This window comes from Pollicipes pollicipes, unplaced genomic scaffold (assembly GCF_011947565.3).
Source record: "Pollicipes pollicipes isolate AB1234 unplaced genomic scaffold, Ppol_2.1 Scaffold_6686;HRSCAF=7923_pilon_pilon_pilon, whole genome shotgun sequence".
NCBI classification, from domain to species: Eukaryota; Metazoa; Arthropoda; class Thecostraca; order Pollicipedomorpha; family Pollicipedidae; genus Pollicipes; species Pollicipes pollicipes.
The window spans coordinates 4,486,122-4,610,351 of NW_023596921.1; the positions used below are offsets into that span (position 1 = coordinate 4,486,122).

The following is a 124,230-nucleotide window of genomic DNA, read 5'->3' on the forward strand; positions in this document are numbered from 1 at the left end:
CACTCCATTCGTGTCGAACTTTAAATTGCCGTAGGCTGCATGACTGGGAAGCTGGGATTTGGCACAGTTGTGATGAAATTCGATCTACCGAGAGTAATCCTCGCCTGACCGTGGTGGCTCTGTGTCATGTGCGCTATGATGGTCTCCATGCAGGATATCGGCAAAGAGCGCGGAGTCTTTATCCGCCTTAATGAAAGGGCGTTTTCAACGGCACGATGGGGACACTGAGCTTGTTTGATCTTTCGAAGGTCATGGTGATCAAGACCATACAAGACTGCTTTGAGTTTTGCATTCGAATAAGCGGTAAAAGTTATGTAAGGCAGCATGCTCATAAAAACAAAATGATGACCTGGGTTTTTTAGATCAGCGACCTATTCTGACGTTTAAAAGTTCATAGAAGATGTATAATGCGATTCCTGTTACCAATAAATTCCACATGAACAACAGAGGCCACCTCATACAGCAGGCTCTGGAATAATAAAAGTGGTTGGTTTTGGCTCTGGTATGACCGTTATGCCTGACCCTAGGCCAGTGGAATTTATTCATTCAGTTGCAGTGTTGCCTAAGGAAGTATATCAATGATGTGTGTATTCGTCTAACACTCCGTTGTTACATCCTATTGAGCGATTCCCGATAAATTATCTTCCCTGAATCAATGAAGACAGTTTATCTGGAATGCTTCTGAACGACTCGACAATTATATTTTTCTTGACCTTGATCGCCGCGTGACCCATGAAATATCAGGATTTGAATGACCTTATTATGGCGTCACGGATGCTTGAGTGACCTTCCAATAGTCCTCTCCGAAACAGACTGGACATCTTTGCGAGCGTTTGGCTCAGAAACTAGAGGGGCTTTAGAAGGGCACGACTCTGAACTACACCGAATGCTCTCCTAGAGGGCTATTTCAGCTCAAAACCCCGTACAGCTGTGGAACACGCCCTTGAAACTGACAAGGGTCTTTTCCCGGGCTTAGCGCCCATTAGCCAGTTCTAGTTGCATCGTAGGAATTCACTTTGATTCCATGATGGGGGCATTGACGAAATGGTCTAAGCAGTTAACAGATGCCGCAGATTGTAAAATGTGGACCTAAAATGTGTCATAGATTCAGCGAGCTCACACCAATTGCTTTTTACCTTGCCATGATATCTGATGAGCAATGAATGCAGCTGCCTGAAGAGAGCAAGCCAAACGCGTAAGAAATAGACCATGAGCAGTTCCTATGCTTTTCTTGGCATGAGCTTTGGATCGAATCTACGGTGGACACAACAGCAAAATCAAGATGCACGTCCCTTAAACGGTATTCATCGCCCGTTTCGGCAATTTGGAATTACATTTTTCACGGGTCTCTTCCAAACGCGATTTTCCTTTCCCGCCAACAAAGTGTCCCATAAAATATCACCTAATGCGGCTCGCTGGCGACAGATACAGCCAGCAGCCCCGGACTGCGGGCGTTAAATGATAAACGGAGAGCATTTGCAGGACAGGGTGCGAGGGTGCTGGCACCACTGCGCCGCCCGCCAGCCAAGGGCCAGTGTTCAACTTTTTTACCGCGACATATTTTGCACGCGGTCGCTCAACCTACCCATAAACAATTAATTGTTTCTTTATCATCGTGCTGTCACAGGGCACTATATTCAGTTACCAACTGCACGACATTTTGCTGAGCATTACCCGTGGACCATCTGATCTTGATTCGGTCCTGATGTAAGAGATGTTGTCTGGTTCCTGATGTGGTTCAATCTTGCCTTTAATAATCTTCTTGGATATCTGCCTTTTAACTCACGGTAGATAAAATTCTAATAAGTTTTTAGCAGGCGCAGGTGCCAGCCTGCGCTTCGTCGTAGTCAATCAGAAACGAACTTAAAGAATTCGTACCCTTTTTAATTTGGTGTCATCAGAAGCATGACTCCCCATGGCCACTGACAGGAATTTCCACCTTGGAATTTTTGTGTAAAATTATCAGAAAGGTTTTAAAAGGGCTGGCTGATGTTTGCACCATAGGCCCCAGCACTGAGTCTTCATCCGCCCACAGCCAAAACTCCCACTGCTGGAAAACGACAACTGTTCAATGCATGTTCTTTTACATAACGAGTGCGTGAGTGTCAGTGTTAAGTCTCGTACCTGTTGCGTCGCACCAGATGTGCGCACCCCTACATTTCCGGGTGGTGTAGTGGTATGCATATGCGTATGATGTTGCCACGGTGCCTTGAGCACTTAACTATGTCATCTTTACGTTTGTTGTGACGTCAGACGACGTCAGCGATGAATTTTGCACGGCCTGCTTCAACACGGACATAAGAATTTTGCCCAAAATGCATAATTGTCAGGTTGAGCTTATTGTACATGCATGTTGCCCAGTTGGAACACACCCACAGACGCAGCTTATCGGCAGTTAACTCCCGTCCCACGCGTGGTCCTCAGAGGCCACCATAGGCTCTTTTTTTAATATTCTCCGAATGGCCTCGAGTGCGGGACTGAAATTTCGAGCAGCTGGGTTTACTTCTCATGAAACTTTTGGGCTCGACAGTTCGTGACCTATGACCACTCTCGAGGCCGGTTGGTGACATGTTGCCTGAAATTGCCAAATGGCGCTTGTTGGCAAGAAATGCGCTCAAAGAAGGTTTTCATCGTTCATCGTCTTATTCATACCTTTCTTAAGTCCATTTTTGTTCTGTTGGCATTTGAAAATCAGGTTCATCTAAGGTCAAGCTAGGTCAAACTTTGAAGTTTGCGACTAGATTGAACCGTTTGAATGCCGCACGATTTAAGCCTCAGCGGCACATATCTTACGGCTTCGAAAGACTCTACCGCCGCCGTTTTTCCCACTGTTGTAGCTTGTTTAGTTCCTCACATAGTATGTTATCGCAGATCAAAGGGAGTAGTCCAAAGCAGCGTGAAGCGCATTACGGATCGCCAATCAAGCATATGTAGGGTGCCTCTTGATATTTGGATGCAAAGCTTGGTGTTTTTACCAATGCTTACACAAACAATTAACATCTCCCTTGACAAATTTTAATTATGTTTCATGGGAAGATTGCGGAAGTACATGGCGTCGGAGCTATGCCAGTCCAACCGTGTTATAAACGGATAATGGAGGAAAATAAGTGCATGTGAAAAGGCGCAGAACGGAAAGGGATGATTTGCGCATAGACACCCACAAGGATGATTTAAGAAGACTCATATCATCTGGATCGTAAAAACCTAAATTGGTCGATGCATTCCACCTTCCTCGTCTGTGCAATAACTCATCCAAGAAACTATGTCAGAAGCGTTTCCAGGAACGCAAGCTTAATAAAAAAACTCGTTCTAACAATCTTAGCTATCACTCTGTTTGCCATGTTTTGAACAGGCTCATGACTCCTCAACTTAGGTTTGCCAATATGACATGAATATAAAGTCATTCAATCGACCAGCTAGTTCGCGTCAAAATTAGTTCGTGAAATGCGCATTTGTGTGGCAACAGGTGCATCTCTAATATTTTGAGTGTAGGCAACCCGTTGTCCACCTCTGTAAGGCTTCTATCATCACAATTGGAGGTTTTCTGTTTCAAGAAATGAATTTAGAAAGACATTTTAAGTCATACAGATAAATCAGACGCCGTTTTTTTCAAAATCAACCCAATAGTTCTTAAGATTTGAAGAGGGCGCAGGTGCTCCCGCCCCTTACCTCCACTTACTACAGTAGGGTTATCGGGAGTCTGCCCAGAGTCGGGTTAAGTACCACATGGTGCATGCGTTTGGTATGAGCTAAGTATACAGACTATCACTCTCAGCTCCCGGTGACGGACACGCATACTCAGACTCACAGCTCTCAGCTCCGATTGACTGACAAGTACTCAGGCTCACAACCATTGGCTCCCAGTGACTGATAGTGGACTCAGACTCACTACTCTCAGTTCCGAGTAACTGACACCTTCTCAGGCTGGCTGCTCTCAACTCCGAGTGGCTGACACGTGCTCAGGCTGACTGTTCTCAGCTCCGAGTGGCTGACACGTGCTCAGGCTGGCTGCTCTCAGCTCCGAGTGGCTGACACGTGCTCAGGCTGGCTGCTCTCAGCTCCGAGTGGCTGACACGTGCTCAGGCTGACTGTTCTCAGCTCCGAGTGGCTGACACGTACTCAGACTCACTACTCTCAACTCCGAGTGACTGACACGTGCTCAGGCTCACTATTCTTAGCTCCCAGTGACTAACACGTACTCAGGCTCACTACTCCCAGTTCCCAGTGACTGACGGTGGACTCAGACTCACTACTATCAGCTTCCAGTGACTGACACGTACTCAGACTCACTACTCTCAGCTCCCAGTGACTGACACGTGTTCAGGCTAACTGCTCCCAGCTTCCAGTGAGTGACACGTACTCAGGCTCACTACTCTCAGCTCCCAGTGACTGATAGTGGACTCAGACTCACTGCCCTCAGCTCCGAGTGACTTACACATACTCAGACTCGCTACTCTCAGCTCCTAGTGATCGGAACGTTTTCCGACCTACCACACTCAGCTCCGAGTGACGGAAATGCTGCGTTCGCCAACTCTGTGTAACCTTACCCTGGCAGAAGGCATCATCTTGGGTTCGAATTATGTCTCGCGAAAGCTGATTGGTTGGTGACATTGGTATTTATAATTGAAAAGCGACATGTTCCATGAGCCATTTGGAACAAACCGCCAGCGCTTACCGGCTCATTGGCAGGGATGTATTTTAGACCTTTCGCACCTAGGAAGGGAACGGTGTGTTTGAACGGTCTCGTCAACTCGTTATCGACTAGTGTAACAAAGTAGCGAGCTAATTGCTCACATTCACTCACAAACATTGTTCGTTGCATGATCTTTGTCGTTAACATGGAAATACGCTCTGCCGTCAAACGGATAATAATGAATGTTTTACTGTAAAAACGCTTCAGAAAATGACTGATGTAAGTTCAAACGTGAGGCACACACCATATCTTCAAAATGCCAGGCTTACTCAGCTATACTGTGTAGTCAAGCCACAGGCAAGAACAGTGCGTCTAGTACATGATTTCCGTCGCAAAATATAACTGTTCCCTTTATTAAATCATATTTCACATCCCACGGCGCGGGATAAAGTGCACCGTATCGGGTAAGCCTCGAACGATCGTTGCATTGATCAACGGGCCGCGCTACGAATGCATGGTGATATATGAGCGGAGCCAAAGGTAATAATGGCAAGCGCCTTTACGGCGTGTCTGCCGAGCAACGGATAAAAATGATTGCATACTTTCATGGAAGTTTAAACAAGTTGACGACGCGATTTATCGCTGGCACATGTTCGTGTGCCTCAGTGGACAGAGGCCCTCCTTTTGTGGCCAGCAGAGATAGATCTGCCATCTGATTTGATCTGCCATTGTTTTGATCGCAGAAGAGGTTGCAGGAGAATGTGTCGTGTTCGCGAATCATGCTGTGGTTCCTGCGATCCTTCCATGTGGTTGTGTTTTCGTGGGACTTCCGTTTGATGCCATTTGGAGCTGGAAAGCTCGCACGATTGCTTCCCGAATAGTGACACCAAGATCCATATCCAAAGGTGTTATGCAAATCGGCATTGAAAGGCACAAGGATTGCATCCATGAATTGCCGTGGCTTAGCTCAGCATGTAGGGAGTGACGTGTATCAATGCTTCCTAACTCCACACGGGTAGATCTCGTATATGCAGCACATCCGTCAAAATACAGGAAAAAGGAGCATTCAGAGATGGTCGGGGCCGGGTGGTGGCATACCGCAGTAAATTTGTTGACAGCGTGATGTCGCAGATATGACCGCTTGCCTCATTGCTGTTCCACTTGTATATCCATAATCGTACTCCGCTCTTCTATGATATCGATGCGCTTGCTTCAGTGTGTGTACTTCCCGTGTGTATTTTCTTTAGTTATGAATTGACGGTCTTTTATGCCTTCTTTCTTTTAAAGGGGAGCGTTTTACGGTATTTACATTAAGTACCATGACCTGGTACCTAGCGCGAGGCCACCTCGAAAAGCATTGTTGTCTTTAAGAAATTTGAGTTTTTGTCGTGGAATACATTGAAAGCTCGTTCGAACGCGACGCAGATAGTGTGTGTGGTCTTCATTGCTGGGATAAGGTGCTAAACGTTGTAGTGCTGCATTTTTGCCGTTATAAACTGCAAATTGGAAAATTTGTTTAATGAGAAAACGCTCGAATCGGCTGGTTATTTCGGCCCGAAATCACGAAATCGCAAATCAGATCAAAGCATTCGAACATCAAACCAAACATCTGCTGAATATCTCAGAAGAAAGATGAGTCGCACCCTCGTCACTTGGTTAGGGCTACATATTCGCTTCTGCGGGAACTTGGCTTTGCCGAAACGTAACGTGCAAGCCCAAAAGGAGACCAGAGGTTGGAATGATCACCGATCCCTCCAAGCCAAGGACGGGCTTCTGCGCCCAGTTATGAACTCCTTTTAAAAAGTGGGCGAAACTCTGCGGAGATTTTAAATACATGAGATGGGATAGGATCCGCCAAAGCTGTCTGGGAGACCCTTAGAACTGTTTACCCCCTCCTCCCCACTCGGAAAAAGTCATTGGCACTGCCTTGAAGGCGGTGCATGACCGTACGCAAACAATACGCTCAAAATAATCGTTACTCTGGTCTTATAGACATGAAGTCTATAAGACGAGGATGGGGAACATGGGGAACATACACGATGTGACCCACTCTTTATGCTCTCTATCTCACCTGCGACGTGAACAAGCCGGCGCGTCCAGCAAGGCCCGGTCCTGCGGGCTACCGTGGGACCGGCACAGGTGCTCTCTGCCCCCCCCCCCCTCGACCCTGACCTGACCCGCCGTCACTGGATACGCCCGGGGCGAGCCTGTCCAGACGCTCCCTTCGCCCTCAGCATCGGACTGGTGCACGCCGTGCGCGAGCCCGCAGCTGGAGCTGGATTCGAACCCACTAGTGTAGCGCGGCTGACAGGCATGAAAGGCCTCTCGGTGATTTGGAATAGCGCAACAATCAACAATGGGGATCCAATATGGTCAAGTCGAAGAGTTATTGAAAAGTCGGCCAAATGGAGCCTGAAATCGAGGAGGAAGTCTGGCCTTAAGCGCCTTCGGGCCTGCGTAGGAACTTTGACGTGACCTCTGCAGATTGAATGAAATATTTCTTGCAATCACGACTCCTCGTGCTTGACAAGCTCAGTCCGTACGTAATTTTGACAGAAGATGAGATCATTACAAATAGAAGGAAGCGAAACAGAACAGAAAAGGTTCCCGGACAAAGGCCGATGGAGTATGAAAAGACCTTAAAGGAACAGGACAATACACGATGGCAGAAAATGAATTGAAGCCCTCTGGCTGCGCGAAGTGTTTTTGGCGGACGGCAAGATTCCCACAATCTATCGGTTTTGCCACTTTATGTGTTTGAGCAATTTTGGGGTGATTCGGTTCATATAAACAAGTGCCTCAAAAGCGTTTTGTGAATGGATGAAATGTATTCCAAAGAGACGCAAAGTTTGACCCGGAATTTGTTTCTGATCACTGAAAAGCTGCCTTCTACATGAAACAATGTTCGCCCTGTAGAGCGCGCTGGGCACTTTAAGGATGGCTAGCCAACTGTGCTATCAGACGTAATTGTTGCTCATTTTTCTCGGTGAAGAAAACCCCCAGCAAACATCAGCAAACACCAGCTGAAAAGCACCACCAAAAACACCAACTTAGCAGCAGCAAATTGTCGTCATCTGTTTCATTTCAACTTGAAGAACAAAATGTTGTCCACGAGGATAACTGATGCCTTGAAGCAATTTACATGCGAAGTGAATATGAGCTTCTGGAAGAATAGACCGTGAATTAGAAGTAGTAACGCCAATTGCGATCGGCCCGCACACAAATCGTTACAGACGTATGAAAGGATGCTGTTCAGACCGCTGCTGGGTGCCCACAGTCCACGACTTACCGCGCGATCGACCACGGCGGCGCCGGTTAGCGACGTCTCTCAACACCTACGGCGGATGCGCCCGTCGGGGAGCGGTGAGAGGGGTGTGTTGGCGCCGTGCACCGGCGCAAGCATGCACGGCGAAGGTGGAAGGGGCGACGCCGGCGGTCAGACGGGCGCCGCTGGCGGTCAGACTGGCGACGCTGGTGGTCAGACGGGCGCCGCAGGTGGTCAGACGGGTGCCGCTGGTGGTCAGACGGGCGCCGCTGACGGTCAGATGGGCGCCGCTGGTGGTCAGACGGGTGCCGCTGGTGGTCAGACGGGCGCCGCTGGTGGTCAGACGGGCGCCGCTGACGGTCAGATGGGCGCCGCTGGTGGTCAGATGGGCGCCGCTGGTGGTCAGAGGGCGCCGCTGGCGGTCAGACGGGTGCCGTTGGTGGTCAGATGGGCGCCACTGTTGGTCAGACGGGCGCCGCTGGCGGTCAGACGGGAGCCACTGTTGGTCAGACGGGCGCCGCTGACGGTCAGATGGGCGCCGCTGGTGGTCAGAGGACGCCGCTGGTGGTCAGACGGGCGCCGCTGACGGTCAGATGGGCGCAGCTGGTGGTCAGATGGGCGCCGCTGGTGGTCAGACGGGTGCCGCTGGTGGTCAGACGGGCGCCGCTGACGGTCAGATGGGCGCCGCTGGTGGTCAGATGGGCGCCGCTGGTGGTCAGAGGGCGCCGCTGGCGGTCAGACGGGTGCCGTTGGTGGTCAGACGGGTGACACTGTTGGTCAGCTGGGCGCCGCTGGCGGTCAGACGGGAGCCACTGTTGGTCAGACGGGCGCCGCTGACGGTCAGATGGGCGCCGCTGGTGGTCAGAGGGCGCCGCTGGTGGTCAGACGGGTGCCGCTGGTGGTCAGACGGACGCCGCTGGCAGTGAGACGGGTGCGGCTGGCGGTCAGACGGGTGCCGCTGGTGGTCAGATGGGTGCCGCTGGTGGTCAGACGGTTGCCGCTGGCTGTCAGACGGGCGACACTGGCGGTCAGATGGGTGCCGCTGGTGGTCAGACGGGTGCCGCTGGCTGTCAGACGGGCGACACTGGCGGTCAGATGGGTGCCGCTGGTGGTCAGACGGTTGCCGCTGGCTGTCAGCTGGGTGCCGCTGGTGGTCAGACGGGTGCCGCTGGTGGTCAGATGGGTGCCGCTGGTGGTCAGGCGGTTGCCGCTGGCTGTCAGACGGGAGACACTGGCGGTCAGATGGGTGCCGCTGGTGGTCAGACGGGTGCCGCTGGTGGTCAGACGGACGCCGCTGGTAGTCAGATGGGTGCCGCTGGCGGTTAAACGGGCGCCGCTGACGGTCAGACGGACGCCGCTGGTAGTCAGAGGGCGCCGCTGGTGGTCAGACGGGTGCCGCTGGTGGTCAGACGGGTGCCGTTTAGTCCGGTGGCGGTGCATCGTGTGATCCCCGCCCCCGCGGTACCAGGGCGCGGCTTCGTGAGTCCTGGGCTCGGTTTAACCGCTATCTCCAGAGGCCGTGAGGCGTTTTCTTGCTGTTTTGCTGTTGGGATCTTGCGCTCAGCCGTGCCGCTTAGCTACATGGTCGAAACGCACGTGGGGAAAGGACCTGTGTCCGCACACGGACCGCTTCTTATGTGATGGGTTCTCCTCTACAACGGTGGGGAAAAGCCAAGCAAGGGTGTCTGTGTGGCACGCCTACGCTCTTCAAAATGACCCGACAAGCCTGCACACTTGGAGAAATGTTTAGAAATTAGGGCTGAATCGCTAGATTAAGCGCGATAGCTTCTTTCACTTCAAGCATGTAATTAAAAGCAGTCTTCGCATCCGAATGGCAGAAATGTTCTCTGGAACGCGCATGGGAAATGCTGCATGGTGACGTGATCTTAGTCAAAATCAGCATTCCGATTTCGCGTGGATTTTGTTGCCAGGTAGAGCGGATCGTGTTTTAAATAGGTACTTGCATAAGCTGCAGCCTCCCGCACGCCGATCTACCTCGGCTTTGAGCCCGTTCCAGTTATCAGAGCACCTGACATCGATCTTCACTCCATTTCTGAATTTGGCAGCATTATCTAGTCGGACGCTGTGCGGTGTCATCGATCTCGACTCAACAGGACGCAGCACAGGCTTCGCACGTGACTGGCTATGAGCTCATGCATACCACCTGACTCACTCGGCTTCATCATCCGCTACGGAATTCTGGCGTTTTATGAACTGGTTCCCGATTGTGCCCGCCAGCGTGGTTTAACGGTGCCGTAAAACGTGCTTTGTGTGAAAAGGACATTGCCCAACGGCGTAAGAAACTGTCACCGCCGGCTTTAAACATCGCAGACCTGGCTTTGGAATGGTTCAGTTCTAAAACTACTATCCAGCCTAGATACAGGGCCTTTGATTTGCACGTAATTGATTTGGTTCCTTCTGAGATCGGTACCGCCTTCGGGCCGGGCTGTCTTTGTCCTCAGAAATGGCGGTTGCATTGCGACCCGCCGACCAGGATCGGTCTGAATCGTTCAGTTGAGCCTTTACTGTCCTCGGGCCGTTGGCAGTCTGCCGAACACACAGTACTATATAGCAAGCTTAATGAGCCTTCCGAAATTCACGAAACTCTCGCGCACTCCAGGCTTTGCAAATCCACAAAGCTTGTAGACTAGACGGGCTTAATGCTCGAACACTAAGCGAGCGTGCAGCGTCCCTTTAAGACCTGTTTTCATCTTTCCAACAAGGACAGTTCTACACGGCCTGAGAAACTACGCACGTCACCAATATGAGAGAAGTACTTCTGTTTCGAGGCACCTTAACTGTTTGCACGATGCGCTGAGGGACCGGACCAAATCAGCAGAGATCTAAGTTAATGCTTGGTGGCTCAGTCCTGGTCAGAACCACTAGCACGAGTCCTATTTCATGTTCCAGTTCCCCGTGTTGAAGTGTTAAAATGAATTGTACTTCCATGGGACGAACAAGTTTTTAACGCGATGAAATGGAATGTAGTGTCGACTGTCTCCAGATTTTTGTTTTAAGTTCCCGGAGGCGATCTTATGAGTGAGCAAATTTTGCAATGTTTGCGTCGGTGCTTCCCCGTAAAACCATACGTGATTTGCATGCTATTTTTGCACCATGTGACAACGTGACGAAATTGGCTGATAAATTAGTTTATCCCATGGTTCCATCTGTTATTGGGTGTACACGCCTGTGTATGACCAATGGCAGGCGGAGGTATATTTGCGTATTTACATTTTTTTAAAAGATATGCTTTGCACCGAGTATTACGATGCGGAAAAATCACGTGCATCCCTGTGCAAATGACGCCATGTCACCGAACAACCACGAAAGCAAGAAAACAACCGGGATGAAGACAAAATGCCTAGGCTTGGGTCTCTCGCAGTCAAGCACACAAACAAAAAACCAAACCATCAACAAAAACCTTTATTGTCTGCTAGACACTAAGACACTCTCACCACTCACTGGCCACGAGACAACGCAGGGGCACCGTGCTGTCATCACAAAACCGCCGCGGGGAACATCAGCTAACAAGAGTAGCATCCGAAAGTCTATTAAATCTATTTACAGAGAGTAGGAACGATAACTGGTTCATTGCACCCGAAGAACGCGCCTGCCTGGAGTGATTTGAAACCAAGACCCACTGTCGCCACGGAGTGCGTCCTGGCGGTTAGTCCAAACCATTGGAACTGGACCATAAAATTACCGGAATTTATCCCTTAAATGCTAGGCTATTTACCGTTCAGCCTAGTCACTTGGACCTGTTAGCACATGTAGTTATTTAAGTAGCATACCTTGATCCCCATACTGAAGGAATGCACAGTTATACTCAGGGCGATGTCTGAGGTGGTATGTAATAACTAGACAGCACACAGCTTGGTCAGCTTTTCCTAACGGTAAATGTAAAGGATCCTTAAAAAACCCACAACGGCATGCGCATGACCACTTGATTGTCGGTACTGACTGGGCACAGGCACCTGCTAGACACATCTCTCCAGGTCATGGGCTCCCGGCAGCTAGGCGATGTATCCGGCGTCATGATGGCGTGATAAATGCGATGGATCTCGACAGAAACAAAGAAGGGCATTTCTTACAAATCAGACTTCAGCTAAGCTCTACATGGTCCCTGTGACTCGGCCCCGGCACTAGCTTCTCTGAATGCCGAATGGCAGCAGATTCGCTGCCACCTGGCGGTGGTATTCAGGAGTTGAGCTTCCGTCTGCTGCGGAGAGATCCCCAGCGAATGAAAGAGGCTATGCCGGAGGAGCTCTGAGCGCGCGGCCGCGGCGGCGGCGGCGGCGGTGGTAGGTCGGGCGAGGCGCAGTCGTCCTTCAGAGATACGTGCTCGTACAGCGAGCGCAGTCGCGGCCGCTGGCCGAGGCCGGACAGGCGCACAGACGGCGTCAGCATCGTCATCTCCTGCTCGCCGGCGCGGCGCCACCTGCCACCACACAGCCGGGATCAAGCAGACAGTTAGGCACTCGCAGCAGAGACGTAAAGGGCTAATAGCGACAGTTCAGTGTGATCAGGCCAGGGACGAATCGAAGGGGATGCCACAGAGGCCATGGGTCCTCAAGACAAGAGCTATGGCCTTCTCGATATTGAGCAGCTTCGCAGGAAAACGGCTGCTGTATGACCGAAATTGACGCTAGCTCTCCCCCCGAGGAAACTCTGGCAAGTGCCTAACCACGACGGCCAGGATGTCAGCTGCTCTATCATGGTACCAAATGACACTTCGGTTTACGTACAAGCTGCGTAAATCACAGCAAACACATCGCAATATCGAGCGTCAATACGGGAATGCATCCACAATGCGATGTCAGATCACAATACGGTGGGTGGCGGAGTGTTTCCCGATGCACCCGCCCACCACCCCGGCCCACTCACAGCCGACTGCCGGTGACGGAGGCCTCCAGGGCGTCCCGCCAGACGGCCAGCTCGTCCTCCGAGCTGAGGCGGAGCGCCACCGCCGGCCGATCGCCCCGCTCCGGCCGTAGCGTCAGCTGGCGCTCGCCGTCGGCGCCCGCCGCCAGCTCCGTGTCCTGCGAGACGACAGCCACGGTTAGCTGGAGTCAGCGGTCGCTCCAGAGAACGTACATAGCAGCTGGCTATTCGAGAGTGCATGTTAGCTGTGCGTTGAACGAACAACAGAGTTTCCAACGTTTAATCCACAGATGGCGTTTGGATTACCTGAAAGGCTTTGCCACCATATGGGCGCGCTTATCTCCCCAAAAAGGTCTAGAGCCGGCGATGTACAGCGCACTTGTGCGGTGCGCACGTGTGTTTCGCTCCGTAGGACGAGTAAGAGCCGCCGTGTTAAGACCAGTAACGGACGGATCGGCCCAGCGCCTCATCATTGCTGAAGATGTCATACACAAGTGTTATGGGGAGCGGCAGCCACGGCTAGCTCACCCCGCGTCATGGCAGGCCACGGCTAGCTCACCCCGCGTCATGGCAGGCTACGGTCTCCGCCCCGCCTGGCCGCTACAGCACTGCCCCTCCTCTCCGCGGAAAAGGCGCACCTTCGGGTAAGCGATCGGCACAGGCGAAATGTAATTTGGGGTCATCGCAGTCGTGCGAGACGCGAGGACTTATCACGTTAGTGCCCCGTGACAACGCGTCGCTGCAGCAACGTGGAGCCTAACAGCGCAAAAACGGACTGATATCGCCGAGCGGTGCTGAACCTTCGCCTTATCCGACAACGGGCGAACAGTAGCCCAAAGCCTCAAAGCGAAGGAAACCGCAGGCCAAGTTTTGCAGGTTGTAGGTCTGGCGGAATGATTTTCACTTGAACGGCCCACCCCGTTTCGGCCGTCACGTTTTTTGGAAGCTGATCTGTTTCCTGCCACAGACCATCGCTTCATGCATTTTCTGCATAAAAGAGCCATTCTTTAGCAAATATGCTGCCTTATAGAAGGGTTTGCAAGTCGTTTGGTCAGGTGCGATATTCAGGTGCAACATTATGATATGAACCATGCGTAGCCTACGACATCCGATTAGCATGGAAAGTGCAATTTGTCCGCAGCGAAGAAGCAACACGGCACCGGTTGTAACTGAGCCTAGGTTTCGGCGTCCTCACGTCGATGTGGACGTCAACATCGACGCGGCGACACGAAGACGGCGTGAGACCAACTGCATGGCGAACGCAACACCCACGGCCCCGACTGTGGAGGCATGAATGCTATCCGTCAATGATCGGCCCGGGGGCTCTCAGCATCGCCCTTTTAAAAGCCGCTTCGAGTACAACCCTCTGCGGAATATACCGAGGGAGATTAGACGAGAAAGGTTACGTAGATGCCAGCCCGGTTTACTGGTACCAATGCAAACCAAAATGTCCGTTCTGGTAATGGGTTGGCCAAAAGCAAGGAAAACTAATAAATCATCGGCAATGGCAGGCCGCTAATATACTTTCATGACAAGCAAAAGAATCTTAACGGATTGACCGAATTAGGCAGGCCTGGCTGGGGCCATACCTATCTTTGGGTCTATTACTGTGCTGTCGAAATACATACTAGCCGCTGGCCAGGTCGACATTCAGCCAGCTTTGAATCGCGGAGACCCACGAGTGAGCGCACGGACGTCACGTTACAAAATCTTTTGTCTGCGAACTCCATGAAAGACGAACATTCCAAGGCATTGCCATGACGGAATGATGTGGAGTTCTCAAAAACGCCAGGTTCCATTCGACCGGCTCGGCGTTAACTAAATGATCGCAACACTAACATCTGTTATCATCTCGCTCGTCTCACGCCACAGAAGGCGTCTTGCTGGTGCATGAGCCTCAGGTAGAAAGCAAACTGGACACGGGTGTGAGCGGAGCTGATCACATTCGCACCTCAAAACCCGACACGCGTGGCGTGAGGCGCAGATGGTGCTCGGACCAATCATCATCATCGTGACAACTAGCGGCCAATCATCATCACCGTGACAACTAGAGGGAGAGATGAGCAAGCCGATAACCCAGCAGCTATGGACGTCGGTTAATAATACAACCGGTTCAGGAATGAACAGCGTTCACCGGCAGATCCCAATACGTTACTGTTGATTTGCACGTTTATTTGTAAATTCCTAATTGCTACGAAGGTGCTTTAAATTTTGATCTTGGAATGCTACCCATTAATTCGTTCATAGTGTGTGGCATAATTGCTCGGTGTTGACCACGTTTCCAACAAGGATTAGACTAGCACCTCTCTGTAGTATGAAAGGAAAGCAATGCAAGAGAGCTACCAGTCTCACTGTAGCCGAACCTGCGTCACTGTGCGAGAGCAGGTCTGTACATGCACCGACTCGTCAGGCTCAAAATGTCTGCAGACACCGCGTCACGCACGGTGCCCAGCTTGTCAAAACTCAGCCGATATGTTTAAGACTACGCAAGAAGCATGGCTCCAGCATATGCGTGGGCTTCTAATCAGTCCTCCTAAGTATTCGAAAAGGATCCAACCGGGATCAGCAACAACAAAGCGGGCGACGCGGGCGTATAGCGGACGGTGGATCAATAAATAAGGAAAAACAGCTGTCATGGTCGAGAAGAGTTTTTGTCGGCCTCTCTCGTGAGCTAAACCACACGCGGTGCCAATGTTGATCTGTCAACAGGGCTGATGATATCCGGGAACAATGTCCGAATTTAAGCTTCGGCATGGTGTAACCACCACTGGGGTCGGTTACACCGTCATGTGTCAGGTATCACTTACGCATGTTGATGATCTTAAACTGGCACACATCACGCATAAAGGCACATATCACGTTCGCCTAATCGGCCATAATGGGTCCTGTTCATGAAGATTTGGTCGCCGCTTTTTTTACAAGAATAGGTTCACTCATTTTCCTGTCTGGATGGCCTTGTGCTCTGTAGATGACTTTGAACTTGATAAGGGGCATAGCGTCCATACTTTCCTCGATTTCAGCCTGAGCGTGTTTTGCCATCAAAGGAGGTATTTCCTGCTTTGTTTTTAATGTCTCGCAGGTGTTCATTATATCTCAAACGCTTAAGACAAAACAGTGAATACCCCTTTCGGTGATCTTTTTTGGCAAAACACGAGGCGAAGTTCACTTCAGACACTTCCGGGAAAGCAGAAGTCATATCGTTGTTAATTTTTGTATGCCAGAGTGCGGCCCTGAGATAGTGCCACAACGACAATGTTGACCCGTGCCATCGCACAATGTACCACATTGGTTAACTACTTTATGCCAAGTCTATGAGACAACAGCTTGTAATTTATGAATGACTGGCAACAAATGATTTAACAATGCCAAAGGACTGCCAACAGCGATAATCCTAAGCAAACAAAAAACATTTTTGATAACTCAACCTTACCATCTCTACCACCGAAATAACTATGCTTTGGTTATCAATTGATGGAAATGTTCCACATTTATTTATTTTGGCATGCAATTGCAGTTCCAGTTACAAATAATTACGAAAGTAACTATTGTGCACATCACATGATATCAATGTCAGGACTACAGCACTGCAGGTCAGGACAGGTCGACACCATTGACATCTTCAACAGTCCTTGGCAGGTTTCGGCAAGAGATTCATGACACTATATGACGGTTTTCACAGCACATCGTGCTTTGATATCAATAACCTGCCATAAAAGTTGGCGAGCGCTGCGTTGCGTATGTCAAACAGTCCACCAAAGTTTTTTTTACGACCAGTACCGAGCCGAAAAGTCTGAAAGCCATCCACTGATCCACCATCCCACACAGCACCCGCGACGAGAATGGCCGACTGGCGCCAGCTTTCGTGCTTTCGAGGCATTCTTTAGATCTGGCTGCCAGATGCTACCAGGTATTGCTGTCGTCACAAAATGATTCCACGGCGCCATCAAACGGTGACGTAATGGGGTGCATTTCTATTTGAAATGTCGCTACTTAGGGTCGTTTTTGAGCCTTCAAAGCTTACCAATAGTTACAAGCAAGCTTTTCCCGTCATGTCCGATGCTTATCTCAATACCTTGAAATGTGGAGCATCCCCTTTAACACGCGCCAGGGTGGCTGGTTGGACACCCTTCGCATGAGGATTCAATCTGACTCCCCCCCCCCCTCCTGAAATCTCTGGAACTAAGAGAGCTAAAAACACCAAATGCACAGAGCGTGTTGGCCTGTACGTGAACTCACTTACGTCAAATGTTCCTACGGTGTTCCTAGGTCATGACCTTTAGGTCAAATAAGATAAAACAAGGTCAAACTCCAAATTGGTCTGCAGTGTGTCCCCAGAACCTAGATACCTGTTCGACGCAAAAGGTCACATGGTCATTTAAGGCCGGTGGCCTTGTTTGACCTTCCGAATGTTATGATGACAAAAATCACACAAGACTGTTTTGAGTTTTGCAGTTAAATAAACGACAAACATCGTGTTAGCCAGTACGCTCCTAAAAACAAAATGTTGACCTGGGTCATTTTCGTTCAGTGACCTATTCTGGCGTTTAAGAAGTCCATGGAAATGTCTGATGCGGCCCCTACCATCAACAAATCAGAAATGAGCACCAGAAACTACTTCATACAGCAAGCCCGAGAGTAACAAAACAGGTTGGTTTTGACCTTGGTGTGACCTTCATACCTGACCCTAGATCAATAAAATTTGGTCATTATTTGTGCGGCTGTGTCTAACACTCCGTTGTTCCGCCATATCGAATGATTCCTTAGAAATTGACCGCCGAATCCATGGCCTGACTTTGACCTGCCGTAGATCAGCGACCTCACAAGGCACATCGAATTGTTTGATGCCACACGATTCGCTATTCAATTGTCTGCATAAGTTTGGCACGGCTACGCCGCGCCGTTCTGAAGCCATTCCGGAAAAACCCTAGGGGTCCATTTGACCACCATCCCAGCGCGCGTTAACCCTCGTATGCGGACTAAAACAGCTGAACTGCGGGCCTGCAGTCCTAAAAGTGGCAGCTCTACTGGTATCAATGACGTCAGCACAAACGAACGTTTCTGATCGGCAAAGCGAACGGCAAGAGCCAGCTATCCGGAAGTGCACTGGTTGAAGTTTGAACCAGTGCGTCACTATAGACTACGCGGTACTCCGCTTCCCGCAGCCAGAGTGTGCTTTGAAAAGGGCCACTGACTGGAGGGATGGTGTGCACGTGCTTGCGTGTGTTTTGTAATTTGACCTGATATTCGGATGCATAATCTGTTAACTGATGATTCACCCTTGATTATGTCTCGTACAGCACGTCTCTTGTTTCGCCATTTCGCCATTTTTCGTCCGACGGTCTCGCATTGCTTTGATAATATGGAACGAATGTTCTTGAAGCGTTAGCTAGCTTAAAGGGGCCCCACATTTATATGGGGGGTTTGAACTGAAATAGCCACTTTGAAAACCCTTCAGTGCTGTTCACAACCCTGCCCTTCTTAAAACCTAAGCCCCTCCAGCCTCTGACAACACGTCCGTGAAATCGGAAAGGTATATCGAGGTGGTATTTCAAGGTCACCTTGACATTCATGGCGTCATAATAACGTCATTGAAATCCTGCCATTCCATAAGCCATCAGGTGATCAAGGCCAAGAAAAATATGGTCGTTGAGGCGCTCATATCTGACGTTCGTGAGCGCCATTTCCAGATAAAATGACCGTCAATTGTCTCTAAATCGATGGTGTATAAGGTACGATGACGTAAACAAGCGATGACGCATTAAAGAGCATATTAAGTAAAAAAAGAATTGTGCCGTCTAGAGCACCCTTTTCCACTTAAAAGTACACCAATGGTTTTAAGTGAGGTTGTTTATCATGTCGGATGCTTGCTTCGACATTTTTCAATGTGAAACATTTCTTTTCAACTAATATGGATGACCAGGCGAAGCGATTTATGACTTACCGAAAACAACGGAAGATTGCATTCGAACAATCGAGTAAACGCGCAAGAAACTGATGAAATGCACGTTCACCGCTGCATATAACAAAGCCTGAATATATGCACCCATTTTGCACCTGAGCCCAGCAGCGATGGGGAGGCAGCGTGCGTTACATTCCCGCGCTGGCTGGCCGGCAGGGAGGTGTGTCGGGTGGCTCTGGTCCGCCGGTGAGCGAGACACCGCCGTCCTGGGTGGTCCGTCAACACAGCCCGGCCGGGATCGCACCGACTGCGCCACAGTGTTGAGACAACCCTTGGACTTCGGCCAGGCATGGATGCGCCTCGCCTCGTAGCGACACTTGTCGGCCAGTTCGCTGCATTATTGGTTGGATGTCGTTAGAAAACGTTGACTTGGGAGTCCATTACAAGTCCATTATAGCATAGGCGCCCATCCATGTCATGACCAAATTGTGGTACACCCGGGGCGTAATTGGGACGTGCTGAACACGATACAGTCTGTCGGCGCGTGATAGAGTTCCCTTTCATTGATAGTGTGTCGATGCGCGGCCGGCCCTCGCCTGCGAGTGACCCCTGATGCAGCCGCAACCTCATCAAAAGTTACATCGCACCACCCAGAACAGACAGCCGGGAAATGCACCGAAGGATTCACGTCAGATTAGTCGCACGCTTGTGACAGCACGCCTTTATCTAATCAGAAGTCCAATATCATTTGTCCTAATGACAGCCGCGGCGCATTTCCGCCATCGAGGCCGAGCGTTCAGGCGCCGGCGGACGGGTCATGGGGTCCCGGATCCGGCCGTGTCCACGCGCCGGCGGACGAGTCATGGGGTCCAGGATCCGGCCGTGTCCGAGCGCCGGCGGACGAGTCATGGGGTCCCAGATCCGGCCGTGTCCAAGCGCCGGCGGACGAGTCATGGGGGCCCGGATCCGGCCGAGTGCCCAGGCCCCGGCGGACTGGTCATGGGGTCCCGGATCCCGCCGAGTGTCCGGCGATCTGAGGCGACAGGCGCGCCGGGTCACGCACCACCTGGCGCCAGAGCGGTCTGGGCTGGAGCGCGTGACCCGACCCGCGCCGCTGGTCATGGAACAGTCCTAGTTCAGCACACGGCCGCAGACTTCCATCGAAGTAGCACGCTTCACGGCACCTCGTCCGGGTCGCTGCAATTCTGGTGGTTGTTAAAGTTGCTGCACTTGGAGAAGTCTTTGCTTAGAGTAATATAGGAACTTCGTAAATGTCATCCACGTGGCCAGCTCTGAATGGCCGCCCACGAGAGCAAACAGGATGCAGAGTCTTCACGCGCGAAGCGAGCAAATTCCGCCGAGTCCTCGTCAAAAGCGGATCAATCACAGGGCTTTGGTGTGTGATTTTAACGCTCAAGTACATTCATTGATCGAGACCACATTTGGAATGCTACAGCCGTGTGCAGCCTTTGCAGCCAAGAGCCATTTGTTGGGGTTAAAAATCTTACGATAGATTGACCACGCGTCTACCCACTGCCTGTGACCGTTTTGTTCAGCGGTCCCCTCATCCGTCTTTTCCACCAACAAAATTATCCTAGTCCGGTTTATTTAGGTACACCTGTACTTATGAAGCGTGTCTTTTATGGCCACTGTGTATGAGTCGGTATCAACGCACGACAGCCTTTGGTGTGCTTAGTGCATTTATTGTTTTGTCATTTTTACTGTATTCGTTGTTTCAGAACCTGGACTACTTGTCTAAGTTGACTGTGACATGCGGGACGCCTACACTCTAAACAGACAAGAATTGAATACACACAACAGTCATCGAAGCCATAAAGAAAACCAAGAAAACCAAGCAAAAGGGACCACGTTACCCACTGTGCCCCCCCCCCCTCCCCCCCCCTGTCGGTGCTTCTGCTTTGCCATAACTGCGGACTTACTTGCTTGGTCAACAATACATACGCGATGTGTGCATCATCGTCTGATCAGTCAGCTGATCAAATCTGACGCTTAACTGGATGTCACTGCCGTCGAGCGTTTTGCATCGGCCTCAATAATGATGCTTGTGGCGGCATCCGACGTGGCCTGTTCGTGACGGGGGCCGGTCAGGGAGGCGCCGGGACGGTCGGCACCGTCACCGGTGGAACGAGGAACGTTAGCGGCCACGAGCGGCACGATTTGTCGGAGAGACACCGGCCATACTGCTGGACAGCCAGCCAGTCGGTCGGCCGGGGACAACAGGTCCTTCCGATCCAAGCTGTCAGGAAGCCGACGGTTTATCCGACGGACAGCCAGGCAGCAGGAGACTGAAAGGAAGGAGGAAAAGCGGCCACCGGCGGCAGCGATGCACTCAAACGCGAACAGGAACCGCCTCGGCTACCCGAATAACCGCCTCGGCGCTGCGGACCTGAGGACCACACAGACTAGCTGGCAGCCAGACAGCCCACCGGGCCACCACCGCGGCCGAGTCGGTTATGTCACGCGCCGCGCGCGCCTGCCGGGTCGGCCACAAGTGCGAACCGATCGATAAAAGTCGCGGCCGGCTGCAGTCGGGGACCGGCGCGGAGCGGCACACACCCGCCGGCGGAGCGCGCTCCCCCCGGGGCCAGCCGACGCCGCTGATAAACACGGCGACGATCGCCCTGCAGCGGGAGACGGCCGGCGGCGACGGGCAGACGCGGCGCGGCGCGGCAGCCCGCGGACCCCGCAGCGGCACAGCAGCACAGCAGCACAGCAGCACCGGCGCGCGAGACGGCCGGCGGCGGACGCACGGCTGACGAGGCACATCGGACGGCTGGGTGAGGACTGAGAGGAGGACCACAGGATCGCGAGAAGAATCCCAGGACCGAGAAGTGGACCGGTGGAAAGAAGGGTGGATTGAGAAGCCAACCGGAAGATTGAAGGCGACCCACTACACCGAGGAGCGGGCCAGTGGAGCGAAAGAAGTGGACTGCAGTATCCAAAAGCGGCCAGTCGAGCTGGGAGGAACCACCTCAGCCTGCAGGCGGACTGGGAGGAACTACCTCAGGCTGCAGCGGGGCGGTGATGACATGCCCGTGAGTCCCAGGTGGACAACAGGTGACGAGCGATGGCGTTTTGCGCCCAGCTATGTCAGAAGCTGAGCGAGCTCTGCTGTCCTCGGCAGGAGGACGACAAAAGTGAGAAGACCCTTCTCACTGTCAAGTGCCATGGCAGGTGAGAAACGGCCCATGTCAACGCCACGGGTGGGAACGGGCCGGAAACGGCCCACGTCAGGGAACGCATGCCGCAGGTAAGCCCCGGGCCGGTATGAGAACAGGTAAGAAACACCCCAGGTCACTGTCAAGCATGATAACAAGTGAGAAACATCTGGGGTCACGACGGGTCACACCTGGGCCTCCATAGAAGGGAAGTGTGCCGGCTGTGATTCAAACGTTGGTAGGTGAGACATGGATGACCTCGCGCTTGATGCCGAGCCGGTGGGAAACGCAAGCGACAGTGAGAAACGTTGCCAGGTATTTGTGGCTTTAAGGCGCGTCACCTACAGTGGCTATTTTTGCCAATTTAAATGTCGGTTTACAAGAAGTCATTTCTGGACAGTTGGTGCCAGTTGAGATGACGCGATAACTGCCGGCGGGCGATGCAGTACATCGCTATCCTGTACATCTGTCTGCTGCTTTAAGGCGTGCATAAGGGAATTGCGCTAAATGTATGCATAGCATGCTGCCTCACGGGAATCCGTCCGACCGTATGTGGGACAGAGAACACATCATCAATTCTGGTGCGTGTAGCGATACTTAAAAATACATGCATACAGGCCGATACGTTTGGTGGAACATGCTGATAATGGTGCTCAGAACAGTACCTGGCATTTGATAACCAACCGGGTCCGTCTCCGACGTACATACGTCAAAAGTCTCGTGCTCCTCACCCAGTCGAATAAATGTCTGCTCTCAAACGGCATGTTTGTAGCAACTAGATCTCCTGTGTCCAATCTGCGAGCGTAATTGGTGCATACCATATGCATCAAAGATAAGACGATAAAGGCGTCAAAGATAACTGGACAGCTACGTAGCAGACAGGTGACCGCCCCATCTTTGTGCGTGGCGCGTCCTTCCCGGGCCATGCGTTCCCTCCACGCCATCGCCGGGAGTGGTTTGCCAGACTCCATCAGGAACCGTGACGACACCGTGCAGCCCGGGCCCGGCTCGGTTATCGTGCGGTCCAACTGCTCAGATTAAGGCTCAGGAGCGCCCGTCATTAGCCGGCAGAGGTTACGTCATCAACCGGCAGCGGTTCGGCGCGCTATCTCGGTTCACGGACACCGCCGAACGAAGCCGATAACGACCGGCTCCGCCCTGGCCGTCCTCAGGCGCCAACCGATCGGCTCTTCAAATCCGAGGCAGGAATATGTGGTTTGAAGTGGATGCCTATTTCAGACATCGGAGATCCAAGCAGTCCTGTCGCTAGCAGATGCCAGCTATTTTTCAAAATAACTGTATGATGCAAAGTTGGCCGAGATATGCTTAACGAAAAAGTTTCGCAGCGCTGAGGAAATCCGTACCACGCCTTGGGAGCCCACAACTTTGCCCTCTGGAGTCCTTCACAATCGGAGACAAATCACTAAGTTATGCTTTACGGAAAAGCTGAATCTTGAGCTATGCACATACAAAAACATATTTTCGCGTCGAAAGCTTAGCAGCCCACTTCAGACCTTCAGACAGCCCCTGAAACATCCCCACACGCTCCAGGTAGTGCAGTTTTAAGGGTGTGGGGCAAAAGTTGTACCAGAGCGTCTCCTGATGCTAATCTCCCTGTTGATAGGAGCCCAGCTGGGAAAATAGGGATTGCCCCTGACGTCACCACGCCGTCTAGGGGAGGTGGTGGGTGATATCTTAAGTTGCACCTTTGGCGTCCTCAGGCCGGCTAGGGGAGGTGGTGAGCGGTAATCTAAATTGCACCCTTGACGTCGTCAGTAAGAATGGAGGAGATAATGAGTCACAAACTCAAACCATATTGCCGAGGTTGCCCTGGTCTGTTAGAGCAAGCGGTAAATGTTGACCTTATGTCGTGTTCCTGGGGTTACCTAGTCGGTTGGGACCTCCGCTAGCCGGACCTAGGCCAGATGGGAGGCAATGCCCAGAGTGGTGCTCTCACACAGAATCTCCGACAAGGCCCACTGAAGCACTCGCCCTCCGCGCTGTATCGTATTGATCCCAGGGCTAATCGCATCTCGGGTCATTATCGAACGGTGCTGGATTCTTCAACAATTGGATCACAGTAGGCTTACCAGATTCGCCGGTAAAGCGCACGCCAATGGTGGGTTCTGGGGACGAGAGCTTGCCTCGAGACCCTGTTTTAGCCAAGGATGGTTTGCGTAGAGTCTGGCTGTGGCATTACAAACGCGCGGTATGGTGTTTGGTCACCTACATGGAAAACGATTGGTCATCGTACATTAGATAACGGATCGCACAATATTTCGTGATCTGCATGACGGGCACTGGTATTTACTACTTCAATTTTCGAAAAATGATTTGTGCTCTGTGACAGGCATCAGAGGTAAGCTTCCCAGCGGGCTGACTACATTCATGGCGTGGCCGAGTCACACGGCAAATCACAAGTCCACGGTCAGTTCGCCTCCATTGATAACCGTCAGGTACGTACTCAATTCGCGATACATTTCACGCCCACCAATCCGCCGGCGTGAAGGGCCCAAGCCAACCGACGCGTGCGTGTTCGAAAACCGGTACCCGCGTGTTCGAATCCCCGGCGCTCCTGTTTTCGCCGCCGGCCGGCCGCTGACGCTGTGGCGCCGTCGCAGGTACGCGTCCGACGAGAACCTGCTGGAGAGCGGCGACCCGCCGGCCGTGCACAAGGCGCGGGGCCAGCTGTCTCGCTCGGAGCCGGACGTGGCCAGCCTGAGCGCGTGCGAGACCCAGCTGGACCGCGTGCAGCCGCCGGCCGAGCGGCTCTACCGGCCCGACCTGGACAGCCAGCTGAGCCTCAACGAGTTCGGCTCGGTGCCCGACATCACTGTCACGAGTAGTGACGGCGCGCCGCGCACGTTCCTCTCGCGCAAGCTGCAGCCGGAGGTAATGCGGCACGCGCAAACCATCGCCGACATCTCCAAGCACACGCTGCGCGACCTCAAGAGCCGGAACCGGGCGGACGCCGGCGCGGACGCGACGCACACGTTCGCGCGCGCCAGCCGGCTCGGCTTCGACCGCGCCCAGTACGAGAGCGCCGGCTCTCTGACGCACGACGCGCCGTCGGCGTCGGCGGCCGCGGCCGCCGCCGATGTCGACGACTCGCACATCGTGGAGGAGGTGTACGGCACGGTGTCGTTGTCAGTCAGCTTCAACCCGCACATGAAGCGGCTTCTGGTGCAGCTGGAGGCCGTGCACAACCTGCCGACGCGCGGCGACGGCCACACCTACGACGCTGCCACCGAGCTGACTCTGCTGCCGGACGCCAAACCGGTAAAGAAGGCCCCCGTGGCCGTGGGCGAGCTCAATCCGCGCTACAACATCGACTACGCGCTGCCGCTGCGCTCCAAGGAGCTGCGCCACAAGACGCTGCGGGTGACGGTGATGGACGCAGCGCGGCGCGGCCCGTACGAGGCGGTGGGCCACGGCCTGCTGTCGTTGCAGAGCACCGTCAGCGAGTCGCCGGAGCGGTACGTGCTGCCGCTGGCGCGCCGCTCGCTGCCCAGCGAGCCACTGGGTCGGCTGCTCGTCTCGCTCTCGTACCGGCCGGCTGACGACCGGCTCTCTGTGGTGGTGATGCAGGCGCGCGGTCTGCGCGTCTCGCCCGCCGTGCACCACCTGCCGCAGAAGACGTTCGAGAAGCACGCGCGCTACGACACGTTCGTCAAGGCGTCGCTGCGCTGCGCCGGCGAGAAAGTCAAGACCCGGCGGTCGCCGGTGCTGGCCGGCTCGCGCGACCCCTTCTACAACGCTGGCTTTAGCTTCGTGCTACCGCAGGGGTTCGTTGATGACGCCAGCCTGGTGGTGAGCGTGGTCATGCGCGGTCCGATGCGCACTGACCTCGTCATCGGCCGTGTCATCCTGGGACCGTTCTTCTCGCACGCGGCCGGCCAGCCCACACAGTGGGGCCGGGCGCTGACTGGCAGTGAGGTGGCCACGCAGTGGCACCGGCTCTACCTCTGAGGCGGAGGGCCGGAGCCGACGAGGACAGGCTGCCCCGAGGCGGCGGGCCGGGGCCGACGAGGACAGACTGCCCTGAGGCGGTGGATCGGAGCTGACGAGGACAGACTGCCCTGAGGCGGTGGGCCGGAGCCGCCGCGAACATACTGTCCTGAGGTGGTAGATTACACGACATCGACAGACTGCCCTGAGGCGGTGGGCCGGAGCTGACGAGGACAGACTGCCCTGAGGCGGTGGGCCGGAGCCGCCGCGAACATACTGTCCTGAGGTGGTAGATTGCACGACATCGACAGACTGCCCTGAGGCGGCGGGCCGGAGCTGACGAGGACAGACTGCCCTGAGGCGGCGGGCCGGAGCCGACGAGAACAGACTGCCCGGAGGCGGTGGACCGGAGCCGCCGCGGAGACTGCCCTGAGGCGGTGGGCTGGAGCCGCCGCGACATACTGCCCTGAGGCGGTGGGCCGGAGCCGCCGCGACACACTGTCCTGAGGTGGTAGACTACACGACAGAGACAGACTGCCAGGAGCCGTTCATCTGAGTCGTTTGCATGACGGAGGTGGTCCTACGATAATGTGAGCGACCTCCGACCTCCAGCTGCTTGTCGTTGCCTCCGAATAGTTCGGAGTCCGGCAGTGGTCCAAACTCCCCACATCGAGCACTAGGCACCGGCGGACTAACCAGAAGCTCGGCATACTGAACGCAGCCGGCCAGGGCCGTTCGGCCACAGGGCTAGCCGTACGGCAGCGGGCGGGGCGGAACGCGCCAGACGTCAGGTCACAAAACAGGTCAGCATCGCAGACGACCCCCAGCAGCCGGCTGAGGTCAGGTCACCGGGCGGATTGACGGGGATCTCCTGGAACCGCTCCGCCAGCGCCGGCCGTATAAACGAACCAGGGAAGCCGTCGTGCCGAAGGGCAGCGGCAGGCTTCTGCCCGTCCGCAGCCGGGGCGCGTGGGTTGCCGCTGCACGGGCTGCCGTCTCGGGTCGAGGAGTCGCTCGCTTACCTTATTAACGGGGACGGTGAGCAGCGGCTCGGCGTCGCCCTCTGGACTAGATTCTGCCGACGGCCACAGTCTCAGCTGGTAGCCTCGTAGAGCTGCCCAGGCCGGGCACCAGGCGCCTCTCCGCTGTGAAAGGCGCCGTCAGCGTCATGCGGTGTTGGCTGCGGCATCCCCCGTACAGAGAAGACGACATCCGGCCGGTACTGGACGAAGATCTGCTGCTAGCAATGCCATAAATCCTGTTTGCATGACATGCGTACGTCTTCTGTCCTGGCCATTGATGTTGTGAGGTTGGAACTCGTTTGATACGATATCGTCGTGACCCGCCAAGTGAGAACAACATCATAAAATGTGCTGCTTCCAGCAAATCAGTTCGCTCCTTGTTGGGCATGTCCGTAAAGTAGTCCTTTGCGGCCTGTGTTACGTGAGGCTGCAACATGTGTCCAACTATGCGCTGAGTACATTCTGTGGGCCTGGCTTTAATAAACGGAAACTGTTACAGAGGACCCACAAATGGTGACAGTGTCCCAGCGATTCACGTTTATTTGCACTTACACCTGGGACAATGGAAACTCTATCGCAAAACACGCAAATGACAATGGCACACCAAACATCAGGCGTTCAACATCGCACGGGACGACACACGTCTGAAATCACACCCCAGCAAGCGCACGTACTCGAACCTAACACCCCAGCAAGCGCACGTACTCGAACCTAACAGCCCAGCACCCATCGAGAGGCACTCCTGCCGCCCCTCTCGGAGCTGAAGAGCGCCAGCCGGCAGGCGCACGGCCCGTCCCGACTCGTCGCGCCACGCCGCCCCGCGCCGTCCAGCGTGGCAGCCCCAGTCAGGCGCTGGCTTCGGCCGACCGCTTCCGCTGACAAATTGGCGCCCCGCACGGCACGACCGTGCCGTAATGGAGCCGCCGCGTTGCCGGCCTGGACACCGGCCGAGGGGGGCGCCCAGGCCCTGGCCGAGGGGGCGCCCGAGCCCCGGCCTAGGGGGCTCCGGGCCCCGGCCAAGGGGGCTCCGGGCCCGGTCGGTCAGCTGAGCACGTGCCCTGACCGCTGCACAGGACATGTCCCCTGGCGCAGCAGCCGACCCCTGGGATGTGAAAAAATGAAACTGCCGAGGTCCGAGGGGGATCTCTGACAGTGTGCCCTAGGGTGCACGTAAGTTGGGGTTTTAGAGCCCTCCCCCCCCCTCCCCCCCCCCCCACCTGTACCATCCGGAAATTGTAACACTCTTTCATCTGACGGAAGTGAACTTGTTACGACACGGTAACGTGGAGCGGCGGCTGTGAGCCCAAACGAAGGGTGGACTAGTCCCGATGGAGAGCCACAGCACTACGCGCAAGTACGAGGCGTTCCATGTCCAGGTAGAGGGACTAGGTAAATATTCAACATAAAGCTGCGCCCCAATCATGGACAGAGGGCTTCACGCACAGGCAGAGACGCTAACCCTTAATCCTTAATGAGGTCACGCCCTGAGCCCCAGAAGACAGACGCTCCCCTGCTGGATAGAGGAGCGCCCCTGAGTACAAGCGGAGCGGCGTCCTAGGCTTGGTGGAGAAATGCTCTGTCATATGAAACGGGTGCCCCATATAGAAAGTAAAGGACATTGAAATCCTGTAAGTGAATTTGAGTTCAAGCCTAAGAACAGGGGCTCCCCGAGGAACTTGTAAATTCGAATGGAGGGACACCACACGCACACTATAAGTGTGTCTACCATCTTAATGCAGGAGTGACAACTCATGTGTAGTGAAGTATCCTAAGCGTACGCATTAAAAACATACCAGAAAGGTTAAACGCCATGCGGTACACGTCATCGTGCGGCGGGTGCTGGCGACTGTTGTGCTTATATGCGCCCAGAGGTCTTAGCGCCAACCGGGAATCGAACCTGGGCCCGGACACGTCATCCGACACTTCCCTCATCCAGCACCGCCTCACCTGCAATGAGACGGCGCCGGCGGCCGAGTCGGCCAGGTGTACGTTGGGCTGGGCGGCCAGCCTGCAGCAGATCTGCCCGAACAGCGGCAGGTCGGCCTTGGCCTCCTGACCTGCCAGGGTCAGGTCGTGCGACCGCACCGTCTCGTCCACCTGCTGCACGTGCAGGTTGGCGCGAGCGATGCAGTTGAATTGCGGACCGCTGAAACACAGAGGACCGCTCGGGCTCAGGCTATGATCGGGGCTGACGGCGGGGATTTGTCCCGGCCCGACCAATCTCGGTAAGTGCAGCGCTGATGGTGTTTGGACGGCGATGCTCTAAATAAATGGGCGCCATTTGACCGTAGCTTACAAAGGACGGTCCTTGTCATGAGCCTGATTGTCATTCGATATGAACACCACGCTACTGAATACCGTCCATGAAACTGTACTCAGCAGCAGAATCGTCGGGGCGATACATTCCTAACGTGTGACGTTGTTTAATAAGCCCTAGCTCCCAGAGCTTTATGAAAGTGATCGGAATGGTGCCGCAGACGCAGTGCAGAGTCCACTTCCAAGGCTCGTGCATGGATCAACGAGATGTTTGACATGACCGTCATAACACCGAAGAGTAGTCGCTGCACGCCTGAGCACAAACCAACGAACTGGACTGAAAGGCACAGCAGTTGCGGAAGCTGTGAGGGAAAGCAGCTGGGTGACTTCGGACAGCTCTCAGCTACTACCGCCTTGATTAGCACGGGGACGCAGTGAAGGCCTTCGACCGCACCCCGCGTAAATCTCACGACATTGTGCTCAAAAAACGCCAGGTTTGCGGCAGCGGGCGGAACAAGCAGGCAGTAGCTTACACTATCGCGGCCGCCTACATCTGATCACCTCACAGGGGTCGCACTACGAAAAGCAGGTTATATTACAGTAGCTAGACACTTATTGTAGGGGCCCACTACGCGAACGTCAGATGCAAAATTTGATAGCTGCGGAGAAAAGCACAATTATGATGCTGTTTCTCACAGACTCGACTAACCGCTGACTGATGTCAGCAAAAAAAAATCTATCGACGCACCGTAACCATCTTAAGGCCACGAACGACTCCTGAAGAAGCAGCGCCTTTTAAGAAACGAACCGAAAGACGAGGAGCATTTTATGTCCACCGTTTAACTACATCGCCCCCTTGTCAACTAAGTACAGCTGATAAATGACGGTGTCGTAGAGGTGAAGATAATGATGCTGATACAAGTGTTTTGGGCGCACCGACTTCGTACGTCATTTTACGCTCGCCTAAACGCAACGAATAATGCTGATTTTCAACAGGCCAGCCTTTCACAGATGGCAGCACCAGCGGCCCGCCCGATGTCGCCCGCACCTGTTCTCGACGCTGAGCTCGTCCTTGAGGCTGGCGGCCAGTCGTTTGCCGACTGTACGACTGATGGAGCTGTGCAGTGTCTGCCGGATCTTGCGCGGCGTGCTGGCGATGCTCAGGTCCTCGTGTAGCACATGACTGTACACCTCCAGCGAGCAGGTGAAGTCCGGCGGCACGTGATTACTGCAGACAGGCGATGCGTGTCACCAGCATTGTCATGCCACCAGTTACCATCATGTCACCATCGTTGTCACCACAGTCACCATCGTTGTCCTGTCACCAGTTTCTACCATTCACATCTCCCAATATATGCTTAGAATGCCCGTTTTTGGCCTTTGAACATCTCGAATCCGATCTTCAAAGATATTCGAAAATCATTTTATGGATGGTGACCATTGATGGACCATTACCGCCACCGGTTCAGTCGGCCAGTGTCAACCGTCGGGCTTTTGAAAATGCATCATTGAAAATTTACGTCGAAGTGGAGGTTGGAACATGTCAAGGGCGCTTCCGAATGAAGACGACTAGTAAATTTGTCACGCTTTTGGGGTGATCATATGCGACCAGTTTTTCATTAAACCATCATTCATTATTAAGACCCTAGCCATGGACAAGATGCCGAGGCAAAATAACACAAATTATTGCAGGCTGAAAAAGTTGAAACACCACTGAATAATATTACACAAAAAGCTAGACAGGAGGCAAGACATAAATTTGTTCTAAAATCCTGGCCGCATACGGCAAAAAAAGAAAGTAATCAAGTAAATACGGAACCCAGGCGAAGGCCCAAAGGTGACTTGCTTAATCACCTGTACTTAACTGGACAGGAATCTAGATTTTCATAGTCTTCGTTTGTTTGATCTGTGAAACATCTCTTAGAAACTTTGTTTGCAAATTGGTAAATTCTGGACTCTCTCTTTTAATATTCTTTTCACACTAAATTTGCAAAACCTAAGGGCGCAAACCCACCAACAGGAGGGCAAAGTCGGACATTGGAGGGGGGGGGGAGGGAAGTGACCTACCCAAAATGACACAAATCGATGCCGATGCTTGCGAAGATTTAACCATTTTAAATCTACGAAACAATGCAACAATCGTTTTTACTTTAACATCGGGGACGAAAATCTCAGTGGCAGAAATCCGGGGAGAAATCAGGTTTTGGGGGTAAGTTAGGACAGCCTTTTCGGCTGAACCCCCCACCGACGTTAGGAGCTGACGCCCCGACGTTACAGAAGGTGCGCGACGAACACAAGATAAGATCAGTCATTCAAAATGTTCTTTCAAGTTATCGTTTTGACATTTTACTCGCACTCCGCACCGCATATCTAAGAAAACATTTCTGAAAATTGGTCTGCTTCATACCTTCCTTCACGCCTTCTTTCGGGTCTGTCACCTGGGTCTGCCACGCCCGTGCGAAACCGCCGTGCACCCTGGCTATCCAGTGGGTCAAACGCTTTTTACACCGCTGGCAACAAAATGTCTAACTTGAATCATGGATAGCTTTTTTTCTTTTTTTTGAACAGCAGATTCCTTAAAAACCTGTAGTAGATACGGAATGCTCTTGTACGCGCAGCTTTTAAGTCATGCATATTCATTTATACAGCTGTTCATATTGCAGTTGAGTTTCATAGCTAACCGTCTTCGCTGCACGAGAAAAATCCGCAAGACATTGTACGCCTCGTTCCAACCCTTCGCGACACTATCAATGTGCGATGGTACCTAACGCATCAACTCAGCAGCCAACGGCGGCCATTCGTCGAGATCAGCAGCGGACGTCCGTGACATCCCATGATAAGCACATCCTCTCGACATGATATACGGTGATCAGGACATAAAGTGCCAGTGCAAGGAATGAGATAAGCTATTTGGCAGTGACCATAAATGAAGACTGATATCAAAATTTGGGGAATTCCCATCTGCCTTGCATCAGACGATCCATACCGCCGCGTGGAAATTGTCGTCCCTCGATACTAAGATTACCAACACTTGAAGGCCTGTAAAGCACCTCTAATAGACGCTGTACGATTTTCATGCGGGACGCATGGCCAAACACAACGTGGGCTTGGTCCCATTTGCTTTAGCTTTCGCGAGCCAAGGCTTAAGGCCGCCAACGCGGTTAAACCGTCTCCAGGGGCTCGGCGCCAGAGTGATGTCACACCACAGCTTGGTCACCGCGACACTGGCGGACTTTGACCCCGACCTCCGACCGTCCAGGCGCGCCAGGCCGGACCTCAGGCCAGCACAAGGGCGACTCCGGTGTGGTGCCGGACCGCCGCAAGTCAGTCAACACCCGGCCGGCCGGCCGTTCATTAAACAGCCTCAAGCGGCAGCCGGCGGGCGCGATATCAAAACAGCTGCCGGTGCCGGGTCCGGGTCCCAGATGGCGTAAACAGCGGCCGTCGGGGGAGGCGGGGCGGGGCGCCGGACTGGCCCGCTGGTCAGCTGACGGCCCGGCCCGGTCCGGTCCAGCCGGCCGGCCGGACTGCGCCAGCACCGGCGCGTCCAGCTGCCGCCCGCAACAGCAGATAGCGTGTCATGTTTACTGGCCATCGGCATTTCATCATGTGTGATTGAAGCCGCTAATGCAGGGGGCGGGTGAGCAACAGACGGGACTCTAGCGGCCGGTGTAAGACGTCATCATTCCGCGAGTTAAAGGACGGGCCTAGTCTCGATGGCCCGTCGTGGACCACGGGGTGAAAGGGTGCAAAGGCTCATATCGTGATCAAGAACGGCACGGCATGGGGAACATGGTCATCACGACGGAACATGGTTGGAAAATTGAAAGTGCCGGGATTTTTTTCAGTTACAGTGGGGGCTTCGCAGCGTGGAAAATTGAAAAATTGAAAGCCTGGAAAATCGAAAACTGTAACATCGTGTGCCCACCACCACTCTGGGGATAATATATAAAGCTGCAGTACGTAGATGTGTCCAACAAATGCACCCACACGTTTTCTGCGTGGCGCCTCATTCGGCGAAATAGTGACGTAAGAAAGTACAAAGCTGCGTCAATAGATGTCTCGGAAATATGGTTTATCACCTAATGAAGTTGTGTTCATCATTTGTTTAACGTTTGAGTGAGTCTGAACGTCTGAGAACGAACGAGTAAGAGAGTCTATGAAAGGCTCAGGGTAAGCTTTCAATTTTTTTCACCTCTAAGGCCAAGGCGTATGCGAAGTTTCTCAGGTCATTGCTGGTTTGTTTCGCTGATACGAGGTTTTATTCAGACAACGTTGGAATTAAGCATTACAATTATCGCTACTTTGTTGTCTCGATTTTACCAGCCCTGGCACCAGCCATCTTCATAAAAAACAAACCCGTGATAGAGTCGTGTCATCATGACAAACCACGCAGGTTGCCCGACTGCGTGGCCAATCGCGCAGGCTCGCTTGCGCTACATTTCTCGGTAGTCAGCCTTCAAATACTGAACATCTTCGAAAAATACAGTCTTGCAATGAGAGTGTGAGTTCCCGTGCGCCCACCCGGCCGGCACTGGTTCGCCAAGTGGCACACTTTGGTGTGGGCTTTGACTTTGGCGGAAAAATTAAATCAGGCACACCCATTTCAAAGCATTAACCAGACAGGATGAAGAGGGCGCCTTAAATCAGCCTCGGCGTTCCAACATACTAACACGCGCCCAGGTGGCCGGCTAGATACCCTTCGCTCGGGTGGGGGTCAATTTGACCCCTCTGAGATCTCGGGAACTAAGAAATTTAGAGACACCAAATTTACAGCGTGTGTTGACCTGTACGTGAATTCACTTAGGTCAAAGTTTCAGGTTCCTAGGTCATGACCTTCGGGTTAAATAAGGTAAAAATGGTCACATTCCGGGTTGGTATCTTAAGTGACCCAGAACCTAGATAACCGGTTCTAAGCAAAAGATCATACGCTCATTTAAGGTCAGTGACCTTGTTTGATCTTTGAAAGGTCAAGGTGACAAAAGTCATACAAGATTGCTTTGAGTTTTGCATTTGGCTAAGCGACAAATATTACGCTCTATATATATTACGACAGTATGTTCCTAAAACAAATGTTGACCGGGGTCATTTTAGGTCAATTGCCTATTCTGACATCTAAAAAGTGCATGGAAGATGTGTGATACGGTTCCTGCTATCAATAAATTCGAAATGAGCACCAGAAACTATCCCATACAGAAAGCCCTGGAGTAACAAAACAGGCTGGTTTTGACCTTGGTGTGACCTTCATACCTGACCTTAGAACAACGTAATTTACTTATTCAATAGTTGTGGTGCATAAGGAAGTTATCTCAGAGATGTGTGGCTTCATCTAACACTCCGTTGTTGTATCAGATTGAAGGATTCCCTAGAAATTGCCTTCGCTGAAACCATGGCCTGACTTTGACCTGCCATACGTCAGCGACCGTACAAGGTACATCTAAATTTTTGACGCCAAACGATCCGCTATTCAATTGTCTACAGCTATGCACAATTTGGCGCGGCTACGCTGCGCCGTTCGTAAGCCATTCTGGAAAAACCTTCCGGGGAATCAATTTGACTCCCACCCCCGCCCGAGCGCGCGTTAAATAAGGCCGCAGCAGAGCATCAAGCATACACAGTTGGGCGAACCACGCACATAAAACATGGAGAGTAAGAAATACACCGGACCATGTACGATAAGGGATGGAGCATGCATGCATAGTCCACTAATTTCGTCATTTGATCCATTTCGGCCGAACTCAACCATGGTGACTATGGCACTATGGTGGGCGAAGCCAAGCCACCATCGTCAAAACCATGGTCGCTTCCGGCCCACTGTCAGTCTCAAAGGAGCGCATTCTCGTCCGACCATCCACACACAAACCCTCGATCGCCTCGACCAGCGGTCGTCTGGTAACAGAACCACACGCACTCACAAAACGAAGACGTCGTCAAAGCAGACATCCGTCATGGACCGGTCCACGGGGTTCACCAGCGTCGTGTCGAAGATGTCCGTGCCGACGCGCACCAGGCAGAAGACAGCGAAGCGCCGGAAGTCTCCGCGGTTCCGGAAGTGGTCCTCCTCCTTCCAGATGAGTGGCATACGCACGTCCGAGACGCACAGACGCGCCAGGTGCGGCCGCCTGGCGGCAGAAACGCCAAACACGCTCAGCGAGTAGGTTCTGGTTTGTGATGCGATGTAATGGCAGATAAATGTACTTACCGAGGCTGGAGGCCATTGAAGACTGCAATGGAAAGTAGTTCAGTAATGGGCAGGAATGCATAGCGTTCTTATATTACAGCAATACAAATAAAGCGCAAGACCCTTCATCGAAGCAGGGCGGGTTTCGAAGTTAAAAAATACAGCTTTGCTTGGAATAACACGCGCCTTCTTTTCGACAGCCGGCGTCCAGCTTCTGGCTCACGCAAGAAAGACCCCTCAACATCGTCCAACACACCCCTTCACGTCGTCCAACACACCCCTTCACGTCGTCCAACACACCCCTTCACGTCGTCCAACACGCCCCTATCGCTCCGGCGGCCTACAAAACCACGCACCACCCAGTAACTATTTCAAGCATCTCACTCGTCAACAGCTGGCCTCACCCGTTTCCGGAAATATCGCCCTGCTTTGGCGCGTCTGCCAGGTTACCCCCGCGGGTCACCCTACAGGCCCGAGGCTAATTAGTCGCGCCAATTTCCGGGCAGGATCGCCGGGGACGCAAACACGGCCGCCTCGCCGCCGGTACACATGGCCCCAGCCCTCCCCCCCCCCCCCCCCCCAGCCCAGAAGGGTAGGAACCGGCACGCGCGGCGCTGCCGATACCCCTCACACCCTGCTGGGAGGGGAGGGTGCGCCCCAGCAGAGGGGCGGTGGTCCACATGTCTCCGGTGACAGCCCCCCCCCCCCCCCTCCCCCGGGAGCAGATGGAGACAGGACGCCGGGAAGTGCCCACCGCGCTGGGCATTAGCCCCTAAAAAGACGTCTTTCGCCAGCATGGACTACACCTCCGCAGAGAACTGGCGTTCACTTTCGATCTGCATGGCACCTTCCTTCCTGAAAGTCGTCCATCTCTAACGATGCAATATCTCCGCAAGCGTTTGCTTCGGCAAGAGCCCTTTCAGAAACCAGTATATCGGCGGTATTACAGCGCCACTTATTAATCTTGCCGTTGTTAATTGGATGGGTTAGAAAGGCTCACGTGGTCACAATTTCATCCTTAGCGAAGTGGAGGAGCTATAACGTTGGAAACTATTTGGCACACACACTCATTCACTCTGCCCGGTGCGCAGATGGCCTAGGGGCAATGCACGCAATATCTCTCGGGAGACGTGGCGGTGGGCAGCACTGAAGGATACTTCACCCAAGATCCAGAGTGGTGCGGATGCGGGCGGGGCTGCCTACAAAACGTCTCGGAGACAGGGTTCATGCGTCTCTCCGGGCGGCAGATAAAAGTTCCAACTAGAAATGTTTATGCCTGTTTAATACCATGTGTTTATGTCCGGGCGGTTCATATATGAGTGATAACTCGCTGCCTCGGCTCCCAGCACCGCGCTGCCTGGAGACGACTGTACTTCATGCAGCAGAGGCAGTCCCGCGACGACCCGAGCGCTCGCAGGCCCGCGCAGCCAGCTGAGTCACGGCAGGGGGTCGCGCGGCCTTTATCAGCGACTCCAGGACCAAATCCAGACTTCAGTGGACATGGAACTCATTCCGGGGACTCTGGACGGCATGGCGTTATGCAGCGGAGTACTGTCAGCCTCCACTTCGATGCGTGCTGTGGTGAATGCACCGTTGCAATGAAATGTCTAAACCGAAGTCAGGGCCGTGACCAATCAGCGTGCCGTCTGCGATTGATCGTGCTCACAACGCTGCGCCCTACAGGCAGCGTTCAGCCATGTGTCATACCGACAGCCATCAGCCAGGCGCTGCGCGCACGCAAGCGGCGGCGGCAGCGAGACCAAGTTGAGAAAGAGCGGCGAGCGGGCCAGCAACAGCCACGGCCTCAGCCTCCAGCCAATCGGTCTAAATCGCCACTCTGCACTGACATATTGAGGTCTGCAATCATCTCAACTGGCCGGGATCGGCGGGCTGCGCCGGTCGCGCGGCACGTGACCGCCCGAGGCGGGGCGTGCTGCATTCACCCGTGCCCCGGACGCACTCCTGCGCGCAGGCCGCCCCGCAGACGCAGCCTTGGAACGTTGTAGGTGGCAGCACGCGCGACGCAAGGTTCAAGGCGGTCCCTATAATGGGTTGCGGTGCAGAGCCGGGGCGGGGGCAGGGGCGGGGGTGCCCGCTGGCCGTGTGAGCCGCAGACATGCACTCACTGAGCGTGAAATCACACGCTGGACCAGCAAAGATTTCACTGCATGATGTTTACAACACGTAAAGTAGACGGCGGCCGGCGCACACCAACGCAATGGCGGTGAACCAATCACCTGTTGGGAGATGCATTGTTATATTGAGAGAGCGTGACTGAAAACATGTCTGCACTGTCCGCGGCGCTGTTTGGTCAGACGATTCTGCGCACAGTTCCACACATAACATTAGCAAAGAGCTCTCGGTGCATTAGGACTAGCTCGTCAATGCTTCGCGTGGAAATGTGGGTAGAATTGTACAACCAGACAGCACTGTGGAAACTTCTTGCCAATGTAATGGCACAAACTCTCTCCAAACACGCCGCCCTGGCATTGCCAGAAGTCGTACTGCGTTCGAAGATTCATGTACGGATTCAACGCGCTGATGAGGTACCAATGTCGGCTCAAGACAGGTTATGTCCGGTGGGATTCTGACGAACAAAATTGGACCGTATGCGCTTCATTCAGCGTACACCGCCAATTGACGTTCGCACGTCTCGTCTCCCACGCGGCATCGCATCCGAGAAAAAAACATGCGCAAAATCAGAGCAGATTGCGCAAGGTAAAGATGACCGCGATAAACTCAGCTCTGATCTTAGCACGCGCCCGGATGGCCGGCTAGATACCCTTCGCTGGGTGGGGGGTCAATTGGACCCTCGTGACATCTCGGGAACTAAAAGAGCTAGAAACATTAAATTTACAGGGTGTGCTGACCTGTACGTGAACTGACTTAGGTCAGCGTTTAGCTTCCTAGGTCATGACCTTCAGGTCAAATAAGGTCAAACAAGGTAAAATTCCAGGTTGGTCTCCAAAGTGCCCTCAGAACCTAGGCAACTGTTTCTAAGCAAAAGGTCACAAGCTCTTTTGAGGTCAGTGAACTCGCTTGACCTTTTCAAGGTCATAGTGACCAGAATCATACAAGACTGTTCTGAGTTTTGCATTTGGATAAGCGACAAAGATTACGCTAGGCAGTATGTTCCTAAAACAAACTGTCGACCCGGGTCATTTTCGGTCAATGACCTGTTCTAACCTCTAAAAATTCAATGGAAGATGTATAATGCGGTTCATGCAGTCAATAAATTCGAAATGAGCACCAAAAACTATATCATACAGCAATCCCTCGAGTTATAAATTAGGTTGGTTTTGACCTTGATCCGACCCTTATATCTGACCTTATGTCTACTTAATTTCCTCATTCAATATGTGTGGTGCCAAAGAAAGTATCTCAGAGATGTATGGCTTCGTCAAACATTCCGTTGTTGTATCATATTGGACGATCCCATAGAAATTGCCTTAGCTGAAACCATGGCCTGACTTTGACCTGCCATAGGTCAGCGACCTCACAAGGTACATAAAAAATGCACGCCAAACTATCCGTTATTCAATTGTCTACAGTATACAAAATTTGGCGCGGCTACACCGCGCCGTTCGGAAACCATTCTGGAAAAACCTTGGGGGGAGGGGGCAATTTGACCCCCGCACCCGAACGCGTGTTAAAAATCGCCATATAATCGGTGCACTATTGTGGTCACGTTCAAAATTAACTCCGCCGCATTCAGATTTGAATTTGTCCGTTCCAACCGATAAGGAGGTTAATTCCTAGCTCCCATTTGTACACGGGCAACGGCATAACTGATTGCATTGCAGAAATACACAATCGGCTGTTACCGTCACTCGGTGGCGTGACATTGCGAAGATGTGACGTGAGATTGGTTACAATTGAGCCAGTCACCTTAGGCGCTCTTATCCTGCGCTAGCTCACTGTTGGCGTGGTCGCAAAGTAACACGTTCATAATACAGTCTGTCTTTGCAAGAAAGGTGAAGGTATTTTTACCTGCATGAACGCAGACCGTTTGAAGGCAACTGAACATGAGCTGCACTGGACGCCAGATCGAAAGATAAGAAACGAGAGAGCAACATGACTTCAGAAGAGTCCGGTGGCGACCCAAGTTAGACAGCTTATCCTGCAGCCCAGCGCCGTTCTGATACTAGAGCCAAAAACATGGTTATTTCCCCCGCGTTGACAGCATGGTTTACAGTCCCGGGGACAAGACCTTCCGTGACATTGTGTAACATTATCCCGACGAGTTCAAGTAAACAGCTCTAAACTCCAAAAGACTCCGAGCTCCAAAAGCAGAGTTTACATCAGGGCTGGGCCACGACCGCGGTCACCGACCAGCCGGCCTCTCCAGCGTCCCGCACCTGATCGGGCCCGGCATGCACCGCCCAGTGCAGGCGTACTAGGACCTTGACATCGACGATGGCACCTGAACGTCACCCAGCGGCATGCCGGCCCCGAACAGAGGAGGGATCTGTCCCCACCAGGGCCCGGCCAAACCGCGACGAGTACAGGTCAGGTCTCACACTTCTGAACGCTGAGTTATGGTGGGGTTACGCGTACGCCCAGCCGATGACGTCGTCGACGTCGTCATTAAGACTTTCCCCGACGCACTCAGCTGCTGGGGATACATGGTGTTGCCTGCTTCTCACCATGGCAGGAAGGTTGAGCACCGTGGGGAATCGAACCCCGTACCTCTGGTTTCCCAGGCGTACGGGATTCGATTCCCCGTACGTCGTTAAGACGAGAGGTACCGTCATTGCCGAATCGGCAGCGTGAGCTGCATATCAACAAGAGGGGCTTCGAAAAGACGAAGAGGAAACCGAGACATCTCGAATGAAGATGACAGGGTGGATTTAGCCAACACCCGTTCACAACACAGCTAAAGAGCAAGAATTCTCTCCCCCCCCCCCCCCACCGCTGACATAGGACAAGGTATCGCCTTTGTAAACGTGCATGGATCATTATCAGTAAAGAGCAGATCAAACGCTCACAAACAACGGTCACCGCATGTTGGGCTAACCCCAATGTAAAACAGTTCACTCGGGTCGGAGGTGGGTGGGTCTGTGACCGCCGCCGGCACGTGGCTAACCGCGGTCCCTGGGGCGATGGGGGGGGGGGGGGGCAGGCCACGCACCGCTTGATAGGATGTGCCGCGTCCCTCCGGCACTGCAGCTCCGTCAGGTAGCTGGCCATGCGCTCGTTGGAGGTGAGCAGCGTCTTGGCCGCCTCCAGCGACTGCTGCGGGTGTTTGCAGGCGGCCAGCAGGCGTGACGAGCCCTCTCGGATCTTGATCTCCACATCGATCTTCTGTTCGAGGTCATAATCCTGCGGCGCAAGGAGGTCAGGGTCAGATGTCGGCCGCCGGCAGTGGAGGTCACTCGCGAGATGGTGACGGTATCGATGAACTGACAGACTGATACTGAAAACTGAGCGCAAGGACTGAAGTCAAACCGACATTTAGTTTAGAGGCCGGAAAAAGAGGGAGGGATCGTCGAACCGGGCTGAGGGACATGAGTCAGACCACAAAACCCTGCCGCGCCAGAAAGGTGCAGCATCTCTGCGAACACGGAGATTGGGCTACCAGCCAACGATTGTTCGGGACGCTGATACCACAGCAGCCGTGAGGGGCGGAGCAACAAAGACAGCGTCAGCAGCGACGTCCGCAGGGGAAAGTCACGTCCAGCACGTTCAGGGACGGGCTGACAGACGAGGACAAAGGATCGATATGACGTGCCCTTCTGTCGCTCTTCGTGACTGGCATACGCTATCACGAGGGTGTTGGAATATCGGATATCCAGCCTAGCTGGTTATTTCAGCGGCACGTTGGCCTTGAGTTGTGCCCCCCCCCCCCCCCCCCCCCATCTCCCCGCCTCCGCTGTCCTAACACGGGCCGCGTGCCGTGTCCTCTCGTTTCTTGAAGATGTTTTATTCAGTCGGGGCTGCCGCCGGGATAAAGACGTGAACGGGTTGTATTATTCAGGTGGGCCCTGAGGCAACGTGGGCGGGGCGTGGCGATGCGACAATATCGAACCCGGCCGGCAATCGTTGCAGGACAGGGCGACGTTAAACAGACTGTCCTGGGAGGTCGTGCTGCCGACCCAGCTGACCCAGCACGTGCAGGAGCGTCGGGCGGGGCACACCACAGCGGCGCGTACATTGGCGCCGCCACACAACAGACACCGACGGGAGCGGTCGGCGGCCAGACGCACAACCGCGGTAGCCCATCATGACGCTGGATCAACGGTATGGGAGAACATAGATGCACCACCGGCACGCTACCCGCTCCCGCATCAGTGGTGCAGCTTCCCGCTTCCGTATCGGTGGTGCAGCTACGTGCTCCCGTTTCGGTGGTGCAGCTACGTGCTCCCGTATCAGTGGCGCAGCTACCCGCTCGTGCATCAGTGGTGCAGCTGCCTGCTCCCGTATCGGTGGTGCAGCTAACTGCTCCCGCATCGGCGGTGCAGCTACATGCTCCCGCATTGGTGTTGCGGTTACGTCCTCCCGTTTTGGTGGTGCAGCTACACAGCTTCGCAACTACGCCAATCACCGGAAAATATGGCGCTCAAGGAAACTAATCAATAGCAACACGCAATCCTGGTGACCATGAAGTGCATATGACCTGTGCAGTACAGCGGCCCAGAAAATAACAGCTCCGTTGAGCTGACATTAAACGCCCAGTCGTCGGGCCGCTGCCACATCCGCCGGTGCCATGCGTGACACGCTGTCGTCGGACCCCTGCAGCCCCTCTCCGCCCCGAGAGGTCACATCCGCCGGTTTCATGCGTGGCGCCCTGCCGTCGGGCCCCTGCAGCCCCTCTCCGTCCGAAACCACCGATGTCATACTCCTCCCCTTCGCATCCGCCGGTGCCATGCGTGCTCCGCCTGACCCTGAGACCCGGACCGACTAACGAGCCACGAGTGGGCGCCGGCCGACCTCGCCGCGTCTCCGGGTGTCCAGGGGCGAGGAGCGGGGGTGCGGCGCCGCTGCTGAGCGCGTGCACCGCACCCACGGCCACGCGCCGCCGCCGCACGGTTCTCCCCACCAGGCTGCTGACGTCATCACTGACGTCAGCCCGGTGAGATCACGGCGCCCAGCTACCGCAGCGCGCGTCATTGTCCAGCACCCTCCGATGACGTCACCGATGGGTCACCAGGCGCCGAGTGCTGGCTGCGACCGCGGGCTGCCGTGTCAGCTCGCTGTCTGCTTCGCCCCATCGGTTCTCTGGGGTCGGACTCGCCGAATTCATAAAGCACATCATCCATTTATTATTTCCAGAAAGCATGAGCCTGGGAATATGCTTGCGTAGTCCAAAGAACATTTTCTGTGCCAGCGGCAAAACACTGTAACAATAAAAATGCAGCCGCGCCTAAGCTGCAATAAAATGCGTACGTGAGGGGGTTATGCATGATTTAGTACTATGAAATCTGGTGCTAGGCACATTGCAGTCAAACGAAGCAGCTATCTATTTGGGGTATATGGTCATATAGATAAATGGATCATCTTACACATCTCACGGAGTGATATGCAAAGGATCCTCTGTGAGCCGTCACCCGTCACCCGCGAGAGAGTTCGGATGACGTGGCGCACGCAGCACGCCATTGTGTGGTGCCAAAGGCCAGCTCCACACCGACCGTCACCCGTCACTCGCGAGAGAGTTCGGATGACGTACCGCACGCAGCACGCCATTGTGTGGTGCCAAAGGCCGTACCAAGCTCCACACCGACCAACGCTCATATGTAACCCTCGGAAGGACAAAATGTGGCAGGCATGGCCTACATGCAGAATGCTGGCAGAGACGAACAGGACGCTTTCAAAGGTAGGCACCCGCATTCATCACATCCCATCTCCCACATAATTACCGACTTAGCTCCCGTGACCGCTCACTGTGCTGTAATGAGAGCTCGGGCTTCCCTCAAAACAAATGACTTCCCATTCCAGATCCGCAAAAGAACTCTTGTTTCTTGTCCGCCTGCTGTGACTGGAATAAACAAACACCCGGGACGCTAGCATTAAACCCAGGCGGAAAGCACGATGACGCTGCTGGTCGCAATGCACAACAGGCGGGCGGGAGCGGGCGACCCCTCCCGCCCCATTACACACCTGGGACGAACCGAGCGGCGCGCGCCGTGCACGAGCGGAGGGGAGGGGGAGGGGAGGCGTCACGGGCGGGGCACGTACGACGGAGCCGAGCCGCTCGGGGACACGGTCCCGCTGACCTCGGCAGCAGCGGGGCCGGGTCGGCCCGGACCGGCCCCGCCTCCGGCCAGCCAGCGCGGCCGCGTGTGTGGACCCCGAACCGCTGCACCGTATCGTCCAGCGCGGAGCGGCCGGAGCCGGCACGGCGAAGGGCGGGACGCTCAGTCTGAAGCTGCTGCCCATGCGGCATGCACAGCCCTGTCTGTGCATAGCTGCAAGCGAGGTGCAATGCGTCGCTGCCATCGTCACCGAGCATCGCTGGAGGGAACGGGTGCCGACAGCGGCCCGGTGGCGGGCATGGAGCGGATTCTCGCTGGTGGGGTGAGAGGTTCGCCAGGCGGTGACCGCTGACGTCGGCGTGGATAATCAACCAACGGGGTCCGGTCACCGAGCGGGTCAGCCACCGTGGCCCGGTCACCGAGAGGGTCAGCCACCGTGGCCCGGTCACCGAGCGGGTCAGCCACCGTGGCCCGGTCACCGAACCGGTCAGCCACCGTGGCCCGGTCACTGAGCGGGTCAGCCACCGTGGCCCGGTCACTGAGCGGGTCAGCCACCGTGGCCCGGTCACCGAGCGGGTCAGCCACCGCAGCGCTCGTCTCTGTATCGTTCAGCGAGACCGACCGGTTGGACGTGTCCCATGCAGCCGTCTAGTGTTTGTTCACGGCTGGGGGCAACACGTCATTTGCATCACATTTGCATCATTGCATCACACTGCAGGTGCGTGCTTCCGTCCATCTGGGAAGCCTGGGCAGCTCTAACCCCACGTGGGGATGCCGCAGGCCTCCGGCGCTGAGCTGTCATTGGACCTCACGTGACGATCTAACCGTCATTTGTCATGATATATTTTTCTTCATATCTTCAAATCATCATTAAGTACACGGGCTCATCTACGCTAGTGTAGTTAAGGCTTTAAGAAGCATAAATATTGTATACCGGTAAAACATGCAGTGGGATATAGCTGTTAGCTCAGTTGTACGGCCATGTTGGTGCGATCGGCGCCTCGTTTTATTTTAAGTTCTGATCGCCGTATAGTCAGTGTTGCATTTCACACGCGAGCCCAGGTAAAAATGCGGAAACGTAGAAAACAGTAGCCTCTGCCATTAAGTTATACTACAGGTGTGTTATCAAAGTTCGTGACCGAAACATCACTAAAAATATACGCATTAAATATAGGGAAAGACACTAACACCACTTCCTGTTACTGGGCGTGGTCCCCTTATCCAAACATCAGATATGCCTCAACACACATCAGATCAACAAAACCAATCGTGCCTCCCTGCTTGAAGCAAGCGGTATTCATCTTAACTTCCACTCCACGAGCGCACTTAACATTCCTCGAGCACGACTTCTAAAGGGATTGGGCCTTCCCAAAGCTTGTTGTGGGTGGACATTGTGGAAAGTTTCGGAATTTACTCTCGGAGTTTCCGGGCGCGTTGACGGCAAATGGTCATGCGTGAGGAATATGCTCCCAATTTATGTTCTACTTTGTTACCAGGTCACAGGCATATCGACTACGAAGAATAAAGAGATCTTTGTCCAGGAAAATTATATTTCTGCTGAAGTGATTCTGCGAGGGTTGGCATTTATGCTGGAACGGTGTGAGGTGGGTGCGATCTGGTGGTATTTGTTTAGTGGCAGTGAATTACGAGCAGAAAAAATAGCAGAAAATTATCGGTAGAAGACGCAGGTATTGAGCCCCAACAAATCACGAGCAAATGAAACAGGAGCACTCCAGCACCTTGTGTTCAGTCGCGACGGTTTAGACTAAAATTGCATTAAAAGGGAGTGTCTCACCTTGCTTGTACTCTTCTTTTATTGTTGCATCAGGCGCGCACGATATAGTAAGTCATGTCAGTTTTCCCGAAATCCTTATGAAAAGCTCAGAGCTTCGATTTGAAGTAGCCGACCCTGCAGAGGAAATCTTTGACTCCCTGTTCATCACTATGAAAATAATGCATTTAATTCGTCTGTTTATCCGACGAATGTATTATGTAATGTTTGAAACACACTAATGTGCCAAAATGTTTGGGTAATTAATTCTACGGAAGCTCGGAACAGGAGCTATTATCCCGCCAACTTAACGAAACGTGAAACTAACTATGGCTTTGACTCCTCCCCTGTGGTGTTTGACATAGTGGATCTTTATCGAGGCACACTTTGACTTTGGGTGTTAAAAAATCACAGGGTAACAGAATATCGTATGATCCATGTAACGCACGAGTTCAAACTTCAATCAATCAGCCTCTCAGTAACAGGTCCTTGCCCGCTGGGCCAATCAGAACCGTTTTTTTGTTCATCCCAGTAGAGGCACGCACGGTCGTTGTCATGACGACGATGGCTGCGATTGCACGGAAGAAAAAATGCCGTAACAAAGCGTTGGAAGCGTAATTTGGACTTGAAAATAATTAAAATTAATATCCTTACAGTGCCTTGGTGATGCGGCACTGCCTTTGCCCAGTATTATTGGATGTAATTAGTCCTAGGGTTTTGATAAAGTATGTTTTTCAAATATGCCCCAAACGTGGGCCATTCCCCTTAAAGGGATTCTTCCACATGTAAAGATGATGAAACAAGCGTCAGATATGATGAAAGGAGCTTACTTATAACTATTGGCATACTTTTAAGGTGGGCACTGCTCTAAACAACACAATTTTTAATTTTAGGAGATATGCTCCTCAACACGTCATTGTTTGATTACGTCTCTCATGCAGCACAACATTGATTGACAAGCATTTGACGGCTGCTAATCTGGAAATCGTGCTCACTAACGCCAGATATGAGCGAATCGACATTTGCATTTGTACTGACCTTGAACACCGCATGGCTAATGGAATAGCACGATTTGAATGCCGTTATTATGGCTTCACGAATGCCCGGGTGACCTTGAAATAGTCTCCGAAATACCCTGCACATCCTCGCGGGCTCGTAGCTCAGAAACTACAGGGATTCAGATCTTGAAAAGGACAGGGCTGTGAACTGCACTGAATGATTTTCAAGGTGGCTATTTTAGTGTTAAAAAGCATATCAGCGTACACCCTTTAAGGCAGTGTTAGCTATGGCGTCGCGGCCGAACACAAAGCGCAGCAGTGCCTCTGTCGCGGGTGCTCGTGATTTGTTGGGGTTCAATACCTGCTTCTCCGAATGGTCATTTTATGCTAGTTCCAAGACAAAAGTACCAATTTTTGCGCTTAATCTCCTTCAACCAGCCTCACAGCATAGTGTCGCCAGGGATGTTGCCTTAGTCGGTCCTAACAAGGCGATATAGACTATCATTCTAGATGGATGAACTGTTCCTCAGAGTTCTATAGACCGACGCATTACCTTGGCCGCGCCACAGCCAGGACCTTCGTCAAAGGGGACCACTTGCCCCGGCCACGTGCATATTGCGCGTCATTAGCAGAACAAAAGAGCTCAGTTGTGAAATATGCGAACAATGACGGCACAATATTGGTAGTTTGGCTGCCACAAAGCTGCATGAGTGGACAGTTTCATGATCACTTTTGCGCAAAGATGAATGTCCACCTAATCTGCTGCGTGCGCCGCTGGAAGTTGATCTGTGATATTTAATTGCATTGTTCTTGGAATGTTTCAGAGATACATAAACCATAGATGTACAGAAATGTCTCGCTGACTTATGTGGTTAGACATCCCTAAAGAGTGCATTTATTCTGGTGTGTTTCTTGGCCCCGCTTGATCTAAAGTCATGATTGCAGTGAGACACAACAGAGATGTCGTGTAGTCGTGTCTAGGTCACACCATTCACTCGGCCACACGTATTGCGCTAAAGCCTCGTGTTATTCATTAATATGCAGTGCCTTAATTGCAGCCATGGCAAGTCATTTCAAGGTGAATGACGGATGTTGGGTGGTCGCATGCCTGTTGGCTGGAAGGCTTCAAATGTCAGCCGCACGCTTTCCACCTGGGCACACTACGTAGGTTATCATGTAACATTGTTATACAATGTAGCACCCGTGTCCAGTATCTAGCACTCGTCAGACAGTGGGAAGCTTTCTCAGCTGAGCTGATGGCGCCTATGCTACCGCGGCAGCGCTCTCTTACAGGCAACTTGGGCCTTAGTTCAGCAGCAACAACAGCAGCCTAGCCGACAAATTGACGCGGTTGACTTGGTCTAAAGAAGCCCATTGGCAGACTACTTGGAGATACTTTCCAGCGCCATGGGAGCGCGTCATTAATGCGTCAATGTCAGCCGGCGGTAGGCAGTTTGGGACACACGTCCGGCTGTCATGCGTTAGCCTGAGCCTCCTTTCATTCACATCCATCATTCACTGTTGTTCTCACCCCACAACCGACTCGGCGAAATAGTCCCACCATAGGCCTGCGGCGCTAGCCGCTGTCAGTGAGCGACAGGGTGGTCTTTGGAGGTCGCTATGACATTTCACGGGCCGGACAGCTGCCATCGGATGTAGGATGCCCGAGTGGACCAAGCCGGCCGGCACTGGGAGGCCGAGACTCCACCCACAACCGAGCTGCGCACGTGCTTACAGACGGTACACCACCACTCAACGAGAAATCCTGCGACTAGTTACAAGCAGGCAGATTTTTACGACCGATCGAACATGCGGTGTGCGATGCAATTGAATATCCAATACTCAGTGTGGAATACTGATATCCAATACTCAGTGTTGTAAGCGATAATGCCAAGTGGCAGGCGACGGTGGGGCCAATTGTCACGTTAGATTTTTACCAAACTGTTCAGTTGTTACAAAGCGTTCTATGTGTCAGCGCCTATATGTCCGGAACACAAAAAAACCTATATCCAATAGAAGCTTTCGATCCACTGGTTCGCTGTGTTAGCTGCGCCCTGGTACAAACAGAAATAACGCCAGGGTATGCGTTCCTTTTTTGTACTGACTTCACACATTTTGTTCAACAGCGAACAGATCCCCTGCTTCACCTGTAGGTTACCGCTGTAGCGACTTGATTGCCCCATCAGACGAGAAGGCAGGCGCTGGCTTCTGTTGCTCAAGAGAACCCTCAGACTTAGAGCTGTGCGGTGGCGTGGTAAGGGGCATGTCGTCATAAGACATTCCTCCCGCTATTTGTATGATTTCCAGTTATGAAGTTCTTGTAGAGAGGCTATTCGGACCGATTTTTCCTCCAGCCTATGAATTCCCGTTACCAATGGGGAAAAAGGCGGCTCAGTACTGCGTTAAGCAAGTTTTACTAGTTGATGCATCATTCTGTACCTTGGGCTGCAGAACGGAACGCACGCCGCCGCATGTGGCGCGATCATGATCGAAACCAGGCGCAACTCAGCCGAAGCCAACACCGCAAGCACGAAACGGAACCCCATGGGAATCACGCACACAAACACGTCACAAAGTAGCCGACGAATGCGTGCATATAGAGTACCCACCGAGCTGACCACTGAAGGTCACTGAAGGCGAGCAGCACTCTGACGCACAGGCACGCGCCTCCTGTGACGTCCAGCAGCGGGCCACGCCGGTCAGCGGTGCTGCTGACAGAGCCCGGCTCGAGCAGGCCGCTCCACCGCTCGCCAGAGTCAATCCAAATGGGAGGAGCCCTCCAACCACGTGACAATGACGGCCCGTCAAGGCTAAAGGCCGGGCCGGATTTGTGCGGTCAAGGAGCTCCAGACCCTCATAAAATCCGACTCGCGATGGCAGGCGGCGACAACACCGTTTCAAGGGTGTTTCACTGCTTCGCTTAGCAAGCCGACACCGGAGTGGTTACGCTTCGGACGGGCAAGGAATCTCACCAGATATGTTAAAAGACGCTAGTTGTTTTCCCTTTTGAGGCGCAGTGGGGCCCAGAAGCCGGTGAGGCCAAAGCACGGTTACTCAACCCGATGAGCCGGTAACAAAGGACGCGGTATTTCCAACAGAGCAAATTCGATCTTAATGCAACGTGTAGCACCGCAACCGCAAAGACCTCTCTACACAACAGCCAAAGCCGCAGCGCCTAACCTGGCACCAGTTTCAAAGCCCACTTAGATGCAGCGCTAGTGACAGACTAGGAGCAGGCGCTGACGAGCGGACTCCGGACAGGTGCAGGTCACGCTGAAACGGCCGGACAGCGGCCGCCGCTCGTCAAGTGCACTTGCTTTGTCATACCTGTCACGCACGCGCGAGATTAGCATTCATCAGAGGCCTGAAAGACGGCGAACGGTTCTGGCGTAACGGCGCGATTGGAGCGACACAGCCGGCAGAGCGGCACATAGGCCGACAGCCTGAGGTACAGGACGATACAGGCACACACCTGAGATAGAGCGGTATACGCACACCTCGACACAGCCGACAGAGCGGCACACAGACCAACAACCTGAAGTACAGGACGATACAGGCACACGCCCGAGATAGAGCGGTACAGGCACACCCCGACACAGCCGACAGGGCCGCACACAGGCCGACAACCTGGGGTACGGGGCGATGCGGGCGCACACCGGGATAAAGCGGTACAGGCCCCAAGATAGAGCGGTGCATAGACGCGCTTAGAGATGCGTGCAGTGCATAGACACGTCCAGAGATACAAAGCGGAACAATGTGCACCCGATACGGACAAAGCAGTGCGGAGATGTAACCGTACCTTATTGTCTCAGTGTTAACTGATAATGATGTCATTTTTTAGTGCAGTGAAGTGACGGCAGTTGAATACCAAGAGGTAAAACATCGAACGAAAGGAATATTCATAAACTGATCGCAAAAAGAGATAAATGTCTTACAATCATTTTTCCTTTCCCAAATTTGTTGCTATCTAGCATAGTCTATGAGAGTAAAAGTTAACGCATAGGAAAAATGTCGTTCGCAACAGCACTTGTCATCTATAAAGGGCCCCTGCGGCAAAACTGCACATATCGTAAAATGGTAGGCAGCAAAGACCTGCTTGGGAAGAAAAGGGTATATGCTCACTTTCAACAGCTACCAAGCATTCTTTGACTTCATGCAACTCGACTAATGAGTTACATATATTTACCCATCAAAAATTATTGCTGCTTTACCCTGGTCCATACAACGTGTCTATGTTTTGCTTGAAATGAACACTATTGGCTCTACGTCCATCGATACATCTATGCTACGGAGATGAACAGTTGTGCTACACGGCTAACAGACAAGAGAGTAGACTGACACTCTAGATTTGAGCGGCAAAGCCAGCGAGCATGATAACGGCGACAGAGAGTAATCGGCGGCCGGTGCATACCCGGCGGTTAACATGGCCTCAGCGCGCCGACACCGGCCGGCGGAGGGAGGGGGGGGGGGCGCCCCGGACCAGGCGGCCGGCCGTTGTGAAACGGCGGGGGGCCGGCTCCCGCTGCGCCACGCACGGCGCGCGCTCCAGAGCGGGTCACGCGCGCCCCTATCACCGGCCCGTCTCGGGTCGGGGCCGGCCGGCGCGGCGTCCCGGTCGGCCGCCGAGGGGGCGTCAAAGGGCCGCCACGCAGGCGGGCGCGGTGACGCAATCGGACGGGCGGCCGGCCGCCGCCGCTCAGTGGCCTGACACTGTCCGCATAATTCACGCGCAATTGCACAACGGCGCAGCCGCTTCATCGGGGCGTATTAGATGACGGCGGCTCTCGGTGAGCTGATGCCGAAGGGGGTGGGCCTGGCCTCAGCTCTTGCAGGCCGGGAAAGGGGGGGGGGGGACCCCGACCCCAGCTTGTGAGCGGCAGGAGTCACATGATGTGTGCGAGGCCCCCCTAGCGGGCTGCGGGCCACCGACGCTCCACCACCCGACCTCCCGTGGGCGTTGTCTGGAGAGACAGCTGCCCGAGATCAGGTAAGGCGAGACCGAGTCCCCAATCGGAGGTCTCAGAAGCCCGGAGACGGACCGGACTGCGGTGGTCGGCGACCGCACCCAGCGGAGGTCAACGATCTACTGTGATCGCCTTCGTTTACGCAAAGCATCGACGCACGTTCCATTTCCCAATCGGCACAGCAAGTCCGTGCACTTCAGTTCCCTCTGGGAATGCTGACGTCATGCAGCACATTTCCCCCTCCCGACATGCCAGTGCGCAGCCCATTCGACACCGTGCACCGTGCACGACTATCGCCATGCAGTCTATCGACCAGTGGATATGACGTCGTGCAGCCCACGGCACACCGGGAACGGGAACACCGCGCAGCCCACTTCACAGTGGTCACAGCCACGCCATGCAGCTCACTCCCGGCTCTGGGCACGGGTGACGACGCGCGGCCCTGCACCAACGGAGCGCAGAAGCACCGATCATTATACCCCGCGTGGAGTACGGAGCACCGCGCAAGCCATTCAGAAGAAGACGGCGTAACTGGACTTGTATGCCGGTTTGCCTGTCCGTCTTCCATCCGGCTGTTACAATGCCGTAGTCCGAAGCTGCTTATCGGGAACGGAAACACCATGCCGTCCACTCCCCGCTGGGCGCGGCAACACTGTTTAGCTTATTCCCCACCGAGCATGGCAACACCATTATTTCAACATCAACATCATGATCGTTCCACTCGAGGCAGTGGAAATCACCATCATGTGGTTCACTCCGATGGCCATACACCGATGGCCGCGCCACCACCACGTGGGGTCTCCACTGCGCGCCATGAGAGGCGATCCCTCACAGTCCACGCCCTGCTGGGCCTGACAGCACTGTGCGGTCCAGCCCGCCCGCCTCGCGAGCGTGCCTCGCCGCCGCCTGTCCACCAAACAGACGCCCACCGCGTAAACAGCGCCCGCCCCCGCACCGGTCCCCGGCCCGTCACGTGCAGCAGCACGCCGGAAACGCAACCCCGACCACTGGCGGCGCACCGACCGCCGCAGATAGCCGGCGACATTACGGTCCGGGGCGCGTCTGTTGCCACGGCAGCAGACGGTAGAGGAGCTGGTGGGTGACCGCCACCGGCGCCCGGCCAGCCGGCCAGACAGGCCCGCCGGCGCTCGGACAGCCGGCCAGACAGGCCCGCCGGCGCCCGGCCAGCCGGCCGGACAGGACCGCCAGTGTCCGGCCAGCCGGCCAGACAGGACCGCCAGCGCCCGGACAGACGGCCGGACAGGACAGCCAGCGCCCGGACAGACGGCCGGACAAGACCGCCAGCGTCCGGACAGCCGGTCAGACAGGCCCGCCGGCGCCCAGACAGCCGGCCAGACAGGCCTGCCGGCGCCCGGACAGCCGGCCGGACAAGACCGCCGGCGTCCGGACAGCCGGCCGGACAAGACCGCCGGCGTCCGGGCAGCCGGCCAGACAGGTCCGACGGCGTTCGGACAGCCGACAAGACAGGGACAGACAGGGCCAGCAGTGCGGCGCACTACAGATGGCGAACAGCGCCAGGCCAGTTCAGGCCTCACTGGAACTGGTCTGCATCGGGGGGCACCGTGAAGTGATGACGGGCTGGTGCCCCAGGAAACTTTCCCTGTCTGAGTGGCAGGAGGGAGAAGTAACGAAATTTTCCAAAAATGGAGGAAGTAACATTTTTGCACCAGGTCTCTCTACGCAACACCATGGACTTAAAAATAGTTTTCTGAGCTGATGGATGCAGCTGCATCGCCACATCTCACATACACCCGTGGGTGGTCGAGGATCAAAGGTCAATGGGCGAATGGACCAGACCAGCACGAGCTAAACGGAATTCCAAACGTTAGTCGTGCACGGGGAAGAGCTTCACTCCTCGCTGCGGATCAGTTTCTCAGGGATGGGCGCAGGTGTCCATGGTGGAAGCCTTGGGTCAAGGTAGTCTCACCGTTACCCCTCCCAGCCTTGAATACCGATCGTGTGAATCCGAAAGCAAAAACCGTTCAGAAAGATGCGTTCATGCTATTGGTACGTCAGGTTTAGGCTCCCGGGCAAATCCCGTCATGTCTTAGGCAAATCCCGGGTCTCAGCGCTGGACGTGCCGCGCAATGAGTGAAAGAACATCATGTCGGTGTTTCTACCTTGCTACGGTAATCTGCAGCACATTTCATAACCGAAACCTATCATTTTTATATCAGTTACAAGTCTGACACACTCGCAGTCGTTCGACATGAAGAATATGCTACTGCCTCACACCACGACGGGCGTATTTCCACTGTCATCGCAGCACCTGTACGCCACCGGCGCTGGTAAACACTCGACAGTCCTTGCCCTCATGATTCCTTGCGACGACGTGCGGCCAACCGCCGCTATAAATGACCACGCCGCTCGTGACTGCGTGTCACGACATGCAAACACGCCACAGCGCGGCGGCGCCAGTACCTTGTTGTTGTGCGCCAGCTGACGGATGTAGTAGAGGTCCAGGTCCTGGATCACGTCCAGCTTGGGCGGCGACGTGTGGCTGCTGGCGTGACGCTCCCTGTGGCCTCCCACCATGGCCGCCGGGGACGGGAAGCACGCGGTCATCGTGCCCCTGCAGAGTGAGCCGGTGACCGGGGTCACGTGTGATCGGGCGGCCGCGGCGCACGGGGTCCCGGTCGGCCGCGTGAGCGCACGCCCCTCTCCCCGCGCCCGCCCGCCGCCGTCTTCCGTCTCCGTCTCCGGCGGCGGCGGCGGCTCGGCCATTCAGGCGGCGTGACGTCACGGCCGGGCGGCGGCGCGTATGTTGACGTTGGCCGGTGCGGCCCGGCGGTGACGGATGCACCTGGGCGGGCCGCTGCCGCCGCTGCCCAGCTGGCCGGCACACTGCCCGAGATCCCCTGACGCTGCGCCAGCCCCGGCCAATCGGGCGGGCCGCCAGCGCGCCGCCTCGCGCGCGCGCACGTGACGCGCGGAGCACGTGCCGTGCATGACACGAGACGCACGCAACTTGTGCTGCGCCACGCGCCACGCGCACGGGTGCACGCAAACACGCGCAGAGCACGGTCCGGGCAGCACATATGGCGCATGTCATGTCCCACGGATGCGTGCTTGGTGTTAGCACGTGTTACAAGCACGTGCCACAGAACGCAAAACCCGCGCATCAGAGCTGTCTCCTGACACTGACCACGACGCCAGTCAGACCCCGCAGGGAAGTCAACGCCAGTCAGACCCCGCAGGGAAGGCGCAGCTGTGGAGCAGCCACGAGGGAGCTCCCCAGAGGCAGATACTGCCGACTTGGCCAGCGGGGGCCGCTGCCCCGGTGGACGCGTCTCAGCCGGGTAGGCGGGGCTCTCCCTCGTTAGCGGCGCAGTTGGCCCCCCGCCGGCGTCGATGGATGGACGAGACGTAAAAACGGCCGCGGCGGCGCCCCGCATACCTCCCGCGTCAGTGTCTAATCCACGGCCAGACGCCTTGTACTTGCGCCTGGCCTGCAGTCGTGTTTTCACGGCTGCAGATACGCCTTAAGCAGCGGCATTTGTTCGCGAGTATCCAGCTATCGTCCGGCAGCATGTCCGCGTCTGTACCGGCGGGCGAGCCCGGGCCAGCAGACCGCCGCGACGTCACAATTAGCAGTCTGGCGACGAGCCATCGAGGCGGAGGTGTGTGCCGGACGGTTTCAGCAATCCGAGGAGTGGGGCACTTGGCCTGAGTGGTGGACACGGCAGGCTGTCAGTGAGTCCAGCGCGGCCTCTCGACCAGCCGCGGCCACCCCAGACGGTCGCCAGATGGGACGGGCAATGGCGCGCGGCGCGGTTACGAGCGCGCGCGCCTCGCTCCGCCAGATGTCTGCCGGAGGGGGACGAGAGTGCAGCCGGAGCCGGAGCCGCAGACGCACGTGCCGCACGTGTGTGAACCCGACGCCCTCCTCCCGATTCGATGATGTGGCCCACGCATGATCGAGAGCGGCGCACTATCGATTTCACCAGCGGCAAGCGCCGGCCGGCACGCGCTGTCGATAATGACGTGCGCCGGACGCTGGACGCTCCCACGGCCGCCGAGCCGCCAGCTGCCGCGGCCCGGACGCCGCGGCGGCCGCGGGCTGAGGGGCGCCGCCGTCGGCAGGCGGCGCTCTAGTTCCCGAGCGGCGGCGTCGACCGTGTGTAAGCCCTCGGACGCGGCCAGCGCTCAGCCCCGCGGGATGGTCTCTGGTCGTTCCGAGGAAATGTAACAGGGTGGCCGGAAGAGGCGCGATGCTGACTGGTAAGCAGGGCAGCTGTCGGCGTGAGCTTTTGAGACTGGTCGGTGGGCCGCGCGGAAATGAACCCTTTCATCGCGGACCGCCCCGCAAGGCTGCCAACACCAAGAGGACGGCGTTTCTTTTAATCAGGTTTGACATGCGAGGCCAGCTGTGACCTGGTTAAGAGCAGAAGATACTCTTCAGCTTTAAACTGCGCCGACACTTGGTGATATCCTCGGAGCATGAGTCATCAGCTCAGGCCGTCTGTCAGTCGGTGACACAGCCGTACCCCGATCACCGCCACTGTGCCCTCTGCGCCAGTCGGTGTCAGCCGTGCCTCGATCACCGCTACTGTGCCAGCGCACGACCATCGTTTGAGCAAGCCACCAAGCCCCTCGCATGACCTCCACAGATTATCCGCGGTCCCTTTCCTCCGGACTCGAGCTATGTGAAGGCTACACCGAGGCCGCACCTGGCCGGCCCGCGCTGACGTCATCGGTCTGGGCCGATCAGTTGGTGACGTCACGTGGTGGCCCCGAATGACTGCTGCTAACTGGCCGGCACCGCGCTGACCGGCGAGGCCCGCCTGCCGCAATGGGAGGCGGTCCGAGTCACAGCACAGCTGATCTTCGGCCCACACAACAGATGGCTGGGGACCTCTAACGGGGAACGCGGTTCGCTTCTGCCACAATCGCCAGCGAGTCTCGCGGTGCCAGACGTAGGAGTTGATACCGCACGGTGACGTCTGTTTCATGTCATATGGCACATGGCAGATGACAGATAACGTCTGACGCATGACATCCGCCGATGATGTCGTCGCATGACGTCTGCTAGATGGTGCGTGACTGATTTGCGACTGCGGATGACAGACGACCGGCGGATGACGGATGAATGCCGGCGAGACAGACCGGGACAGACTGGCTCGGCCGAGCCGGCCGACGCCGGAGGTCGCTCTCAGAGACCACGTCGGCCTCATGGATACTGAGACCCCACAGTCGCGGCACCGTCTTCAGCGGCGAGCAGCCACGGACGAGACGACCTCCGGCGAGCCGGGTCCCTCGCGCCGAGGAGGCACGGGCCTTGCTGAGGAGCCACGGGGTCGTGCCGAGAAAGGACGGGGTTGTGCAGAGGGACGGGGTCGTACTTAGGAGGGACGGGGCCGTACTGAAGAAGGACGGGGCTATCCTGAGGAGGGACGGGGCCGCACCGAGAGACGGGGCTGTCCCGGGAAGGGACGGGGCTGTGCCGAGGAACGGGGTCGTGCCAAGAAGAGGCAGACTTTGCTGAGGAAGGAAGCGGCAGCGCCGAAGAGGGACGGGGTTGTGCCAATGAGCGACGGGGTGCTCCTGAGAAGGGACGCGGTCGTGCCGATGAGGACACGACACCGATGAGGAGGAGACACGACGAGGAGATGAGGACACGACACCGTACACCAGAGCGGGGGCGCGGCACGTGATCGCAGCAGCGGATGCGCCGCCGGGGGACGGCCGGTGTCCATCCCCGCCGCCGGCGCCGCTGCCGGACAGGCTCCGGCCTCGGCACGGTCCGACACAGTGGCAGCAGCCACGCTGGGAAAGCGGCCGCGCCGCAGCGGAGCCGCAACACCGGACACCGGCCGGCCGGCGGCGCCACCCACAGGCGCCGCTGGAGCGCGCCCCGCCAGCCCAGACATGCAGATGGCTGCCGCGGACGCGCCGGAGCGTGACGGGGTGCCGCCCTCGGCATTCACGAGCCACCCTCCGAACAGCGGGACGCAGCGTCGCGAGCAGATTGAGGCCGCCCTCGCATCCAGGCCCACTCACTCCACACTGCCTGCAGCTCTGGACAGCGCCACCAAGCGTGGCTGGCACAGCACGGCTGCACACCAGGGCTGTACAGTCCCATCCCCAAGGTACGCCAGGCACGCTGGCTGCCGGGGCCCGTAACCCCACGGGCCATCGCCACCCGGTCACGCCAGACGATCGCTTCACGGCCGCGCCGCTGACGGCTCCCAGGAGAGGCGTAACGGGTCACGTGCCGGCTGGCCGCTCCACACGGGCGCCGCCCGGCTCTCTCGCGGCCCGTTCACGGCCGGCCCGCCCAGACTCGAGGCGCGAGCGCGGACGTGCCTGCCCTGACGAGCCGCGCTCCTTCTCCGGGCGACCCGCACCGTCGCGCTCACGCAGCGCTGAAACAGCGGCCCGCCCAGTAAACAACGCAGCTCATGAATCAGGCTAAACGGGCGGCGCGGGCGGCGCGGGCGGCGCAGGTCGGCTAGGGCCGGCGGCGACGGCAGCGGCGGAGAGCCCGCTGGCGGCCACGGTCGGTGGGGCAGGTCTCACGAGCGCAGCGAAAGCCGCCGCTCGTCAATCGCCGCCTGATTGGCCGAGATCCGCCGTCCAACCGCCACAACAGCCGAGCCCAAGACGCGATCAGGTGCCGGCGGCGGGCGGCCGCCCACCGCCGTCACGTGTCCAAACACGCGGCGGCTAACGGACGCCGGCCTCAGCGTCACAGCCGAGAGCTTCCGGCAGCCGCGGGACGGTAGTTGCCTGAGGGTGCGCAACGCGAGGTCTGGCATTGTTCCGGGCGAACTCTGACGGTACGCCAGATGCATCCAGCCCGTCCGCGGGATGTCAGTCCAGCCAACGGCCTGATGGTCCCGGGGTCAACTCCGAGGCGCGGACGGCGCCGGCGCGGCGTGACGCGATGACGCGGCCAGCGGAGCCTCGGTGGCCGGGCGCAGTGCCAGACGGGTGGGCGCACGAGACCAGCGCAGGCGACCGGAGAAGGCACAGAGCCGCGCCAGAAGCCGGGCTCGGATTAGGCTGCGAACAGCGACGAGCGGTGGCACAGCAAAACACGGCCCGCGCCGCCTCAGAGCGGCAAGACGAAGGAGCGTAAATGCAGCCGGCAGCCTTCGTCGTCTGAAGGCACAGACAAACAGGCGCACAGGTTTTTCCATTCATTGTCAAACAGGTTTTGTGCCTTTGACCCCGCGCGGCGGTTCAACCGAGCGTTATGGAGACGCGGCCGGCGCAGGCCCCGCCTCTGAAAGCCGCTCCCGCGGCCCTTTCAGCGTTCAGTTAGTCTAACTGTCTGGGCAACGGCTGGCAGAAGCCGGCGGCCGAGTGCCGGCCCCGCACCGCCCGGGGAACGTCCGAGCACCGGTGAGCGCCTCGCTGCCGGAACAATGCAGGCCCTGCGCTCCGCCCGCTGCAGAACTGGAGACACTGCCCTCGAGCCGTCCCATGCCCGCGCTCGGGTGGGAAGATGGACGGGCGACGGCGGTGTCCTCCACCCACGGGCGAGCGCATGGGAGCGGCCCGCCGGCCGGCTCCAGGCGGCCGCCAGGCCGGCTGGGCGCGTGACGTCACCGCGATACCGCAGCCCGGAAGGAGCGCCACCGGACACCGGACACCGCGCGTGCTGTACGCCCGACCCGCGCCGGCCGCCGGCGCCGCTGCATCCCGGCAAGGGGGAGCGAGGGGTCGACGGGCCGCCCGGGGGGCACGCCTCAGGAGGTGCGGGGGTGGCGGCCCCGGACCGCCTGTGGCAGGAGCACCCCGCCGGCGACGGCACGCTCCTCGTACGACGGCTGTGGGGCGGTCAGCGCTGCTGCCATCGCGTCTCCGGCCGCCGCACGTCAGCCGTGCTTGCAGTACAGGCCGCGGCCGGGCGGGCGGAGGCCGGCGGCCGGCTGGCTGCGGCCGCCAGCTGTCAGCCGCCGGCGGCACGCGATCGGAACACTGTGTCCGCGCTCACCACGTGCCACGCTGGTAGTGTGGCCACGGTTAGCTCAATCAGCCCGGTGCTGCTCGGTCGCCTTATTATAAAGTGGAGCGTTTAATTCGCCCGATGACCACTGAACGGTATCCTCCACACGGCTGCATCGGAACAGTGCAGACACAAAAATAACCCAAGCGGATTTACACCGGCAATGTCTGAGCTTGACGAGCGAAGAAGTGCTACCAGATGAGTCAGCATTCTATCCTCTTTTGACGGCTCTTTAAATGTAGTTGGTTGAGCCAGGCCTGGAGCCGGCTTCGTCACGGTGAGAAAATTTTGAGTAATGTCTTTACTGACATACTGGTTTCAGTCATAATTCTGAAAACGGGCAAGTTCCTGTGATCGTTACCAATAAAGTTAACGATCAAATGAACCCCGCGGTGTTCTCTGATACTGCTCCCAACAGTTTAACGCTCGCCCGACTTAAAAACTGCTTGCATTCACTTCCACATGGGAAGCCCCTAAAACAGCCTCCAACGCTGTTCGGTCTGATCAGCTGAAGAAGACAGTTGGCCCACCAATCGACAGCCGCAGCTGACTTTCAGCGGCTAGACAGGCATTCGGCGCCATTGCTCTCATGATTTACGCGGCGTTCGGGCATAACCAGGGCCGCGAACAGAGGCCGACCCCCTGCGCAAATGCACTCACCGATGGTAAATCTCTTATCTACCGGCCTTAAAAGCCACTGCCAAGGAAAGCTGCTTCGGGTTGGCTGACAACCAATCACCTTCCCAACACCAGTGAGAGGTGCCCAACTGCGCTGCTCCGAGAAGACTGCAGAGCGCGTGCTGCCTGCCTGTGCTGAGCGGCGACGGCCCCAACCCGCGAGCGATTCAAATGGCAGCCGCTACCGACCGCCGATTCAAATCTCCGACGGCTCTCATGAGCGGGCCGACAGGATCTCGGGGCTCCGGGGCGAGGGCGGCGCGCAAGCCAGGGAGGGGGCGCCGCCCGATCACACGTGGCCCTGCCACTCACTCTCTTTCGTCTCTGGTTCCACTCCCGGGACCACCCGCACCAACACACCGCACCATCCGGGCGCCAACTGACGTGCGCCGACGAAGCCGCGCCACCCGCCGCGGGGAACGAACGGACGCTGTACAGCGAGCGCCACCTCGCGGCACTCATGGATGCCAGCTGGCGAGGCGCCCCGGACAAAATGGACCCAACCCCGCAGCGGGACGACCTGGACGAACGGCAGGTGGTCTGGAGCGGGGCTTAGCGACGTGGCGACCTTTGGTCCTTGGTAAAGCTGGGCAACTAACGTGTTCAATCTTATACAGACAGGGCGACGAATTCCTACAATGTCCAGCCATGGTTCAAAGACAACCAACCCACTTTGAAAATGGGAACGTCAGTCCTACTGACTTCACCAGTGGCGTAACTAGTATATCAGCCGCGAGGGGCCAACTCTCTCTCTTTCGTCTCTGGTTTGACTCCCATAGGGAGGGGGGAGGGGGGCACTTCCATTCAAGGCTCTCTTCGCCGCATATTTAATACCCCGGGCCCTAATTTAGCGTTTAGAAGCCCTATAGGTGTCACTTTGCCAGAACGGAACATCACATTCATCCTAAGCCAGCCTTCCGTTCTAGGTCCACGTATCTCCATGGTGTGGGGGCAATGCCCTAAAGGCTCCTCCCCTCCCGGTCTGCCTTGGCTAAGCCGCCAGACGAGACTACAAATGGGGCAATCCTAATGCCCGGACCTCTCAGACGACAGATTATCACCAGCTAATGCAGCCAGAGTCCATCCGTGCCGCGAGAGAGGCCGCCACGCGCGCCAGCGTCACTGCAGCCTCCGCACTCCCGAGGCACAGGCCCTGGCTTCGGACTCTCCGATTACACTGCGAACACCACGCGTCGGACATCCCTCGCCTCTATAATACACCGCTCCTGACCCGTACCGCATGATACGGATTACGGAAGCGCCTGCCCTGCATGCGGACGCGGAGCTAGCCACCTCATGACGCCCCTCTCCTCTTCCGTGACCCGTACTCCGGGCGCACCCTGACGGCGGCTGGGTGCACCGCTGGCTCCGGTCCTGGACGCGCCACTGACAGGGGCTGGGTGCACCGCTGGCTCTGGTCCTGGACGCGCCTCTCACATGGCCTCTGAACTCACCGTCCCTCGTACTCACTGCGAGCACACGCGGCGGGCAAGACTGCACCTCACAACTGGACCTCTCCTCCGTTGTGTGATTCCTGAGCGCGCCCCTGACATCACCCCGGGAGGGGCGGTCGGGGCGCGCCCCCGTGGTGCCGCCCCGCGGCACGCGACTCGATTGACTGCCGGTCGACGGACCGACTCCATGACTCACGCACCACTCCCGTGCAGACGGACGCTCCGGCCGAGTCGGCCGCAGTCCGTGCAGACTGCACTGGGACAGTCCGCACAAGGAGAGCACGCCAGGCCGTGGACAACAGAAGTTGCGGACGGAGCGTGAGGGCAGCGCCTGAGAGGGGCCTTACCTTTCCCCGCCGCAGCGTGCGGACGCTGTCACGCCTGCGCGTCACACTCCTCCACTCGCCCACTCTGCGCAGGTAGTCGAAGTTGTCGGCCGATTCGCCGCAGGAGCGCCGACGCACGTTCGCCTTTCTCGGCGCCATGGTTTGAATAGCGAGTCTCCTCAAGTGGCCGGCAGGTGTCAGCAGCGGTCGCTCAGGTGAGGCGGCTGGCGAAGCGCCGCGGGGGAGCCCCGGCTGCCGCACCGGGCGTCCAGGGACGGACAGAACACGTGCTCATGCCTTATGGTGGGGTAGTCCAGATACTGCACTTAACTCAGTACCACATTTATCCGTGTCGCTTGCCAAGAGAGGAAGCCAAAGACATTTACAACTTTTTAAAAAATCTTTGCATGACTTGCGGCCACATGAGCGTCACATTGCCCTGCTCAAGCCCCCTTCCCTCCGTCACGTTTCGGTTACGCTTCATCAACGCCTTCCTTACCGCCCATATGTGGGAGACAAATGCCGTCTCCGTGGTCTAGGGGAGAGATGCTGCAATAGTAGTCCGGCGGTGCTGGGCACGAGTCCCAAAGCACATTGCTTGACCTGACTGAAATGGAAAGGTCTGCTGGCAACTGGCCAACGGAGGCCAAGCCAGGTCTGGGCAGCCGTGCCGCAGCATTGCGTGGCACGTAAAACGCTCCGCATTCCTGTCTGACGAAAGCACGAAAGCAGAATTATACGTTGAAAAGGCGTCACGACTTGGGTGTTGAGTTCAGGATACACACCCCACGCTTTGCTTAGCAGGTACTCTAAGCCCAAAGCCATCCTTGCAAACCATTCGGAAAATACACATCCTTAAAAATATACAGGGACGGGGATGGGGCGGAGAGGGTAGTTGCTCCCAGCCGGCAAGCAGGGGGGGGGGGGGGCACAACTCTGTTTTTGCCCCCTCAACCAACTCCGGGAGGCCATTTTGCTCCAAAGGGGCCTAAAAAGGCTTTGTTGCTCACGTGGATTATCAAAAGTCAGAGCAAGGAAGCCCTTATAGTTGTGCTACAGGGTGCTAAGTTGGGCTCAGAACACTGTCCTGCATCAAGAGGTCTGTGTTCTGGATCATAAGATCGCCTTGATTAATAAGGTCGTCGATGGTCTAGATCGGGAGGCCCAATCGTATGTTAAGGAGGCCCTTTGCTGTTTCGGGAAGCCACCTTTATGATAGGTGGCTTCCCCATGACATGGTGGATATGGCTGTGAATATGACAAGAGTTCCCCATTATAGACTAGGAGACCCCGTTATGAACTAGCGGTCCCCTGTTATGAACTTAAGTCTCTTTTGCGGACTAGGGTACCATGTTACGAACTAGGAGGCCCCTACGAGTTAGGAGGACCCCTTGCGAACTAGGAGGCCCCTGTTCTGGATGAGGGGGCACCTGTGATACATCATGAAGCCCTTTTTCGGGAACAGGAGACTCTTTCCCTGTATCAGGAGGCCCCAGGGGATGTACCAGTGAACCAACAAAAAGGTGGCCACTGTGAAAACACAACCTTTTTTCCTGTTCGTTACAATACTATGCTAATTATTGAGGTGGTGCCTTAAATATTTGTTTCAGCTGCATCCCGTACATATTCACTCGGCTATCCACTAATTTTGTAAGTAAATCACGGCTGTTGGGCGGTATATGCCGCTATACATGCATACGATAGTGCTGACGTACTGCTTGGCGACGTACTGACGTACGTTAACACGTCGACTGTTGGCTCTATGCACCCGCCTAGGTACGTGAGCTACTCGCTTCTCCCATAAAACTAGCGCCTGTCAAAGTCCACCCTCTCGCTCAAATGCAGCAGGAGTAAATTGTAGCTCACCAGAAGCTCAACATTAAAGCAGACGAAGGAATGTAGCCGACTTTATTCGTTAAGGTTGATGATGTACTAACGCCCGCATTGCAAATGAAAGTTAGGTGCTATGCCAACACCTGCATTGCAAATGAAAACGACAGCTGAGCCATAAATGGTTTAGCAGAACGTGAACCTGACGCTAATCACCTGAATTGAAGAATGCTGAGGCGAGTAAGGTGCGTACCGCTATGCGACGAACAGAAACTATGTCATGCGAGAAAGAAAAATGTTCCACACTTCAATATATTAAGGTATCAGATACGATGAAACAAGCTCATTTGCAGCTATTCTTTCTTTTTAAAGATTAAAGACAGCTCTAGACATCAAAATTTCACTCACTAGTAAATATGTTCTTCAATCCGCCATCGTTTGGTTACGTCTTAGAAAGACTTTATGACGTCATAGTCGCCGCCGGGCTGGCCGTGTCAGAATTGCCACTATAGCAGACAGGCTTACCCACTTGTAGCACTTCGACGTGCCGAGAGCTGCGGTCGTTTTCTGGCGCGTGTTTGCTGAGCTCTAATATCGGTATGTGCTCGTGTTTAACTCTCTCTCGTGGTGTTCGTGTCGATATGTCCGTGCTTTTATGTTATTTACTTGCATTCATACGCTCGGCTGTGGCGTTACTCTTATTTTTTCGATTCCCAGTCTGATGGCCGCCATACTCGTGTCACAGCCTAAATTTCCGCACTACGTAGCAGAAAGTGTGATTCGTGTTCGAAACATGCACTCAACGTGTGAAATCGGTTGAAAGTACACTGATGTCTGTCGATGGAACGAATTGTACTGACCTGCGTCAGGCACGAATGGTTCGATGATCATATATTTCTCGGCCTTGAGCACGCATTACATGGTCTATGGTGTGGCCGTATTCGCGTGACATTTCTGTGGTGTCATGCATGGCTGGTAACCCTGAAATAGTCTACAAAAGTTCACGGGCATCAAACCCAGAAACAAAAGGCTTGCAAATATCAAAAGGTGCATGTCTGTGGGCTGCATTGAACGATCTTCAAAATGGCCTCATCAGTCCAAAACCCCATACAAAGGTGGACCACTCCCGTAAAGTATTTACAAGTACAGTTCATACTAAAAGTTACGGTCACTCCTCCTCAGCGCCGACACCAGCCGCGCGACCTCGACCTTGCGAGACCGAGAGGCATTTGAACTGCGGGGTCGAATCCCCAGTGTATCGCTTGGCGCCGACAAATAGCGGCTGGAGAAGCGTGAAGCGTGAAGGCGTGTGGAGTAAGACGTGTGACGACCCGCTCAACCATGTTCAACGCGCTTTATCCTCAAACCGCTCCCGTGCGAAGGTGGCCGCGTGCTGATAAAACGTGACTTGTCGGCGCGAAAGGAAGGGGTGGGGTTGCGGGCTTCGCTCCACGAACCAAGATTCGTCGATAGGAGATGGGTCAGATGGCAGAGGTCAATGGACGTCCATCTCCAGGGGGATATTTGCCATTTGCAACGACTGGCAAGAAAGGCGCCCCGCAGAGAACTTTCGATAGGAGGGAGGGACCAGAGCGATGTTTTTGGAAGGGATGGGGTCAGTGGTGGCAGCGTTCAGCGCAGGGATTCTTGTTCGTGAGAGATATGGCGTCTTTGTCGTCCTTGCATGAGCCAGACCACTAAGCCACAAAAGAAAAAAAGGATTTGATGGACACCGACGATCAGGTGGCAGAACGTCCTGTTCGCGAAGAGACTACTGATTCTGGACAGGCTGCACAGTTTTCTGCTCAGTCAGTGTTTCGTGAGGTGAGCCCGTTTTCACGCTTTGTTCGCTGGCACACTGCGCCGCTTGGTCAGCACGGCGGCTCTTGGTCTCTGCCTCTCTGTCTGTCCCTGTCCCGGTCCGGTCCGTCACGTCCCGACGTCCCGGTCCCGCTTCTCTGTCTCTCTCTCTCTCTGTCTCTCTCTCTCTCTCTCTATGATCATCTCTCTCTCTCTATGTTCTCTGTCTTGTCTCCTGTCTCTGTCTCTGTCTCTGTTCTCTGTCTATGTCTCTGTCTCTGTCTCTGTCTTCGTCTCTGTCTCCGTCTCTGTCGTCTCTGTCTCGTCTTGCTATGTCTATGTATCTGTCTCTGTCTCTGTCTCTGTCTTCTGTCTCTGTCTCTGTCTCTGTCTCTGTCTCTGTCTCTGTCTCTGCCTCTGTCCTGTCTCTGTCTTGTTCTCTGTCTCTGTCTCTGTCTCTGTCTCTGTCTCTGTCTCTGTCTCTGTCTCTGTCTCGTCTCTGTCTCTGTCTCTGTCTCTGTCTCTGTCTCTGTCTCTGTCTCTGTCTCTGTCTCTGTCTCTGTCTCTGTCTCTGTCTCTGTCTCTGTCTCTGTCTCTGTCTCTGTCTGTCTCTCTGTCTCTGTCTCTGTCTCTGTCTCTGTCTCTGTCTCTGTCTCTGTCTCTGTTCTGTCTCTGTCTCTGTCTCTGTCTCTGTCTCTGTCTCTGTCTCTGTCTCTGTCTCTGTCTCTGTCTCTGTCTTGTCTCTCTCTCTCTCTCTCTCTCTCTTCTCTCTCTCTCTCTCCTCTCTCTCTCTCTCTCTCTCTCTTCTCTTCTCTCTCTCTCTCTCTCTCTCTCCTGCAGCGGCCAGAAACTATGTACCAGCCTTGGATAACGATTTCGTAACGATACCGTCTGACAGACACTCATGATTTGCTGAAAAAAAAATTTATTTTCCAGAAAAGTTGAATACGTGTACCATGTAACTCACCACAGATTGTGAGTTGACATTTGTTGCATTGTAGCATTACATCACGTGACCACTGGCTCACAGCATGGCATATCTGGTTGCAAAGAGCAGGTTAAGCATAGCCCAAGCGGAAATAAAATTCACTTTGGCGATCCGTTTTTAGAAAATTGACGAGTGTTGAAATAATTTACCCCATCTATTACCTTGCATACAAGTCAGCTGACAGCAACGATGAGTTGAAAGTCCTTATGTTAAATTACCGACCTCCAATATATTAAATATGGTTAAACGCTGTTGTGACGCTAATGACGATGATATTGCGGGTACGACGTTGTAATGCTAACGATTATATTCACGGGCCACAAACGTCGTTTAAACTGTGCTTCCCGGAATATTGAAAGTCGTCACTAAACGTAAGAACTTTCAACTCATTTCTGGAAATGGACAGGACAAGATTGATTTGGCTGTGTACGTGAAATAGCCTGCATAAACACTAAAACGCCCCATCCACCCACCCACCCCACCCACGCAGACATAACCGGGTCCCGGCTACATCCGACCAGTTAAGGAGGCGGCGCAGGTAAGGCCTCCTGTCACGCTCTGATCCGCCGACGGCACGCTGTCACCCGTACCTCATCACGACGATCTTCTGGATCCGCCGGCAGCACGACGGACAGCGGTCGCGCCGCTTCCACAGGCGGCGCGCGCAGCTGTAGCACGTGACCTTGCAGCCGGCGCGGCCGTGGATGATGGCCGCGTCACGTGGCCGCTCGCAACAGATCAGACACGTGGCCGCCTCGTCCGGCGCCTGCGAGCTGCTCGCCGAGCTGGCATCGGGCGGCGGCGAGCCGGCCTCCCCCTGCGAGCCCTCCGAGCCGGGCGGCGTCGGCGTCGGCGGCGCCACCGCGGCGCTGGCGGCGCGCGCCAGGCCCGAGTCGGCGCGCCGCTGGTCGCGCTGGCGCCGCTTCCTCCGGCGCGGCTCCACCACCCAGGCAGGGCGCGTCTGCCGCCGAGATGCCACACGTCAGGTCACGTGGTCTCGAGCACGATCACCGCCGAGGCCATGGCCGCCACGCTTATCACCCGTCCACAAGGTGAAGGGCGCACAACGACGGCATGTACTGGCCATCTCCGTAACCTTGTACTTAACGGTGGTTCCGAACGTCAATTGGCACGAGCTATTGCAACCCTTTGTAACAGTGCCCTCTATGCCACAGGGCCAGAGTCGGCGCCAACCAGAACATGCACGTGCCTGGATCCCAAGGACGGGTCCAGGAACTCAGCCTGCCTCCATACGAGGCCAGAAGTGTCGGCCACCCACCGTCCAGCAGCGGTCGCACTTGGAGCGGCGCGCACTGTTGGCGTGTCGGCACCTGTCGTCAGGACACTCCCAGGTGTCGCGAGGCTCGCTGTCCGAACAGGATGTGTCCTGGTCGGCCACCTCGCCCAGGTCGTCACACCAGGCGGTCACTTGCGTCAGCTGGAGCGGCGAGTCTTCGTCCGACAGCTGGCCGACGGCGGAGCAGGGGGGCGTTAGACGCGGCGCCAGACACCGGGCACCACAGGCGCCGGACACGACGGCCCGGTCGTGCGAGGACCCGGGCCGACCGCTAAGCTGTCGGCCCAGGTCCTCGCAAGGGCGGGGAGAGCGGACAGCGCGAGCGTGACGCACCGGCCGCAGGGCAACAGCTCTGCGCCGACATCAATCGCACAGGTAGTGAACCTCCGCACGTGACATGCAACCAATAACGGAACAACCCTCGTGCCGACACCAGCACCGGGGCAGGCGGAAAACCCGACACGGTAGCCTATGGACAACAACTGCGGAGCCGAAAACAGGTGCTGGGGAAACCAGGGGCGCGGAAAGCGCGCACATGGCGCGATGGGGACAGGACAGCAGCTGTGGTACACGACAAAGCGGAAACACACAGTGAAGGTCGGGACTGCGGAGGATAACGGCCACCAGCCTCTGTGCCCGAGTCAGATCGTCAGCGGACCCATCACTGACCACCACCACCATTCCTCGCACCTTCTAGCGTGCTCCCCACGAGTCTGTGCAGACCAGGTCATGGGGGAGGGGGATCACACCACGGATCGCGTCCAAAGGAGCGAGCATGCGCGGGATACCGCGGGCACTGACTTAAAGATGCGACCGTTCAGTCTCAACGTCCACGGTAGCCGATCACTTTGGACGACACCCACCCAATGCACGGCGTTTTAACGCACCGTCCGTTTGAACAGAGCCAATAAAAACTCTTCCAGCCGCATCCACAGCCCACGTTGTCATCGAGGGGGACACATGTAAGTAGTCATATATGACCACCTATAGTCGTTGACACACATGGTCACTCTTGACCAACGCAAAGGACGTATGCACTGGGTGCTATGGCAGCATCCATCCCACAATGCACACCTTAATACCGGGGTTACGACAAAATCCACGCCCGTACCGCTAAAACACCTCCTGACGAAGCAGCACACCACTGACGGCACCGAGCGCGTCCCGTTCCCAGAGCCTGACACCAAGGACGCATCGTACCGGCGGCGGTGGCCGCCGCGAACGGCGCCCGACAGCGCGGCAGGGTGGGGACCGGGCGCCTCCCTGCGGACCGCCGGTCCCCAGACGGGCGCAGCGCGACACGGCGCAGCACAGCATGACCCGCCCCTCTCCACTCGCGCGGCGTTGGCGTCAGCAGAGCGCCGTCTACAGCCGTGCACGGCGGATGGTGCGTGGCACCAACGCCACAAACACCGCTCTGACGGGGCAGATAAACGGCACCACGACACCGTCACGCAGAACAGTCATGGATGCCCTACAATGACGCGGTTTCCTTCCTCACTGAACAGCGACAATAATCAGCGTCGATCGGACACACGGCACCGCCCCACACCGTCACACCAAACAATCATGGATGCGACAGCACTTCACACTTCTCTTACATACTCATCACAGTAGCAGTGGTACTATGCGGCAATAATCTTTTAAATCTCTCCAGGGGATTGAGCGTACCGAAAAACCTTCTTTTTTGGTCAAATATGCTAGAAGATGTGGCTTACTTCCCTTATTCATTTGGGGTATTTCTCCCGCTGGAAGTTTTCCCTTTAACCTGTAACAATCATGCAACGTTTCGTTTTGGCACGGACACGTACTGCGGAACGCACCGCGCAAAAGTGCTTATGTTTCCGGTGTTCGTCATTTGTTGAGGACGGGGAAAAAGATCTTTCTGCTCGCTCCAGCGTACATAAATTCTAACAGTTTTTTCGGTACGCTCAGTCCCCTGAAGATGGCGACCGCACTTCTTAATTTTAGCACTTGTCTTAAATATAGACAACATCACATGCCTTAACTAGCAGCACATCACCACAAGGCGTACCGATGCGCGGCAGCACGGGAGCACGAGTACAGTGTGGGGGCGGCGGGCGACAGCCCTCAGAGCAGACCTTACCCTGCGTGGACGAGCTCTGAGGCAGACCGCAGCTCAACGCCATCGGCTCGGGTGCTCCGTCAAAGGCCGGCACAAGGCAAGGCATATCTACAATACACAAATTCACACGCTCAGCCGGCGCTCGGCAGAGCCGGTGCACTAGTGCCATCGACACTACCACGCCCATCTGCGGGCGACTACAACGGAGCACTAGCGGCCAGCACACGACTACGCTAAGACGGGGATGGGCACATGCTCGGTCGCACCTAATCGGACACGGTCAGTCGAGCGACGACGGCGGAGTCAGGAGCCGCTACAAACGGTCTGACGGCCACAGCAGGCGGCAGCGTCGCCTGCGCTCGGCTCGGCCGCAGCTGGCCTCCGAGGCGCTGGCGGCACCCGGCACCGAGACGCCCGGCCGGCCGCCGCCCGGTCGCCCGGCCGCGCGCTACGGTGCCGGGGGTCGCGCGGCGCGGACACACCACGACACACGGCCTTTCACAGTGGTGTCCGTCGGGTCGGGCTCCTGCCAGCAGTGGCTGAGCGGTGCTCATGGACGCAGCAGCGCAGGCTTCGCAGCGCGCGTGATCTCCCTCAGCATCCATTGGACCCTGTCGGCGCAGTAGCGCGGGCTTGCCAATGCGCGTGCTTTTCCTCTTTGTCAGGCTGTCCTTCTGTGAACGCAACAGCGCGGGCCGCGTACCGCCTTTTCGTGCACCAGACGCTTGCGAACGCAGTGCGCACCGGTGCTGGTCACATCGTCGGAAGCCTCTCAGAGCGCGAGGTCCCGCCTCCCGATCCATCCAGGCGCCGTCTGCAGCGGCGAACACCGGCGGACGAGGTGCGTCTCGCCTGAGCACGGCCGAGGAGGACGGAGCGCTGCAGCGCGCGCGGAGCCCGCCACCGAGGCCACTCCAATTCGCATTTCGAGCCGGCCTGCAGCCGGTCGCAACGGCGCGTGTTACGCAGCGCGCTCGCCCGCAGGCAGGGAGGGCCGCGTCGTCCCGTACCGGGCTGCCGCAGCCCCCGGCGCCGGACGTCCTCAGCGACTTATGCGTGTTAGCTGCGTCACATTCGCCGCACCGGCGTCCGACACTTCGTCACATCACGCGAAGCGGTGGCGCTGCCAGCGGCGGCCGGAGGTCAGCCGAGCAGCCTCAGCCGAAGACAGCGTCCCGGGGTCCGCACAGCTAGCGCAGGCGGAAAACAGTGCGTCAACGCGCAGAGGTGGGTTGTGAAGGTGGCCACGGACCGGAGACGGCGGCGCCACAGCGAGCTCGGCCGCCGGCCGACCCCCTTCAGCTCAGCTGCCCGGCGGAGACCCGCGTGAGACCCTCCTGAGTGCCCTGCGCCGTCTGGCGGGACGAGCGGGCAGACGGCGCAGGGCACTCAGGAGGGTCTCACGCGGGACTCCGCTGGGGAGCTGGGCTGAAGAGGGTCGGCCGGCTGCCGAGCTCGCCGTGGCGGCGCTGTCACACACAGACACAGCCAGCAGGCTCCCCGGACTCTGGAAGCCATCGGAAGGCACAACGGACTACGGGCCCCTCCACCACCACCGTCCACAGCACAGCCCGTCACCGGGCCGGGCGGTCAGCCGAGAGGCACAGCGCAGCCCCGCACCGGCAGGCCTCGGCAGCGGCCGACCAGCAGTGGGGCACCACCACAGGTCCGCGGAATGGGGCGGTACGACAGCAGCCCGGCTCCAGGCCGGGCCCAGTCCGCGCATCAGTCACCGCAGCCGGCCTGGCTCGGCACAGCCGCGCACGCCCGGCGCTCCAGGTGTAAAGCCAGCACAGGAAAGCCACAGGCAGGGCTGGCGTTTTAACTGACTGAAGCTACATTCCACCCAGTTTTTTTTTACTGGTTAAAACCGGCAGAAGCTGTCAGAAACCCATGAATCTTTTTTGCTCGTTTTTCCAATTGCCTCATCAAAATTAAGTTATACAGCTCTCTTTCCTGTCAAACAACTAGCAGCAGTGTACTGGCTGCTGGCTCCGGGTACCAGGTCCGGACAGCTGCGTTCTCCCACCTGGTTGAGGAAACATCTATTCTGCTATTCTGCTGTTGTTCAATGGTGTTTTCGAGCGCATCGACTGCCCGAAAACACCATTGAACAACAACAGAATAGCAGAATAGATGCTTCCTCAACCAGGTGGGGAACGCAGCTGTCCGGACCTGGTAGCCGGAGCCAGCACCTGGTACACTGCTGCTAGTCGTTTGACAGGAAAGAGAGCTGTATAACTTCATTTTGATGAGACAATTGGCAAAACGAGCAAAATAGATTGATGGGTTTCTGACAGCTTCCGCCGGTTTTAAGCCAGCCAAAAGCTGCTATTCTGCAGCATGCGTTTTACCAAATCGCTCCTATGCGATTGCCATACTCGCTACTACATACTCGCTTCTATGCAATTGCCAACAATCAGTTGGTGACACTATGATATTCCTTACAGCTGCACGACAGGATTGAGACCAGGTACTAGTGTTGTGGCTTGACGAATTGTTCGGACCATCATCCTCGTTTGGTATGTTAGTACGCACACCACGTTTTGTTCAATCAACTCTCGGGCCGTCATCAGGCACTACTGATTTTCGAGAGGGGCTGCATGATGTTTGTCCTCCAGCCATGTATGTGTCACAGCCTGAATGCCCTCCTTGGCATTGCTGGCATTCGAACCAGGATCTGCCGATCGCGAGTCTAGTGCTCTACCATCTGAGTCCTTCCCAGTAAGCTCAACTGGTAGATCAATGAATTCGTGATCAGAAGACCCCGGTTCGAATTCCAGCAATGCCAAATGGCGGATTCGGGTTGAAATGCGTACATGGCTGAGGGCCAAACATTATCCAGTCCTTCTCAGGACTCAATTGTTCCGCTGACACGGGCAGCTGAAGTCCGGGTCCATTTTCCGGTCGGCTCGGCTCTGATACTGACCACATGCCGACAGCGCGGTCGGCTCAGGCGCTGATGCTGGCCAAAGGCCGACGGCGCGGCCGGCTCAGGCTCTGATGCTGACCACATGCTGACAGCGCAGTCGGCTCAGGCTCTGATGCTGACCACATGCCGACAGCGTGGTCGGCTCAGGCGCTGATGCTGGCCAAAGGCCGACGGCGCGGCCGGCTCAGGCTCTGATGCTGACCACATGCTGACAGCGCGGTGGGCTCAGGCGCTGATGCGGACCACATGCCGACAGTGCGGCCGGCTCAGGCTCTGATGCTGGCCACAGGCCGACAGTGCAGCCAGCTCAGGCTCTGATGCTGACCACATGCCGACAGCGCGGTCGGCTCAGATTTCAGTCGCCTAACGGCCGGGGAGTTCACTGGCCGAAGCGCTGTGCACGCACTAACACAGCGGACGAGGACGGTAGTTTGAACAATTAATCCATTCGCGATAATAACCCTCACCATGTAGCTATCCTACACGCTAAACAAAGAACTGCACCGAATTTGCAGCGATGTACATTGTTTTACGTAATCAATTGGTAAATACGTAAATTAACACTACGGCTAGCTTTTTCTGGTAGCTCCCGCCGCCTTGCTATGGCCCGTTTGGGTGAGAGCCTGCTGGGATAACTGCTTGAGCTGGCTGGTCCCGACTGCCTAGGGTTGGCATGCCAGCCCTGCTAAGAGTAAGATCAGATGGCAGCACAGGACGAAGGAAACTTTCAATCAATCCACTTGATTGATTAAACAGTAACCAGTTTTTGCATCAATGCAGCCTTCCTACAATTTCTGGCCGCTCCAAACTGTCGTCACCCAGTCGATCTTTTCTTACAACAGCATTGTCAGCTAAAGCCCCATGCCTTCACTAGCGCTGCCAACACATATTTTATGTGTGTCTACCCTGCCGTTCCATTCCACTCCACCGGTTGGCTTACTGCACGTTTTGACGTATTCCGTTTAACAGTTTCTGCCAGTTCTCATCACCAGTAGCTTGCCCTCCAATTTACACACAGAAAGCAAGACGGCACAGACTGTTTAGCCTGTCGCTTCCGCATGCTCAGAGCGGCTTAACTCGGCTTGAAAGCGAGCTAAGCCAGTGGAGAAGGAGATCCCTCAGTGATACTGGGCTGGGGGCGTTGATTTTCAATGGTGGATGCAAAGGATATGTGAGCCGAATGACGCCGGAAATACAACAAAGGAGGCAAAGAACAGCACCGTCCACATGCTGCCCTGAGAGGCGAGGTTTCGCAACGTGCGCTCCTTTACACCAGCATGCACGCTTTGCAGAGCGGTTGAGTGCAAACAGGAACTTCCAAAGCGCGACAAAATGCGATGGATGAAGCCCGAGAGTGTAACGGCGCCTACACCACAGGTGAGCCACGACGAGGTGAGGACGCAATGGCCAGTCGCGTGCTATGTTAAGTCCAAGAGGATGACGAGAGCAAGCAAAACGTCACTTCAGCCTGCTGCGAAATGGCTAAGCATAAATGTTTTGCACGGGATTTGTGACGACACGAGCGGTCGGCGGGAGACAAAGCACTGCTCTTACGACTGGCGTGTCCTGTGAGGAGTGCAACAACCATCCCACACCAATGGAAAACCAGCATGGCAGTGGAGGCAAAGAATGGCACACGGCAGTCCTGGGGACAGTCAAGAGGAGGAAAGAGCAGTGCTCTCGTTCGGACATCAAAAGGAAACCAACGCGGACGTCCCACATGAGCAATTGATGAGTTACTGGCATCCCCACCGCGCCCCACACCAGGTCCATCAGGCAGGGCCAGCAACCAGCAGGGTGACAGGCACCGGGAAGCAGCGTGACCAAGACCAGTGCCGAGGTGCCCATCCCCGTGGGAAATAAACCAAACCACGAGCGGCCATACCTCTACGAAAAGCCACGACAGCTGGACCTACACTCTACACCAATACCGAAAGAAAACATCTCAGCGCCGCTCAGAGGACGGCCCGACCAGACGTGGGGCGCAGTGCCAGCGCAGGGCTGCAGGCTGCAGGCTGGGGCGTCACATCCACAGCACAAGCGCACCAGCGCGCGACCAGAGCGGCGACGCCAAACATACCCCCGAGCTGTCCGCGTCACCGACGTCCGAGCAGTCGACGGGCTCCATCTCGCGGGCGTACGTCCGACGGTGGTCGTCCGTGTCGTCACCGGATTCGACCGGCTCTTCGGCCGCGGCCGCCCCGCCGCCTGTCCCTACACCATCGCAGGCGTCCGGCGCCAGTCAGCGCGAGCACTCACAGGGGCAGACCTCCTCCGATCCTCACCGTCAGGCATACTGAAAGACACGCACACACACACGCACACACGCACACACAGGGGCAGACCTGCGACACTCACAGTCAGGCATACTGAAGCAGACACGCGCACACACACAGACATATAAGGACACAGCACGAAGGCGTGCGCACCTGCCAACACGACCGACGCCGCGCGCGGGCCCTAGCGGGCGGCACGCGACAGACGCGGTGGAGCACCGAGCACAATGTGTGCTGGACACGGGCCAGCTCGGGGGCCGGCAGCCGCACTCGCCGGCGGCCCAGGGACAGCCTGGCCGTGTCTGGGGCGCGCTGGGCCCCCATCCCGCCCGCGCGACGCCATTCCGGTAAGCGCGGCTCAGCGGTATGGCGTACAGCTTACATCGGACGGCGCTGGCTCCATTCCACATCAGGCCAAGAAGCGGGCATCAATGACGCATATAGCCGGGTAGGCCACAGTTTGCCGTGTTCGCGCAAGTCAACGGACTAGTTGTCGGGGACGTAGCGGACTAGCACAATGTTCATCGGCCAACATCTAAACGAGCACCGAGACAAGATCACAGCTGGGTTAGGCGCACGTGTGTGGACAAACAGATTCGCTGCCAAAATCCGCAGGGAATAACAACTTGTATATAGGTGCTCGATCACGCCACGAATTATTTACGCGTTCACTGCGTAATGATCAATGTGTGCACAAAGAGAGAGCACGATCACCAAACGACATCTGTTGACAGCACATATCACTGGCTCACAAGCGAAACGACAGCAGGCTGCAACGTACGCCAAAACGCAAACGAACGCCCGAGGTACCTCACATAAGAAAGAAAGGCATTCAGCTCCTGGTTTTTCCGCATTCATTCGGCATTTCGGCACCAGTTGAAATTTCTTATACATGAGACGGTGGTAATAGCCTTATTCCTCGTAGAAACACCAAGAGAATGGAGATATAGATATGTTGATATTTCGGCAACATGCCTTTATCAAAACGAATAGCAGTAAGAAATTGAAAATTGCCTGCCGATGATGCTACTCGAATTTTCAGTCGTTTTTTTAACAGAAAATCAGTTTTTGCAGGTCACCAACATTCAGGGGATTAAACAAGGAGCAATTACCAGCCATTACTACGAAACAGTGCATGTCCAACTAAGAATAAGAACAAGCGAAAAAATATGTGTGCATGTAAACGAATTCAAGTAAACAGGTATCACGCATCACGCTTAATTCACACATGCAAGCGATTTCGAGTGAACAGGCATCACATCACGCATCAATCACGCATGCAGACGATTTCAGTTAAACGGGCAACAGGCGTGCGTGGAACAGGCATGTACACGGGACAACTGAAGCGTGATGCGCGATGCCTGTTCAACTGAAACCGTTTACATGTATAATTGATGCGCGACGCCTGTTTACTGGGAATCGCTTGCATGGTTGACTGAAGCGTGATGCGTGATGCCCGCTTACTTGAATTCGTTTGCATGTAAACGTATTTTTTGCGTATTCTCATTCTTAGATATGCACCGTATCGTAGTAATGGCTGGTGATTGCTCCTTGTTTAATCCCCTGAATGTTGGTGACCTGTTAAAACTGTGGCTCGCAATTTAAAAAAAAGAAACTAAAAAATCGAGTAGGATCACTGGCAGGCAAATTTTCAATTCGCTACTACTATTCGTTTCCATAAAGGCATCTTGTCGAAATATCAACGCATCCATATCTCCACTCTCCTGGTCTTTCTACGAGAATAAAGCTGTTACTACTACTGTCTATCTATATGCATTGTGATTCTCGCAAGTGCACTTGCAACTTCTGAATTTTTAATGTTGAGTTAGCTGCCTTCTGTATAATGAGGACGAGCGCACACAAATCGAAACATTGAGAACGGTCAATATGATGTTACCATTAACCAGCAACTCCTGGTATAATGAACGACGCTTACTCAACATAACATCGTTCAACTAAAAAAAACAACAAAAAACGAGGGTTCAAGCGGAGCGAGCACAACGTAATGCGTGCAACACAGAAGAATGCTGTGCGAGTCCGAGTTCCATGGAGAACGGCAACAAATAGCCTCTCCTTAACACACAAGAGTACCGTCAAGTGGAAGCTGGCATCTGGACCAGGACGGTACAACAAACCAACACCTCATGGAGCGAGTGCGTCCACATCGATCGGCTCTCCCGTGCGCGTCCGCTCGCCAACCCCTCCGGGGCCCGGTATATCGGGAGTCCGGGTCTGTGCCGCCACCAGCTCCACCGGCCCGCCGGCGGAGACTGGACGCCCGTCTCGCACGGCCTGCTGACGACGACACTAGCTTGTCCCAAGCGCCGCCGAGGGGAGGGGGACGCCGGCGCACCGTTCCCGTGGCTGTCTCTCCTCACCTAGCAGTCCGGGGCGTCCGGGCGGACGGGGTGCGTCGGCCGTCAGGCCGGAGGGGCCGGGCACGGCCGCCGCCAGGCCGGAGAGGCCGGCTGCGCCCGCCGCCAGGCCGGAGGGGCCGGGTGCGGCCGGCTCGGCCGTCCGCTCCTCCGGACAGCTACGCTTCCTGTCTGGGCCGTCGGCGACTGGCTCGTCGGCTGCACCGCGCTTGCTGACATCGGCAGCGGCGGCAGCAGCGGCGGCGGCGGCGGCGGCGGCGGCCGGAGCCGGCCGCTCCTCATCCACCGGCGACAGGTGCTGCCGCACCAAGGACCTGCCGAGTCGAACCGGCACCGTCAAAGAGGGCAGCACCGGCGGCCGACGGCAGCGCCACGCGCTACGGTGCGTGGCGCGGAATCGCTGTGTCCAAAGGGCGCTGGGTTCACGGCCTTGGCGGTGTGAAGCAGGCCCCACCAAAAAAAGCGTTGCCGGCGCGCCACAGCCACTGATGACGTCAGCTCGACAGGAAGCGGGTCAACATCTGCTGGAAGACCTGATTTCAAGTGGGCAAAGACTGGAAGTCCTGTTATTAGCCAAACACCAAAATTAAATAAATAATGAAATGAGCACTTCTGACATTCAAAATAACTTTGTTTATCGCAAGGAACTTACCCATGTCTTGCGACACACACATGCACACATTACACGCATCAACAAGAATGCCCCACGGTCAAATGACCATTTAAACGCCGAGTGCAATCGCTACGCAACGCACTTCCTCAACCGGGCAAAAGAGCCACTGTCCCTCGTTAAGGGCACCCACAAGCGCAAGCGCGCGTCTTGTTCACTGCGCAGCGCACGCGAAAGAGGGCGATGTGAAAGGGGCAAGCACAATTTCTCCGCGTTCGATCCAACCACCGGGCAAAACTTCGGTGCCTTTACACGGACTGACAGATTAGATGGATCAAATCTGGGTCATCTGCAATTCGCACGTACCAAAATAAGTAATTACCGGCAAACGTCACTGCACACATTGGAGGTGGATTGATTGTTTGATTGATTGATCGATTGATAAGCCTTCCCAAAACGGGTACACGTGTGACGCCAAGCGTGAAACGACACTACTCGAAAATGTGCTAGGTATCTGGGATAGTTCTTCATGAGCAGTCCGTCTAACGCGGTAAAAAAGTAACACAAAATACTATCTTTTCAAGTATCGCGGTGTGACTTGGCGGTTTGCTAATCAGCTTTGCCTTCGGTTGCTTTCTACAAGTTTCTCCGCCGAGCCGAAATGTTTGAAGATGACTTGCAAATGGTTTCGATTTTATTCCGGCCTATGGGCCCGTTAGCTGCAGACATGTCACCGATGCTGGGCTGAGCGGCCGCTTCATGCCAGAGCAGCATCGCTCTGACTGAACAGCACGGGAGCCTGTCGGATCTCCTGACATAAGACGACACGGGCCGCTCCACCGCCGCACAACCCCGTAATTTCACACACTCTCCAGGCCAGGGGCTGAATAAGCAATTGATCATGGCAAACGCTGGTTGAGTTCTCTCAACTTGGCCAAAGTATATAACACCCTACAAAGCTGGCGCGCGCTCTCTGCCTCGGCCATTCCGTTTCGGTGCTCCAGCAGTGCGGAGAGCGACTGTCACCTGGTCGTCCTGAGTCAGCTACTGTCAGTGGCGTGCCCGGGGCGAAAGAGTGTCCCGGTCTCCTCGTGCCGCGCCAGACCATGCCTCGAAGCCGACTGTCCGCTCGGAGCGTTTCCTGAGTCGGGGGAGGGGGGCGAGGGGAGGGGGCACGACGCACCAAGACCTGGCGAACACCTGGCACCGAGGCACGCTCGGTGTCTCTAAGCCAGGTGCTCGACTCGGACGGCGTTTGGTGTCCGTTTCTTGATACATATCCGCCATGTCACGACACACCGCTCGAGCCACCTATCTCCCATTATCAGTTTATCAGCCAAGAGACGGCGGCTCTGTCGAGTGTACGTTAGGACGGCTTATACGGGTTTTCACCAATGACATCTACGAAACTCCCTTGGCACGCAATGTTTATGAAACACTCCCACAAAACGCGAACAGATATTAAGAAAACGACAAAGCGGACAGCCGACTATATCCGGGCTGCACGTTTTGATATGCAGCGTTTGACTTGGGACGGCTCCAGGACACATCCGTGGGTGGCTCATCGCTGACATGCCGAGCTTCAGACCGTGGCTGGTGCCCAGGGGCATCATTCGACACAAGGGCGTCATTCGACACCGGTCGATGTTTGAATTATTTTAGAGTGCATCCAGCTCACGTGAGTGAGTGTTCTTGCGGGACGTGATAACCGAACAACGAAAGAGCCGCACTTCCATCTGATGACCATCAGTGTGCAAGCCGGGGGCAAATATTTCTTCAAATGGATTAATGATTTACTGTACCGTGTAACCCGGAGTATTTGTACTCTTATCATACATCTATATATATATATATATATATATATATATATATATATATATATACTACATTTTATTGGAAACCCACTCCTTCACCTTTCCAACAATGGCGTCCTTAAAGTGTCTCTTTAACGTGATCCATCTTATCAAGTCGTCTAACAATGCCTCACGGGGCGTTTTAACCCGACTGCCGCTGCCCCATATATGTTATGGGTTATAAACAGATTCTTTTACACGGAAGACAGGCGTGCTCTTCAGTGCGCGCAGAATGGGAGCGCCGGACCGTTTCCGAGAAAACTTCAGTACACGCAGCTGTGCCTCACCAATGGAGGCAACCCTTCAACCACCCAGGTGCTGTTCGTTGGTACAACTAACGTTAAAGCTATCATGCAAATACTACCAGAAACAAAAATCAGTTTCTTATATGACCAGTCAAATATTCAGCCGTTTTCTGATCGCCTGGCTACTTGCATATTTAGTGTGAGCCTTTTTCATTCGATGGATTTATATAAATACCGGATTTCACGCTCAGCAGCGCTCGTTATGTGAACTCTGAAAGCACCATTCAATTGCGGCATTGCAGTCCAATGAAAAAAATTCGCACGAAAGTTTAAGGCGCCACAATGCTCGGCATGGTCCGCCCAGCACCCGGACCTCATCTGACCTTGAGCGGCCGCTGCCACCGGCCACAAGTCACCCCAGTCAGCGGCAGGCAGCGAGAGCGTGTGACGGCTGGCGCGGTGATGACAATTACGGTTCGGGGAAACGACGACTCCTTTCGTCATTCTCCGCCCTCAGCGGCTGGGAGCCCCAGTCCACCTCGGCTGGGCTAGGAGGCACGCGCCCTCACCAACTGAGGTATGGGGCGGCGAACCCTCGCATGCTCTCCACACAGGTAACGCGTCAGGCTTCCGGCCAGCCCAGCACTCCCGCCAGCTGCCATTCCGCACTGAGTGCAGCCCGTCGCGTCCGCACCGGTCCAAGGGCCGGGCAAGCCGCGACACGAGCCAACCCGGCCGATCTGTCCTGGAGCCCCCCGACTTAGAACATCACCCGGCTGGGCAAGGCTGAATAATCCGCGCGCCGCCTGTATGGGGCGCCGCCATCCTGCGGGCGTCGGTGGCGCTGAGGCCGGCAGCCCGCCCTTCCCTCCCACCTCACCCCACCGCTCACAGACCAGCCCGCCCCCCGCTCCCACCCCACCGCTCACAGACAGCCCGCTCCTCCCTCGATGGCCGTTGGTGGCGCTGAGGCCGGCAGCCCGCCCTTCCCTCCCACCTCACCCCACCTCTCATAGACCAGCCCGCTCCCCGCTCCCACCCAGCCACACACAGGCCAGCCCGCCCTTCCCTCCCACCTCACCCCACCTCTCAGACCAGCCCGCTCCCCGCTCCCACCCCACCACACACAGGCCAGCCCGCTCCTCCCTCTCACAACACCCCACAGAGGTGAAGCCGCCCGCCGTGCATTCGGACTGCGCCCCGGTCAGCTGCGCCAGCCGCGCCCGGTGGTCGGCGCCCGTGTCCAGGTCAGGAGCCGTCCCGGCAGAACGCCCGCCTTCAGTGACGAGTCCAGTCGGGCGCTCCCGCCTCCTGATCGACGGATCACGAATTCCGGATACTCGGAAATCGGTCCTGTCCGGATCAATTTGGCAGGGCGTCGCGCGGCTCGCCCGTGCAGCCGTCGGCCGTCACGACTCTGGACCCCCTCACGGGGAGGCGGGAGGGGGCCGGGCCCGCATCACACGCAACGGAACGCAACGCAACGGTAATAGTTTTCCGCACACTGGAGGAGCCACACAAAGCGCTGACAGCAAAATCGATACCCGAACCAAGACAGTTCTTCAGCATGCGGCCAGAAACACTGATCACGTCGGTTGCGAGCCCACGTTGCTGAACCATCCAAATGAACGCGACATCACCGCAGTCACGACTACTTGGCCGACCTCTACAGCGTGGGGCCGGCAGTGAGCAGCTGGGGCGTCGGGGCGGGGGGGGGAGGGCAGGGGTCCAAAGCCGTGACGCCGCCGAGCCGCGTCGAGTCGTGGCGGGCCGCCGGCCGGCGAGCACCAGTCCGAATGCACTGACGTGGGGCGGCGGCGGCGCGGCTCCCATACTTAGTTTCGTCCTTAGTGAAGTGGGGCACACCGAACACCCGGCCGAGCGGATCGCCCTCGCAGATGACGCGGCTCCGGTCCTGCGGGTCCAGCAGGCTCGGCCGCCGCAGCGCCAGGTACCGGATAAACAGCATGATGACCTGCGGACGCGCGCGCGGCGTCACTGGGGCCGGCCCACCCAGCGGCCAGTACACGGCTCGCCCCGGTTCGGCACCCCGCCGACACACCCCGGCCGCGTGCCGGCGCCGTGATGCTCCCTTTGCACGCCAGTATGGGTGCTGGGGAAATACAACTGACCGTGGTCTTCGTCTAGTTGACAGCTTGGAATGTACCACGGCATGTCCGTAATCGACCTAGTGTGCACACAAAGCATCAACTGAGACATGGGCTTTAATGCCTCACTTGTTTCGGTTGAACAGGATGCGTGCCCTATTGCTGCTATGGATATGCTAATCCCCGGACTCTTGAAAATATCAGACGCACGAAACTGATCATGGAATACTTACATCTTTCCACTCATATGGTTTCTCCCTTTGCGCTCCAACCTCAGCCAGGACATCGTAGAATGCTTCCTTGAGCCTATATTTTCTTTCTGCAAGAAATGACAATACAGTCAGTTCAAGAAATCGACAGGAAGAAACGAAGATGACAAATCGATGCATCATCCGATACACGAATTATTCAAATCCTATTAAATCAGAATATGTTTCGCCCAACAGGGAATCAAAGTGTCCTTACAATAATTGTACGCATGATTTGTTATTTGATCACGCGTATGCTGGGTAACAGCCCGCTGTCAACACCGACTAGCGTCTGATGTCCGCCTCATATTTGAACTTTTCGATTCTGTAAGAAAGGTCGGTGACCGAAAATTAAGAATGCAACTTACCTAACGAAGATCACGTGCATCATTATTGTCAAGAGGTCATCTCAATTTCGTTTTAATACCTACCATCTGTTATATTGTGCAAGCACTGTAACATCTTAGACTTAAAGAATAAGTCTTCCCTCACCGGGCAACCATTTTGGCGCACCACATTGATAAATCGATCGGAGTCGATGGATTTTGATCGATTTACGTGTTCTGCAATCGTCACGCCTGTGTTCATAACTATACAAATAATGTCAAGCAGCAACTATATAGAGAAGACAGTCATCACTGCCCATTGAATCCCATGCCTGAGCGGTTTTCAATGTTCCCCCACTCCGGCGTAAGTCACCAGGGCGTCACGCTCGGAGCCGTTTTTGTACCGATACTGGTCGCCCCCATTCGATGATTGACGTTCCTTGGAATGGGAAGTCCCGTGCTCGCTAAATCTATTGACGATGCACCAGCCTCCACTGTGCAGGCAGGTGCAGGCCACCACCTGTGCTGCTTGCCGAGATTTGACATCAATCCTACACGAAGCAGAAAGCCTGTTGATCCAAGGGCACTCCAGCGCGCGTGGCCTGCTGGATGCAGTGGCGGACATGTGCGCTAATACGCTGGCCGTGTCTCTTTAGATCATAATATGTTGACTGTGTGCTGTTGGGGTTAAACGTTGTCAACACCACGGTCTGAGCTCGTGTTGAGTGGCGTTGTGGAGCACTTTGAATGCTTTCAACTTTGGCCTTTTAAAAGCACATTTAATGCAAATTGGGCTCAAGCAAATCAAATGAAATGCAAACTTATCAGGTTTGTTTTGCAATATTGCACCTAAGACATGCCTGGTGAAACAGTTTGCATGCAAACTCCTTGATCGTACCAGAACAGACATTGTGTCTGACCACGCATTGCAAATTTCCTCTATGTTCTGGTGATGGCCATGCCCCACCGCCAATAACTCGGCTCATGTTGGGGTTGACTACTTTTGCAAACTAAAATTTTTGCTCATTTTAGCTGGCAACTGCAACATGCACAACTTTGTTGGACTGGTAACTTTTTCAATGCAAGTACCAAACAAAGTGAGTGGAGGTTGAGCAAACATGCACCGTTCCATATCATCAGGCGTGAAATGGCAGAAATAATACTGCACAATGCACACTCTGATGACAAGACTGTACTGGCACTGCACTATACCATGAATCCCACCAAGTTGTTTTTAAGAAAGGGCAGTTAAACCATAAGGAATGTGGTATCATGCACTTTTAAAAGTTCAGTGACAAAGCTTGATCTTGGAGCAGAGTTGAAAAAGTTGACGTTCCCGGGTACAATGCATATCAGGATATTTTGTACTGCAGGATTGTGACTAAGCAAAATGAAATATTTTGTACTCCATTATGATGTAACAAAAACAGCTTTTGGAAAAATCATTTTACCTATCTGTGTCCGGACAAAATAAAACCAGAAGGTGCAACAGCTTGAGACTTGCTGCTTCCATCAGGAGCCATGAATTGATATCTGCAAGAGCACAAATATTGCACCCACCAGACTACGGTGCCCAATAGCAAGCAGCCTGTGTTGCCACCAACGCATCTGATAAACCATGTATGGAAATGTGAAAAATAAAGCGTGCAAATGTTGAATGCAATCACCTTTGAACAAAACCGGGAAATGAGAGAGAAGCACCAGAATCGCACCGGTCTGTAGATTAGCAAAGCTCTCACCTTCCATGTTTGCAGACCAACTCAAACTTGAACACGACTTTACCTGTCATTGACGACGAACCGCATTAATTGCCAAGGATGTAACGAACAGTCATAGAAAACCACACGCCCAATCACCTACCACAGACGGCCACCTAATCACGCAACATCACTGTGTCATGGCAATGCAAATAAGAGAATCACTCGCAATTCAGCGTCGGAAACGTTTCAACTATTCAGCGGCTTGCGCCCGCCTCCCAGCTCAGGTTGGAGGTTGAACATAGCAAAACTCTCCAATCAGTTTCAATGATCCACCTCCTCGTGCCTGATTTGTCAAGAGCATAGATATTCTGCTCGCGCTCATGCCTTGAACAGATTTGTAAACATTTAGAGGGAGCTGTATAGAGAAAGGCATCACAATTATGAAGAAAGACTTATTTGTACTCATCCAGAACCGCCACATGGTTGGATGTTTGGCCAATTCCTGGTATCCGGAGCACAAAAATGTTACGGCAGCTGTGGAATTAAACCAAGTTAAATTTGTTACTTAAGGGTGTGAAATTAAAGCTGGTAATTCAGGTTGTACAAGAACATCCTTTTAAGTCGAAAAACGTTGTTATAGATAGCCAAAAACTGTTCGGAGACAGCCATCTAACTCCAGCAAGAACACCAGGACACCCGAGTAACATGAACACATAACTTTGGCCCAGCAAATGAAGGAGAAGGGTTTATTAGTACAAAAACGTCAGTCAATTGCAACATGAATTATCATATTTTGCAATGATATCAGTTAAAGCGCATCAAAATCCATTCATACATTGCATTATCCGCCGGAGTCAGCGGAATGACTGACTCCGATCGCTTTTGGCCGGCCTGCACGGCATTGTACTTGCGCTGGCTCGGTATATCGGTTAAGGTGCTGCCTGTCTCTATCATTCAGGTGGGACGTGCAGGGCCTCGTGTGTTGCCCAGGAGTGGAAAGGTGGAGTGCATGAATGCTTAGCTGTTTTAAAAACCAGTTAGCTAGTGGAGCGTGAGTAGCGTTACCGTGATGGAGCGTCAGTAGCGTGATCGTGGTGGGGCATGGGTAGGTGGCCGTCTGTGGCATGTTCATTTGCATTTTTGTGTACAATTTTTTCTCTGACTGCGCGTATCCTACCCACCCTCCATTTTGGAGGGTGTACACGTCCGGTGTGTAGTCACCCGCCATTTTCGAGTGTATAAGCCTGATGCATGATTACCAACTGTTTTGGAGGATGTATACACAGCAGAGTATGGCACTGTGTTTTTTCAGTGTGTCATATTTGATACTGATGTTTCCTTTCATTTCAAGTGCTTTTACATGCATTGCTGCATATGAAAATTGGCACTTTTTTGAATACCACCCATTGTACCATTATCTCTCAAAGATAAAATAAACAAAACTGTAATGACCTGCAGCACTTGGATAACTTTGTACTCCACTATAGAAAATTTGTACTCTGCCAGCAGGGTTTTTTTATTTCCAAGACTGTCTTGGAGACCTGTCAATTGCAGCTTAACTGCAGAAGTACACCACTGTAAGGTAACAAACTATACAAAACTGGTCTTGCAGTGGCTTCATGCAAGATTTGGCCATTTTGATAAGCATTCAGGCATGCCTCATCATGGCTTTGAGAACTGGTAACATGTGACCTATTTTAACCTTGAGGACACCCACAATCCAATTTTTACATGTAAAAAATGGGAAGATAAATCAACAAGATAAAGATGGCTTTTTCCCAAAGACCTAATTCATGCAAAAGTTCCATATGCAATGCCAATTACTTACATGCTGTACATTGTCAACCTGCAGTGGTCCATTGCATCTGCTGGAAAAATCTATTTCATTGATTCACAGTTTGAAGTGACCTGGGTAACCCAAGTACGCTGAAGTGTACTGACATCTATGCCATTCACAATTGCTTTTGGAACTAAATAAGATAAACTAGCTAAGTTGCTATGCTGAAGCGGCCCATTCTTCAATGTAATAGGAGGAGCTGGTTAAAAGAAACTTTCCACATTTAAAGATGTCGAGGCATCAAATGTGATGATAGAAGTGTACTTGTAGCTGGAAAAGACTGCTCTAGACATCATATTTCTTCTGCTCAGTTAACATGATCATGTGTCATTGTTTTGTTATATCACTGTACCCTGCAAAACATTAATTGGGATACAACTCGATCAGCTCCCAAATAATGCTGTGCAGGGTATAATTAAAAATTTGCACCCTGGTAACGGGAAATTTTATGGAATTTCCAACACGGGTCAATTGATGGCTTATATTAGTAAACTGTGTTGAAGACCATCAGATATGAACAACTTGACAGTTATACCTTTGACATATGCATGCATTAGAAATTGCAGTGTCCATTTTGAACCTTTTCAAGATCAGTGCATTCTTCAGTGAATGCTGCAGATCATATGTCCCACCAACAAATGACTGTCCAAGAAATACTTTCAAGATCAGTACACTCTTCAAGAGGAAATGAATGACTATAAGTCTCACCAACAAATGACTGTTCAATAAATACTACCGTAATACCCTGCTCTGACAATCATGGTTCCCTCACTCAAAACCTTCATTCTTGAACTTAACTTGAACATGCATACAAATATTGCCCTGAAATGCTCAGTGGCCTGATAACACCCTTTATGACTGAAATTGGTAAGTAAAAGCAATTTCTTTTCTTCCGCAATATGAATAATCTTATCACAAAAGCTCCAACTGTTAACTTGGTTTGGAGCTTGACACACATCAGCTGTCAATGACCATGCAGCACTGATAACAAGATCCACCCATATGGCGTGGCTATCTGCCTGATTGAGAGGGCTGTACATACCAGGTGTCATGATAAAAGGTACTTACGGCTTGCCACTTGTGCTGCATCCATCACAGCATCTGAAAAGAAATAAACATAGGTGTCAACTTGGCACAACCAGAGTAGGATTTCCTTTCGTAAAAACAGACACCACAGGAATCGATGCACCACAAGGGCATGACGTTCCAAGGAGCAGTACACGTTTTAAACAAAAAGAGACGTACCTTGCTAAACTAAACGGATGCAGATAACAACCATTTCCATGGCGGATCTTCCCACAATCCGTTAACCGACGCCCTCTCTAAAATGTCCTCAATGCAAACCGTGTCAATTGCGACGTAAGAGACGCACCGACCACCAGAATTACCTATTACAAAGAGCACTGAAACCGTCCGGTGATCTTGCTTCATCTTCGCGGAACATAAACGTGACGTCATTGATGCCAAGATGTAAATTTCCGAAGCTTTAAAAGTTGATCAATTATACGCAATTCTACTTCCATTTCGGAACATGACGCACAAAATGTGATGACTCCATTTCTCGACACTCGTTTCGTGGTAAAACCAGGTGGAAGACATGTCGTCAATGCGTACTTTGCCAGCTCATCCCGTCCTGATATATCAGCTGGTTAGAGCGTTTTACCTCCGATTCACAGACCTATGGTAGTGTGGGTTCGAGTCGCTTTAGACGTTTGATTTTTGTCCCCGATTGCAACGGCCTGCGGCCGGTGACTGCGCTTACCGTCTGGTAACGTCAGGCCTCAGGACAGATCGCGCCGAGCATTGCGGTATGTCAAGCTTTTGCCACAAAGCTCTGCTTTGATCCGTAAAGATACGATCGGGGTTAAGGCTCAACAAACAAGCACTACTTGGTAGCTGACAAACGTGGTAGCTGACCCTAGAAATACATTCATTCAAAAGGTTCTGGCTAAACAAAAAACTCATGGCCACCCCAACTATACTGCCTTGGAATTCCGCAAACCACACCGCTACTAAGAACGTAATCCCTACGTCACAAACGGGGAGAGCGGATCACGTATCTTCTGATAACTAGCCGTGCCAACGTAGACGCGCCTTCCTTCCCTTCTTTTCTGGGAGAACGGATACACGGAACATTGGATGGGGTCATGACAATGCCACAAGTTCTCAGCATAGTAATACGTCGGGCTCGCAAGAAGTCGTAGAAAGGTGAAATAAGCAAACGTTTTCGATGTGAGAGCGCCGCTCATGCAAGGCAGCCCAGATGTACAGTCAACCTACATTTAAATTAACAGTGACTAGTGTATTTCTTGCATAACCAAGGCTGCGGTGTCATTCGAATGGTCATTCCATGATGAAACGTGAAAACAAATGCAAGTCATCACCGATCTCACATTCGTCCAATCATTATTCTGCAAAAGATGCCTCTTTAAGGACTGAGAACGAGTATCTTGTTAACACCACCTCAGCGTGCTACATCATTACCGCTTGGATACCCTTCAGGGCGGCCCTGGGGCGACTTCACGGAATCTATCGGAACGAAGAGTGGTCCCAACAGGACGGGGCGACACCGAACACCCCACATGCTCCACTGGATCGGCTTGAGGATAGTTCCCATACAATGCACATCGGCTTAAGACTGCCGCGCTGTGGCTTCTCACTCGCCCAACTTGTCGCCCCTAGACCTCATGCTGTACGCCCTATATTAGAGGGATAACCTCAAGGACCACGTCCAAGTGGACAAACCAGCGAACCGTCAAAAGCTTTAGGCCATCTTCAGATATAATATGGCACGCATTGCCGTAGACCACCTGCAGTAGGTTCAGCTGTTGCGCATCATGGGTATCCGGGGGTATCTGGAACACCTTTTGTACTCACGATTTGATGGATGTGGAATTAGTGAAGGCTGCCGCTGTTCTTAATCGTGTGATGCTATTCAGTTGGCATTGCATAACCCCCGTCCCAATTGTGTGACAAATACACTTGCCGTCGTTGAGGGGAACATCAGATAAGGTGTATCTGGGCCACCCTGTACTTAAACACGCGGTCGGATGAGGGTTAAATTGACCCCCCCCCCCCTCGAAGGGTTTTCCAGAATGGTTTCCGAACGGCGCGGCGTAGCCGGCGCAAATTTGGCATAGCTGTAGAAAATTGAATAGCGGATTATTCGGCGACACAATTTAGACGTACCTTGTAAGGTTGCTGACTTATGGCAGGTCAAAGTCAGGCCATGGTTTCAGCGAAGCAAATTTCTGGGGAATCGTTCAATCTGTTGCAACAACGGTGTGTTAGACGAAGCCATACATCTCTGAAATGCTTTCTTAGACAACACAACAGTTGAATGAGCAAATTGCATTGACCTAAGGTCAGGTATGAAAGTCAGACAAGGTCGAAACTAACCTGTTTTATTGCTCTAGGGCTTACTGTATGGGATGGTTTCTGGTGCTCATTTCAAATTTACTGATGGCAGCAGCAGCATTTTACATATTTTATGGTCTTCTTAGAGGTCAGAGCAGGTCATTGACCTAAAATAGCCCTGGTCAACATTTGGTTTTTAGGAGCATACTGCCAAATGTAATCTTCGTCGCTTATTCAAATGCAAAACTCAGAACAGTCTTGTATGATATTGGTCACCATGACCTTCAGAAGGTGAAACAAGGTCACTTACCTTAAATGAGCATGTGACATTTCGCTTAGAAAGAGCTATCTAGGCTCTGGGGCACTTTGGAGACCAACCTGGCATTTGATCTTGCTTGACCTTATTTGACCCAAAAGTCATGACCTAGGAACTTCAAACTTAAATCTAAGTGAGGTCATGTACAGGTCAACATAGCCTGCGAATTTGGTGTCTGTAGCACCCATAGTTCATGAGATCTCCGGGGTCAAATTAAACCCCCACCCGAGCGAAGGGTATCCAGCCGGCCGCCCGGGCGCGTGTTCGACTTTAAAGTGACTGCAGCACATTGCAGTTAAATCTTCTTTATCCCAATCCAGATGTGATCATGTCGAAATAATATCAGTTATGACGTGTCCACAATGTACGGGGTGTGCCCGTACATTCGAGACAGTGTGTAGTGTATAAGGTCAGATGGTTTGTAGAAATTTATTCGGTCTGAAATTTTCTTTTTGCTGAATCAATCGAGAGGGCTCAAAAGAGCATTGGGGGAGGAAGGGCTCACTCCCCTTCCCGGGAGTGCATAAAGTGACGCCTCTGACCGGAACATCGAAGGAATCGTGCAGATAGTTAAAAAGCCGTCAGCGATAGGTGGGCATTTGCATTGTTGATGTGCCTTCTATGTTTACCATGCGCCCAGGTGACCAGCTGAATACCCTTCGCACGGATGGGCGGGGTTCAATATGCCCCCCTGCTGAGATCTCAAAGACTAAGATAGCTAGGGACACCAAATTCATCAGGTAGACTAACCTGTACATGAGCACACTTGCGTTAAGATTTTTGGTGCCTGGGTCACGGCCTTGGGCTAAATAAGGTCAAGCAAGGTCTAACTCCAGATTGGTATCTGTAGCCCCAAGACGTCCTCATGCAACCGCCGACAAGCTAGATATCTGTTCTAAGGAAAAGGTTAACGAGGTCAGTGACCTTGTTTGACATTTGAAGGGCCAACGTGACCAAACATCTGCGAGATTGCTTCTATTTCGTCATTCGAATAAGCGCCGGGGATTACGCTAGGTGGTGTGTTTCTAAAAACAAAATGTTGACCTGGGTCATTTTAGGTCAGTGGCCTAATCTTTTACCTTTTAAGAAGTCCATGGAACATATCAGTTGCGGTCCATTTCATTAATAAATTCAAAATGAGCAGCAGACACTACCCGATAAAACCAAGCCCTGGAGTAAAAAAGGTTAGTCTTGATCTTGTTCTGGCATCCATAGCAGACTCTAGGTCTATGGAAGTGGTTGTCATTCTAAATCCCATTGGTAAATTACCTAAGAATCTTTCTCAAATATGTATGGCTTCGTTTCACACTCCGTTGTTGCATCACCATGAACGATTTCCTAGAAATGCCCTTCGCTGACAGCCATAGCCTGACTTTGACCTGCCGTAGGTCAGCAACCTTGCATTGCACAATTCATTTTTCACATCACAAGGTTCGCTTTTTCATTCTCTGCAGCTATGCAAGTCGCGTCGTTCGGAAATGATTCTGTAAAACCCTTCGGAGGGGGTCAATTTGAACCCCGCCCACCACAGCGCGGGTTCACGCCAAAGTGATATGTGGGTAGAATTTAAAAAACGCCGAACTATGGGGAAAAGCAGGACATGTACCCGTGATACCAATCTTAGCCAGAGCCACGTTAACTGTACAACTGAAGGATCTCTGTTAACTAAACTTGCTTCACCACAAAGGCAGTTTATTTGGCCTCCAACGCTCAGAAGCGGTTATGCTGTGAACCCTTAGATTGTAACGTGTACACAGTCTCATGAACAGCACGCGTGTCCGTGTAAACATGATTTATGGCTGGACCAACGCCGATAAAACTTAAAACAGCTTTACTAGATATAACCTCATAAAGCACATGATCACGCTTGCCATTTACCACCACCTGATCGGTTCGCAAATCCATGCAACTATTAGAAACAATCTAACCACTTCTGGTAAGGAAGTACCCCAATGTTCAGGACGCCTCCCTACAGCGCTTTGCGCGTGCACGTCTTTCCTTTTCACGCTGACTGCACGTTATCCGATCGCCGTATAAACTAACAATCTGCACATCGTCACACTCTGGGTTAAATTTCGCGCATCCGGCCGCTTGGTGATATACACCTGCCCCGACAGTTAACTCACTGTCGATAGTAGTACTAAGGCAGTCTGAAGTTCCGGCCGCTCATCCCTGCGGAAGTTCTCGTGCAAGCGTCTTTAATTTCCACGCCGATTTAATTATAATGCTGCCCGCACAAGATTGCCAAGTACATTTTCACATTCCATGCCTAAGTATACGCCTTTGGACCGCTTGGCACATGCATCTTCCGCTTACAGCTTGTTCATAATCTGCACGAAGATTTCCGACGTTTTAGCTGCCCCGCAGCGTTACACCTCATGGCTGGGGGCTGCGCCACATTTAAGTCTTCCCACCAGTGACGTCATTGCCCTGTACAGACCGGGCGGACTTACAGCAAACTCCACGCGCGCCATCCCCGCGACGAGCCGCGACGCTGTTGTTAACGTCGCAGGTCGTGGCCAGCGAGCCAGCCTATCTACAAAAGGTCCAACAGCGATGTAGAATATTTCAGCACTAACAAAAAGATAAGATAAGATAAAATTTTGAAAGGGCTTTCCTCCAGCCGCACACCACGTTCACACAGCTTTGATGCCTTTAGTTCTGTCTTTGGAATAACACTGAGCACTGGGATCACGTGCCGTCAGGGACAGGGTTCCGCGACCTCTGAGCGTAATGTGCATCACGTTATCCGTGGATGAAGGAACAGACGACAAACGGGCCAAGCCCTCCCCCCCCCCCCCCCCCACACACACACATTGAAATAATGGCAGGTACCAGATGGTCGCAACCCCAAAAGCATCTGCAGTAACGACCAAAATGCCTAGATGATCTAATAATGGTGAATTTATGAAGGCCACATGCAGAACTGGCAGCATCAAACGCCGAGCTTTTCCTGAATGTCGGGTTACGCCAAACGTCTGCACGCAGATGTTCACAAAATGTTCGAGAAAGGTCTGTCGCTGTGCCTTCATTCTACAAGTAAAAGCGGACCACTCCGGTTATGTTGGATGGAATGCAAGTGAATTTCTTACAGGCCTTTCCTTTTGTGATTACGTTTTCATGGGACCCCTACTAAAGCACTACTGCATTCTATTCCGACAGGTTCGTTTTCCTGAACTGTCGCGATATCAAACTGTATGCGACAGGCCACAGGCGTACGAACGTTTCAAAAAGTAGGGGGCCAAGCTCAGGGTATAATTCAGGAACTTTTCCGGGAAGCAAACCCGGTGACCGGAAAGGGGAGGGAAATCAATCTAAAAATTGTTATCTGATATCTGAATAGTGCTGAAATATTATGCATCGCTGCCGGACTTTTTTGTAGATGTATTGATTCGCTGGCCACGACCTGGGGGGGGGGGGGGGGGGAGAGGGAGCTGTTAGGGTTATTGTCCGCCCTTAATTCGGTAACATATTTTTGAATTGATTGAATGTCATGGTTGCTATGCTACACATAATCTACGGTCGTTTCCCACTGGTGCACAATCTTACCCATTCAGCCCATCTTTGCCATTCGGCAACTAAGGTTACCCAGTTCCGCAAGGTTATTCGCCCATGTCAACGTTGTTTTCCCTGGGGAGGCGAAATCCCAACAGCTGGAAGACATTTTGGGTCATTGAGGAGGCATCTGCCTCCACAAGGCAGATGACAAAATACGGCCTGGACACAGGGTGGTGAGAATTTTGAATGCGAATCGATAGCCAAGGCGCCAGAGTTCCATGCGCCTAGATTTCACCGGCTGCTTTTCAAGAGTTCAGATTTGTCGCAGTATTTTAGGCGGAAACGAATTCAGAACCTTCCAGTACTAACTGCCAACAATAATGTAAATAAAAAACAACAACAAAACTGGAGGTCCTGCTGTAAAAACTAAGTCAGAGAATAAAGGCCCTTCCGTGATATATTCCTTATCTGAGCCCTGCTTCCGTCCGCCGTCGGTGGCCACTGTCCTGACCCAGCTGTCCTCCGCATGACTGTGGACTGATCGTATGGCTGCTTTGCTGCATATTCATGGATCAGCATTACTACTAATTAGTGCGTAACACATACATTGGGCACCTGCAACAGTATTTTTTCCGAGTTATCTTCCCTTACACCACAACACCGCATACAAAAAAGCTAAGCTGACTCGGAAAGCTATCTGCCTTAGGCATGGGTTGGTCCAACGAACATTCAGTTAACCCTCACTCAACGTAACGTAACGACTTAATATCTTTTGTATGTAGGCAGGGACGTAGCCAGAACCTTGTCAAGCGGATACAGCGTTGACAAAACCACGCTGATGGTGACTTCGCTCCCCCCCCCCTTTCCAAAAGAATCGCGGAATTTATTTGTTGAAAAGGGACGCGGTTTTCTTCATTTTATTGTTAGTGTTACTTTAACAGAAGCAAGACGGTACGAAATAAATGATATTTTATTTTGAAGTCAATAAGCTGCAGAAATCAGGCGTTGAACAACTGCATGGGATAAATCACTGCCGCTGTCAATTGGCAATGGTTCAGTAGACTCTTTCTAAACCGTTACAATTCAGAAGCTATGTCAGCATTGCTTTCTCATTGTTTAAGGAAGATATGAGGACCTCGGAAAGGTAGATTTTAGATCGAAATCGGTCACCAATGTGTATTAACATGGCCAAGCCGTGTTTGTCTGGAATTTTTTACTATTCAAGCAGAATCGATTAGCGATAACAATTGTGCAATGTACTTTTGAGTGCGCGCGCTTGATAATCTTCGGAACAAAAACTTTGACGCCAAGTGTTGCAGTCTCCACAGGTCGCGTACAGTCGGCACCGTGACGTGGACGAAAATGATGACGCTTCTGAAGGAAGTGCCTTAAAACATTTTAATCGATTAGAGATATAACCAACGTAACGTAGTTTCGAACATGTGCGCTCGCAAATCTTGGCAACAAAAGTCATTACACCAGGCGTTACAGCCTCCTGAGGCCGTGCAACGTCGGCCCAGCGGGCTGTGGTCAATGGGCGGATGAAAATGATGACGCTCCTGACAGAAGTACCTTTGAATGCCTTAGGACATTAAATCTTATATTTAGAACGTCGTATGGGCGTATACTTCATTTGTCGGATGTTAAGATTGATGATAAGAACGAATTGGCCCTTACAGCACCGTGAATTTGTGCTGGAATCTGGTGGTGGAACTGGAAGAGTAAGGGTAGAATCCCTACTTTTCGTGTTGCTGTAGCTGTTAATCTTCAAAGAACCGATCAATCCGGCGTCCGCCGCCTGGTGTCACTTGCATTGGTCAACGCCTTTTGATTTTACGGAAGCTGTAACCCAGACCATTACTGTTCTTGCTCCCGAGATGGCGGCCGCGCATGTTCGGACTTTTTATATAATTTGTTTCACTAATCGATTCTGCAAAATAATGAACGTTCTCAGACAAACATGGGGTGGCTTTGTTCGTTTTTGAACGAACTTGAGTGGAACACTAGGGGCACATTAATGTTCTCGTTCAAGGGCTTAAGGGCCATTCTGTCCCATCGCGGGATGTCCTACAGCTGCTATTCTGGCGACACGGGGCGGGATACCTGGTCGATCCGGAGGCCCTTAAAGGGACACGTCATATCACATTGTTCCCCCTCCCTGACGCGAGAGGCCCTCTGACCCGCGCAGTGGGCCCTGAATCAACACAGGAACACTCGTTGACATAACAACATCCATGATTGCCGCAGGTGGTCCAATAATTGTCACATAGACTCCAGTTCCTGATTTGTTTTGTGTTGTTTAGACGCACTGAGGACCCCTTGAACGCAGATTGTAGATGGATATGGGGTCAAAAATTTGCATTGGCACGGCCGACACATGTTCGTCTTAAAATGCTGTGTTCAGTCAGAATTGACTCATGAAAAATTATGTCATGTCGTTTTGAACACGTGCGCTCGCGGATCTTAGCAACAACAGCCTCGATGCCTGGCGTTGCAGTATCCATGGGTCGCGCGGCATCGGCCCCGCGGCTGTGATACAGTACAATAGCCAATGGGCAAACGAAAAAGATAACACATACTGGGAAAGATGGTTGGTGAACTAGGCAAATCGGCATGTATGTTTAAGGTAGTACAAAACTAAACTAAACGCAACTTAAATCTGAAAAAGTGTGTATGTGTGTGTGTAAGTGGGGGGGGGGGGGCATTTAACATTGCTGGCCCTCCACCTTGAAACGTGGGGGCCATGGCCTCTCCTGCGCTCCCCCCCCCCCCCCTGTTCCTACACCCATACGACAGGTGATCGAGTCCAGCGAACCAAGTCGGCAAACCTACGCAAAAAGAAGGCAATGTTATTCCGACCAGCCCAAGCACTATCCGTCTCTGCCGTGATCCCAAAAAGTATACCATTCGATGAGGCGCAGTCTAATATCCCAGAAAAACACGCATGAAGGCGTGAATCGTGAACGTTTTCACCCACGGGTAAGCAGAGGAAAGATTTACCCAGTTTTGACTGTTGTCATGCCCCTCAAAAAAATTAACACCTCGCACACAATTATGGGCTTGGGTGACTGGCGGTTCGCGTCGCAATGTCAAAGATGTCACACGCTTACATACGTCCGGTATATCGACGTCTCCGTGTCAAATGGCGTGCTTTTCAATGCAGCCAAAATTCAGAAAGTTGTTTTTAATCGTGTCCACGGAGAAAAACAAAACAGATTTGACCCTTGCTGATCCTCTGGTCACGAACTATTAACTCCACGCTTTTCACGTTAATTTTACCCCGGTAAATGGACCACAGCGCTTCAATTGGTGTCATTTGTGCTGAGATCAAAGTGAGAAGAGGCGCATTTGCGACGTGTAAGCAGCTGAAAGGGAGCGTGTTGAGCTGAATTGACCTTTAAGTCATGACGGCCTAGAACCACATGTTGTGTAATGATTTGCCTCTGATAAATTAAATACGCTGCGTGTGGAATGCTTTCCTTTTTATTGCACTGGGACTGAAGAAAGGTGCTTGTTAAGTGTTAGCAAAAATCATACCCGCTACGCTCTGCAGACCACTTGGCCCGCAGAGCGAAACGGCGTGAATATTTGCATTTCACACTTTCCCCGCTCGTCTCCCTTTGGTAAACCGCCTACGCTTGTCGTCCAGCAAGGCTTCTTCCGAGATCCGACCGAGAACAATTTGATTTTGGGTATGGCAGGAGCTGGAGGTGAGCAATCGTAGACCTCGTTGATCTGTGGGTCAACGACATTCACGACCCTCATGGCCCATGTGTTTGGCGCCGGTAAATGGACGACACGTCAAATGGCGTGCTTATTGCAGGCGTCACAGGAAACATGGATTTTGAGTGTCTGCATCCCAGGACTTCAGTACCCGGTACCTGATAGCCGATATATTAAATACCTGGCCAAGTGACTGGCTCTTTAAAGTGGCCCAAGTGTGCAAGAGATTTTGCACTGTTTCTGCTGGTTGGGCCAGCATCTCCTTCCATTGGTGCCACTTGGCAAGCCCTAGGGTTTTAAAGCTTTATTCCAGCTTCAAAGAGTATATTCCCCCAATCTGTTAGCGGAGTAAAGGTGATTGTCCGTTTGTCTACTCACGTTTCTGCACGCTGCCTCTCTATAGGACTGCTGACCCTAATCAAGGTCCTGGTCAGGTACCGAATTCAGCTAGAAGCTGATATTGTCACGACACTTGTGGTATGGTACAGCAGTACACGCGAAGGAAACTACCGTACGCATAAACTTCCACAATGTGGGAGGCCAGCAAGGGTGGCAACGGCACGGTGCGAAACGGACGAATGGAACGTCCGTATTATGATGGCGAAAAGAAATTTGTCTGGAAAGCAGCGTACATAGGAAAGCAATTTACAGCCTGCATCGCAATACAACCCCTTAGCAGTCAAGTCACTGAAGCCCATAGGTATCACAATGGCTCAAGCAATGATGATCCTGGATCCTCGTCTACAGGTAACCTGGTCGCGCTTGTATTGCAACTGTTGCGACTCGCCCTGGACAACATCCACAAACGCCTATGGCATGTTTAACTGGGAGGTGGGCGGCAGTGTACAGAGAGAACTGCCCTAAGGCCGACAGGATTCACTTATTCATTCCTGACGACTCAGTGTGTAGCATAAACCAGCTATGCAATACTGACTGCCCTGACCCGACGTGTTCACCCATCCGATGTCTGAGAAGACTACCTTGATGTGGCGCCGTAGTCAGATCAAACCACTGCCAGAAGATCTGACCAAACGGATGCGTGGTGATGGCGCACTCATTGGTCACGTAAGGAGGGAACCAGTGCACGCGCACGGATCAACAAGAGCGCACACTGAACATAACCCTGACATCAGCCGTCGGCAGCATACAGCTGAGCCCAGAGTTCTGCTGCGCAACTGACTGGTACAACATAACTGAGCGGACTTACCTCGTCTGGGAGCGTGACACAGGACGACGTTACGATGGGCGGCCAGTGTGACGCTCCGCACGTGTCGCATGATCCGTCGCGCGTACCTCAACAGGCGCGTGACGGCGTCCGCTCACTGCACGGCCGGTCCTCCGCGCACCGGAGCACGTCACCACCCGCCGAGAGTCTGTCCCCGTAGACTGCCGCCTCTTCCCAGGCAGACAGCCGTGCCCGTGAACGCTCGCAGTTCACCACTGGAGCAGTCACGTGCCGCCCCGTCCGCGCAGAGCCAGCGCGTCGCGTTCCGCCGACCGCTCGCGGCTGAGTGTGGCGGGCGGCGGCGGGCGGCCTCATGTACCACCGCCCCGGAACTGGCGTCCGCCCAGGCCCCGCGCAGGTTCTGACAAGCGGCGGCCGCGGCGCGCGCCGTGCGGCGGGGCGTCGCTCGTGCTGGCACGCACGGCCGCGCAGGTGGTGTCGAGCCGCTGCGTGTCGGTACAGTGGCGACCTGTGTGCTCAGCATGTCGGAGTCGAGTAACAACCGATGACGTCGCACCGCGGCGCTGTGACTGACGGTGCCTCCATACGCCGTCCAAGTGGTGGCCGATGAAGGCAGCGGAAGTCGTTGTCTTGTGTCATGTTCGGAGCCGCCAGGGGTGCAGTTGGAGACTGCCCAGCGTGAGATACTTGGCGCGGGCCCGTTCCGTGGCTAGGTCAGGCAGGAACGCTGCTCAGCAGAGAAAACACACTCATCCTGATGTTCTCATATTTTCATGGGTTGGGTTCTTACGGGGTTTCGGATCTTAATTTTTTCAAGAGGTGCAGAGATTGAATTGATTTGAAAAAAATGCGTTCATAAACATGGTATAAATAATGTGCCAAATTGTTGACCCCAAAAAATGATATGTACAGACCTGCCCTTTTATACGAGCACCGGCAGCGGTAAGACACTGTCCTATAGCCCACGATTTCAGTGCGACTCGCTTTAAGTGACCAAAGACAGCCTCATTATCACTAGAACTGGGTTCCGTCAACGACCTTTGTTTTCGTTCCCTTGTTGTGGCTCCCTCTTTGTGGGGATTTATGGACCCTACCAGACAATGGGTCGGCGAAGCCTACCACTAGAGGAATCGGAACGGAGACCGACTGGAGCATAGAGGGTCTGGACCAGGGTCAGGACGTGGGTGGGTCAGAATCTCTGACGCGCATGCGCAAGCTGCGAGCATTTACCAGCGAGCTGCAGGCGCCGCCTACTTAAGCAGTTCGCTTCAATTTCGTGACGTATTTGGGGTCCCTGATGTTGGAATCGGGAAGACTGGATGGGCGGGGCCACTAGATGCCGTACTGGGCGGGGCCGGCCTGAGTGGGCGGGGCCTGGATCGTCGGCAGTCAACAACCTCTGCGTGAGAAGACAGCCTCGGGGATCCAGAGTTCAGTGCTCCGTACGAATGGCGAGGAGATTACGTTCATGCCGCGGCCGGCCATGCCGCGGCCGCGAATGAAGTTAACCCTGCTCAACCACTACTCGGTCATCACTTTGCAAGGCTGTGTTCGGTTCTTATTTGGGAACTTATTTGGGAACTTATTTGGGAAAGGGAACTATGTTAAACGGACCCTCATCGACACATTGCCCCACAGCTACACTTTGGCCTATCTCTAAAAGTTAAGTGAATTATCTTTTCCTAAAAAGAGTGAGGAGAAAATATGATAAAAAATTTCTAACTGGACAGGTCTTGATCAGCTGAATTATTTGGACTCTTGTTTTTATCGGCCCTGAAGCTGTGATGTAAGCCACTGAAAGAAACACATAATGGGAGTGCCACTTGGTGGCACCTATCTGCCAGTAAGCCCTTGTTTGCAGTTAAAGCCTCGCTGAATTTTTGCAGCATGAAGAGAATGGCTGAAAAAAATTACAATAATCAAGGCAGTTTAAAATTGCATATACACTTATCTATGTACGTTCCGGACAGTTGCACCTCGTCAACTGTCTTCTCGACGCTGAGCCATTGCACTGTTCGGCGCGTTGCGCTGCTCAGCATGTTTAACTGCGATGATGCGCCAGGCCTCGATTTCCTAGGTCACTCGGATGATCACTGGCCACCACTCTGCAAATGGTTAGTGTCCACAGCTCGTTGCCGCGAGCGGCGACGCTGTGGTGTGGGTACCCGAACTAAGGCATCGACCGCCCTGCACATACTGAGCAGCACCGCGTCACCGGAAAATAGCACTGCGTCGTAGCGTGCCGCAACACAACCAAAGTATGCCGCCAATTTTGCATGTTCCACAGCAGCAACCTTTTGACAACCCTTATTTCTTTCATGAATGGCCCCCAAAGCTGCCGTGCCTCACCGACATACCTAGTGCGTGGCCCACTTGTGCCCTACATAACCTAACAGACCTATCAGTCCATGAGAGTACCGAAAAGTACGACCGTTAAACATCTTCGCTTGCCGACGTCGAAACACAACCCAACTAGGCACTAACGATGTCCTGACAATCGTTTCAGCTAAACACTGACACGAACGTTCCGGACAGTTGCACTCCCGGCAGACGTATCTGCGACGCTGAGCCATTGCACTGCTCGGTGCGTTGCGCTACTCAGTATGTTTAGCTGCGATGTTGCACGGGGCTTCGATTTCCCAGGTCACTCGGATGATCACTGGTCACCACTCTACGAATGGTCAGCGTCCACAATTCGTTGCCGCGAGCGGCGACGCTGTGGTGCGGGTGCCCAAAACAAAAGATCAACCGCCCTGCGCATGCCACTCCCAGTCAACAGAAAATGGCGTCGCGACGTCAATGCGAGAAAAAGGGTGACATCTAGGAACGACTCAACGTACTAGCATTCATTATTACATTCACGAGATGGCGCACAGCATAACATTCGGCCAATGGGAGGGGCCGTCCGACTCTTTATGCCTCTTCCTCAAGGTCGTAAGAGACCAGTACTCCTGGGATGGCTTTTCACTTGGGTGAAAGCCACGGGCGTCGATTTGTATTCTCTTGTGAGGGCCCTGCCCCCCCCCCCATGTTGAGTTACCCCCATGTTGGCTTCCTCCCCCCAATATTTTTGGCTGGAATGCTACCAAAAACATGGGTAAAAGATGATCATGACATAAAGACTACCTTATTTGATTTTTCTGCGTAGTGGCGTCTCGTACCACTCTCATAGCAAAAAGTCATGGCTGCTCTCACCACGGCGTAAGAATCGTAACAGCTGAACGGATAAACGATGCAATAAACTTCACACACCTTGCGCCATAAGACAAGAAGTGTATATTGAGGTTAAAGTGAAAAGCTCTGGAATATGGGGATGACCTAAGTTCCTCACGGCTAACCCCATCCCCGTTCCCCACAACCAAAATGCGTGCCGCCTCCCATGACCGCCATAGAAGAGCGCCATCGACGCTCCAATGTGGCCTATAAGGGAGCGCCTTCACGTGCCGATCAGAAGAGCCGTCTGCGTCCAGTGCCTGCCCCCTGGATCCAACCCTGTATGACTTCTATATCGCTTAAATCAAAGACTTCTAAATTATACAAAGACAAAGCATATGGCATTGCGTTTAGTCAAAATAAAGTGGGCTATATCTGGTGAGAACAAAAGGGGGCACGTTGTCGGGCCTTCGGTTCGGCCCCCCCCAAAAATACAAAAAATTACACCCCTGTATAAGCAGTGAAAGCATGTCACTTTTACAGGGACGTACAATAATTATATCATTGTCCACAAGTTTAAGGTCACAAGACGTGGTTGGAGCATATGACATTGGATTGCTTACTAACTGTTCTCCATTTATTCCTCTTTTTCAGGCCCGAGTTACCGTCCTGCTGGTTTGGTATCCTGCCCAAGTACAAGTATTTCCTAATTCCAGACTTGCTCACCATCCTTTGACCACTGAAGACCACATGGCCATAGTGCGGTAGTTACTCGTGATCGTCCGCGATGCTTGTTTTTTGAAGTGATAGAAAATGCATCTCAGGTGCCAGGTCACTTTTAAAGACTTCTCTCAGCCTGGCTGTAAAGAGTACACCGGGGCTGCAGTTTCCTATTCGGTAGTGTCCACTAATCCAGTAGTCTCATGTCTGTAGTATTCTATTTCCCCTCCATGTTGGACTCAAGCCCCTCAACTTTGGGAAGACAGTGAGCCCAATCTGGGAAGGAGCCTGTTTGTTGGAATATTTGGGGGGAGATTAGATCATTTTTCACTGTTCAGCCCTCCCCCTTCCCACCCAATTTCATGCTTAGACACCATGCCCCTGGAGCACACTTCACACCGACGAAACCAAGTTTGCAAGATCTCACCATAGCACAAGCTGAGGAAGCCAATTTTCCACAGCATGGTATAGAATTCTAGGGAGCTGGGCCTATTTACAAGTTTTCTTATTCAATGTACGTAGAACGAGCAAGTTGCATCCACTGGGCGTTTCTCATACCACCAACAAATTTTAACCCATGTCATGTGCCGAGTTTTGCTCATCATCTTTGCCAAAATACTTCCACAATGTATATACCGCAATGCGGCACTCATGCCTCATTGGGCCTGTGTTGAGGCCAAAGCTGCCGAAAGGTGGCAGCTTTGCCGGATGTTGGATTAGTCTGGATGGAAGTGGTCAAATTGCAATCTGGGGAAACAATCAAGTATGAAATGACATTTTGAATGAACAATGTGCAAAACGTGCAACGGAGCATACGAGCGTTCAATCAGCCTGGCGAATCTTTAAAAAATTATAAGCCGTTGTAATTAAAGAGAGCAAAAAGGCAACAAAGCATATAGCGGAAGTGGCAATATGAGAGAATCATTGGTTACAGGGCAAATACATATGACATACAATTCTGCTGAAAATACCAAAATTACGCTTACAATGCATGCACTTAATAGTATTACTGACGGGATACTGACATGGTTCGTGAAATATCTGTGGTTCTATGTTTCTCCGTGTACCATCTACAAGACCGAGACATCGCCAGCATACGGCAAACAAGACATTTCAGTGATAACTGCGGTCGTTTCAGGTGATTCGGGTCGCTGCTGTTGATAAGTTTCGTGATCAAATAGCCATCCCTCAACCATACAAAAGCTCATTCCCAGACCAAAGCTACCAGCACCGAACAACCGCCTCCCCACCTATCTGCCTACCAGGCATCAAGCTTAGCTTGCCACCTGAAGGATATATCAAGCCAGTTAGCTTCACTTCAGCTCCATTTCAGGCTCATTTCCCCACCATCAAGCCACTTTCATGGCCAGAGGTCTCCCCACCGTACCGTACAGCTGTCCCGGAATGTGAGGATTCAATCACATGCACACAACGCCTACCAGCGGCGGCCCCGGCTCGGCTTGCTCCCGACAGCGCGGTTCTCCACGACACTGGACTAACTTCAGTTCAGTGTACACACCTGCCAGGTTAGTGTTACAGTATTACTGCTACGGAAAAACCTCCACCGACAGGAGTGCTGCCACGTTAATTACACGCGACATTACGTCTGCTGTAAAAAAACTTATCTAGACTTTATTCATACGTGGTATCAACATGAGCATTACAGGACAAAACTTATGCTACAGCAACATAGTACTGTTATTACTTCTAGAGCCTTTACTTATGCGCAAAATTAATTTTACTGTACGAGTTGTATGTAAGTTAAGCGTTAGTCGACACAGCTTGAAAAGTAATGAAAAGCCTCTACTTCCAACACTTATGCTGGTCCTCTGGTCTCCTGCAAAACCAGTATAGGGTTAACTTACCAGTGATATTATTTCTTCGGGAAATATCTATGTGTGACATTTGTGCAATGTGATATGGACCATACAAACTATAACCAATACTACCCCAACCCATAGGTTAAAGGAAAGTTTCACATTTGGAGATCTTGAAGCAAGCATAAGGTATGGCGAGACAAGCTCAGCTCTAACTATTGGTCTATTAAGTCAAAAAGACTGCTCTAGACAACATCATTTCTCTGCTTAATAAACATGTTCTCCAATACGTCATTTCTGATCATGTTATCGTACCTAGCACGACATTGATTGGGAGTCAATTCATGGCCGTTATACCTGGAAGTCGTGCTCACGATTGCCAGATATGAACGACTCGACGAATATCTTTTTCTTAGCCTTAATGGTCGCACGGCCCGTGGAATGCTAGAATTTCATTAACGTTATTATGACGTCATTGAGGTCAATGTGACCTTGGAATATTCTCCCCGAAATAGTCTCTCATTTTCGTGGGCTTGTAGCTCAGAAACTAGAGGGGTTTAGGCCTTAAGAAGGGTAGGGCTGTGAACTTCACCGACTGATCTTCAAGGTGGCTCATTCAGTTCAAACCTCCATAGAAATGTGGAACATTCCTTTTAAGACCCAACAAAACCCTGGAGGGAACGAACGCATAGGAGCACTTCGACGGCGGAAACCAGGCTACAGGTACCCACTTCATGGTGTCGATTAGAGATGCCGATTTCTAGAAGTTTGTGTACAAAGTACAATCCAAAGTCCAAAAATAGCCCAACTGTTTATTCAAAAAATGTCGAAAAAGCAATCTGTCCCAGAACTTTCAATCTGTTTGCGTAAAACACTACTACATACAAACAGTAACCTCAGCCCCCACCCACACTCGTGTCTCTGCATTCCCGCTCTCGAATCGAATGAAAAGAAAGAAAATAATTGTGGGTACGTACTGTATCCCATGCATACTGCTTGGCCACACAACACAACGACATCGGCTGTCCAAAAATTGTAAAGATTTCTGTCCCTGTCCGTTCAGCTTCCAAATTTGCTTGGGTATTTGTGGAATACCAAAAGAATAGAATCCACTTGGCACCTCTGGTGTCGATGCATTACCCCAAGGGCGGCGTATCCGAATTTGGGATGAGGGGGGGGGGGGCAGAGACGTAAGGAAGGGTCCCCCATACCAGTGGCCCCTATATTTCAGTGAGGCTCGTCGATTCGGTCGTAAAATCGAAAACGGCCCGTTCTGAGTCTACGATGGGCCTTTCCTGATCGCAGGTAGGCCATAGGTCATTTTCATGCCTAAACTTACATGGAAGTTTATTCGTTATCTGGGAATGGTCTCTTTTCAGACCTGAAACGGGACCATCATGATTTGAAGGCGGAGCAAGGACCGAACGAGGAACGAGGAGGAGGTACCGAAGTCTACATGTCTCCCCTTTGGCCCAGACCAGGCGCGCAGCCAGAGCGCTGGCAATGGAGCGCCACAAGGTTGGCAAAGGGCCGCATAATAGAAAAAGCCCCCCCCCAAAAAAAGAGATGAAAATCGCCGAGCATGGCCCACTTGGTAATGAGTGTGTGGCTTTCTGGTATTTTTCGTTTTTACCCTCTTTTACTGGACTAGAAGCCAGAAGCTACCGCGAGATCAATTTTACCTGCATTCTTTTGCCACTCAACTGAAGAAATGGTGCCCTAAACGACTGCATGAAGCAAATCACCAAAGCCTCTCATTTTACAATGGTCCAGGGAACTCTTCCGAAACCGATAGAGCTTGGAAAATCTTCATCTGGGATACAGTACAGGGATATTTGAGGGTCCCGCAAAACGTAGATCAAAATGGGTCAACAGTTTGTATTAGCATGGCTAAGCTGTGTCTGTCTGGAAATATTCAATATTCAGCTAGAATTGATAGGTGATACAAATTATGTGGCGTAGTTTTAAGCGTGCACGTTCGCAAATCCTAGCAACAAAAACCTCGATGACAGGCGTTGCAGTCTCCATCTGCCGCGCGGCGTCGGTTTCGTGGCTAACACAAATCCGTGGCCAGCGGTTGGACGACTATGATGACGCATTCAAAAGCGGTACCTTTGAGCGCTTTAGGACATCAAACTGTACATTTAGAAGGCAGCCGGGCGCATATTTCAGCTCTGCGATTTTCAGATTGATGAACTGATCGGATTGGCCTTTACAGCACTGCGAAGTGGTTCTGGAATCTGGTGGTAGAACTGGAGGAGTAAAGGTAGAGTCTCTATTTTTCGTGTGGCTGTAACTGTTTGTCTGGGAAACAAGTGAAAACCTGTCAAAAAAGGTACGCGAAGCCTCATCTTTGAACGGGATGAACTACTTCTTCAAGGACATTAGGAAACATTATCCACAACGGTCAATCTGGCGCGCACGACATCCGCCGCCTGAAACCACTTGCAGCGGTCAATACCGTTCGGTTTTACGAAAACTGCAACCCAGGCCATGGCTGTCCTTGGCTCTGAGATTGCGGCCGCGCAGGCTCAAACCTTTTGATTAGTTGTTTCACTGGCCGATTCTGCAAAATAATACACATTTTCAGGCCAACATGGGATGGCCTCGTTTGTTGTTAAGCTTATTTCGACCCACTCAATTCAACACTAATGAGACCCCTTATATCCGAAAGAGGCCCCCTTGAAAAAAAACACTAAGGGGCACACAATTATTTCCAAGGGCTGAAGATCCGCTCCATCACACCGCGGTCTGTTTTCCGGCTGATATTCTGGCGACAAGGGCGGGATCCCTGGCCGATCCAGAAGCTCATAGAGGAATTCATCATATCACATTGGTCCTCTCCCTGACGCGGGACGTATTCTGACCCAAGCAGACCGCAGTTGACCCGGATCGATGCAGGAACCCTCCCTGACACAACAAGGTCGCTGAGCGACGCAGGTGGTCTAATAATTGGCATATAGACTTCACTTCAGCTTAACGGGCCCATGCTGGCATTGGGCTGGAGTGTCCATCGTTCGGTACTGGGTTCCCTGACTGGCACAGCACCCTTCCATTGTCTCGATGTGAGCAATTATCATAAGGTCTCATGTTTCCTTTTACTGCCAGAGGACCGCGGCCAACGCGAAAGGCCGTCTGCCATTCGGGGTCCCGTTCCCGTCCTTTAACCAAATATTCCCATGACCGATTCCAGGCCACTTGTTGACCCCCTGAAAGACACAGGGCCACGCATTGTTCCAAAGGCCCGACCAATCGCGGACCCGACCGTAGCTCTGCTTGGCAGATGGGCCACCAGAGCTCAGGCCAACAATGAGCCGACCGTTCCGTGTTGGTGGTCTCTGGCCGCAGCAGAGGAGTGCTCTGTCTCCGATCCCCGATCGGTGCAAGAGGCCCTCTAGCTGACACTCGATATCACGGTTCTACGGGCGGGGGCCTTAATGTGACCCACAGCCAGCCCTTCTGCGCCGTTCAGCATTCCAATCGGGCCCCTGATCAGTGGTCTGAGGAGATCCTTCGGTCCCTCCCCGTAAGCACTGCTCCCCGCCGACTCGGGGCCACTTGCCGCCACGCGTCTCCTGTTAGGCGCTGTGGTCCTGACCGACACAGGAGCCCCTCATTGTGTCAGAGACCCCAAAAGTTGTAAATCACGGGCCCCGGCCCCGTTCGTTCTTGGAAAGTGGGCCTCAGTGGCTCAGGCGGACGTAAAGCCAACTGTTTGGCTCCATATCGAGGTCCTGTATAATAGGAGGAGAGATCCGTTATAAGAGGGCCTTAACAGAAGCCCTCAGGTTGACATTTCAGGTCACGGCACTACGGGTGGGCGGCCGAGCCCAATCGGGACCTTGATATTGGTCCTGAGGGGTCCTCCGGCCGCTCTTCCGATTTCCTCAAAGCCGGTGACCGACTAGCGGCCACTAGCCGAGACATGACCTCCTATTATACGTTGTTGGGCCCTGACTGACACAAGGGCCCAAACCACTGTTTCAGGGACCCAGACCAGACCAATGCAGATCGTGGCCCTCGGTTGTTCATGTTCGGGAAATGGGCCTCCAGCGTTCAGACTGGCCGGTGAGCCAACTGTCCGGTGTTCGTGATTTCTGACCGACTTATACATTCGCATGGTGTCAGGAGGTCCTCAAGCGGTGCAAGAGAACCTCTTAATGTTATTTCAGTTCACGAACATACGGGCTGTGATTCTTGATGCGACCTACAGCCACTCTTTTGGTTCCTCCCACCGGGCCTTTGCTAGTCGGTTCCGTTGGGCCGTCCGGGTCCCTCTTCGGCCCTCATCGAACACTGTCCTTGGTCAGCTCTGGGCTTCTTGCTAGCACAAAACCTCTGTCGGAATAGGCGATCGAAGGCCCAACTAACGGGCCCGAAGAGTTGGTCGGAGGCTGCACCAAGGGACCGGACAAATGTCCATCATGGGGACCCTTGCACCGATTGGGGCCGCTGGCGGCAGTGAGGCCCCGCCAGTCGATCCGCGACCACAGTCTGCCCCATGGCGGCCTAGGGCCGATTTCCAAAGCTAGGACCATTCCGGGGCTAACGATTGCCAGTCAGAGGACCCTTTGCATTAATCGGGGTCCCTGAGACAACGAGGGGCCGCTGTGTTGGTCAGGGGGAAGGGGGGTCACAGTGCGCCTAACAAAGGACCCTATATCGGCAAGGGCCCCGAGTCGGCCATGGTTTCGTTTTCTGTATGGAGACAGGAACGCGACTGCGAATGTCAGGGAGTCTCGTTAGTTGACCGGGCCCGCTGATGATGAAAGGAGATAGTTATTGGAGAACTGTTGAGTTGTTCCTGCACCCTTGCTAGACGTCCAAGCATTTTAAACTCCACGGCACGCATTGGCAGCAAAAGTAAAGTGAAAGCTGTACTTTGTCTTCAAGCCTTTGCTCTAGAACTACTTGCTGATATCCGTAAATTTTGTCTTGCAATACTCACGCCGCGTTTAAGTGTTTGCAACAGAGCAACAGTCATGTCGTTGCTAAGCAGTGACAGTAAAAGTTTTTGCAGTGGAAGAAAAGACGCTTATACATTTTGGTAGCATAAGTTTTGTCGCATACCACTCATGTCGTGCATAAATAATTTCAGTAGGGATTTACCGCAGCGCTCCCGTCGAAAGCATTTCCTGGAGTCGTTATAGCTCACTTATGTTGTAGAATCGGCCAGGACAAGAAAATACCACCAACTTTTAGTTTTCCCACCGTACACCACTAGCCCCTTTCCCCACCTAGCACCAATCCGTCACCGTCCCGCATGGTCTAGTGGCTAGGATACACGGCTCTCACCCGTGAGGCCCGGGTTCGATTCCCGGTGCGGGAACACGTTTTCCGCTTTTTCCACATTTTGCCTCTAATCCGTGAAAGTAAATGTGCTGCTCATTTGTCGGTTCCCTTTTGTTCAACACATCTGTCTCTTATGTTTAGCACCCAGCTCAAACCAGACAAACCAAGTAAATTCAAAACAGTGCGCCCACAGCAGTCGCGATGTCTTTGCTGGCTTTGGGCTCCTTGAGCCGTGCCTCACTGCACGACATTGAGAATCTAAGACATGGCGAACACAACATTTTACAGGTATCTAGGTTGAATACTTCACTTCACTTCACACAATATATTATCGTAGCAAAATTGTCAGCTTTAGTGACAAACATTAACCGATAATGTTACCTGTGAATTTGCCGAAATCGTTCCCAGCGATACCGATATGGCCCGATGTAGCGATCGACCGGTCAGCACTGCACGCCAGCACTTGCGGACCTTCCACGCATACGCTGGATACCGAAGAAGCATAAAATGACCTACAGCATCAGAACTGCTCCGGCTGTGCATGAATTAAAAAGTACATGCATCGACACGATCGTCCTTTTCCACTTATGATCAATAAGTGGTGTCGCATGGAAACTGGGTTGGACTCGTTCTAAGTGTAACAGCGCCATGGTATGCGTCATGCATCACGGGAACCTGGTTCCCGTATTGATTTGTCCCCGGTCTCGTTGTGTCGTTACAGAAACAACAAAACACGGTTTAGCCAAGATCGTTGCGTCGACCACTGTCATACACAGGTAGCCTTTCCTCTCCCAAAAGTATCACATTCACGCCTCTTGCACCCCACTGTGCCTGAAAGTTCTATCGTTGATTCACTGATCCCTCATTCGGAAACACCCATTCAGACCACCCTCACACCTGTCCCTTAAAAGCCACACCCGACCCATATTCCCAAGCGATATCATGACACCAATCCGTAGAACTACGTAAGTTGTTCAGTACATTTCCGAGGAGCATTATTCGCATAGATTTCAGGCTTTTCAGGCTTTGGATTCACATTTTCAGGTCTTTCTTTGAAACAGCAAGCCACAGCTCTTGCAGGACACCAACATTCAGGTGATTAGGCACAGAGCGATTGACAGCCATTACCGCGATACAGTGCATATCCAGGAATAAGAATGCGCGAAAAACGTGTACATGCAAACGAATTCAAGAAAACAGGCATCGCGCATCGCGCTTCATTGAAACACGCAAGCGAGTTGAGGGAAACAGGCGTCAGACATCACGCGTCAGGCATCACTTACGCATGTAAACGGCTTAAGCCATTACACATCGCACATCGCGGCAAATATCACGTTCGCACAATCGGCCATGATGAGCTCTGTACGTTAAGGTTTGATCGCCGACTTTTTATAAGAGCAGATTCACTTATTTTCCTGTCTGGGTGGCCATGTAGTCTGTAGCTGACTTTTGTGTTCTAAAAGGTGCAAAGTGCCCATACCTCCCTCGATTTCAGCCTGAGCGTGTTTTGCCAAATAGTGATCACCAAAAGGGTCATTCCCTGCTTTGTTTTTAACGTTTCGCAGGTATTCATTACATCTCCAAAGAATAGGGCGCATGAACTCCCCGACATAGACTATGCCCCTCCCATGCTTTTCACACAGTTTACACATAGCTTCGTAAACCATCTTCTTGCGCACAAACCCCTTGAAGCCCCACTCGCATAAATTACATCTATTGCCACCCGGTACCTTAAGCTTTGAGATGCAAAGTTTCACCCCAATTTTTTAACTTACTGCCGTTCTTCCAAGCTATACGTACAAGTAGTTTTGATTTTTAACGACGTGTTTGATCTTGCAAAGGAAATGCTCATCCATGTAAGGTAGCATTAAGAATCTGTCGTCCGATAGAACGTGTTCCCGCCTCGTATCACCAATCCCCCCGCGCGCTCTAGATTGTTTCTTTTCTTACAACATTCTATCCAAAATTCGGGAAAAACATCCATTGTCCAACAGCAAAGTCCATATTTTGCACATGCTCTCTCTTTCCTTTCCTGTCTGTTGTTTAGATTGGCCTAGAAAAAATCGAATAATAAAAAGTTAAGTTTAAATTCAAATTTTAGAAATCCGTTATTTAGATTTTCAGACTTTGGTCAGAGCTTTCCGGAACATTGCAGTACTGATGCAGAAGTCAGCCTACAGAAATTGAAGGATGACGCACCGCTCACGTTCAAAAGCCATAATGTAGGCAAACTAAATGCCACTGCAGATCAGCGGAAGTTTATCACGTCCCTCAGTAAAAATGATCATATCATAGTTAAACATAGCGATGAGTGTAAGGGCTTTGTATTCTTAGATAGGCTAACTTATGTTAACAAGACTCAGTGTACACTTGACGACTGCGGCAATTATGGAAGAATAAATAGGAACCCAGCCCGTCAGGTAGAGGCTGAACAAAAACAAACAAACATAAGAGCACAGTTAGCGGAAAACTTCCGTTAAAAGCATCAGATCTGACATCTAGACACAGTAGAACGCCTGTTTGCTATCGGCTGCCCAAGAATCACAAACCTGCAGTGCAGATTTTTGCAAAAGGCTTCTGATCATTCGCAGGCAAAGGGCAGAGGGCAGCACTTTCTTCAGTGTAGATGTTATCAACTTGTATGGCAATATACCAGTCAATGAGGCTATCGCTGCCGTGAAACCTGAGGTAGACAAACATTTCCATGAAATTGGTGCATTTGGTCTGTCACAAGAGGATGTATGCGGTCTTTAAGAACGGTGTCTTCAGGATAATATTTTCCCGTTCGGAGATAACTTCTGCCGACAAAAATTGCAATGGGGAGCCCATACACTCCTCCTCTGCCGCTAATACTTTTAGACCAGTCTAAAACGGAGCCAGCCCATTGAAGCCAACTTTCTTAGCCAGATACATCGATGATAATGCTGGGGTATGGACGCACGGAGAGCGTGTCCTTGAGATTTTAGAGTTCATGAACAACGAGCATCCAAATCTAGCTTTTACGCTGGAGCATACAGGGGGCGGAAAGGGCGTCCCATATTTAGATACACTACTGATGGTGGAAAGGAGAAACAACCGCACAACGTTGGAAACGGGGCTTTTTATCAAACCCACCAATTCTGGTATAATTCCACACTGCGAATCTGCACCCCCAGCTTCCACTAAGTGCAACATAATTCGTAACATGTTCGATTGCACCCTAAACAAGTCAAGTAGTGAACACGGAAAGAAAGAGCATAATACAAATCTTGACTTTGATGTTGGGCAATGGACACTCTCCGCGACTTTTAGGTAGAATATCAGAAGTAAAAAAAATGTACAGGGCGTGGGGGATGGGTGATAGGAGGCGGTAACACATACCATCGGACGACAGATTCTTAACGCTACCTTATATAGATAAGCACTTGCTTTGGAAAATCAAACACATCGTTAAAGAATCCAAAACTGCGCGTACGCATAGCTGGGAAGAACGACAATAAACCAAAAAGTATGTGATGAAATATTTCATCTCGAAGTCTAAATGCCCGGGTGGCAATAGATGCCATCCAAGCAAGTGTGGGTTTCAAGCGGTTTGCAAACTGTGTGAAAAATATGGAAGGGACATAGTCTAAGTCTTGTGTCCGTGGGCCCTATTCGTTTCATATATAATGAACACATACGAGACGCTAAAAACAAAACATGGGAATAACCCTTTCGGCGACCATTTTTGGCAAAACACGCTCAAACTTAAATCGTGGCAGATATGGACCCAATGCCCCGTTTAGAACTCAAAGTCAACTACAGAGCACAGGACCACCCAGCCAGAATAAGTGAATTCGTTCTCATAAGTCGACGATCAAATCTCAACCCACAGAGCTCATCAGGGCCGATCATGCGAACGCGATATGTGCCTTAATGCGTGATGCATAATAGCTTAAAATAGTGTACATGTGTAAGTGAGGCCTGATGCGTGATGTGCGATGCCTGCTCAACTGAAATCGCTGGCATGTATAATTGATGCGTGATATGGGATGCCCTTTTACTTCAACTCGCTTGCATGTTTGAATGAAGCGTGATACGTGATGACTGTTTGCTTGAATTCGTTTGCATGTAAATGTTTTTCCCGTATTCTTCCTCTTGGATATGCACTGTATCGTGGTAGTGGCCGTCAATTGCTCTTTGTCTAATCGCCTGAATGTTGGTGTCCTGTAAAAGCTGTGGCTTGCTGTTTATTTTTTTCACAAATTGAGTAGGATGATCGGCAGGCAATTTTAAATTCACTTCTGCTTTTGCTTCGATTAAGGCATGCTGCCAAGATATCAACCCATCTAGATATCCTTTTTTTCTTCTCTGAGGTATAAGGCTATTACCATAGCCTCCTTATCAACCCATAGAACTACTCCCGCCTGGGTACCAATCGAGCTGACGCATTGGTTAGTGCAGTCTTGCTCACCCGCAAAGAAATGCGGTAAAACTGACAGGCGTATCAGAATCGGTGACGGCAGCCTAGAGCCTGGTAGCCTTCTAACTCTCTTGCGCAAGCAAGCAAAGTTTCGTTCGATCAACACTTCCGCCAACATTCTGATAAGGGGATCTTAATCCACCAACAGCAGTGCGCTGCGTCACGGAGCTCACATATCAAAATGTACAGTATGCGGCCGCAAACTAAAAATTGCGAAGGCAGGATGGTGTGAGACGCTTGCGAGACCGGAGCTCGCTCGCGATGGCAGTATGCTGGCATTCAGTAGCTGGTAGCGGCACTGTGAGTGCAAACACCTGTGCCAGTTAGCTAGAGACCTTACGGACACGAACCCCAAGCTCCATTGATATCAAATATATGTATATATATATATATATATATATATATATACATATGTACAAACGATAGAGTACAATTCTGATATAACTTAGCAAGGTGCGACGCAGTGTGCCACATGTCACTCGCGTGTATTTGTATTGATTTCGTTTCCATGACTACGGAACACCCGGCCAGCTACCGCTGCAGTTGTGGCGACTTCGCGCCAGCTGCTGGCGTGACGACCGGTGCTCCCCAGACCAGCACGCGCGGCCGCCGCTCCCACAAACACGGGAACCTATTACACCGCATAATGTATTCAGACGCGTCGTCCGCGGGCCGACGCCGCCGCAGCATTCACACTTCAACAGAAGCCACGCCACAGCACCACGCCGCGACGGACAGACGGCGGCGGTCCCGTTCGCCGGGCGGCTTCGGATGGGGCCAGCCGGCCGCGCGGACCCAGAGGAGCACCGCCGCCCTGGACACGGCGGCCGACAGGCTATCACTGAGCGGGCACGGACGCGCTGGTGCCGTTACTACATGTCTGTTTGTGGGCCACAGTCGCGAATAATTTGCTTGCGTAAACAACACTGCGACATGGCGCCGGGCCAGACTGCGGGCGCCAAGTCCTGCAGCGCTCACCCCACAGCGAACAGCGCAAGCTAGCGTGCCGCACCGCCCGGCCACTGCACTGGTGACGCCCGGCCTAAAACGCATAAAATATATAAACCAAACGACCAACATCGGCCCGCCCACAGGGGCCGTGACGCCGGGGGAATGTGTCGGATACACCGGCGCCGTGCGACGCCGACTTGCGGCGGCTGTAGTCCTGACAGCCTGCTGAGCCGCCACCACGCCCCCGGCCAGGAAACGCCACACCGTCGTCGGCCAGCGCCCTTCCCTTTCCCGCGTCCGGCTTCACTTGATTACAGTGTTGCATGGTTAAGTCACCCAGCGGGGCTCACGTTCAAAGTCATCGCAGGGGGATTCCGCTGGCGCAACGGCTACTCAGCGGCGGTAAAAAAACAAGATGGCGTCAAGCGGGAGCGGTCGATGCACGGCCCCTTTGCCATACCAGCACGTGGCTTGCATTACAAATTTCACCAAAGGCCTGGCGCCAATCTTCGATTCGGCCCGTATAACCCGTACTTCGCGACCGGAAACCTGACGGCAGGGCACGTCGGCCGGCCGGAAGGGGCGTCGCGGCTGATCCCGGGGTCACAAGGTCACGCCCATGGGTCGCGCTCCGACTAGATTACGGCCCGCCGCCGCCGGCGCCCTCAGGCGGACGACGATGGCCCGCCCGCCGTCCAGTCGCCGGCCGCCGGCTGGGCGAACAATCGCCTAAAACACTACCGACACTCAAGGTCCTTGCTAGAGCTGGCTACCACACTGAAGGCAAAGTGAAAAAATCCAGCAGCAACGCTTACAACTGCTTAGCTCGCGCACAGCCCGGCGCGACCCCGACACGCGTTCGTCCCGTTAACAGGGGGCCGGCGCCGTACAGGCCGACCACCTCCGCCGTAGAGAGCTGCAATAAATAGCGTACGCGACGTGACGCGACACGGCGCGACTAGTCGGGCACCGTGACCTGCCACACAATCAGGTGAGAGCGCTCGCCGCGCGACAGCGACCGCTGCTTCTCGGCGCTCTCCTCGATCTCCTCCTCCTCTTCCTCGGCCTCTCCTGCCGGCAGGCGAGACGGGCGCCGCTCAGTGGCCCGGCCGCAGCAGCGGGCGTGGGTGACTCGACACGCACACAAGCACAGCGGCCGTCCTCCACACTACCAGGGCGGACGCGCAGGACCTGACACGCTGGACTCAAACTCAAACAGATCCACCCACATACGCTTATCACGGAGCTCATACATATGACGTATGCGGTTCATATACAAAAATTAGAATAAAATTGCACAAGATCATACAAACGGTCAAAATGAGTCCAACCAAGAAGATGATATAGAATAAAGTACTGGGCGTGGAGCGGGTCAATCAAGGTGAGCTGTGGCAAAGGAAAACAAAATATTACAGCGGCTACATAAGCAAAACGCCACAAATACGCGTTTCGGAAACGTCGCCAAGTTCCGTCAAAACAGCATGTGCACTTGGACACTACACTGTGCGCGGTCACCAGACATCCAGCACCGCCCCGTACGCCGGATGACCTCATGCATGACCCCTGGTCTCTCGGTCGAGCCCCGACCCTGTCCGTCAGGCGGTCCTGCCGCACCAACCCCTCGGCCAGGAGGGAGGGGCACGTACAGAGAGGTAGGAACGGACAGCCAGAAAGCAGCTGGGCTCAGTCAGCATGTTGTCAGTCCTACCCACTACGGCATTGTGGCGTCGTTATCGTTATGACGTTGCGACGTTGCGGCAGTATGGCGCGGTAAAATGGATTGAGGACCAGTCCCGAACTCCCGAACTTTCTGGAGGTTTCCGTCTCGGCCTGCATTACGCAACGTGACATTAGACTGAAACAAACCTCTTAGAAAAAAACTACGCCACATAGGACAACATCTCCACACGAATTGCTGGCGATACCCCAAATATCTCTGAGGTGGCCGCCACGTGCCACGCGCGTCCCGCAGCGGCGACCGGGCGCCCACCGCCGCTCCTCACAGCGTGACCTTGAGCCTGGCCAGCCCGTGCGTAATACGAGGGGTCGGGCCCGAGGGTGACCGGGCGTTACGTCCCGCCCGGGGCGGCGCGGTTGGCTCAGCGCCGCGCGCTGCGGCATACGTGGCCGTGCGGGTCGCCCCAGCCTGATTCACCCGCATTCGGCTAATTAGTGGCGATTGCGACAGTCACGGTGACTGGCACTAAGTCCCGAAGCGTCACACGCACACGCCGCAACATGCGGGACCCGACAGGCCACAACAACGCTCGACACGTCGGCTGGGATTGCGACACCACGCAGCCGAGGCCACTACCGGGCTGGGCTCGGCAGACGTGGCAGGCGTACATTCGCCCCCCCCCCCCCCCCCCTCCTGCACGGGCGAACGAAGCAATCGGCTAACCCCGCACGACAGCCCTGGAGCGCGAACGGCGCCGAAACCACACACAGCCAGCCGCCATGATGCCACGAGCCGGGGAGGCTGGCCACCCGCGGCGGCCGGTGCAGTCGCAGCACGAGCAGGCTGCACCTCCTATCTGGGGCTTTCCCTTCATGCCGGACGGGCGGTGGCCGGCGCGCTGGCGCCAGCTGCGGGGATGGACGCAGATCATCCACGTCCGCCGCTGCTGACGTGCCAGCTACTCGTCACGGGGTCGCCGCTGTTCAGGTGCTCGCCACTGATCACGCCATATGCACACCCATAATATTATTAGAAATAAACAATGTTTGTATGTAGTTGACTGACGCTGCCTGGCGCCGGCCCACCCAGCTATGTAGTTGACTGACGCTGCCAGGTGCCGGCCGACCCAGTTATGTAGTTGACTGACGCTGGCAGGTGCCGGCCGACCCAGCTATATAGTTGACTGACGCTGCCAGGTGCCGCCCGACCCAGTTATGTAGATCACTGACGCTGCCAGGTGCCGGCCGACCCAGCTATATAGTTGACTGACGCTGCCAGGTGCCGGCCGACCCAGTTATGTAGTTGACTGACGCTGCCAGGTGCCGGCCGACCCAGCTATGTAGTTGACTGACGCTGCCAGGTGCCGGCCGACCCAGCTATGTAGTTGACAGACGCTGGCAGGTGCCCGCCGACACAGTTAGCATCCCTTACGCAGCAGGAGGCCAATCCCCTTTAAAGGGAACGCGACGCGCGTCGTCGCGTGCCTTTCTACGGGGCGCTAGCAACTGCCAATGTCCCACTCGCGCTAAGGGGCCTTGGCGCAACGGGGTTCGAACCCGGGCCCCACGTGGGAGCTGAGGCGCTAACCACCCGGCCCAGCCGCGCTCCTGACAGCAGGCGCACTCGGTGTGACTCAGAGCCCGCGTCACAGAGCGCGGCCTGTGAATGGTCACCTCGCTGACCGACAGCTGGGGCCGGTGCATCTCCTGCCTTGGGGGAAAACACTCCGCAAGTCAGACTAGCCACTCCGCAAGTCAGTTGAAAACATAAAAAATTGCACCAAAGGCAGAAGAAGTAGTTACCAAGCATATTCACGGTAAAACTTGACTGCGAGTGCTTCGACTTCTACGTGGAAAACATTTGAAATGCAATGTTTCTGCATAGAAAACTGGTACCGACCCCGTACTGGTACCACCCCTGATGCTAGGGTGCATGTAAATTTAACTGGTGTTGGTAACGGTACCAGGTTTCATGCCGTCCAACACAGACTACCATTCTGCGCCTGCAAGGCGCAATGTTTCATTTCAGGATTGTCGAGGAGGTGGAGCGGGCGTACCAACCATCCTCCCCGTGGCGCCCCACCAAATACTTTCAACACAACTGGTTGATTACGTGTTTCGGATCTAACTTGTACTTCAGAATATAGAACACCGATGTTCAGCATACAGAACATGTCATTCCGATCTTAAAATGTCACCTAGTGCTTGTCTGATTCTAGTATTTTTCTTCGGAGGTGAAGTGACCCCATTATTTGAACATTTATTGATGGTCGCACTTCAATGACGCGTCTTGCCTCGTTATCACTAGAAACCAAACCCTTTTAAAATATAGCAGGTCGTACATATCCCGAAACAGTATACTTGTGATAAGCGACCTTCATAGCGACCTCCACACGCGGGGTGGGGCGGGCAGGCTTTCAAAACCTAAAAAGGTGGCAGACTTATTTTCGTTCCTTCCCCCGAGAAGACCACGTGCTCCAACATCTGCTACAAACGCATCATGCATCTTTGCAGACGGCGCCGGCCGTCCACGGCGCGACCCAGGCCTGTGTTTCCCCGGGTGCGCCGCTGCCATCAGCGCCGGCTGCACACGCTCGAGCCGGACGGCCCTGCCCGCCGCCGCGCTGCCGTCCGCCAGCTCAGCGAGCGGCGGGCGTCCCGACGCCGACATTCCCGGCCCCCTGCGAGGCGTCTCCTGCCCCCTCCCCACCGCGGCGAGCCGGGCCACTTCCGGCGCATGAAGCGTGACGGGAGGTCGCCGGGTACGCGCCGCCGCCATGTCAAGGGCCCCATCAGGGAGACCATTTATGCTGGTATCGCTCCCAGGAACGCAACGGGCATTAGTCGCGCGCTGCACCGCGGAGCAATGGCACGGAGGGGGGGGGGGGGCATAATGCTGGAAAAGTCGTGTGACCAGTGGTAGGTATATAAAATCGTAGGAGGGGGAGAGCACAGGGGAGCATGCTTCCCTGATAAGGTTTTCACATACACCAGCCAGAAACGCACGTCTTCGATCATTAAACGTTAAAAAATACGAGGTCAGTGGAAGTTCGTGCAGTACCTCCACCACCTTCCTTCCATGGATCAGCTGGAAGAATCTGGCCCAGTTTAATGCACGACATAATCAAGGATAAAACACGCATGACATAGTGTGTCCGCGCTCGCACCTCGCTTGCTCACGCTTAGTTACGACGTTGATATCAAATGGGAGAGCTTTTCCAGAAGTTCTTACAGCCCCAACATGGCACAAGCTACTTCCTAAACCGTCTGTCTTCACGCCCGCCTAGCCCACTGTGCACCGCCGCGCAGTATGCGAATGTGCGTACAGTGCGGTGACGTCACGACGCCGTGCGGGTCGGAACGCGTCGCGCGTGGGGCGTGCGCCGCCAGGTGGCCAGCGAGAGGCGCCGTAGCGGCGGCGGCGGCTCCCACGGACCGCTTGGCAGCGGGGGCACCGCCCGCGCGGCCGACAGGTGAACGGGCGCAGGGGTCGGAGCGGAGGAGGCGCGCGGTGACGTCACTGGGACTGCTGCTGGTCACGGCCTGGTGACAGCTGCTTCCCACATGACTGCTGCAACCCAGTATCGCCGTCCCTGAGGGGTGTTCTACTCATACTGGCTCTAATCGGGGTTATCTGGCAGAGCTTCGGTCAACAAGCACGCGTGCCCGGATTCCAAACCCACAAGCGCGTGACTGGGTAATAAGCGCGTTGATTTGTGAGCGAAGTCACTCCGCGAGACAGAAAAGAAATGGTTCTCACAGAGCAGCAAGTCCGTGATAAGGCTGAGGGCAGTCGAGGAGTTAAACAGGCCGGATAACGGGAGGGGAGCGAGGAGGACGTCAGCGGAAAAGTAGTGAGAGGAGAACAGGAAAAAAGGCGGCGCGGGTGATATTACAATTCCCAAGCACCACTTTGATACCTTTTCTAGTTCAGTCATCTGCAACATCTTGATTTTGCTGTTCGAAATCGCGTGTATGACGGGCAGGTATCGGACCCTGCCGCGGCCGGCGGCTGCCACTGAGCTCCTCGGCACTCCTCGCCCTTTACCCTCACTGAGCCTAAGGACCTGACTGACCCATCACTGAATCCGAGTCCATTTATTATCTGCGAAAAGGCGCGGGCGAACGTTCCAGTTGTTCACAGCGGCAGGCACGCGATACTGCGTGGCAGAGAACCTCGTCCGCCGGGAGGGTCCCGCAGCGAAGCGATGCTACGCAGGACAGACGGTTTCTGTGAACGACCAAGCCACTCGCTCCTTCACGATTACAATAAACGCTCTGCCCGTTGAAGGGTATCCAAATTCAGCACTACTTTTTATGGCACACGCCTACTCGACTCCAGCAGCCTGTCACACGGGAGAAATCAGAGCCATAGCGTCACGTTTTGTTCACGTGGCGTGATAATGACCCCATGTATTTTAACCCTTATTGCTTGAATGGAATGTTTGAAGCTCCACATCATCTGTTGCAATAAACAATTTGCGTTTTGATGGCCGGTAGGCGTTTTGCGATCATTCAAGTCCCACGTTCGAAAAAGCAAAATGAATTAAAACAACTACATTTCTAGCGGTAAGCAGGGAGTCCAACGATATATCTTCCACCGGAGTGGCTACTTGAACTCGTGATTCTGATCCCTCCAAGAGACCTTATAGAGGGGCCAGAAGGCCTATCTATTTAATGCTTTGACTAACGGAGCCCTTCTTCATAAATATATGCCCAAACGCATAAAACTACATACCATTACACTCATAATAATACAGGGAGCGCGCTTGTTCCATCTTAGTACACATGACATGACCGCGCAGTACACATGACCACGTAAAGCCGAATTAGTGTAACTTTCAAGAAATCTTTGCGCTGGCCCTAGTGGGATAAATTATTGACCAAGGAACATCAATTTATCCCAAATCGCGAGATCTCGTCGAGCCCAATCTGCTGCTTTCGAGCGCGGTTCCATCTTCCTTCGTTTTTGAAACTGCAGGGGGAGACGGTTTCATCGACCTTCCCTGCCAGAACGAGGTAAAAACGGCAAATCAGAGATGTTTTCACGTTAATCTCGGAAAGAGGACATCACAGCTATGACATAGCTATCACAGCGGCTGTGATAGCAGGACTAGGCTGCCCATCCCTGCTATCTCACAAAACATGCTCAAGATAAGCCAAGGCCATATCGACCGGTTATCCATCAAAGGCCTGCACCAGGGCTGGGCGTCACCCCAGAACGCCGCATGTCGCCCAAGGCTCAAATTGGGGGGCAGCAGTACTGTGGAGGCTTAGTGCTGTTATGTCCTAATGCGCGTGAGCCTGTGTGAGTCGCACAACCTGTGCGTGCCTTGGCAGCGAAGGAAGCGGTGTACATCATGCAAAGTTATGCACAAAGTTATGCACAAATATGCGCAACTTTAATTACATCACATCATATATCATTACAACTTACATGAAATACGTCCAAAGGCCCACTAGCGAGTGTTGTTCATGAGAAAATGGAGCTAAAAGAGCCGCGCCTGGTGTCCAGTGCCAAAAATTGTCCTAACGTCCATAAATAGGCCAGATTCAACCATGACAAGCTACGAGACGTTCTCGCCTTCAGTGACATGTTGGGCACTTCAGGTTCACATATCGACGGACGCATGCTGGAGCTAGTCTGAAGGGTTGGCTCTCGTCCGACTAGCTCTGATAAGAGCACGTGAGCCGACAGATATGCCCTCCCCCCCCCCCCCCTCCCCCGTGGCGACGTGAAGCGTCGCGTCCTGCGGTTTTCAGAGGCGTCCCTCGCTATCTGCGGCGGTCACGCCCTCTGTTGACTCGACCAGGTTATGTCATTCTAACAAGTCATATCATGATGACTTGTCATGATCACATCAAGGCACAGCTTAAGGGGTCAAAAATATGTCCCAAGCTCACTTACAAAAATAACTTAAACATGAAGGCCGGTAAATTTCCACTTGCGCGAGAAAAATCGTTCATTTGCATTGCAGTCGCGGAATTAATGTGAAGAAAACGCGATTCCTGAGACGCCCCGCTTATGCATGGGTCTTTCCGTGACCTAAAAAAGCTTCCCAGACACCAAGCATTGGAAAAAGAGCGCTTCATAGTACGACATAAACCCAATGCCTTAATAACACTTCTTACAAACACACGCAAGAATATAATGGACAATTCGCGACATTGAGATGAGAATCATCAAAACGACATGCTGAATGACTGTGACAGATGTTAATTTGGCCACGAAATAATTTTATCTACCTCACAAAAGGGTACACAAAGGTATATTCATCAAGTCTTAAATCGTGAAATAATCGCAAGTATTTTCACTCAAGATAGGTGGTGCCACAATTCCATACGTAAAACTAACATTACCGCGAGCTCTTAACTTTACATTCGCCGATCAATCAAATATTTAAACACTTCACAAATTGTAAATGTGGGAATTTCTCAATCCCGTGGACCACAACTCCAGCAGGTGCACAATTACCGTCACTTCACAAAACTAAAATGACGAGGTGTTACGTCACGTCAAAGGCTCATCTACCCATATCTGCATGAGACGTCTTCGGGACCGGTCGCTTCCCTAACCCGTCTCGGGGATAAACAACGTATTCAACAGCTCTGATCCTCCGGCGTCGCCATCTCTGGCGCAGATCCATGAGGGGGCGACGAAGCTGCAGCCGACAGTGGTCGGCTGTGGGTCAGTATGAGGCTCGATGCAAGGGTCGTGAATGCCAGCTGCCCCAGTTAGAGGGAATGTTTCGCAAGCGAAGATCTTGAAGCAAGCATCAGACATGATGAAACAAGCTCACTTACAACTGTTGGCATCCTTTTGAGTAGAACAGACTGCTCTAGACAACGCAAATTCTCTGCTTAGTAAATATGCTCCCCGATACGTAATTTTTTGATAACGTCATCGTTCATTGCACAACATAGACCGAGAGCCAACTGACGACCGACCAATCCAATATTTGGAAATCATTGTCACAACACGTGACATAAACGGCACGACCATGGCATTTTCCTCGGCCTTGATCGCCGCATGGGTTATGGACTGGCAATATTTGAATGACGCTATTATGACGCCATGAATACTACGGTGACCTTCACATACTCTCGCTATTTTCGCGGGCGTGTAATTCAGAAACTAGAGACCTTTAGGTTTAAAGGCGGGCAGGGTTGTAAACTGCACCAAAAGCCTTCAAGACGGGTATTTCAGTTCATAACTCCATGTAAACGTGGAACGCTCCCTTAAACCTACCCCAATCCACGGAGTGGGTAATTTGAGCCAAAAGTCGCCGCCAATTTTCACCATAACCACACGCATATACGGGTCGTGTCACACTATGCTTACAAATAATTTATTATCTGACCGAGATCGTAACTCAACAAGTATCGATGCGAGTTGTGTCTCTCCAGGGCATGTCGAACCAGAGGGGCGGGATCGGGCCCGGCCCGGAGCTGGGAGCGGACCAGCTGGCGGTATCTGCTGCCGCTGGCCGCGGCCGGCCTCCGACACAAGCCCGTTCCGACACGCCGGCACGCCCCGCAGCCCGACCTGCCGCGACCCGCCCCCACAGACGACGTACTGCGGCTCGCCCCCACAGCCTGACGTACCGCGGCCCGCCCCCACAGCCCAGCCGCATGTGAACGGGCGCGGCCCGTGACATGGCGCCATTACCCACGGCCGGCACCCGCCCCAGCCGGCCAGGTCAGATCCGAGGCGGGCGTGACCCGTGACCTCCATTCATTCCTGCAGCTGGCCCCGGTCACAGGGGGCCGAGCAGCGCGACGGGCCGACCCGAAACCGCGCCGCCGCCCTGGCCGCGCCGGAACAGACACGAAGCGAGCCGGCCCCGTGACCTCACGCCGTGTATGGATCGACGAGCACAGACAAAAGGTGGTGAGGTCGTCGTGCCGCCGCCGGCTCTCCAAACACGTCCGATCTTGATCGAAGCTCCAATCGATCGCGTGTGGG

General features: G+C 53.7%; 4 protein-coding genes and 1 non-coding gene across 7 annotated transcripts in view; 2 read left to right on the top strand and 3 right to left on the bottom strand.

Moving 5' to 3' along the window:
• Positions 1 to 11,305: 11,305 nt before the first annotated feature.
• LOC119107862 (rhotekin) lies at positions 11,306 to 61,770 on the bottom strand. 3 transcript variants are annotated; one of them, XM_037231428.1, is made up of 9 exons: positions 61,644 to 61,770; positions 53,632 to 53,782; positions 40,396 to 40,586; positions 34,999 to 35,205; positions 30,132 to 30,311; positions 28,775 to 28,973; positions 26,828 to 26,950; positions 12,783 to 12,937; positions 11,306 to 12,336 (listed from the first exon to the last, which is right to left on the bottom strand). In XM_037231428.1, exons 2-9 carry the CDS (start codon positions 53,773 to 53,775, stop codon positions 12,096 to 12,098), a joined length of 1,440 nt encoding a protein of 479 aa, XP_037087323.1. In that variant the 5' UTR covers positions 53,776 to 53,782; positions 61,644 to 61,770; the 3' UTR covers positions 11,306 to 12,095. The 3 variants fall into 3 exon arrangements, with proteins under 3 accessions (XP_037087323.1, XP_037087321.1, XP_037087322.1); XM_037231426.1 differs by lacking the exon at positions 61,644 to 61,770 and adding an exon at positions 60,155 to 60,210; XM_037231427.1 differs by lacking the exon at positions 61,644 to 61,770 and adding an exon at positions 59,825 to 60,203.
• Positions 21,397 to 26,651, top strand: LOC119107864 (synaptotagmin-15). The gene is made up of 2 exons (XM_037231429.1): positions 21,397 to 21,873; positions 24,479 to 26,651. Exons 1-2 carry the CDS (start codon positions 21,767 to 21,769, stop codon positions 25,824 to 25,826), a joined length of 1,455 nt encoding a protein of 484 aa, XP_037087324.1. The 5' UTR covers positions 21,397 to 21,766; the 3' UTR covers positions 25,827 to 26,651.
• A 63-nt stretch (positions 61,771 to 61,833) lies between the features above and the next one.
• Positions 61,834 to 98,546, bottom strand: LOC119107327 (uncharacterized). The gene is made up of 9 exons (XM_037230751.1): positions 98,235 to 98,546; positions 87,202 to 87,234; positions 82,256 to 82,341; positions 81,750 to 81,889; positions 77,210 to 77,520; positions 74,636 to 74,769; positions 67,520 to 67,705; positions 67,161 to 67,201; positions 61,834 to 61,846 (listed from the first exon to the last, which is right to left on the bottom strand). Exons 1-9 carry the CDS (start codon positions 98,302 to 98,304, stop codon positions 61,834 to 61,836), a joined length of 1,014 nt encoding a protein of 337 aa, XP_037086646.1. The 5' UTR covers positions 98,305 to 98,546.
• Positions 98,547 to 109,160: 10,614 nt separating this feature from the next.
• Positions 109,161 to 109,232, top strand: TRNAE-CUC (transfer RNA glutamic acid (anticodon CUC)). The gene has a single exon. It is a non-coding gene; the product is annotated as a tRNA-Glu (tRNA).
• Positions 109,233 to 114,272: 5,040 nt separating this feature from the next.
• The window catches only part of LOC119108474 (C-Jun-amino-terminal kinase-interacting protein 4), a gene marked incomplete in the record, with an annotated part of 35,301 nt that continues 25,343 nt past the window's right edge, over positions 114,273 to 124,230 (bottom strand). The window contains 1 exon segment of the mRNA XM_037232041.1: positions 114,273 to 115,658. Coding sequence (XP_037087936.1) covers positions 115,546 to 115,658 — 113 coding nt within the window.

What these genes read in the sequence shown, in the direction of transcription:
- LOC119107864 (XM_037231429.1), top strand. Translation starts at nt 21,767, where the DNA reads ATGGCGTTTTGCGCCCAGCTATGTCAGAAGCTGAGCGAGCTCTGCTGT. An exon ending in ACTGTCAAGTGCCATGGCAG is followed by an intron (nt 21,874 to 24,478) that starts GTGAGAAACGGC and finishes GCGCCGTCGCAG; the next exon opens with GTACGCGTCCGACGAGAACC.
- LOC119107862 (XM_037231426.1), bottom strand. Translation starts at nt 60,210, where the DNA reads ATGGTGCGGTGTGTTGGTGCGGGTGGTCCCGGGAGTGGAACCAGAGAC. An exon ending in CCGGCGCCGTCTCATTGCAG is followed by an intron (nt 26,951 to 28,774) that starts GTGAGGCGGTGC and finishes CGCCTTTCACAG; the next exon opens with CGGAGAGGCGCCTGGTGCCC. An exon ending in TCACCGTCCCCGTTAATAAG is followed by an intron (nt 12,938 to 26,827) that starts GTAAGCGAGCGA and finishes GTCGTCTCGCAG; the next exon opens with GACACGGAGCTGGCGGCGGG.
- LOC119107327 (XM_037230751.1), bottom strand. Translation starts at nt 98,304, where the DNA reads ATGCGACACGTGCGGAGCGTCACACTGGCCGCCCATCGTAACGTCGTC. An exon ending in TGCAGCACAAGTGGCAAGCC is followed by an intron (nt 82,342 to 87,201) that starts GTAAGTACCTTT and finishes CATTTCTTGCAG; the next exon opens with AAAGAAAATATAGGCTCAAG. An exon ending in CGGACGCCCCGGACTGCTAG is followed by an intron (nt 74,770 to 77,209) that starts GTGAGGAGAGAC and finishes GCGATGGTGTAG; the next exon opens with GGACAGGCGGCGGGGCGGCC.